A 129,070-nucleotide genomic window follows, 5' to 3' on the forward strand; every position below is an offset into this window, starting at 1 on the left:
TGGCGCTCAGGTGTGCCGGGCAGGTGAGCTGCGGGATGGCCGCGGGCTGAGTCACGGCTCCGGCTCGGGGCTTTGCAGCCGTGGAACGAATTCCCATCGCAATTCCCCGAGCGAATTCCCATCGCAATTCCTTCTCCAGCAGAGAAGGACCCTCTCACCCCCCTGCACACCCTCACAGCACACAGCTCCAGGGAGGGAACGGGGAGCCTCTCTTGAGCCCCTGTCTTTGCCAAAGCTGAACACGTCCCCCCGGGAGGGGGCTCCAGCTGTCCCTGAGCCAGGCAGCAGGGTGAGAGGCAAACTCTCCATGCCAACGATGGGGACAAAGTGTCACAGCCACCTTGTTCCTCTGGGACAGCCGGGACTGTGAGGCAGTGCCAGGAGCCCGAACAGCTGGAAAAACCCCCACTAAAAATTAACATTAATTTATTAGAATATTTATGATAAAAACCAAGAATCTCTTTACATGTGGGTTTGTTTTTTTTTTTTTTCCTTTTTATACAAGAGAATTTCCATTGCTTTTTTTTTTCCTCCTGGACAGAGAGCAGGGCAGCAGGCAGAGGCGCGGGCGCCAGCCCTGGGGGTGCCAGCGGGGCGTGGGGCGGGTGGCACGGGCGGCAGGTGCCCACCAAGGCAGCGGGCAGAGCGTGGCAAGGCACGGCACGGGGAGGGGACAGCGGCCGGGGGTCCCGGGCAGGGGCGGTGAGCACCCCGTGGTGGCACAAGGTGGGGGACAAGGTGACAGACACAGGGCACGCCTGAGCCAGGGAGGGCTGCAAGCCACCAGAACGCCCAGTGATCCCTCCCGAGCCTTGGGGAAAGATGGGTCCTTCCAGGCCCCCCGGCACCCCCAGACGTGCCCGTGCCACCAACCTTTGGGATCCAAGGAGTCCCCACGCTGGGGGAGCTGGCACTCGGCTCTCCCAGCTCCTCTCACTGCAGGGGGACAAGCAACCCCCCGGCACACCCGGGCCTGTCTTTGGTTAAGGAGCAGCCGCTGCCGCGCTGGCACAGGGCGAGGGGCCGAGGCTGGCCCCAGGAGGGTCCCCACGGGACAGGTGACAGCAGTTCCAGGAGGGATGGAGAGGCTGCTTGAAGCGAGGGGGTCCCAGCTTCCCCCTGCATGGCTCTAGAGTATTTCTCTGAAAAGACCTGGCATGAAATGCGAGGCCAGGAGGGAGGATCCCAGGCACAGCCGGGCCCACGGGGGAGCTGCCAAGGCGAGGGAGCAGCGCAGGAGCCCGAGGTGAGGGGGCATGGGGAGTGTGTGAGAGTGTGAGAGAGTGTGTGTGTGTGTGTGTGTGTGCATGTGTGTGTGTGTATCTGTGTGTCTGTGTGTGTGTGCGTGCGTGTGTGTGCATGTGTGTGTGTGTATCTGTGTATCTGTGCGTCTGTGTGTGAGTGTGTGCATGCATGTGTGTGCGTGTATCTGTGTGTGTGTGTGTGTGTGTGCGTGCCAGCCCCGTGACAGCTCCTGCTGTCCCATCTCTCCGCTCCGGAGCAAGGCGAGGGGCAGTGAAGCACGGCAAAGAGGGCAGAGGGGGGCTGTGCCATGGGAGTGACTGTGGAGACCCCTGGTCAGAGCCGGCCGCAGGTCCTGAGTGGGTGGGCGCCTCCGGGGAGCCCCGCGGGGGCTGAGAGGCACCTGCAAATCCCAATCCCGGGCGGAAAATCGTCCGTCACCCCCAGGCCACGCAGCCCCAGGAGCCCGGGGCATCCCGGGGCCCTTCCCTGCTCGCTGGGGCCAGCCCAGGGCTCGCTGGGCAGAGCTGTCCTGGCAATCCCAGTCCAGCCAGGACAGGCTCCCCTGGCTGAACCCAGTGTGTAGTGACAAGAAACCAAAACGGAGAGCAAAGAACGAATGAATGAACAGAGAGAGAGAAACGCTTTGGAGGCCGCGTGCCAGCAGCTACTGGCCCTTGGGGATGAAGGGCTCCCCCTCCTCGGGCTCGGGCCGCGGGCCGGGGTCGCTCAGGCACCGCAGCATGCGCTGGTTGCTGGGGCTGTCCCCGTTCCCCGGCGTGAAGACGTCGTCAGTCCCCGGCGAGGAAGGCTCCTTCACCCGCATCACCAGCCCCTCCTCATCCTCCTCGGGCGAGGGCGGGAGGCCGCTGCAGCCCTTGGGCTCCTCGCTCATCAGGTCCACGGACTCGGGGGACTGCGGCGAGGCGGGGTCGATGGTGATGATGGGCAGGTTCTCCGAGTCCTCCTTGGGCTCGTAGGCCAGTGGGTCTGGGGGCACAGAGGGGTCAGGCAGGCAGGGGGGGGGTCTCAGGGACCCCCGGTGATGCCCCCCAGATGTGTGTTTGGGGCCGGGGTGCCTGGGCTGTCTCGCTGATCTCCAGTTCAGCGGTGTAACTCCTGTTCCCCATTCCACAGCCCAGCGGAGCTGCCGACAGCCCGGCTCCATCGGGAAGGGCGAAGCTGCCCTCTGCCGATGGAGCGCGGGCTCGGCAGCCGCGGCACACCCGGCACACCCGGCACCCCGTCCCCGGAGCGGGAGGGACGCACGGGACAGGGGGAACCGCGGGTGCCAAAGCCAATGTGCCACGGACAAACTGGCAACAGGTACTGGGCTAAGCAGTCCTGATGCCTGCCCCGGGAGGGGCACAGACAGAGATGTGGCTGCATGGATGGAGCGAGCTGGGCTGCAAAGGGACTGCCCAACCTGCCTTCCCAGGGAATTGTGCTGGGAGCCAGCTGGGCGCCTCTGCTCGGAGCAGCAGCGCTCTGGGCCGGGCTGGATGGGCGCAGGGCGGGGACAATCGGGGCTGGAGCGCCACAGGGAGCTGCGGAGGTGCAGGACAGCTCCGAGGGCTCCAGGTGAGGGCAGTGCCGCTCCTCGGCAGCCCCTCCCACCTACCTGAGCCGATGCGAGCCCGGGACATGGTGGGTGAGTCCACCTTGTGCGCCGGCACCGTCAGGTAGTTGTTCATCTGCAACGGGAGCAAGGCACCGTCAGCAGCGTGGCCACAGGGATGGGTAGGGGACTGGACATGGGGATGAGCAGGAGCAGCAATGGGACGCAGAGCCCACAGGCACAGATCCTCCCAGCCTTGCTCCAGGGACTTTCCTGGGGCCTGGGGCAATCACAGGACCCCCAAGGCTCGGGGTCCCCCTCTGGCATCCAACCTCAGCCCCCTCCCTGCGCCCTCCCAGGCTGGGAAGCCCCCCTTGCCCCCATCCTGCCCACCCTGGTGTTCCCCAGCACCTTCTGCTCCAGCTGCCGGGCCTTCTGCCTCCTCAGGAGCATCTGGTTCCAGGCCTCCTCGTAGGGGTCAGCCACCAGCGTGTGCCGATTGTAGGAGCGCAGCTGGGAACAGATCCCGGAGAAGGAGATGGGTTAAAATCCCACACGGAGAGGGGAGAAAGGTCACAGCCCCTTTTTCCCTGGAGATGGATGGCACAGCCACCAGTGGGCAGAGCAGGCCCAGGCAGACTCAGGGCTCATCCCTTGTGTGCCACCACAGGATGCCTGATCCTGATCCACCCTGGCCCAATGAGGGTTTAAGGGCTGGGCTCAGCCACTGACCAGATCAGCCTGGCCCTCAGAGTGCCCCAGCACCGTCCCAGGAGGAAAAGCCTCCTGGGGGAGAAGAGTCAGGCCAGGAGCACGAGGCACAGCAGGGCAGGGGACACGCACAGTGCCAGGGGACACCTCACCCTCTGCCTGGTTTTCTGCAGGTTCGTGCGCAGGATTTTGCGGATCTCCTCCTCCTTGTCCTTGGACAGGGCCGGCAGGACGCGCTCCAGAGGGAGGGTCTGGGGGTTGATGTTCCTGCACGGACAGACGGGGTTCAGAGCCACAGACCACCATGGCCACACAGCACCCAAGGGCAGGGAGCACTCAGGGGGCCAGGGAGGTGCCCAGGGCAGGGAACTCACTGGATGGAGACGGTGGAGACGGCAGAGGGGATCTTGCCGATGCCCCCGCTCTCCACCAGCTCGATGGCCTGCTTCATCTCCATCTTGTGGTAGAAGGCGATGAGCTGGGGCTCCTTGGAGCGCTCCCCCGCGATCAGGCACTTCTTCACGTACTTCTTGTTGAAGCGGTTCAGCCTTCCCAGAACGGGGCACAGGAGGGGCAGACACAGCTCAGCCCTGGCCCTGGCCCACTCCCACTCCCCATTCCCCACTCCCACAGAGCTGTGAAACCTTCTGGGTGGTGACTGAAACCCTTCCCCAGCCACCAAACCTCCCTACTCACTTGTCCTTCCAGTGGTGATGCCCATAGTGACCACAGATATCCTCGATCCCCGTCAGAAGGTGATCCAAGAACTGGAAGAGATGGTCCACGGTGTGAGCCGCTTGGAGGGCTCCTCCCCACCCCTTCCCTCCCCGGACACCCACACTGACACACGGGGAGGGCGCTCAGGGTGTGTAAAATCAGGGCTGTGGGTCCAGGATGGGCTTTGGGAGGGCAGGACGGACCCACAGAACCGGGCTTGGCTCTACAGGCACTGGGGGTCTGGGTCAGAGCGGGCACTGCACGACACAGACGGGGAGAGCCCTCGCTCTGCCCCCTTACCTTGGGCTCTGACCTACGGGCAGGTCCCAGTGCCAGAGGTGGCAGAAGCAGGGAGAGCAGAGGGCTAAGGCAGCACGCGTTACCTGCGTGTGGATCTCCTCGTTGATGGAGCGCTTCGTCTCCTGCTTCTTCTTCACAGCCAGGAGATCCACCAGGGGCCGGATGGTCATGCCCTGGGGAGGGACAGGGGGGTTACATCTCTGCCCAAGGCACAGTGGTGGGGGCAGGATGGGCTCGGCAAAGCCAACCCGCTGTGGGTGTCACTGAGCAGCGTTCTGGGGACGCGGGGCAGCGACAGGGTAGGGATGCAGTGGGGATGGGCTCCCACTCTCCACACGGCCATGAGAGCTCCCTCCCCCTGGAAGAACAGCCTGGACGGGTGCCACCCACCTGCACGAAGACAGTGAAGAAGATGACGGTGATGATGGCCGTGAGGAACATGTCCCTCATGCCGAAGTGCTTGTAGTCCAGCAGGTAGCCCAGCGAGAAGGCGATGGCGCCCCGCAGGCCCCCGTAGGCGATGATGAACTGGTCCTTCGGCGTCAGCTTCACGATCCGGAACTTGTTGATGAACCAGGTGAGCACGAGGACACCTGGGGGACAGCACAGTCCTGGGGGAGTGGTCAAGGGTCCCCTGCAGTCCCAAAGAGCCCACCCTGCAGCCCCTCAGGGCTGTCTGCTCATCTCAACATCCCACGGCAGCTTCCACCCCATGTCTGGCACCAGCACGGCCTCAGCCCCATCTCCCCAGCACGGGTGATGCCCACGGTGGAGCCGTGCCACCCAGGCATCTCCAGCCTCCTCTGCAAGACAAACCATCATGGTTGAGAGTTCACCATGACCCAAGTGCCCACTCTGGCCAGGCTGGACAGCGCTTGGAGCAGCCTGGTATGGTGGAAGGTGTCCCTGCCCATGGCAGCTGGAACGAGATGGGCTTTAAGGTCCCTTCCAACCCAAACCATGCCATGATTCTTTTACCACTGAGGGCTTTGCCACCACACTGACACTCACCCAACACCCTGGCAATGAGGCAGAAGAAGAGCGTGCTGATGACGAAGGTCCAGTTCCAGTAGTGGTGACCAGCCACGGTGGAGACGCCCAGGAAGATGAAGATGAGGGTCTCGCTCACACTGCTCCACATCTTGAGGAAATACTTGATGGTGGTGTGGGACTTGTGGGAGATGTTGGCTTCCACATAGGGCCGCATGACCACACCAGCAGCGATGAGCCTGGGGATGAGGTTGGGGCCCTCAGCAGCCATGGGGACATGGGGACAGCCCCAGGCCCGGGTCCTGCAGCAGCATTCTATGCTGTGACACCAAACTCCAGGGCAGCACAGGCATTAGGAACCACCAGCAAATATTCAAGGCAACATGAGGTTTGTCCTTCCCTTGGCAGGGCAGGAGTGAGCTCTGGAGCACAAACCCACGGTGTCCTGAATGCTCAGCAGGCCCTGCCTGCTCCTGTGTGCCCGGGAGAACAGGAACAGGCTGCCAGCACCCCGGGGTCTGTGGGACAACTCCCAGACCCACATCTCTGGTGTCCCTCCTTGCATATCCCAGCCAAACACAGCCCTGGGCCTCACTGGGCATGCAGTGACCGTGCTGGGCCAGGCAGGACTGTGGTGACACACCCGTCAAACCCCCAAAGGCCAAAGGGACAGGAGGGGTCCCCTTCCCACTCACGCCATGATGCCGGAGAGGTGGAAGAGCTCGGCAGGCAGGTAGGCCAGGACTGTGGTCACACACCCCACAAACCCCCGAGGGTCCCAGGGACAGGAGGGCTCCCCTTGCCTGCCCGCTGCACTCACGCCATGATGCCGGACAGGTGGAAGAGCTCGGCAGACAGGTAGGCCATGTAGCTGTAGAGGAACACGAAGAGCGGCTCGATGACGCGGATGTGCGAGGTGAAGCGCGACGTGAAGGCGGCGATCACGCCGTAGATGACGCCCACCAGGACCCCGCCCAGCGACACCACGAAGAAGCTGAGGAAGCCGAGGATGATGTCCAGGATGGTCACCTGCTCGAAGCTGGCAAACTCCTCAAACAGGTGGTAGAGGACCTGGCAGGGACAAAGGAGAGCAGGGTTCAAACTGTCCCCCTGCGACCTCTCCTGTCCAGGGAGTGTGGCACACCTGAGCTGAGCTGTGTCCCTGCCTGGTGACCCCAAGCCGGGTGCTTGGCCAGGGCTCACACCAAATGCAGCTGCTGGTGCTTTGCTGTGCCAGACACAGACCCAGGGGTACCAGCTCCCTGCCCTCGGTGCCCACAGGGACACACAGAGATGTGTCTGGGACAGCTCTGCCCTCCAGCTGTGCCAGGAGGGCCTTTGGGCAGCAGCCAGAGCCCGTTCCTGTTTCCCCAACGAGCAGGAAAGGACAGATCCAGGCTGGGGGGCTCCTGACAGATGCATGGAGAGCAAAGCCCCATCTGCCCTGCCCAGCCCAGAGAAGAGCCCAAACCCTTGAGGCGGCTTCTGCAGCTGAGGGAAACCCGAGGGAAAGACTCTGGGCTGTGCTGGCTTCTCCCAGCCCCAGACACTGCAGGGATGTTAAAGCACACGTCAGGATGGGAACAGGATTTAGGGCATCCTGCAGGAATAGCAGGAACAGAGGGCGAGGTGCCAGCTCCTGCCTGCCGGGGCCAGGCCCTGGGTGGGACAGGGGCAGGGGCACACAAAGGCATTCCCCAGGGATGAGAGTGGGGACACAGACCCTGCAGGCACCCCTCTGCTGAAAAACGGGGGAGAGTGCCTGGAAAAAGCCCCGTGGTGGGACAGAGTGTTCTCTGTCACCAGGAACCTTGTCAGCAGGGGCTGAGCAGCCAGCTCTGGAATGGACAGCTGGGATGTGGGAAAGGAGCCAGGAAAAAGCAGTGGGCTAGGAGTCAGTTTAGAGGTCAGCTCTGCAGAGAGGAGAAGGCCACGCTGACAGCCAAGCCAGCACCTGGACAGTGATGTCCTCTGGAAAGGGAGCAGGCCTGGCCCCACCTCCCAAAGGTCCCTGCAAAGCTGCTGCTTGCAGAGGGGCTGGGGGTGATCCGGGGGGCTGCCAGCCTGGCCTCAGCCCCTCCAGCCTGGCCTCAGCCCCTCCAGCCTGGCTTCAGCTCCTCCAGCCTGGCCTCAGCCCCTCCAGCCTGGCCTCAGCTCCTCCAGCCTGGCCTCAGCCCCTCCAGCCTGGCCTCAGCTCCTCCAGCCTGGCCTCAGCCCCTCCAGCCTGGCTTCAGCTCCTCCAGCCTGGCTTCAGCTCCTCCAGCCTGGCCTCAGCTCCTCCAGCCTGGCCTCAGCCCCTCCAGCCTGGCTTCAGCCCCTCCAGCCTGGCTTCAGCCCCTCCAGTTCTCCCTTTGCATGGCGGATGTGCTGCCCTCCCACCTCCTGGGAGCTGCAGGACAGCGACCATGTGAAAGGAGAGACAGAGCAGCAGCTACAGGGCAGCTCTGCCTGAGCCAGGGGCAGCCCCTCGTGCTGCCCCGGGCAGGGCAGGGCACAGCAGTGACTCCAGCCAGGAGAGCAGATTCCCACAGCCCAGCCACCAAGAGGCTGATGGGCACACAGCAAGTCCAGCCAGGAGAGCAGACTCCCAGAGCCCATGGCATCAGGAAGCTCACTGGGCAGGTGCCCTCTGCCTCCCCAGCCCTGCAGGAGCATCACTCCACCTCAACCCACCTCTGCAGTGTTTCAAGCTCTGCCTTTAGCTTTGCACCTGGACACGGTTTGGTGCAGGTGGAGCCGCCAGGAGGCAGCTGGCACGGCCCTGGCAGGTGCCCCCACCCCGGGACGAGCCAACCCCGCTCCCCAGGGCACTCACGACGGTGACGGCGTCGTTGAGCAGCGACTCCCCGAAGACCAGGATGTGCAGCAGCTCGTTGATGTGGATCTCCTCGAAGACGGCCAGCACGGCCACGGGGTCCACGGCCGAGATGATGCTGCCGAAGAGCAGGTTGGCCAGCAGGCCGATGTGGTTGAGGCCCGGCCCGCCCAGCTGGCACACGGCGTACATCAGCCCCCCCAGGAAAAAGGCGTTCCAGAGCGTGCCCACCACGGCGAAGATGAGGATGGTGCCCAGGTTCTCGGTGAAGGGGCGCAGGGGCAGGAAGTAGCCGGCGTCCAGGATGATGGGGGGCAGCAGGAACAGGAAGAAGATGTCCGACTTGAGGATGGGGGGCTTCTCACCCACCCCCTTGATGAGCCCCCCAACCAGAAGGCCCACCACGATGAGCAGGCAGCTCTCGGGAACGATGCTGGACACCGAGGGGATCACGTGGAAGCCTGGAGAGGGGGAGAGAGGGAGAGACACGTTGGGTACAGGAATGGAGGATGCTGTCTGCAGGGGACACCCCTGTCAGAGCCAGGGACCAGTTCCCAGCACTCCTCGTGTGCCTCAGTTTCCCCTCCTGCCCCGCTCTGTCAAGTGGAAACTGCAGCTTAACCAGACCGTGGTGCTGCTGGTCTCAGGCCAGGACGCTGAGAGTCCCAGCAGCGGGTGACAGCCACCCTTGGGACATGCCCTGTGGGCCCCAGGGTGGCCATGGCAGGTGTCCCTGCCTGTGACAGCCCTGCAGCTCTCCCCACACAGCAGTCCCTGCTCCAGCTCTCCCCACTGCAGCACTGCCCCCAGGCACACACGGGCAGTGGCATTTCCCTCCCATCAGACAGCAGCCTGCCCACCGGTGCCACCGTTCCCAGCGTGCCAGGCCAGCCCCATCCCCGGGCATCCCTGGCACAGGGCACGGTGGGATGTGGATGGGAGCTGCTGCTTGGTGCATTCCAGGATGCAATTCTCCCTCCTGCAGGTTTAACACAGCTGATTGCAGCAGGGACAGGATGCATCCTTGGGGTGAGGGCGACAGGGAACACATTTCCCCCGTTCCAACCCCAGCACAACCCCAAAGGCAAACCCCTGAGCCAGCCCTGACCGCTGGGATGACATTCCCACCCAGCACCCCAGCCGGGCACCTGCCAGCCCACCAACACCCACAGAGGGTTCCCTGTATCTCCTCCCAGCCTTCATCATTATTATTTTGAAGCGAGGCATATTTGTTCCCTGGCAAGGGAAGCAGTTTAAAATAAGGAGCCCTGCCTTGGCATGCCGCGTTCCTGCGTTCCTTCCGGCCGTGCCATCTGCAGCAATCCCACACCCGATTCCATCCCTGCAGCAGGAGCCAGATCCCCCCCGAGCCCGCAGGGCCACACCTGTGCCACGGCCAGCTCAGCCCTCCCGCACCTTGCAGACACCCCTCAGGTGCACAGACCCTCCCCGAGGAGCACAGCCCCCAGCCCCACGCAGGTCCTGGGGCAGGATCAGCCCCCAAATCCCCCTGAGCTGCAGGAACAGGCTCCAGCCTGAGCCAACCCAGAGGATTCACCCCTCCAGGAGCCATTCCAGCTGCTCCAGAGGGTCCCAGGTGCCGCAGGGATGCTGGCAGCAGCCTGCCTTGGCTTTGCCCCCAGCACACAGCTTGATGGGCACAAAGGGAGGCAGGAGGAGCTGGGAACACCAAACCCTGTCCCAAGGCACCCCCAGCCCCGTGCACCTGCATTCAGGGACTTCCCAGCCCCTGATTTACCCCCGTGGGATTTCCCCTCTCTCCTGGAGCCCACACGAGCTCTGGGCACCCCAAGGCAGCCCTGGCACGCAGCTCCCGTGGGAGGGGAGGTGATAATCCCCTTTGCAAACCCTGGGAGCCACCGACCCTTCCAGCACACCGGGCAGTTTCTGGCTGGAGCAAGGCCTAAAGCCACACAAGCAGCGAGAAGCCGAGAGCAGGGCAGTTTCTGCTTGCTAAGTATGTTCAATCATGAATAAAACACAAACACTGACAATTAAGCATCTCTCACTTCTTCCCCACAGGCCCCAGGATTCCATTAAACTGGAACGTTCGTGCGCTGATGGGAATTCAGTGGTTTACAGCCTTTTTGTGGGGCCCTAAAAATACACTTACATGGGCTGCATTTTAATTATGCCTTTGATTTCACTGAATCTCAGCCATTTTTTGCTCCCCGCTTGCTCCGCTCAGTATTTTTAGAGCATCCCAGAGCTCATTGGTACCCATCTGTTGGTGGGAGCCAGAATCCCACCTTGGGATGCTTGGGGGTGACTGGTGGGAAGGACGAGGCCAGGCGAGGGTGAAGTGCTTTGATCCCAGCCCTGTGCCTCAACTTCCCTCCTGGAAGATGAGGAAGGCTATGCAGGATGCTGGGAGAGGACAATGCCCAGCCAAGGGGCAGCAGAAAGGGGAATAAGCCTTGATAATGGCATTAAAGATTACAACAATAATAATAATAATAGCAATAAAATAATAATAATAGCAATAAAATAATAATAATAACAGCAATAAAATAATAATAATGTGACCCCTGATCCCTAAATCCCCAGCACAGGGCACGCACAGCCACCCAAGCTTCCTCCTTTGGAAAACAAACCCCATGGGAGCAGCTCCCTCTCACCAGCATCAAACACACCCGAGCCAATAAAGGAGAGAAGACAGTTGGGTCAAACGTGAACCCCGAGGGGTTGAGCAAACACAGAGAAGGAAGTGCAGGAGATAACAGCTCCTGTGAAAACAGCTCCTTGCCCACGCCACACAGCCAGCTGCCACGTGCCCAGCAGGACACACACTGGTGGGCAGCAATTCCTTGCGTCGGGGCAGAAAGGAACCAGGGACAGGAACCCCAGTTTCAAGCACAGACTGAGCACTTGCAGATCTGGAGGAAATCCCATCCTGGCAATTAAAGAGATTTCGGGCAAGGAAAGCTGCTCTGACAAAGGTTGCTCTGCTGCTTCTGAGCATTTCTGGTCTTTATTTTGAGGTCAGTGGATTTGCTGGACAGGAGGGAGCAGGGAAGGGAGCACAGGCACAGCTGAAGGGCCCGGCACGTTCATGGTTAAGCCGGATGCCCCTGAGGCTTCACCCCACATTCCCAAACACCCACGCAGGGACACGGCCTCAGCACGAGAGCCAGGATGCTTCCAGGAGGATCCTGTCAGCCCAGAGGAGGCGCGAGAAAGGAGAGTGCTCACACAAACCCCCCATCCTGGCCAGGCTCATCGCAGCAGCTGCAGGCTCCAGCAGGCAGAGGAGGAATCACTCAATTATTCACCAGGGCCAGGAGCTCTCGCAGCCTGGGGATGCTGCTCTGCAAGGAGGGGGTGGATGAAGGGTCTAAGGGGCAGTGAAGCCCCCAGGTGATGCTCTCGCAGCCCTGGGGAGCCCGGGCAGGTGCTGGTTTGGGCTGCAGCGTGGCTGGGAGTGGAGCTGGCTGCTCTGGGAAGAGCAGGCATGCTCAGAAGGGCTGCCCTTCTGAAGGACACTGCAGAGAGCAGGGCTGGAGCAGACACGAGTGTCTGACAGCACCGGGCCCCTCCGAGGGCCACCACAACCCTGCAGGCTGGGCAGGCAGCAGCAAGCCCAGGTGCAGCAGGTGTGCTCACCTTCCCACACTCCTGTGTGACACACGGAGAGCCCCGCACACTGACACCCTGCTGGCTGAACCCCAAAATCACACATGTGTCACCAGCCCTGGGGACAAGCGATGCACGGAGCCGTGACTCAGCACCGTGCCCTTCTCTGTGCGTGGAAGGAGCAGCAGGGAGGGAAGGAGGGCTGGGCTGGGCTGGGCTGGGCTCCAGGGGCTGCAGAGCTCTGGGATCTGCCTTTCCCATGCTCTGCTTTGGGCAGGCCCAGGATGGGGTAGGACCCAGCCGGGTTAAAGCCCTGTGAGGATGGCAATGCAGTGACACAACGTTTGCAGAGGAAAATCCATCCCAGCCCTCCAGAGCTGGGCTGCAGCTTCTTCCATTTATCCCTCACAAAACCACAGTGGATTCCTCTCTGCCCTGGCCTGCCCAGGGACCAGCCAGGCTCTGCTGAGTGCTGTGGCTCCAGCAGGGATCTCAGGGTGTCTCTGCTCTGCTCTGCCTTGGAAAATGGAGCCGGATCCAGCAGCAAAGACAGGGAACAAGGAGAACGGAGAGAGCTGCACCAGATGCAGTGGGGAGCCTCGAGGGAAGGGGATGAAAACTGAACTTGCTCAAAAGGAATTAAAAAGCTGGTGCTCTACACCTATAAATAGAGCGAGGCCACGGCTGGTGTCACCCTGCCAGGAGAGGGGGTAAAACCACTGTACTTAAATTACATTCAGTGCCTCTCACAAGCTCCAGCAGCACCACGTGCCCTGAAATCCCAGCCCCACAGAGCCCCAAGCTGGCTGATGCCCACAGCATCCCACTGGGAGGGCAGTCTGGGCTTTGCCAAACCCCGTTCTGTTTCACCAGGGAGCAGGCAGGGTTTAATGCAGGTGCAGCTCACCCCAGGGCTCCCCTGCAGCTCCTTCTGGGCTGCTTTCAGCAGCTTGGGTTGACCTGGGCAGCCTTTTAAGCACCCAGTGGCTCCAACGTCCAGAACGGAAAAGCGTTGATTTTCCACCCCAAAATGCCATTTCCTGGTGAGAAGTTGACTTCTTGTTTTTTGTGTTAAGGCACAGGTACAGAAAGTGCTTCTTAGCACAACAATTTCCTCCAGAACAAACCAAATGTTTCACTCAAGCCTCATTATTTTGTTGTCGCTAATTACGAAGCAAAGCCAAGAACCAGGAAGGTAATTAATTTATGCTGCTTTTTGTGAGTCATGAGCAGATGCAGATCCCACACAAGGGCCACAGAGCCACCCTCCAAACCTGGCCGTGGGCACAGCGTGCAAAGCCAGCATGGGCAGAAGGGAAAAGCAAAACACCCAGCCCTGGTTTCGGGGTCACTGCTGCACCCCAAACTCGGGTGGGCAACCAGGCTGGTGCTCAGGGCAGCATCAGCCCTGCCCCACAGCCCACAGGCATTTTCAGGAGTGGGGATCCACTGCATCCACGTGGGATGGGATGGGATGGATGGGATGGGATGGGATGGGATGGGATGGGATGGGATGGGATGGGATGGGATGGGATGGGATGGGATGGGATGGGATGGGATGGGATGGGATGGGATGGGATGGAAGGGATGGGATGGGATGGAAGGGATGGGATGGGGTGGGATGGGATGGGATGGGGTGGGATGGGATGGGATGGGATGGGATGGGATGGGATGGGATGGGATGGGATGGGATGGGATGGAAGGGATGGGATGGGATGGGATGGGATGGGATGGGATGGGATGGGATGGGATGGGATGGGATGGATGGGATGGGATGGGATGGGATGGAGCCCTGGGCTGGTCCCCAGGTCTGCCTGCCCAGGGTGCCCAGCACAGCCTGGCTGTGACCCTGCCCAGCTGGATTGCACACAATGTCCCCAAAAGCCATGCTGCCACGGCCCACACCATCAGGAGCCGTGCCAACGGGGAAAGGGCTGCTGTATTTCCCCTTGGTGTGACATTACCACCCCTGTGCCTGCACACCCTGCTCAGCCCCACCCACCTGCCCCTGGTTTTACCCCTCTCTCCCACCCAAAGCAAACAGCCCAGGGCACCAGGAAGGAGCTGCTGTGACAGGAGCCCCAGGGTGCCTGGTACAGCCCCAGCACCTGGGCCAGGTGTGTGTGGGAAGGTGACCCCGCTGGACCCTGCTGCTTTGCTGGAGATAAAACAGGGCTGATAGCATCAGGCCAGCCCTGGGGTGACTCAAAACCTGAAAGGCACGGGACAAAAAGCAGACACTGCCAGGCACCAGCCTTGCTGCAGCTCAGCCAAGCAGCCACAAGCCACAGCCTGAGCTGGCTCCACACAGGAGGACCCCGAGAATGGCTTGGTGAGCCCTCAAGGTACAGCCAGAGCAGGAGGCCTGGCTGCTGCAGCCTTCATCCCTGAGGAACAATCCATGGACAGAGGCCTTTAGCACAAACACTTGAACACTGGTTTTCTTTCAGAGCAGCAAGGGCACGTACTCTGGTTTTATCTTGAAGCACTCACAAGAAATTAACAGATCAATTGGGAGTCTTTTACAGAGCTGGTATTAATTTCCTCCCAGCTGTAAAAAGGAAATGAGAGACAAAAGACATTAAATGGACTTGCCCACGTCCCCAAGTGAGTGGCGTCAGAGCTGGTGTGAGAACCCACAGCTCCCGATTTCCAGTCCTGTGTTTAGATAACGCTTCTCCTTCACACCAGAAGGGAAGGCAAGGACACTCTGCAAGAAAAACACATATTAAGAAAGACCTAATTGCCACGAAAGACTGCGAGACCCTTGGACTGCAGCATTCCAAGCAGCGAGGAAAGCACAGAACCAACGGGAGGCTTCAAGGCTCGGTGCCACCACGTGTGGAAAAATCCTCTTGCAGGCCCAGCTGTGCCCAGCTGTGCGCGGAGCAGCTCTCCTCCTCCCCTCCGCAGGTCTGGAGCTGCCCTGCAGTGACCCAAGGCTCACCCAGCCCAGGGGGCTTTGGGACACCAGCGCAGGTTTGGAGCTCCCCGGTAGCCCCGACTGCATTCCTGGAACGGGCAGGTTCCAGAGCCACTCCCAAACCACAGCTGCAACCACCAAACCTGCTCAGAGCCCCTGGGCAGGCTGCACTCAGCTCTGCAGGGCGGGACCGTGACTCCTCGGCAGCCCGTGGCACTCACCCAGCAGCAGCTGGGCACGGGGCGCTCGGGGACAAACTGCCACCCAGGTTCTGCTGTGGCTGCTTCCAGGCTCGCTTTGACTCTTCCCCACCAGCTCTGGGTGGGTGCAGCTTGCAGCCAGGCCTGCAAGCTTATTTATAATTCCTGGCACAAGCTCGTTTACCCTGCAAAAGTGAGTTTTCTACAGGATAACAGCATCCTCGTCCAGGTGTATGCCCTTCAGAACAGTGACAGCAGCTGGACTCGTGCATTTTGAGGATGTTTAGGGTCTAGAAAAACTTCTTTAGCTGCAGGGAAAGGGACAAGGAGCTAAACATAACTGGCTCTCAGCAGCCACGCTCTTCCAGATTCCTTCAGCTGCTACAAGGCGCTGGATGCCTCGAATAGCTGGGCTAGGAGGGGTCAGTGCCAGGGGATTTCTGGAACAGAACGCTCCCAGCGAACATCTGCGTGCTGCAAAGGGAACCTTCACACTGCTGGCTGCAGATGGAGGCTCTGGAGCAGGGGGATGCAAGCAGACAGAGCCTGGTCACCCAGAACAAGGCTCCAGCTGCTCCCCCAGCTCCTGACCCTCAGCCACAGCACACAGCATTCAATGCCCAGCTCCTGCTGAAGCCCTGGGGAGAGCTAAACCTGAGCCAGCCTGAGGTGAGCACAGGCACAGTCCCCAGCAGGGCGATGCCAGCCGCCCTGCCCAGGAAGGGCAGGCTTCCTACCAGGAACACGGGCAGGAAAGACAAACAAAAGCTTTTCAGGAAACAACCTGTTGGTCTCCACTCGGACAGCGGGGAGGCGGTAATTGCAATTAGCACTGATTGCTGCCGGGCTTTGCAAGCCCAGACAGAGCGACACCGCTCTCAGCACACGCCAGCAGCGCGTCCGGAGCCAGCGCCAGCGACGGCCACTGTCACCTCTGCCCCAGTACAGAGACAGCATCCCCGCACCCAGAGACAGCATCCCCGCTCAGAGACAGCATCCCTGCACTCTGAGACAGCATCCCTGCACTCAGAGACAGCATCCCAGCGTCTAGCACCATCCCAGCACTCAGAGACAGCATCCCTGCACTCTGAGAAGCATCCCAGCCTCTAGCACCATCCCAGCACTCAGAGACACCATCCCTGCACTCTGAGACACCATCCCAGCCTTCCAGCACCACCCCAGCCTTCCAGCTCCATCCCAGCCACGACGGGATGCTGTGGGAAAAGCGTTCCCAAGGGAAACCGAGGCACCAACAGGGCTGGAAACACCAGCTCTTCTCTTCAAAGGCCTGCATGTGCTTAAATCTGTGCCCCTGGGGTGTCTGCTGTTAAACCTCCAGCAGTGGGGTGGGAAGCTGCCTTCTCTCCAAAGCCGTCATTAGGATCGAGCATGTCGTGACTCCAAAATGCAGAATAATTCCAGGCACTGGGAATAAACTGCTGCCACGGGTGTCTGCTCTGCAAGTGTGTGTCTTGCACAAGAGAGGGGAATTATTTCCCTCTGTTCAGTGGGATTTAAGTGCTGTCCCTGGAGGTCGATTGCATTGCAACTCTCTGGAGACAAAGACCTCGGATGCTGAGATGTTTGTGAGTCACTCCTGGGCAACCCGAGAAAATCTGTGTGTTCTCTTTAGTCTCTCTGACTAAAAAAGTACTTTGAATTCCTAAACTTTCCACTCAAAACACCAGCCCAACTTCAAACGAGCCTCAGCCGTGCCCTTCTTACGCAGGCAGGGTCTGGGAAGGAGCCCCAAGAGACAGGGGTGATGTGACACCAGATTTCTGTACCCCCAGAGGTGACACACCACCATTTCTGTACCCCCAGAGGTGAGACACCACCATTTCTGTACCCCCAGAGGTGACACACCACCAGATTCATCTCTCTGCCCCACTCCAAGCAAGGCTCAGCCTGGATCCTGCCCTTTCTGGCAAACAGGCAGCGAGTGTGTGCACGCCCGTTCTGCTGAGCTTTCACTTTGGTTTCCTCCTTCCCAAGCAGGAACACACGAGCTCTGCTGCCCCAGGAAAGAGCCAAAGAACAGAGCACGACAAGGTTAACACACAGCTGGAAGGCACTGTGGAATCAGAGTGGTCCCTGAGATATCCAGCACCACGGGGAACAGATGGTGGGACCTCAGTGCAGTGAGAGACTCAACCACCAGCACTTGGTTCAACCCAAACCATCTCCTGCTCCTCTGCTGCTCCCTTGGAAGCTGTCTGGCCCTGGTCTCACTGAGGTGTTCATCAAACCCACGCTGGCAGTTTTGAGCCCCAATGGGTGAGAGAAAGCTGCTGCTGACTCAGGCAGCCCATTGCAGGGATGAGGTGCAGCCCAGCTCCAGCTCCACTCAGCAAGGCTGTGTTTCCACAGAGTATTCCGTGTGGATTTCGGGTTTTATTTGAGCAAATTAGGCCTTGGGGACCCAAAACAGAAGAAAAAAAAAATAAAAAGAAAGCAAATGTTTACAAGGCAGCTGCAGCAATTCATGCCCATTACTGTTGGTGCCCACAGCTCCAAGGATGCTGCACCAAGGACCAGGCCCTGCATGATCCTGGGACAGGCTCAGAGCCCCCACCAGCCCTGCACCTACAGCCAAAACCAGGGCTTGCAGGAGGGAAAAGGGAAGGATTGTGATAAATTAGTATTTATTTGCAAGTCTAATGAGCATCTGGTGAGTACAAGTGCTAGAGAGATATCTGTGTCTCGTCTGCACAGAGGGGCCGCAGTCCCTGTGTGCCACAGGATTACTGACACCCCAAGAACGACCCTCTGCCCTGCACCTCCACCTGCATTTCCCTTCTCCCATGTGCAACCCTCAAACCCCAAAGGAAACTGTTCAGCTGCATTAATTGCAGACAAAAGCCTTGTCCTCCACCCCAGTAACTCCCAAGGGAACCCCAGCATCTCCGGGTACGGTGGGCAAGCTGTGGCTGGGGGATTGGGCAGTTTGGGACAAAGGATGGGCACCAAACAGGCCAAGGATCAACACGTTCTGCTGCCACCCCACAAGCCAGCCCGGGTCAGCTGCAGGGCTCAGGGCAGCAACAGCTCCATGGCACCTCCTGAGAGCCAGATCAGCTCCATGGCATCTCCTGAGAGCCAGGCCAGCTCCTGGCATCTCCTGAGAGCCAGGCCAGCTCCATGGCATGTCCTGAGAGCCAGGCCAGCACCTGGCATGTCCTGAGAGCCAGGCCAGCTCCATGGCATCTCCTGAGAGCCAGGCCAGCTCCATGGCATGTCCTGAGAGCCAGGCCAGCTCCTGCCATCTCCTGAGAGCCAGGCCAGCTCCATGGCACGTCCCTGAGAGCCAGACCAGCTCCTGCCATCTCCTGAGAGCCAGGCCAGCTCCATGGCATCTCCTGAGACCCAGGCCAGCTCCTGCCATCTCCTGAGAGCCAGGCCAGCTCCTGCCATCTCCTGAGAGCCAGACCAGCTCCTGCCATCTCCTGAGAGCCAGGCCAGCTCCATGGCACGTCCCTGAGAGCCAGGCCAGCTCCATGGCATCTCCTGAGAGCCAGGCCAGCTCCTGCCATCTCCTGAGAGCCAGGCCAGCTCCACGGCATCTCCTGAGAGCCAGGCCAGCTCCTGGCATCTCCTGAGAGCCAGGCCAGCTCCACGGCATCTCCTGAGAGCCAGGCCAGCTCCATGGCATCTCCTGAGAGCCAGGCCAGCTCCATGGCATCTCCTGAGAGCCAGATCAGCTCCATGGCATCTCCTGAGAGCCAGGCCAGCTCCATGGCATCTCCTGAGAGCCAGGCCAGCACCTGCCATCTCCTGAGAGCCAGGCCAGCTCCATGGCATCTCCTGAGAGCCAGGCCAGCTCCATGGCACGTCCCTGAGAGCCAGGCCAGCTCCTGCCATCTCCTGAGAGCCAGGCCAGCTCCATGGCACGTCCCTGAGAGCCAGGCCAGCTCCATGGCATGTCCTGAGAGCCAGGCCAGCTCCATGGCACGTCCCTGAGAGCCAGGCCAGCTCCTGCCATCTCCTGAGAGCCAGGCCAGCTCCATGGCACGTCCCTGAGAGCCAGGCCAGCTCCTGCCATCTCCTGAGAGCCAGGCCAGCACCTGGCATCTCCTGAGAGCCAGGCCAGCTCCATGGCACGTCCCTGAGAGCCAGGCCAGCTCCTGCCATCTCCTGAGAGCCAGGCCAGCTCCATGGCACGTCCCTGAGAGCCAGGCCAGCTCCATGGCATCTCCTGAGAGCCAGGCCAGCACCTGGCATCTCCTGAGAGCCAGGCCAGCACCAAGCTGGGCCCTGGCTGCCCCAGCACGTGCAGCACCCACACCCCAAATTCCATCCCCAGCCCGTGTGGGAAGCCAGCCCATCCCTGACCCCAGCACCAGGTGTCCAGGCCTTTGCTGGTAAATGGGATGAAACAAAAGCTTTGGTTCCTGAGGGCCCTGAGGCCCAGAAGCTGCCACAGACAGCAGGGTCCCTGCAGGGAGCAGAGGCAAGGCTGCCACGGGGTGTGATCCTGCCTTAATGGACATCAGGGAGGAATGGCTGTGGTCACAGACCTGTGCTGCTTTCCCCATCCATCACCATCCCGCACCGCACAGCAGGAATCCTTCACTCTTCCAACCATAATTAAACTAATGGTTTTCTCAGATCCATGGAGGGAACAGTTTGGATGTTTTTTAGCTCAGACACCAGCAGCGGGCAGATCACAGAGGAAAAAATAAATGCTGTGGCTGTTTTCTCTGAGATGGCAAAGCAGGGGAAAAGGGAGCCAGAGCATGTTTAGATCATCCCCCAACAAGGAAGTGGGAATGCAACAAGTCTGCACTGGAAGAGACTGTTTAAATTCATCATCACGACAATTTACACTTGTGTGGCACCAGCTGCAGCAGCACTCCAAAATCCTTTCTGAAGAGCCTCTCCCCAAGCCCAGCTCCCTGGGACAAGGGGGGACACTGGGGTGATCCCCAAGCTCTCACCACCCCGTGTCTGCAGCCAGCAGAGATAAGCCAGGTTGTAGGACAAACACTGCAACCAGGAATGAGGCAAACATTTCCCTCTGGCCCAGAGAGGGAACCTGGATAAGCCAGGGCCAGGATCCAGCAGGAACAGCCCCTTCCCCCAGGCCAGCAGGGCACACCTGGGGTGCACCAGGGCCACAGAGGCGACCCCAGCACACCTGGGGAGTCACACACACGCACTCCCCACACTGGGCACAGCTCCTCTGGCAACGTTTCCTGGCTGTGCCACTCCCTCCCTTGCAGGTGGCACCGGCAGAGGTGTCCCCACGCCAGTGGCTTTGCTCTGGGGTGTTCCTGATGTGTCTGGCCTCAAGATCCAGCTCTTCCATCCAGGGCCACCACCACAGCAGGTTTCCCACCCTGCTTATCAGCCCACAGGAATCTCAGGCTCCTCCACTCCCAGGGCTCTGTAAAACCTTGGGGTGGCTCCTCCAAAAGCCACGATTCCAGGGCAGGGATGTGGGCTGATAAAAACGTTTGAAAAGCACCCAAGTGTTTTAGCACCCAAGAGTTTTAGCACCCAAATCTCGCTGCCAGCCAGCAGCCACCAGCTTCCACAAACGTTTCTGTGGCAATTTTGAAATTGTCTCTTTTCCTCCAGGCACAGGAGCCACCCCCATGCCCGGAGCCTCTGTGGGGCTCCACAACCCCACCTGCACCCGTCAGGTTCTGCCCTTCTTCTCCCAGCTCCTATCACCAGCTCACAGGCACCGGGACCTTCCCTAATCTTGCTCCTCTGCAGGCACAGCAGTGCTGGGGAGCACTGGAGCTCTCAAAGCAGTGTCACCGAGCAGGGAGCTGTGCTGGCATTGCAGGCTGAGCTGTGACACCAAACCTGCCCAGGGCACCAGCACACAGCACTGGAGCTCTCAAAGCAGTGTCACCAAACACAGGAGCTGTGCTGGCATTGCAGGCTGAGCTGTGACACCAAACCTGCCCAGGGCATCAGGGTGTCCCCACACAGCCCTGGAGCTCTCAAAGCAGTGTCACCAAACACAGGAGCTGTGCTGGCATTGCAGGCTGAGCTGTGACACCAAACCTGCCAGGGCACCAGGGTGTCCCCACACAGCACTGGAGATCTCCAAAGCAGTGTCACCAAGCAGGGCACTGTGCTGGCATGGAGGGCTGAGCTGTGACACCAAACCTGCCCGGGCACCAGCACATAATACTGGAGATCTCCAAAGCAGTGTCACCGAGCAGGGTGCTGTGCTGGCATGGCGGGCTGAGCTGTGACACCAAACCTGCCCAGGGCACCAGGGTGTCCCCACACAGCACTGGAGCTCTCAAAGCAGTGTCACCAAACACAGGAGCTGTGCTGGCATGCAGGGCTGAGCTGTGACACCAAACCTGCCCGGGCACCAGCACATAATACTGGAGCTCTCCAAAGCAGTGTCACCAAACACAGGAGCTGTGCTGGCACGGAGAGCTGAGCTGTGACACCAAACCTGCCCAGGGCACCAGCGTGTCCCCACACAACCCACCCCAGCACAGCTCTGGGCTCTGCTCACTGAGCACAGCTCCGTCCCCAGCTCGTTTTACACCAGCCCAACAGGCACAGGGTGGGGACACGCTGGGGACAGCCCTGTGAGTGCCAGGCTGGCGCTGGCAGCTGTCACTGGCTGTGGAGGGGCAGGGAGAGCCCTGCAGGTGACTCGGGCTGGTTTGCGGGGTGGCAGCAGAACGCATTGGTACTTGGCCTGCTGGGCTCACGTCCTCTCTCCCAGACACAGCAGGGCTGCCAAGGGGGAAGGAGAGACACAGCAGTGACTCAGTGACTGTCACAGTGAGCAGCAGCGGTGAGTGAAGGAGCTCAGCTGCAAGCACTGCCTCATGCAAGCATGGTCCCTGCCATGGGGACACAGGGAGGGATGTCCCCACGGCCTGGCTCCGGCTCAGCTGAGCCCCTCTGCCCCACCTGAGCCCTCCGTGGTGGCTGGAGGGGGCTGATAACACCCCGAGCTGCTCACAGCACCCAAGCTGCCCCACAGTGACCCCCAGCAGGAGCTGGGGCTGGGAGGGGACACTGCTGGGACTGTCCCACACTGACCACGGGGACATCACACACCACATCACGCAAAGGCAACAGAGGAAGAGAGGGTGGGCAGCTCTAATCAGGACATTTGCTTTCCGGAGCAGCCACCCTGCTTCTGAAGGAACTTCCCAGGAAGTGACTGGACATCATCTGCTGATGGGAAGTAGAGAATAAATCTTTTGTTTCCCTTTGTTTCCGCACGTGACCTTTGCTTCTGCTTTATTAAACTGCCTTTACCTTGATGCATGAGGATTTTTCCATCCTGGTTTCTCCTGCAGAGGAGGGAAGTGATAGAGCAGCTTGGTGGGCACCAGGAGTCACAGAATCATGGAATGGTCTGGGTGGGAAGGGACCTCAAAGCCCACCCAGTTCCACACCCCCCATATCCCAGGGACCTCAAAGCCCACCCAGTTCCACACCTCTCACCATGGGCAGGGACACCTTCCCCTGTCCCAGTGCTCCAAGCCCTGTCCAGCCTGGCCCTGGACACTTCCAGAGATGGGGCAGCCACAGCTGCTCTGGGCACAGGTAGCCCCAGCTCTCCTCCAGGGTGGGTGGGAGCTGGTGCTCACCACAGAGCTCTGCCTGCTGGGCCCAGCGCAGCCAGCAAAGCTGACCACAATCTGTTATTTACATTCCTGACTCACTCCTTCCCTTTCCCCTGAAACGAGGATGTATTTACAGTCCAACTTGAATTCCCCTCAACGTCTCCGGGAGCCACGTGAGCTGAAAGGTCAATCCTCAGAGAGGAGAGCAGGTTTTCCTGCAGGGAATCCCCTCAGCTCACCAACCTCTCCCTGGGCACGGTGTGAAGGAGCCTCACAACACCCCTGCAAACCTTGGAGAAGGGCACAGGGAGCTCCTGACTGGGCTGTTTTGGGAAGGTCTGGCCTTCTGCAACAGTACAACAGGCTGGGACAACGTCTGGCTGCAACCTGCAGCTGCAAAGGCTTCTCCTGGCAAAGCCAGGCCACCACCAGACCCGATCTGCACATGGTTGTAGCTGCCCCTCGCTCCCTCTTCCCATACTCAGCCCAAAATACCATGTGAGCATTAAGCAAAGCAGCCAGCAGCAGCTTCCCCTTCTGCAGGGGGATTAGCACAGCAGGAACAGCCCACGCCTGCAGGACACGCTGGGGACACACATCCCCTGTGCCCTGCCCGCTGAGGGACCCTCCACAAACCAACTCCTCTGAGGCACTTCACAAAATCTGCAGCAAAGGGCAAGGGCTCAGCTCACACCTCTGACTCCCGAAACAAACCCACAGTGAGAGCTGCTGGAGAAAGGACAAATGCCCTGCATGCATTTCAGTCTGAAGAGCTGTGTAAAGCATCAGGAGCAAAAGGGGGAAGCTGAGCAACAGGACAAGGTCAGGCTGCAGAGCAGAGCCCTGGGAGCATTCCTGGGCTCCTCAGCATGGTCACCCTGCACTGCCCGAGGGTGGGTGACACCCTGCAGTGACTCACGGGGCTGAAGACTCACTTTTGGAGCAACCTGTGGCTCATTCAGCAGCTTCAGCCAGCAAGGAGCACTGTGGGGCTGGAGGGGGGCACGCAGGAGGGGCTGAGCTGTCATGCACAGCCCACACCCTGGGAATTCCTGTTCTTGGAAAGAGATGATGCTGGTCCCCTCAGGATCACCCCGATGCATCAATAATGCACACTGACTGTGCGAGGAGAAGGAGGAAGCACAAAATCCTGTTCTATTTATCATTCCCCTCGTTCCCTTGCAGGAAATGGGATGCTGCAGACCCTGTCTGGTGTGGGGAGCCAGGGCTGTGTGAGCCCCATCCTGCCATTCCAGGCTGTGCTGCCAGCAGTGCCCAGCTGTGTAAGAGCCATCCCTGCGTGGAAAAAGCCTATTTTGCTGCTGCTGAACAGCCCCCCGTGATGCAGGGCAGGAAGGATGGGGCTGGGAGAGGGACGCAGAGCAGTGAGAGGGTTTTGGCTGCTCACAAACACAGGGAGCTGTACCTGCAACTGGGGAATTACCTGCCAAGGCAGCACGACAAGAATGCAAAACGAGGAAGGGAGGCCAAGGAAAGGGGTGTCCCGGGACCGCCCTGTGCCAAGGCCCTGCCACAGCTGAGGGTAAGCTGAGGTGTGGATTCTGGCATAGCCAGCACCTCTGGAGCTCTGCACAGCACGTGCCACCTCTGCCAGACTTGCAGGGCAGCCTCTCCTCAGATACCCCCCTCGAAACACGCAGCCTTGCATAAGACTCGTGCAGCATCAAAGAGCTGACAGCCGACAGCCACAACTTCTCCTGCAGCAGCAGCAGCACCACGGAGCCCTGGCTGCGGGCAAGGGAGGCAGGAGCAGCTCCCACAGCACTCTGACAGAATGCTGGGTGTCCCCTCCTCACAGCAGCAGTGGCACAGAGTGCTGAGTGTTAGCTCCCCACATCAGCATCAGTGACACAGCCTGCTGGGTGTCAGCTCCCCATGGCAGCAGTGACAGAGTGCTGGGTGTCCCCTCCTCACAGCAGCAGTGACAGGGTGCTGGGTGTCCCCTCCCCATGGCAGCAGTGGCACAGGGTGCTGGGTGTCCCCTCCTCACAGCAGCAGTGGCACAGGGTGCTGGGTGTCCCCTCCTCACAGCAGCAGTGACAGGGTGCTGGGTGTCCCCTCCCCATGGCAGCAGTGACAGTGCTGGGTGTCCCCTCCTCACAGCAGCAGTGGCACAGGGTGCTGGGTGTCCCCTCCTCACAGCAGCAGTGACAGAGTGCTGGGTGTCCCCTCCCCATGGCAGCAGTGGCACAGGCTGCTGGGTGTCCCCTCCATCCCCTGAGCTCTGCTCGCCCTGCTGTTTGCCAGCTTTCCCCGGCAGGCCCGCGGGCCATTGGCCCCTCCTTTCTGCTCCAGCTTCCGCACAGATATTCCTGATTTCATCACTCCCGGCTCCGGGAGCAGCGCTGAAGGCGCAGTGCCACAGCGAAGGGAGCCCTGTGAAGGCAGCCCTGCCTCCCCAGGCAGAGGCACCTTCCACCCCAGGTGCTCTGGGGAACGCCAGGAAGGCACAAAGCCCACCTGGCTCCAGCCTGTCCTCAGTGCCTGTCTCCCAGACAAGCCTGCGGGTCTGAAGTGCTCTCACTCCTCCGCCTGCACGTAAATAAAGCACTCGGGAGGCACTGTGGGAATGGGGCTGCACCTGCCCACGCACGCTCAGCGGGCCGGGAAGGGGATGGGGTATGTGAGGAGCAGCTGGGCAGGAAGGATCTGAGTCCTGGGGGTCTCTCAGAGCCCTCCAGACCAGGACAGGGCACAGTTTACAACAGGAACCAGCTTTAGAAAGCTCCTAAAGCAAGACTTCCCTCAGCAAGCTGCAGCACCCCATAAATGAGTGTTATCAAACCACTGATGGCAACTGAGGAGCAAAACGAAGGAGCACAGAGCTCCCTTCCCTCCTCACCTGCTCCAAGGCAAACACTCCACCTGTCCCCCTGGCTGTATCACCAGGGATGGGAGCAGGGCCAGCTCAACCTCTGCACTGCCGGGGACAGCACAGCAGGCTCCACCGCGTCACAGTTTGGGCTAATTCGGCCGCTATTGATCCAGCTGCAGAAGTTTGGAAAACACTTTGTCAACAGCCCCCGCCCCGGCAGAGGGATGCTCTGATGCTCTCCCGGAGCGGGGCATCCCGGGCGCAGCCCAGCAGGTGCCTTTTCCAGCCCCAGCCGCTCTCTTTAATGCAGGAATCTCGGGACGCTGCGCAGGCAGCACGGGCAAAGGCGCTCCGCTCTGCTGCTGCGGAGGGGGAGGAAGGGGAGGCCGGGCACCGGGAGGCTTCTGAGGGACTTCTCCAAGGTTACAGAAAGCATCTGTGGTTAGGGAGGAAGTGAGCAAACGGGGCGCTTCCTCCCTGGGTGTCACAGGCAGGAGAGCAGACCTGGCCCAAGCAGGGTCAGCAGCATGCCCAGGCCGGTCCCAGGTGGGAGTGGAGGGACCGGGATGCTGCTGTCCCCCAGGCCCGGGACAGAGAGCCAAGGTCGCGGGGAGAGCAGTGCCCACCCCGGCCCAGCCGGCCTGGGAGCTCTGCAGAAGATGTGCGGCGGATTTTGCACTGGGATGTCTGGGGTGGTCCCACCCTGGGATGTCCAGAGGGTCTCTCCCTAGGATGTCGCTCCTCGGGGTGCTCTCAGGAGCCACTCCTTGGGATGGCTGGGGGTGTCTGTCCCACCCGGTTGGGGGGTCCCGCCCGGGATGCTCGGCGGCTCTCTCGGGGCAGATGCTCACGAGGGTCACTCTTTGTGATGCCTGGGGGTCTCTGTCCCATTCGCCCGGGGGTCCCTCCTTCTCCAGGCCCTCCGCAGGCCCTTTCCCACGCACGCCCCCACCACGCCGCCCACCTACCCAGCTTCATGAGGCAGGCCAGGAGGATCCAGAGGGAGATCTCGAAGGGGATGCGGACGTGCGTGTAGTCGATGCCGATGACCGGGAAGGCTTTGCGGTGCTTGGCGTGCCCCTCGGCCGAGCCGTTGGCCGGCTGCTCCTTGAGCGGGTGGATCTCCTCGGGCGCGGCGGGCGGCGCGGCGGTGAAGCCGGGCACGGCGCCGCCGGGCAGCGGCGCGGGCTGGCCCTCGGAGGTGAGCATGGGGTTGGCCTGCAGGACCTGCCCGGGCAGCAGCGGCCCCAGCAGCAGCAGCGCCCAGGGCAGGGCGCGCAGGGCCGCGGCGCCCATGGCGGCGGCGAGGCCCGAGGGGCGCGGGGCGCGGGGCGCGGGCGGGGGGCGGCGGGGCCGCCGCGGCGGCGAGCGCTGGAGCCGCCCCGCCACAGCCCGAGCGGAGCTGGGCCGGCCGCGGCGCCGGGCTCGGCCCACACAGCGGGCGGGACGCGGCCCAGGGAGGCACCGGCGGGGCGGCGCCGGCGGCGGGAGGCGGGAGCGGGGCGGGGAGCGGCGGGGAGGGCGGGGAAGGGACGGGATGGGATGGGACGGGATGGGATGGGGATGGGGATGGGATGGGATGGGGATGGGGATGGGATGGGATGGGGATGGGGATGGGGATGGGGATGGGATGGGATGGGATGGGGATGGGATGGGATGGGATGGGATGGGATGGGGATGGGATGGGATGGGATGGGATGGGATGGGATGGGATGGGGATGGGGATGGGGACGGGACGGGACGGGACGGGACGGGACGGGACGGGACGGGACGGGATGGGGATGGGGATGGGGATGGGATGGGATGGGATGGGATGGGGATGGGGATGGGGATGGGATGGGATGGGGTGGGATGGGGATGGGGATGGGGATGGGGATGGGGATGGGGATGGGGATGGCGATGGGGATGGACTCGGGGCCGGGGCCGGGAGCGCAGCGGGGCTGTGCGAGGAGAGCGGACAGGGGGATAAGAGGGGAGAAAGGGAGCTGGGGGCGCTGATGGGAGAGGGAAGGAAGGGAAGGGGAAAATGGAAAGGAAAAGGGTGGGAGGGGGCGGAAGGGGGTGCAGGGGCAGAGGAAGCAGGGGAAGGGGGTGCAGGGGCAGAGGGCCCCGGGGGCAGAGGGCGCTCTGCAAGGCTGGCTCGGGGGGAAGCGCAGCGGGGGCCGCGCAGGGAGCGGAGCTGTGCGGGAATCCAAGCCCCAAAGCGCGGTCCGGGTGCCGGAGCACAGCGGGATGTGGGGCAGGTGTCTGCTGCTGTCGGGGAGCACGGGGGGCTCTGCGCCGCGCACCGGGGCTGGCAGGGACAGGGGTGCCCAGGCGGGACCGGCCACGGGGCACGGGCACGGGCACAGCTCCCTGGGCACAGCCGAGCCCGTGCCCTTCTCCCCGGTGACCGCTCGCTCGCTCGCTCGCTCGCTCTGAGTCACCAGGAAATCTGATAAGGCTCCGCTGAAACCTCTGGAGCAGCCTGGGGGGGCCGCTGGCACCGGGCCGGCTCAGCCTCCCTGATTTCTTGGCTCTCCTCCAGCACCCTGGCTGTCGCATGTGTGTGATCAGAACAACCCAAACCTGCTTTGCTGCCCAAACTTCAGGAGCTGAGGGGCCTTTTGGTAAAGATGCAGCCCTTAATTCTTGTGAGAAGTGCATGGGCCCTTGCCATGCCATGTGGCAGCTGAGCCTCGAGCTTTGAAGGTGACGTTTGCTGGTTTGCACCAGCTACACTCTTGATTTAATCCTCCCAAAGCGCTAGTGGTCAGAGGATGCAGGGAATAGGGAGGGCAGGAGGGGAGCAGCATGGAAAATCATCCCCAAACGTGACCCATCCATTAAAGCACATCATCAGCCCCAGCAGGAACACGCTAGGTGTGTCAATTCCTCTTTTCCGTTTGGCCGTGTGCTGGGCAGCCAGATTAATCTGTTTTAGCAATTAGGCAAGAAACCCTGAGCGTTTCTCGTTCTGAAGGGCTTAGTCATATCTGGGTGAGAAGCCTGAGCTGGTGATGTGGGCAAAACCCTGGGGGCAGCTTGGCCTCCAGAGGCAGTTCCTGGAAGCAGAGCAGGTACAGAACAGCTGGAAATGCTCCAAAGGATTTGGGTTGGTGCAGGTCCTTGGCCAAGTGGAGATTTCCTTGCTCTGGCCTGTTTTAACCTGCAGACAAACCCCAGTCCAGCTCCAGGTGTCTGCAGGACAAAGCACTTTACAGAGTAAGATCCGTGTCTGTGAAACTGCATCTTCACCCTGGGACGTCCTAACTGTGGCACGGGGTGTGAAATTGAACTTTGTGTGCGTGTTGTGGGGGTTTTACACTGAATTCCCTTTTTCCTTCTGTGTAGGTTGAGGATAGAAAAGGAGACAGGAAAGTCGCCAGCAAACTGGTGACTTTTAAAATTATTGTTGAAATAATTTAAATTTATTATTAATTTTAAAATACATTATTTTAAATTATTATTAATTTTAAAATACATTATTGAAACGCCTTTTAAAATTAATAATAACAATTAAAAATACCTTTTGTATGACTTAAATTTCAACACTGTGAAAAGGGAAGGCTCTCAGGCAGGTTTATTCCCTGCTCCCTGCACCTTTCCTCAGAACAGCCACAGCCCTGTTCCACGAAGATCCTCTCCAGGTGTGGCTCTCCTGCAGGAGCTGCGCTGCTGGGAGAACACCTTGTTTGCATTCCCCAGCTTTCACACTGCACCAGCCAACTCCAGCTCTGACAGCCAGGACCAGCAAGTCCTGCTTGGCCCCAGCCTGGCACTCCTGTCACCAGCCTGAGAGAAAATCCAGCTCCCATGGCCCAGTTTCCTCTGCACCAGCAAGGAAAACTTCCATGTCAAGGGCATCTGAATTTTCTGCGTGGAGCTTTGGGTCCCCATGGAGATGGCATCTGGGGAAAGAAGATAAAACCCTTTTGTGAGGATGGATCCCGGTTATTATTTGTTTAATTAGAATCTGGACTGATGCAGAGGCAACAATTAACAATTACCTTCCGTGGAGGACTTTGACAGCAGCTGAATAGGTTTAATGACTTGCAGGATGGAGACAAATCACTGCAGCTGCCATTCGTGAGGCTGGAGGTGCGAGGAGGAGTCCCCGGGCCCGATGTCTCTGATTTAAGGGGCTTTTCCTCCTTCTTTTGGAATGACCAAGCAGGAATTTTCCTCCGCCGTGCAGCTGGGATTATCCGGGAGCCAGGGAATTAAGTTCCAAATGAAAATTTAAACTATTCATTACGCTTTATTAGCAGGCTTCAGGAACGCTTAATTGTGGAAATAAGTTATAGGAGAGGTGAGTGGGTAAGTTTTGCTTTCTTTCACGCACCTCCCCGTTTTTGGGAGGGTTCATTAGGAGGATCGGGACTGGGCTGGCTTGTCCTCAGTGTCCCCAGGGCGGGTGGGAAGGGTTTTGCAAACACTGCCACCGCCTGGCTCTTTGCGCTTTATTTTACACAGAGTTTTGTTTTCCGAGCAGCGCCGGGCTCGGTGCTGCCGCAGGGAGGGGAGATGCCAAAGGGCCCGGGGTTCAGCCAGCCTGGCACGGAGGGTCCTGGGGTGTCCCTGCAGAATCGGGGGGTTCGGCTCCTCTGCCCGGAGCAAAGGCTGCAGGACGGGGTGGGGACAAGAGGAGCCTCAGGGTGACCCAACTGCAGCTTTCCAGCCCCTGAAGGAGCCAACAAGGGTTGGCTCAAGGAAAACGGATTATTTAAAGGGGTCCGGAGAGGCAGGACAAGGAGGAATAGCCTTAAAGCTGGTGGGGTGTAAATTTAGGTGGGATTTTGGGAATGAAATGAGTGTGGGCAGGCACAGGGTGCTCAGAGCAGCTGTGGCTGCCCCTGGGTCCCTGGCAGTGCCCAGGACCAGGGTGGACAGGGCTGGGAGCAGCCTGGGACAGTGGGAGGCGTCCCTGCCATGGCAGGAGTGGGACAGGGACATTTCCAGGGCCAGGAACGGGACCCTGAGCCCCCTCTTCTGCAGGCTGGACAAACTGAGTGACCTCAGCTCATGCCTTCCTGGCTTCCCCTGCAGGCCCTTCACCGTCCTGGCCGCTGTGGAGCGGTCCGAGCGCAGGTTTGGGGCTCTAATCCCCAGGTTTGGGGCAGCGGAGCGGGCGGCCATCATTTCCCTTTAACTACATCTCCCAGCAGTCCCTTCGCGCCTCCACGCTCCCGCCCCCTCGGCGCCGATTGGCGGATCTCTCCTGGTCAGTTTCCTCCCTTCCCATTGGCTCATCGAGCTGTCAGTCCCGGCGCGGCGGCGGGCAGGAAGGGGCGGCATTCACGAACGGGATTTACGCCATTTGCGCGGGGCGGGGCGCGGCGGCGCGCGGGGGGGGCGGTTGCGCAGTTGGCGTGGCGCATGCGCAGCGCGCGGCGGCGGCGGGGGGCGCAGCGCAGCCCCGGACAGCTGGCGGGGGTACCGAGGGCCGGGGGCGGCGGGCACGGCCGGGGCCCCGCCGCGGCCCCTGCGCTGCGTCCCGCTCTGCCCCGCATGGATGGAGCCTCGCAGCCTCCGGTGCCCGCTGCGCTCGCGCCCGGCAGGCCTGACAGGTAACGGGCCCCCGCGGGCCGGACGGGCCCCGCCGCCCTGACAGAGCCCCCCACCCCCGAGCCCTTCCGTGCCCGCCGCCCCCCGGTGCCCCCTTCCCTTCCCTGGCAGCTGCGCCCCGTGCCCGCTTCGCTCGCAGCTACATCTGCCAGGCCCCTTGTCGGTCCGCCGGCCCCGGTGCCCGCTCCCTGGCAGCTCTGCCCCCGGTACCCCCGTTCCTTGGCAGCTCTGCTCCCGGTGCCCCCCGTTCCTCCCCAGTGAAACACACCTCTTGCCCCTTCCCTGTCAGCCGTTCCTGTACCCCCTTCCCTGTCAGCTGCCTGCCCTGCAGGCCCCAACCCCTTCCCTGACAGCTGCACCCCCACGAGCCCCCTTGCCTCTCCGCTGTCCCCCTTGCCTCCCTTTGCTGACATTTCCCCCACCCCTGTCTTTCCCATCAGTTCCCCCCAGCCCAGGCTCTGTCCGGTGTCCCTTTCCCCCAGGAGTCCGACTGCCTTTAGGGATCTCTCCCTTATCCATCCTCCCACCGCAGCCCCTCGCTCCCGTTTCCCCAGGCCCCGTTCCTGCTGGTGCCACCCCTGCCAGGTACAGCTCCTGCTTTCTGCCTCCTTTCCCCTTCCCAGCCCAGCACTGCCCTGTCCTCACGCTCCTCTCCGCTTTCCTGGCTGTGACCCTGCCCTGCTCCCTCCTCTGCTCCCTGTTCCTTGTCCAGAGCCGTTCCCTGCCCTGCTGGGCGTGCTGCAGCCGCTTTCCTTGGACAGGGGGTCAGCCTCTCCTCCTGGAGCTGCTGGCCCGTGTGGATCTTGGTGCTGGGGGTTCTCTGTTCTCTTCCTTTTTCTGTGGGTGTGTCAGCTGGGGGTCAGGGAGGCAGGATTGCAGTGGGAGGGCTGAGCTGGGAGCACCGAGTGCCCTGAGTGTGTCAGAGTTCCCCTGTGCTGCCCCTGCCAGGGCTCCCCTCTCACCCCTTCTCCTGCTCCCTGCTCCAGCCATCTGTCCCGGGGAGCTCCTGAGAGCTCCTTCAGCTGAGAAAAACCTTCTTTTAACAAGGTGTTTGCTGCTAACCAGGGCATTCCCTCTTGGTTCTTCAGGTTTCCTTAAAAAAAAAAAATGCTGTCTACACTTTATATATTTTAATTTGGTCTGTGACCTCTTGGGAAGTCAAGAGGGCAGGGAAATAAGTTGTGAGGATAAAGAAGCCTCTCGGAGTGGGCTCTGGGTGGTGTTTGGAGGGGTGAAATAATTTACAGGTACTGAAGGGAAGGGTCTGGGTGAAATAATTTACAGGTGCTGAAGGGAAGGGTCTGTGGAATCCTCCCTTGGGATGAGCGGTGTATCCAGAGGCTCGTGGTGTGCAGTGCTGCTTTTTTCCAGTGACCTTGAGTGTGGAGCCTGAGACGCTTGGGCACATGCAGGCGGTCAGGAATGGGGTTGCTTGTTGGGAAGTGCTGGTGTTGGGAGTCCTGCTGCTCTGGGGAGCTCCGTGGGGCGGATGGAGCTTTCCCAAAGGGTGCTGGTGCCAGGGCTGGGGCTCTGCCCCCCTGTGCTGTGGGTGGGAGGTGCTCAGGTGGCTCCGTGAGAGGGAAATACAGTCCAGCCAAGGAGCAATCCCCCAAATCCAGGCCATGTTGGGAGCGTTTGATGTTAAATTGATGGAATTATTTGTGCTATCAGGGCGGAGGTTTTGTTTCCAGGCTCGGCGTGAGTGTTCCTGTCCATGCCCTGGAGTACCCTTTGGAAGTGTACTTTCCCAGGAGCTTAAGGGGCTTTTCAGCGGCTGTCAGTGTCAACAGAGCCTGCCCAGTTTGGAGCCCACGGCAATGTGTGCCTTGTTAATTTTTGACTGTGGTTTAGCCTTGCGAAAGCCCCGCTTGTGCCCTGCAGTGCTGTGTGGCCACAGAGGGCAGGGAGAGTGCAGAGCTGCAGGTGGGAGTCCTGCTCTCTCTCTGTGTGCTCCGGGAGCAGTGGGAGCACAGGCTGGCACTGCACCCCAGGTTTTCAGTCCTGTCCGGGCTGTTCCAGGTTGGAGCAGTGAGGGATGAGGGAGAGCTGTCCCTGAGGGGCGGTAGGGAAACCTTGGTGCCCCGGTGCCATGCAGGGGGTAGCCCCAGAGAGGCCACGGGCCATGGGATGGGGTGGTTGGAAGGGACTCAGGGTGGTTTTGTTGCGGGGCAGCAGCTCCTCCGCAGCCCAGCTTGTTCCAGGGCTGGCCTGGAGCACAGAGCCGGGGCTGGGGTTGTCTCTGCCTGGTGGCAGCAGATCTGTCCTGAGGCGTCCCTCGCTCTGGGACTCTGTCCCTCGTGCCACCAGGGGCTGCTTGTGCTGGGTCAGTTAAAAGCTGCAAGAATGGGTTAGAGCAGAATTTGCACGGTGGTTTTGCCTAAAGAGGAACATTCTTTACCAATTTCCATGGTGGAAGCTTCCAAGGAGTTTCCAATTCCTTTAGTGGTGACAAAGACAGACTCTTTGGAGGGACTTTGTGTTTGGAGGCCTTTGTGTCTAAGAAATTGGGAGGCAGAGTTGATTTTTGTCGGATTTTTATTACGTGTATTTTGCATGAGATCTAAAAGTCTTGGGAGATTTTGTTTTATTCCAGGGTCAGTTTGAAACTGGAGGCTGGATCTGCCTGTACAGTGGTGGGGTCAATAGTCTTTAGTGTTAAGAACACTTAATATTTGTTTTATTTGTTTATTATTTATTTATTTAATTTTTGAAGGAGGTCAGTGTCATCTCCATGGAGACTGGGAGTCGGGGGCTGTGATCAGTTGTGGCTAATGCTCAGAATGTGATCTGGAATGAGAATTTCGGCTTCTTACTCCTTTGTCTGTGTTCCATGGTAATTTAAAGGTTGCCAGAGCCTTTGTAGTTGGGGAATACCTGTTGAGCACCAAAAAATAGCAAAGGGAAAGGAGGAAGGGCTCTTGGAGCCTTCTTGGCCAAGCAAAGGCACGGAATCTGGGAGACCTTTGAGCCTTTTGCAGCATCCAGCTGCCAAATGAAGCGCTTTCCTGGAAAGAGAGACACCTGGGGCTCCTGCATTCCTGTTGGACTGGGTTTATCCAAGCCTGTTACCCAAGGTCTGATTTCTTGGGTGATTTTCCTCGCCTGTATTTTTCAAGAAGTAAAGTTAGGATGTCCCGCAAGGTAGAAAATGCTGCACAGAGGAGTCTCTGTTGAAAAACAGAGTTTCTAACAGTCTGTTAGGGAGTGGTGGCTTTGGGGGGCTTGGCTGTTCCTTCTCTCTGTGTGTACAGAGGGGTTTTGGGGTATTAATGGTTTTGCAGTGACTTATTTAGCTCCAGATTGGCCTCCTGGTGTGGGTTATTTATGGCTGTATATGGGAGATGTGGATCTTTCCATGCTCATGCGTTTTCCCACGTGTGTCCTTGAGGTTGTTTGGTGCTGTTGGAAGAGAAAGGAGCTGATTAGAAATTAGCCATAACTAGAGGTGGGAAATGTGACAAAAACACTCCCAAAAGAGCAGTGGGGTGTTTGTCAGTGGGGAGGTGACAGCCTGCCTGGCACTGGCATGGTGGGGCCCTAAGAGCCAAGTCCAGCTGCTCTCAAAGAGGGAGACAAGAAATCCCCCTGGGTGGGACAGGAGGGCCACTGGGAGCCCTCCTGTGGCAGCAGAGAACCAGATGAGGGTTGCCAGGACTCCTGTTTGTTGCAGTGTTTCTGTGAAATGCTCTGGTTTCAATGAATCAGCATTTCCTCATTTAGAAGAGGAAAATTTTGGCTTGTTCTGCTTGGAAATGTTTTTAAACTAGAAGGTTACATAGGACAAAATGGGTGTTTGAAATTTCATTTTTATTCTTTTTGTTATGTTAAAGAGAGCTGTAGAAATGTCTGAATGGGCCAGGCTGTGGGGTGGAAACTGGGGGAATTGCAGCATTTCTCTGATCTGACTGATCCTTTGCTAGGCAGCCTGTCCGGCTTGGGGTTGGGACCATCACTCTGCAATTTGAATATTTTTTTAGCAGAAGTAGCCAATTCCATGGGGTTTCAGTTATTTAGGTTACTACATTAAACTCCATTAAGAGTGTGCAAAACTCTTAATTTCTCCTGGAAATTCAATTTTAACTGGTCACCTCTTTTCTCTTGCTGAGGTAATTAGGTGTTCAGTTGTGACCTCATGTTGTGATTTCCAAGGAATGTTTATGCCCTTTTGGATATTTTGGGGGTGTTCTGCTGATAATCCAGTGTAGTAGATGAGAGAGATGTGGCCAAAAGCATCAATGCTGTGTTTATTCACAGTATAACCTTTTTAGAGTTTAGGAAACATGACTTTGGACATGAGTGGTCGTGGAATGGTGGGAGGGAAGCCTGGGACAGGAGACTGCTCTGCTGGGACAGAAACATGCATTTCCCAGGCTGATACAGTCCTGGAATTCTGCTCATCCTGAATTTCTCCACAAACCAGGAACAGCCCTGAGTCAGACGTTCATTCTTCCGTTTTTCTTCCCTGGGTTTCTTCAGGAGCCTTTATTCCCGGTTTCCCAGCCCTATTCCCGGTTTCCCAGCCCTATTCCCAGTTTCCCAGCCCTATTCCCACTTTCCCAGCTGTCAGCCCCCTGTGTTTCTGGAGCTGGGCAGTGTGTGAGTGCCTAACGCGCCGTGTCCCTGCTGTGTCCCCGTGTCCTGCAGGTAACTGAGCACCCTCAGCGTGGACCCTGGCATGCTTGGATGCACAGCAGCTCTTGCCACTGCTTCTCTTGGTCTGCCCCACTGCAAGAAGATGGCAAAAGCCAACATCACCAGAGACATCATCCACAGGCAGATCAAGGTAGGTGTGAGCCTTGGAGGAAACTCGTGGTGCTGCCTCTGCTTGGGCGCCAGATCTGTTACTTACATATTGATAAGCCCTGTAAGGAGCTTAGGAGAACAAACACACAGGACCTGTCACTGTCCTTAATGGAGAGCTGGGATGAAGTCTGGCAGGGCAGGAGCACAGTTCCTCTCCCTGGGCTGGTTTGCCATCAGCAGCTCTGTTCCTTCTGAGTTGAAGAGAGAAATGGAGCTGCTTGTGTTTGGGCACCACAAAGGCCCTTAGCCAGCTTCCCTCTCTGCTTTCTGTGTTCTCCCCGTGTGATCTTGCCATCAGAGGTATTTCTGACTGTAGTAAAGCTAATGATCTCTGTCACGGCCTCTCTGTCTCCTTTTCTTTAGAGAGTGCTGTGTTGCTTCCTTTGTGTAGGGAAAAAAAAACTTGTGCAGTGGTGGGATCAGTCATCTGATGGCTGCTTTGGTGGAATATCAACGTGAAAGGACTGGCTGCAGCAGACACAATAGGCAATTATTGCTGGGACTCAGAGGCCTGAAATCATTTGCAGCTTTGCTGATAATCAGCATTCAGGAAAGGGATCTGTGAGTGGCCAGAATAAGGAACTGGGAGCTCGAGTGCTCACTTTGCAGTTTGGTACCAAACTCAGTTATAAGCTTGTAATTCAATCCATGTGCAGAGATTTGTTTTGCTGCCCTAACAAGGAAGGGCTGGTTCTGTGGTTTGAGCCCTAGCCTGGGACTGTCTCAGTCTGTCTGCTCTGTCAGACTTTGACTGTGACCTTGGGAAGATTGCTAAGTCAGGCAGTTCCTTGTAGGAAAAGCAGTATCCTACCCCAGAGCCCTCACAAAGCCACTGGGGCTGCAGCAGCACAAAATTACACCTGCAGCACCTTGCATGGGCCTTGCAGTGCTGCAGGAATGCTCTCCACAAAAGTACATCAAGGAGTTTGAAGTCTGTCATGGAAGCTCCTACAAAAAGCCTGGTTTGTTTTGCCTCCAATCCTTTTATGTCTCTCTCCATTCTGTCTTCAAATAGCTTTTGGTGTGTGGAGTTCATTACTGAACATTGGGCTGGGAAGGGAATTCAGCACTTCTGTGTGTGCTCTGGGACTGCTGATGGGCTCTGAGCACCACCAGGGTGGTGTTTTGGGCACCACCAGGGTGATTTTGACATTGGGGTTCCCATCTCTAAATGCTGGTGACAAAGGATTAAGTTGACAAGTGTGGCATGGAGTGAGACCACACTGGGTCAAGTCCTAGGGAAGAATCTCCATTTAGATGCTCCATCCAAAATCTGACTGGCATTCTCTCTTCTTCATTGCTGCCTCTGCAGTTGGCCTTCTTTCATCAGAGCCATCTGCTGATGCATCTGTGAGCCTTGTGAGATCACAGGGGAAACAACTGTCCTGCTTTCCTTCACCTTCATTTGTACTGACGCAGTTCTGTGGCAGCTGTTCCCATCCCTCTGGAACAGGCTGTGCACTGCAGCTCTGCTCCTGCCTGAGGAACAGCCCATCCCTGAGGGCAGCTGGCCAATTCCACTCCAGCTCCTCACCCCGTGCTGCTGCTGCTGCTGCCTTGGGACAGGCTCTGCAGCGGCACAGCTCTCCTGGGCAGCTCAGCACGGAGCTCCTGCTGAAATCCTTGCCAAGGGACAGTAGCAGCCACTCCCAAGTTCTTCCCTATCTTCTACTTCAGGCCCCAGGTAGGGTCAGCTCACTCTGCCTCAGAGTGGCCTTCCCAGAGCTGGTTTTGGCTCCTCAGCTGGAGCCTGGCACTGACTTACACAGCATTTTAAATCAGTTCAGGGGCAAGGATTAAGATTTGCCCACCTGGACATGTTCAGAGGAGGTGAAGGCTGGAGAGGGACTTGTCACAAGGATGTGTAGTGATGGGACAGGGGGGAATGGCCTTGAGCTGAAGGAGGACAGGGTTAGATGGGGTATTGGGAACAAATTCTTTCCTGTGAGGGTGATGAGGCCCTGGCACAGGGTGCCCAGAGCAGCTGTGGGTGCCCCTGGATCCCTGGCAGTGCCCAGGCCAGGCTGGACAGGGCTGGGAGCAGCCTGGGACAGTGGGAGGTGTCCCTGCCATGGCAGGGGTAGCACTGGATGGGCTTTGAGCTCCCTTCCCACCCAAACCGTTCTGGGATTCTGTGACTCCCTACTGCAGTCCAGGACCTGTGGACCCCCCAATACCTGGTGTGGTTTTTAAAGCTGAAGGATGTTCTCTGAAAGGGCAGGAGGAGCGTTTGTGTGCCGTGCTCAGTGTGCTCACGCTCCCTTTCTGCCCCTGCAGGAGAGGGGAGCGCTGGGCTTCGAGCGCCACTACCACGTCACCGACCCCTTCATCCGCCGCCTGGGGCTGGAGGCTGAGCTGCAGGTGGGTGTGCAGGGGGAAACCAGCTCCTGGGGGGCACCTTGCTGAACTGCATGAACTGCTCCGGTTTATCGGGTCCCTCAAACTGCATCAGAGCCAGGAGCAGCTCAGAGAGAGCTTGCGTGAGCTTTCTGCACTGCCTGGTGCACGTGAGGAGAACCTTTCACAGGGTGGGCACCACCTCATCTCTCAGCACTGCCTGCTGCACCTGGAGGAGAACCTTTAACAAGGTGGGGGGCACCACCTCAGCTCAGCACTGACGCCTGAAGAAGACAATTGTCAGCTGTTCAACGTGCTCAGCTCTAATGGAATAGGTTGTAGTGCACTCTGACATACCTTAGAAAATATTAAGATTATACAGAATATTCTGAGTTGGAAGGGACCCACAGGGATCATTGAAGTGTTAAGTGAACAGCCCCATCTGGGGGTCAGACCCTCAACACCCTGCTCCACCCAACTGAGGCAACCTCTAACACATCAATTATCTTGGTTTGGGGGAGAAAAGGGTTATTTTGTCCCCCTTTTGAATCACATCTCCCACATAAATGGTGCTCAGCACTCCCCCACTTCTTGGTGCAGTCGTTGGTTAATGTGGATGAAGATGGATGATGTAGTCACCCAGCAGCAAGGTGCTTCTAACAGAGCTATCAAAAGTGCATTTTCCCTGTGTTCCCAGAGTGCCTGTACATGTAATTTGTCAGCCTAGCCAAGGGCTTTGGAAGCAAAGTCACCTTTCCGTGTGTGCAGCCTGATTTCAGCTGTAGCCTCTGAGACTAAACTGCCATTTTATTCAACACTACCTTTTTCTATTTGTTTCATTTTGCCTTTTCTACCTCAACTGCTCTAGCATGTCTGTCTTTTCTGGAGGTGCTTATCTACCAAGTGTTTGGAGTTCTTTGCAGGGCTGGAATAAAAAAACCCCTGCTTTTATTGGAAGAAGTTATTTGTGAGGAGCTCAGTGTGTCCTTGTCTCAGGACAGCTCTGTTTGATACATCTGAAGTTTGACTAATGCCATCTTCCCTTGCCTCCTTCCCTCAGGGTCACTCTGGGTGTGTCAACTGTCTGGAATGGAATGAAAAAGGAGAGTAAGTATGTGGCTTCATTTGGGGAATCAGCAAAGCCATAACCCCAGGTTTTCCCAAGAGTAGGATGTAGGTCATGTTATCATAAGCAGCTGCTTCCCATTTCTAGTAAAGTGGAGCTCAAGCTCAAATTCTGAGCTGTAGTAGAGCTCACGCTTCAAAAGAAGCTTTATTTTGTTAAATATATCTGGATATTATTAGAAATGCCCCTTTAGTGAGTTCAGAAGGGAAATGGTCAGACTAAGAAGTGGCGATTGAAGGCTGCTTCTCTTCTCTTAAGTGGTATTATGGATTATAATGGATCTTTAGGATTTGCCCAGCTGGTGGTGACATTTCCCCCCTCCCTTCGCCACGCTGTTCAAAGCTGCTCCTGGGGGACAGATATCCAAGGGAAGGAGGTGGAGAATCCACCCCTCTGCAATTTTAGAGGGGCACTAAAGAGCAACTTCCAGTAACCAAGTGGAATGAAGAGTTTCTGTGTGAGAAATTAGTGGATTGGAGGAAGAGTGGGTATTTCTGCACATGCCTCTTACAATGTCCAAAGTCTGCCCTCTGATACTCTTCACAATTATTTACCAGTGAAAATTTCATGTGCTTGAAAGAGAATGGCTGAGTTTAAAAGGGCTGAGAGTTGCAGATGTCAGATTCCTTTGGTCCAGATGGATGGACAAGGCCAAGAGCACCTTGCAAGGCCTTTAAAAGCAGCTTGTGGTTCACCCCTTGAGCCCTGGGGCTGCCTGGGCACCTCTGGAGCCTGGGAGTGGGTGCCTTGGCTGGGCTTCAGAGATGGTGTGGAGCAGTTAACACAGCCAGGTAGTGGGGAGGTGGAGACCCTGCATTTTGCTGTTGACCAAATACTCCTGTTCTCCCATCACAGTGTGGGTGAGATCCTTCAGTCAGCTGTGCTTTCTGTGGAATTGCTTTTTGTCTGCTCTAGCTCCTAGACCTGGCTGGAGGGATGGGTGCACGGTGAGCAGCAAGAACAGAGAGCTGAGGGAAGAGAGGAAATGGGCTGGTTAGGGCTGAATTAACTTAATGGATGTCTGTGGTCAAACAGCTCCACAGACCTGGGCACGGTGTGGAGCAGAAGAATTCATGGTGCATATTTGTCTCCTGTTCCTTTCAGCTTGTTGGCCTCTGGCTCTGATGACCAGCATACCATTGTGTGGGATCCTCTGCACCACAAGAAACTCCTTTCTATGCACACAGGACACACTGCAAACATCTTTTCTGTCAAGGTATGTGCTCAGAAGGAATGAGCAGCTAACAGAAACAGCAATCTGAGCAGTAAAATAATAAATCCTTGCTAGGAAACATTTTCCTGCAAACAGTTTCTCCCCCAAAAGTTAAATATTTCTAATTATGGGGAAAAGGATTAAATCTAATGTTGAAGTTAGTTTATGAAGGTCCCAGGCTTATTCTCTCAGTGAATTGGAAGGAAATTGGTTGTGGCAAAATGGCATGTGTGATGAAGCCACTCTTGAGTCCTGCTGTAGCTGGTGACTCTTGAGCGTGCATGCTGACCTGTGTAACAGGAAATCCCATGGGTTAGGCCAGGTTCCTGGAGCAGAGTTCCTGCCCTGTGAGTGCCAGGGTGTCCCTGTGAGCAGCCCCAGTGCCGTGCAGGCTCAGTGTCCAATCCCTCTGCCGCAGTTCCTGCCGCACTCGGGGGATCGGATCCTCATCACGGGAGCTGCAGATTCCAAGGTGCACGTCCATGACCTGACTGTCAAGGAGACCGTGCACATGTTTGGAGATCACACCAACAGAGTGAAGCGCATTGCCACGGCGCCCATGTGGCCAAACACCTTCTGGAGTGCAGCAGAAGATGGCTTAATCAGGTACAGAATTCCAGTTGGTTTGGTGTTGGGAACCATCACAATGTGTGCTGTGCACAGACCTGAAGAGAGGCTCTGTACTGGACAACTAAAGCTCATCTCTCCCTTTCCTAAAACTGGAAAGATTTATCTTGTAGAGTCATAAATACTTTCCTCAGCTCCTCCATTTTCCTCACTGCTGGAAGGGGAGGCCAGGAAAGGAACAGGTCATGGCTTGGGAATTTAATTTGGAGCTTGAATAAATCTGTGCACATTGTAGATCTGCTTTTAATGATTATCCTGGTACCAAGGCCTAGTGAGTGCTGTCCCAGCTCAGGACATGGCACGAGTCTCTTCTGCTGCTTCTGTTAGCCCGTGTGTGTCTGCCTCACTGCCACCCCTTTGCAGGCAGTACGACCTGCGGGAGAACAGCAAACGCTCCGAGGTCCTGATAGACCTGACTGAGTACTGTGGGCAGCTGGTGGAGGCCAAGTGCCTGACAGTGAACCCCCAGGACAACAATTACCTGGCCGTGGGGGCCAGCGGGCCCTTTGTGCGGCTCTACGACATCCGCATGATCCACAACCACAGGTAACAGCACCTGGCCCTGGGGCAGCCTCCTGGGGCTGGCATCTGGTGGGAGGAGGGACCTGCAGGGATCCAGCACTCTCCTCTTTCTGGGAAGTTTCACTCTGTTTTTTCTGTCACCCAAAGCCTTTTGGCTGAGTGCACCAGGGAGGTGTGAGGCTGGTGACCCCATGGCTGTGTGGGCAGCTGTGTCCTCGTGGGTGGGCAAGAAAAGCCAGTGCAGAGGGGGCTTGCAGCAGCTGAGTGCTGTGGTTCCCATGAGGCTGTTGCTCTGTCTGCAGGAAAAGCATGAAGCAGAGCCCCTCAGCTGGCGTGCACACGTTCTGTGACCGGCAGAAGCCCCTCCCGGACGGGGCGGCTCAGTACTACGTGGCAGGTATGGGTCTGGCTCCAGGGGTCACCTGGGGGCTTCACTGTGCAGACACAGAGTCACCCATCACACACAAACCCCTTCCCAGGGCACCTCTTCCGTGGGATATCCCATGGAATTGCAGGTTATTCCACTGGGGCGGTGCGCCAGCCTTGCTGCTTTTTGTCCAGCATAAATGTGTTTTTGTCGCTCCTGCTGGAAAGTGAAGGATTGGGTTTAACCTGGGCTCTATAGGCTTTCCTGGAACTGGTCCCAGTTCAAAATCTTTTTGGCACAGAAGTGACTTGTCCTCATCCTGCAGATAAAGAATCAGTGATGCAGTTATCTAGATGACATTTTTCTCCAGTGCTCATTATTTACTATGTTTTACCCCAAAATGTTTGGGTTTTTGTTTGGGTTTTTTTTTTTTTTTTTTTACAATATCTCAGACCAGCATGTTCAACAGACCAGTTCTGACAGTCCTGCTCCTGATGGTTCCCACTAGAGGATTCCTCAGGTCCCCTGAATTGGTCATGCAACACATCTGCTGTCTGAAGAACAGAACCTGTGTGTGAGCTGAATATTTAGGAGCTTTGGCTTCCTTGTGCTGAGGGCTTTATTAAGGAAACCTAATTAGGGGGTTGAGGATGGAGGCATTTGCAGATGGCTGCAAATCACAAAAGCCAAATCCTAGAGAATCCCCAAAACTGAGATTTGCTGGGTTCTGGAGGCTCATTATTAGCAAGGCAGTTATGTGGGGTGGCTGTGCAAAATTGGAATAATTGAATCACAGAATGGTTTGGGTTGGAAGGGACCTTAAAACACACCTTGTTCCACCCTATACCGTGGGCAGGGACACCTTCCACTAGACCAGGTTGCTCCAAGCCCCATCCAGCCAGGCCCTGGACACTTGCAGAGATGGGGCATCAATACCCAGGTGAAAAGGCACCTGTGCATGTTCTGGTTCCTAGTGGAAGGATCCCATAAACATCGGGAAATGGAAGATCCTGTAGGTGCTTGTGCTCCATGGCTTTGCTCTTTAAAAGGGAGCAGCTGGGCTAGGACAGAGAGAACACTGAGAGTTAAACCAATAACTCTGGGCTTGTCCTCTCCCCAGGGCACCTCCCAGTGAAGCTCCCAGACTACAACAACAGGCTGAGGGTCCTGGTGGCCACGTACGTCACCTTCAGCCCCGATGGCACTGAGCTCCTGGTGAACATGGGGGGGGAGCAGGTAAGGGGGCAGAAAGGCTTCACCCTGGGTCACTGGACATTGCTGTGTGCTGTTGCAAACAGGTACAGCAACTTCTCTGTGGGTAATGTGATGGATTTTAAACTGCTCTCTGATTAATTCAGACTAAATGCTTGGGATTAGGGATATATTTGTTACGCTGTCACTGATCAAAGTTAAACCACGTTCTGTTGTGGTTTTCCAATTCACATTTCACTCTCCGGAAGAGGGGAAAGAAAATAAACAAAACCAGTTCTGAAACTGACCTTTGTTGACCTAGAAAGGATTTCATAACTCATTCTTGAAACATCAAACTGCTTCTGTAATAGAATGTAGTGAATAAGAACTTGGAGAAGCAAAGGCCTTCACCTGGAATATTGATTGCTTTAATTTTAAGCTCTGGGTGTTATTCATGGATCTTTTGTAAAGCCTATCAATGGAATGAGAAAATCCTCCTGACAGCATTAATCAGCGTGGATTAAGCAGGACCTTTGCTTGTGGGCAGGTTGCACTGTGCTTGTCCTCTCCAGCTCTTTCTCACACTTGCTGCCTTTAGGAGAGGGTGAGCTGTGGGTCTGGCCTGGGCTGTCCATTGCTGTCCCAGTACAGCTGTAAATTAGTATTTCACAGAGCTGCCCTGGCAGTTTCTTGGGAAATACTGGTTTCATCTTAGAAAGACTTTTCCTTGGTGTCTCACCTCTTTTCTGTCAATAGGTGTTTGGTTTCTTCATTATCATGGTGTTAATTGAAATACCTTAGTTGCTTAATTGAAATATGAAGCTTTCTGAGCAGGTTGGTCAGTGGTCAGGTCATCTTTTAAACTCTGCAGGTGTGGAGTAAGATCAGGTTCCTGTTTCTCAGTGTTGTTCTCTGAACTGGGCTGGACTGGGACGCATCCCAGTTACTGCTGCCATCCCTTGTGTGTCCCTCTATAAAAACAATTCCCAGTGAGAAAATTGGAAATAGCAAACGCAAACAGGGAACTGGGTACCTACTGAGCCCTCTTTTATTTCTGACTTGAGCATCTCTGTTTTGCAGACTTGTCTCATGCTCTTTTTTCCTTTCCTCAGGTCTATTTGTTTGATCTGACATACAAACAGCGACCATACACTTTTCTCCTCCCAAAGAAGTGCCACACTTCAGGGGGTAAGTGTGATGCTGTCACAAAGGGAGCGAGCAGCACAGGGGAGTTCTGTAGTGCACAAATTCATTTTCAGGCTGCAGGAGGAGAATGAAGCAGGGTGTGGGTGCTGCTGGGCTGCTTCTGCAGTGCAGTGCATACCCTGGTGGCAAAGTCCTTCTGCAGTGGGACAAAACATGAGGGCAGAAGTGACCTGTGGAGAAGGGGATGTGTGAGTTGGGAGTGCCTAAAGCTGTGCTCCAGGATTAAGCAGACTGTTGAGTGGTTGAGGTCCTGGTATCCTCCCAGACCGTTCCAGGATTCCATGATACTCTAACCATGGCCTGAAATCAGTCTAAGGGAATTCCCTTAGCACTTAGTTCTGTGTGTGTCTGGTTTTCTGATCTAGAATCTTATTGCAAAGGACACTGCAGAGATTTGTAAATAAAGAGGACAAATGAAATCCAGGTGGCTGGAGCAGGTGGAATCATGGAAATTTAGTTTCTGCTCTGAATGGGGCTGTCATGCTGGGTTGGTCCTGCTGTAAAATAAACCCTGAGTTTGTATAATCTACACTGATACTTAGCATGGTTGTATATGTCTTTTTCTAACCCTCAGAAGTGCAGAATGGCAAAACCTCAACCAATGGAGTGTCCAATGGGATCCATCTGCACAGCAACGGCTTCCGCCTGGCCGAGGGCAGGGCGCACGTGAGGTGAGGGCACAGCTGCCCCTCCTGGGGGGCTCCGTGGCCTTGTCCTGTGCCTCTCACAGGGCGAGGGGCTGCCACACAGGTGTCAACTGCACACCCGTTCCTGGATTGCCAGGTGGCCTCTGTCCTTGGGGCTGTGTTGGCCTCTCGTGCCTGGGCTGTGAACAGGAGTCAGACCAGGCAAGAGCATCCTGGGAGGATTTTTTCCTCTTATGATGAATTAAGGTGGACAAACCTAAGAAATTATTTTCCAGGCCTGCAAGCACAGTGTCCTGAGTGGTGGTTGCTTCCTGGCCTGCAGGATCTGTGTGTTGATAGTGGCAGAGGCTGGCAGGTGAAGGAACCTTGCTTCTTCCCTCTGCCATTTTTTGGGCACTTGCATGCTGCAAACTGAACTGAGGCGGCCAGAATTGTTCTGTGGCAACACTGGAACACCACTGCCAGGACTGGATGGAGCCTCTTCTATTGCTCCTGCTGATTTCTTTCCTTAAAACAAAATGCATTTGGGGTGAAGGAGCAGCAGCAGCACATCTCGGTGGCTGTTTTTCTTCCAGCTGATGAGACTTGGTTCAAAGTCAAGACACTTATTTAATACCATATATGGGTAGTCTGGGTTCCTCCAGAGTCACTTTGGGGACTGTTTCAGCTCCTCTCCTCTAGATGGCCCCTCCACCGCGGCAGCAGGAGCAGGGCTGGAATTTTGGGTGGTGGAGCATGGGCCTGGTGAGCTCAGATGCTTCTGCATGTGCATTGTTGTGCATTGCTAAAAGAGCACTGGAAACGTTGTTTATGCAGTTGAAACAAAGACCTATTGGTGAAGTCTGATGCTTAAAATATCCACTGCTCAATTTGGAGTGTGTCTCTGTAGATGAAGAAAAATGGGAAACGGTCAAATGATGGTCACAGTGATGTAGTGAGACTGCCAGAGGGTGGGGGGGCTGGCACAGGGTGCCCAGAGAAGCTCTGGCTGCCCTGGCAGTGCCCAAGGCCAGGTTGGATGGGGCTTGGAGCACCCTGGGGTAGTGGAAGGTGTCCCTGCCCATAACAGGGGATGGAACTGGATGGGCTTTAAATTCTCTTGCTGCCCAGATTTTTCTGGGATTCTGTGATCAACACCAAACTTTCCTCTTAAACTCCAGTTCTTCAGGTCCAGAATCCCTTCTGCCTTTTCCTGAACCTTTTGTTAGGAAGTTTAGCAAGCATTAGCTAAGCTGGAGCTAAGCACTGCAGGCTGTGACCTGGAGTGAAGGATGTACAACTCACCTGTGCCGCACCCTTGTTCCCTGCAGCCCCCAGGTGGAGCTGCCCCCGTACCTGGAGAGGATCAAGCAGCAAGCCAACGAGGCCTTTGCGTGCCAGCTGTGGACACAGGCCATCCAGCTGTACAGCAAGGCTGTGCAGAAGGCCCCCAACAACGCCATGCTCTACGGGAACAGAGCTGCTGCCTACATGAAGCGCAAGTGGTAAGGGGCAGTGCCACTGCAGGGCCCTGCTGTCCCTCTGGGGGTTGGGGAAATCAGGCTGAAACACAGCTGGGCACCTCTGGCACCAAGGGGTGGCAAATCAGTCTGCGCTGGACAGATTCTGGGGAGGCAGAGCTGGGAAGCAGCCCATTGTGTCACCTACTGATGTGCTGGGTGAAACCCTGCGCCTTTCCTGTTGAAAAAGAGACCCAGAATCCACATCTGATTCACAGCACTCTGGATGTCTCCGAGGGTGTCTGTGTTTCTTTGGGTGGTTCTGATTTGCATTAAAGAAGGGCTCTTAAATCTGCTGTCAACACATGACGTAATGGTGACTGTGCTTTGTAACATCCCATGACAGGAGGTTGTTTTAGGGCTGCTGGGGTGGCTTTGCTGCTGCTTTATCCAAGTGCCTCACGCTGCAGACACCCAGACCTGGTGGTTGCTGTGTTACCCCAGTTAACCCACACTCCTTGGACTGGAAACAAACCCTTGGGAGGGCTCTGGGGAGGTGGCAGATCCTTGCAGTCTGCAGAGGATTCTGCCCTGCTGGTTGCAAAACACCCTGTCAGCCTCTGCAGTAGGTAATGTCTGCTCTGACCAGTGGCCAGGGCTGCATCTGCAAGATACAGCTGAGTTATTTTAGTGCCTGTCCCCTTGAGCAGAGTAAGACTGAGTACCATGACTTGCCATTAACATATTTAAAATAGCTGTGGTCCTTCATCTCCATTTGCTTTGTGAGGATATCCTTCTCCTCTCCCTGCTGAAATCCCCAGTATGAATTCTCCTCTCTCCTTGCCAAGATAAAGAGCAGCCAGCAGTTGTTGTGACTGTTGGTAACTGGCCTACTGGCTGTTTTGCAATAGCAGAGATTTGGGAGCTGCCTCAAAAAGACCTCAGTGTTCAGAAGGAGAAGAACAATAGGTTGGGATTAAGGGATGGAACACAGAAGCTGAGTGCTGATCTCATGAATGACATTTTTCTTATAGGAATCGTTTTTCCCGAAGGGTGTTGGCACATCTGAACCTTTCAGTGTGTCAGCTACTGCTCTGCCACAGTTTGGGGTAGCAGGAGGATGTGGAAAACACACACAGTGGGTTTCTGTGGCATGCAGGGGGTAGGATTTAAGTGGCACTGAGGTGATACCTTCCAGGTGCAGAAAAGGGGCACTTTCCTGCTAGGAGCAGTTTGTGGAGTGTGGGGAAGGTGGCTGGGATGGCACTGAGCAGGGGGAGAGGCAGACAGTGACCCAGGCTGAACCACCACGTCTCTCTGAGGTGTTCTTGATGTCTGGAGCAGGAACAGGTACAGGCCATCCTCAGAACCCTGCAGGTTCTGCTTTGGCCTCATTCTCTGAATAATAGAGCAAGAGAAAAGGAAGGTCTGTAATTTCCTAACCTCCCCTTGTTCATCTCCCTTAAGATGCTGCTCATATTTTCCAGCACTTCTAAGGCTGTCCTTTGAAATTTTGCTCCTAAAAGCCAACTGCATCCCCCTCTGGATTGTTTTCAGCAGTCCATGTTGGCAGTTCTGAGCTGATTTCTGGTTTTGCACAAGCTGAGTCAATCCTGTAACAAAGGGAGAAGGCAGAGCCTGCTTTACATCCCACCAGGTCCATTTTCACTCCAGTCTGTTGGGCTGCCAGTGCTGGTAGTTGAGCTTGAAGGATATTTGAGGGTGGCTCAAGCACCTCAGCTGAAAAGCCCAGTCAGGTGTGCAAGTGTGTGACACCTGTCATCCTAACAGGTAGCTTGCATTCCCTCTTTCTCTGAGTAAAAATGGCCCATTGCTGTGTGTCCTGAGTTAACCCTGGCAGCCCTGCAGAGCCCATTTCCTGCTGCACATCTCATGGGCAGAGCTGGGCAGGAGGAAGCTGCAGGGTGCAGGTTTGCAAAACATGCAGAGATTTGGAGCTGCCCTTCATAAGGCCAGACACTGAGACACCTCTTCCCTGTTCACCTGTGCATGAGGAGGAGGAGATCCTTACTGTGAGGGTGACAGAGCACTGGGACAGGCTGCCCACAGAGGGTGTGGAGGCTCCTTTACTGGAGACACTCAAAAACTGTCCACAGTCCTGAGGAACGTGCTGTAGGGAGCCCTGATTGTGCAGGGAAGGTTCCTGCATGACCTCCAGTGGTCCCTTCCAGCCTGAGCCTTCCTGTGCTTCCCTGACAGAGCTTTCATGTGATCTCAAATTGTTGCTCTGTGAATTATCCTCTCCTTGGGAGTGTTTTGGACCTTGGTAGGTGCAGTGCACAGAACCCTGGAATGGTTTGGGTTGGAAGGGCCCTTAAAGCCCATCTCATTGCATTCCCTGCCATGGGCAGGGGCACCTTCCACTGTCCCAGGCTGCTCCAAGCACTGTCCAGCCTGGCCTTGGACACTTCCAGGGATGGGGCAGTCACAGTGGGGCATGTAGGTTACTATGAAACATTATCATTATTATTACTATTATTAGCCATCAAATGGAGCCATGGCACTCTGTCCAGGCAGCTTTAGGCAGGTGTGTGAGCAGCTGAGGTCAGTGCTGGCACCCTAGGTGTGTCTGCCCTGGCAGCCTGAGCTGGGCACCGCGCAGGGCTCAGCCAGTCCCTGCTGCTGCAGAGCACAGGCAGACAGCCTCATTGCCAGCCCCATTGCCCCAGCCCCGAGTCAGGCTGTGAACAGGACACAAAAACCCACAACAGTCAAAAACCCATCTGCTCTAACAATCACTTCTGAAACGCCACCGATTTTTCCTGTGAAGGTAGAAAAGGCTCTGCTTGAGACGTTTGTCCCTTTGTGTGTGAGGTCCTGCCGGGGCTGGGCCGAGCTGTGCCGTGTGTCCACACAGGGGCACGATTGAGCTGTGACAGGGAGCCCGCCTGGCACGGGAGGGCTCTGCTGCCTGGCCAGAGGGCTGCTGCATCCTCCATCTTCAAAGGACTTCCCGAAATGTGCTGCAGCAGGGAGCTCTGCTCTCGGATTTAAAATGGCAGGTCAGGGCTGGCGGGGCAGCCTGGTGTGGTCACATCCCAGAGCTGCCTGTGGGCGTCTGCCGAGCCCTTGGGGAGGCTGGGCCGGGTCAGGTGGTGCCCCCGAGCCACAGCAAATGCTGTTAGCGAGCTCCTGGGGTGTGGGATTGTGTGCAGAGCTGGAAACAACAAGCTGTGGAGGGAAACGAGGGCTGGGAAACAGCAGTGGAAAATGTTTGCTGTTGCCGCCTGGGCTGGCTAATGCAGCGCTCTGCTTTCCTCAGGGATGGGGACCATTACGATGCTCTGAGGGACTGCTTGAAGGCCATATCCCTAAATCCTTGCCACCTGAAGGCCCATTTCCGCCTGGCCCGCTGCCTCTTTGAGCTCAAGTACGTGGCAGAAGCACTGGAGTGTCTGGATGACTTTAAAGGGAAGTTTCCAGAACAAGCACACAGCAGTGCCTGCGATGCACTAGACAGGGACATCAATGCTGCCCTCTTCTCCAAGAGTGATAACGGTGAGTGCTGCTGCTCCTGGGCTTCTCCAAGGTTACACTGCAATCTAATGAGCACACAAGGACTTGCCTCCTTAAACTGCCCCTCTGAAGTAAAGCTCCAACTTCTGAGAGAGATTGATTGTTGCTGTGCACAAAAACTGGCCTGAGCCTGTTCTTTCCTTGCGCCTGGTCCTGGCTTGCTCTTGAGTGAGAGTGTGATAAAAGGAGTCTGATGTAGCCAGGAGATAATCTGGAAGGAAGGAAGCTCATGCTCTGAGCCCTGCTTCCTGCTGGAATCGTCCTTAACCCTTCTCTGAGGCTGCTGGGCTCTCCTGGGCTGTGTTTTGCTCAGAAGTCCCGCAGTGGTGCTGAGGGAAACGTGTTGTCCTTGCAGCTGAGGACAAGAAGGGGGGAGGCCCCATCCGGCTGCGCGCCACGGGCCGCAAGGACTCCATCTCTGAGGACGAGATGGTGCTGAGGGAGCGCAGCTACGACTACAAATTCCGGTACTGCGGCCACTGCAACACCACCACGGACATCAAGGAGGCCAATTTCTTTGGCAGGTATGCAGGGGTGCAGGACAGGAGAGAGCAGCAGCAGGGTGATCTGTTCTGTGGAAGTAGCCCCATGTTACTGTTCATAAAATGACATGGGGACAGGGTTGGGATGAGCTGACAGGAGCCCTCCTCCCACGCTGCTGCACGAGGAGCTGATGAGGAGCAGATCCACAGAGTTCTGTTGGGCTGGCCATTCAGAAATCCATTTGGGATTGAAAACAGGGCTCCTGGGGATGCAGGGAACCAGCATGGGGAGCTTTATCTGGATGTGCAAGCGTGAGGGGTGTCAGCCTGCTGATGATAGAAGCTGTGTGGAATTGTCAGCCTGCTGGAGCCTGGCTCTGGAGGGTGACCCAGGCTCTGCTCCTCTGCCCTAGCAACGCCCAGTACATCGTCAGCGGCTCGGACGATGGCTCCTTCTTCATCTGGGAGAAGGAAACCACCAACCTGGTGCGTGTGCTGCAGGGGGACGAGTCCATTGTGAACTGCCTCCAGCCTCATCCCAGCTACTGCTTCCTGGCCACCAGCGGCATCGACCCGGTCGTGCGGCTCTGGAACCCCAGGCCGGAGGTAAGAGCTGCCCTCGTTGTCGGATGCTCTTTCCTGCTGTGTTCCCCACTGGGATCTCCCTCGCAGCAGCCCCTCCTTGGTGCTGAGTGCTGTCCCCTGTGTCCTGCAGAGCGAGACCCTCAACGGGCGCGTGGTGGTGGACATGGAAGGTGCTTCCCAGGCCAACCAGCGGCGCATGAACGCGGACCCGCTGGAGGTGATGCTGCTCAACATGGGCTACAGGATCACGGGACTGACCAGCGCTGGGGCTGCAGGCTCAGACGACGAAGACAGCTCAGAGGGGCAGGTCCAGTGCCGGCCCAGCTAAAACAGAACTGCCTCTCCTTCCTCTAAATGTTTGGCTGAAAGGGAACCGAGTTTCCTTGGTCCTGAACTTTCTCTGGTGAATGACTGCACTGTTTCGCACTATGCACAGGGTAGGACAAGCTGGCAGGGGCAGGAGCGGCCGTCTCTAAACCATCACCTCCTCCTCCTCCTCCTCTTCCATGGCAGTGCAGTCCGGGGTTTGCCTTTAGTGGAATTTAGTCCCAACAGGGGTCTTTGAGTTGTCTGTGAGCAGTGTAACTGGTGATTATTTTTCCAGAGCTGCTGTATGATCTGGTACAGGGGCTGTTGCCTGCATTGCAGGGGGGATGTTAAATTCCTGAATAAAATACAAACCTAGGGCAGGGGTTATGGAATGAATTTACTGCAGTGATTTTGAAAGCTTGACTGTGCTACCAGCCTGTCTAGAGGCCCCTGGTTTATGGCTGTTGGCCATGAAACACCTGTTTCATGAAACACTCGTCCCATAACATCTTTCTTCTGGCTTCCATCTCAGACACGTCAGCAGATGTAGCTGTGCTGTGTTGAGGGCTGGAGGTTGCCTGGTTTGTGCCCCGGTCGTAGCTGAGGGATCAGTGAAGGCACTGGGTGTGTGCAGCCCCACGGGGCAGAACGAGCTTGCCCAGTTCTGATAATCTCTCCTGTGGTCCCCGAGCCCATGCAGGGAGGTGACAGCAATGGGCACAGGCTGCATCAGAGGCCCAGGACTTGTGTAGCTGAAGCTGCTGAGGAGAAGGACAGGTGACAGCACCTCTTCATTGCCCAGGGTGTGTAGCTGTGTTCACTTTCTCCTCTCCATGTCACCTGGGCAGGAGCTGAGGCTGTTGTCACCGTGTGAATGGTACAGCTACAGTCTGGAGTTGTCAGAAGCAGCATTTTTGTGCAGCCAGCTGCTCTGTCTTGGCCAAGGTGGGCCTTCCTGCCTCTTTGTGGTGTAACATCAGATGGATTCGTGGTCCTCTCAGGAACCCTCCTTCCTGTCCCCGCTCCCCAGGCCCTGGCTGGCTGCACAGCCAGGAGCACACCTGGAAACACAGCACTGTACTTCCATTCCTCCCCCTCCTGTGACACACAGCCCTGATTTCCCCCCTTGCAGTTGCCAAACACTAAATACCCCACAGATCTTACACAGCTGTGTTGCAACCACCTCTGGAGGTTGTTTTTTCTAGGACTATCAACTAAGACCAAAGAGCCCCTGGAGATCTGAACCGCTCTGCGCTGTCTCGCGTCTCTTCCTGCCGAAGGTCTGAACACGTTAGCCCGGGTCCCAGGGGTGTGAGGTGTGTGTCTGGGAGCGTGTGCGCATGTGTGTGTGCTGTTCTTCCATGTGCTGCGATCCCTGGTCTTCCTGTTGCTGCAGTGGAAAGATGAGAGGCCTCCCCTTCCTGCCCGGCTGCCTCTGGCTGCTCTGGCTGCCAGGCACCGCTGAGCGCAGCTGCCTGAGCCAGGCTCTGCCTTCCAGAACAGTCCTGGAGCTGAGGAGCCGCGGAGGGAGCTGGCAGCGCCTCTCTGAGGACGCTGCTCCTGCAGAGACAGGGCTGGGGCTGCCCTCGGTCCCCGGGGCAGGGGAGCAGCTCCCTGCTCTGCCAGCTCGGGGACAGGACCAGCAGAGCTCACCTGGCCAGGTGTCCCTCAGCCCCTGGGGCACACGGTGTCCCTGCACCCCAGGGCAGCTGTCCCTGCGCCCCCGGGCAGGTTTGGTGGTTGGTTTTCACGCAGTACCTGTGACTGTTGAGTTCACCTGGCTGGGGCCGTGGCCAGGTGCACCCCCGGCATTTGCTGCTCTTCCAAACCCAGAGGCAGCAGAAGATTCTCCTCACTTGGGTGGCTTTCTGACATGGTCTGCCCTTTCCTTTTTTTGCTTAAGGCTTCCTACTAGACGTATCCTCTTCTTTTTTTTTTTTTTTTTTTTTTCCTTTCCCTCTTCTCCTCCCACTCAAACTTTTTTTCAGCTTTCAGTAGACAACGTCTGTAGACTTTGATTTTTAAACTGAGAGACTGAGATGGAAAGCCCTGAAGAGAACAGACCTCTCCCTCCCCATTCACCTTTTGCTGTGGCAGCTATTTTTTGGTTTTTTTTACCCTTGTGAGACAGTGCAGCTCTTTTACCTGCCAGTTGCAGTGTGAAAGCAACCAGATTCCCTGCCTCTGCAGTGGGTTGCTGTTTTTAATGGCTGCTTTGGTTAAAAAAAAAGAAGATTAATAATAATAGGAGAGAAGGGGAGAGAAAAATCTCTCTGCCTCTAGCCCCTTTTCCCCTTGCTGTGGGCAGATTACCTGCTTGTCGCTTGTTAACAAGGAATTTGTATTTATTGGTGAAGGAAAAAAAAAAACATGCTGGGGAAGTCAGGAGAAGATGTTGCTTTATTGACCTCTGCTGTTTACTTCAACCCCCTCTTTGGGAAAGCTTCTTCCTGCTCTTTCTGGTTAACTCTTTCTAGCCTGGGATATGCAGGGATGCCTCCTTTATTTTTGTATTCTAGCAATGGGCTCTCCGTTAGGAGACTCTAGGATTCTCTTAGTGTTGCAGTGACCATTGCTTCTCGCTTTTTTGAGTACTAAAGACGATCATCTCGTAAACTTTGCCCCTGCAGTTGTAGAGGTAACACACGAGCCTTACTGCCCTCATTAGAAGGAGCAGAAAACTTGTTTCTCTGGTCCCTGGAAGAGAAAGGGTTAAGCGATTAAACAATTCTTTGTTCTAGTTCTTTCTCGGTGTGGTTTTGTTCGGGGGATCCTTGTGGTTTTGTTGCACCTCTCTGCTCTGTGAGGGTGGCTGGAGGGTGGCCTGGGTGGGCCAGGTCAGTTCCTCAGAGAACAGAGGCTCCAAAATGTGCGTGGGAGGGGAGCCCAGAATGTGGCCCATGAGCTGTGCTGGCCCCAGAGTCAGCGCCGAGTTAATTCGCCCAGGTTTGGGAGCTCAGGGCTGTCAGAGGAGCGAAGGTTGGGGCTGCCAGCGCTGGGGTGGGGACGGGAGCAGCTGCTTGGCGGGGAGGGAGCTCATCCTGCAGAGCTGCGGCAGCAGTCCCTGCTCTGAGGGGCCTCCCAGAGACAGCAGAGCCCTGAAATCCTGGGGAGGGCCCTGCTGGCCCCAGGAGCCCGAGGGGCTCAGAGCTGCCCCCATCCGAGCCCACCCTGCCCTGGGGCTCGGGCACAGCCAGGTACTGCCCAAATCACCTTCCCGAGGTGCTCTGTGTCAGCAGCAGCACATTCCCTGCCTTGCACGGTGCATCCATCAGAGCCCACCCTGGGGCTGCTCCCTTGGGCTGGGCTGGGAGTGCTGGGGCTCAGGTACTGCCCAAATCACCCTTTCCAAGGTGTTCTGTGTCAGCAGCAGCGCATTCCCTGCCTTGCATGGTGCCCCCATCACCAGCCTTTGCACACAGAGGTGTTCCTTTGCTAAAGCATTTCACAAACTCACTTCTTCCTCTGGATTCCTGCTGCAAAGCCTCCCAAGCATTTCCTTGCTCTCCATTCTGCAGGCCTTAAGGGAGAGCTAGAAAACCAGGCTGTTATTCTCAGAATCCATTTGAACTCTTCTCTTAAAAATTCCTGTTGGACACCTTTCAGCTGAAGGTCTTTTGAGGCCTCTTCATTTCAAATCCTGTCTGATATAAATTATTGCTTCCAAAGGCAGCTCTGCTGTAACAAAGCAATGAGCATCCATAGCTGGAATTGGCAATCAGCTAATTGGGTCAGCTCTTGGAGTGAGTGGTTGGAAGCTCAGTGTTTGAATTGTGGGTGGAAATGGGTAGAAGGACCCAGAAAATTAGTTTTATTTGTCATTTGGATGAGAGGATTGGGTTGAGGAGGCAGAGGAGGGATACGCTCTGGGATGTGGGGAGAGGAACATATTTGCAGCCCGACAAATTCACTTGTCTCTGATGGAACCGTTGGCAGTGCCAGCAATAAAACTGCAGAGGGCTCAGGATGGGCCCTGCGTGTGAGCAGAATGGGATCAGGGAGTGGGGATGTGCCTGCTGTGGGTGCTGGAGGAGCTCAGCCCTCCTGGCTGTCCAGCCTTGCCCTGCAGGACCGGACACTGATGGGGTTCGGGGCTGGCTGGAGGGGAGCTGGGCTTTGTCCTGGATTTCATGGCTGAGCAATCGCCATGACCAGCCCTGGGCTCTGGGAGCGCTTCCAGTGAGCCCCTGGGAAAGTGGGGCTGTTCCCTGAGCCAGGGAAGCCGCCCTGTGCATTGCGAGGGAGAGAGGGAGGAGGAAATGCAGTGACAGGAGAGAGAAAAGCCGCCAAGGCTGGAGCTGAGGGCCGGGGTGGCTCAGGGCCACTTTGGGGCGGGTGGCTGAGGCTGGGGTGTCCCCTGGGGCTGTGAGTGGCACCAGCAGAGCCCCGAGGGACCTCTGGGCTCACACTGAGCCAGGAGAGGCTCTGGGGCTGCACAGAGCAGAGCAGGGAACAGAACAACCAGAGCAGGGGAACGGCACAACCAGAGAGGGGAATGGCACAACCAGAGCAGGGGAACGGCACAACCGGAGAGGGGAATAGCACGGCCAGAGCAGGGCACAGCACAACCAGAGCAGGGAATGGCACAAACAGAGCCAGCCTGGAATGGGAGAGCTCCAGGAGAGCTCCAGGTCCCAGCTGGGCTGGGCTCCAGGCTGGGCTGGGACAAACCCAGGGACAAACCCAGAGTGCCCCGAGCCCCCAGGCTGGGCTGGGACAAACCCACAGCTGGGCTGGGCTGGGACAGCCCCACAGTTTGTCCCTCTCCCCATGGCTCCCCTCAGGAAGGCCCCGTCCCGCTGTCCTGAGGGTTTCTGGCTGAGGGCAGGCACAGGAGCCATCCCCTGGCAGAGCCTTTTGTTCCTCCCCAAACGAGAGCTTGCGCAAACAATGATGGCACCATTCCTGCTCTGCACATCGATCCAGGGCTCTAGTCAGGCAGGAGAGCTGCAATAAAACCCCGGCCTTTAATTTTATGCATGGAGAACTTCTTACCTGCCCTCCCCTCGTGTGCTCCCCCCCACAGCTCCTTTTCCAACTGCAGCTATTTTTCCCTGCTGACTTCAGGTGTTTTGTATTCTGCTTAGATCAATAGCAGCGCAACAGCAGCAGCTTCCCGGCTGTCACTGGGAAGACCCTGCTGTCAGCTCCAGCTCTGCCGGGCTGGAGAGCCCTTGTGCTTCCCCGGCAGACACAAAGGGCTGCGCAGCCAACCCGTGCTCTATTGATTCTGGCTTTAATTATTTCTTTTTTTAATCCAGCCTGGGGAAAGCTGTGTTCTTCCCGAGCTCCGGCAGCGGGGTTTGGGTTTGGGAGGGAGAGAGGAGTGTGAGCTGCCCCAGGAGGGAGATGGCACTGGGGGGAGACTCCTATCAGAGGTGGCACTGCAGGGACACTTCTGTCACAAATGCCCCTTGCCCAGGGAGGTGGCACTGCGGGGACACTCCTGCCAGAGCTGGCACTGCCCCTGCTTGTCCCAGAACCGGGCTCTGTGCGTTTCAGAGGCACTGGGTTTCTCCTGTCACATCTGTCCCTTGCCAGGGGAGGTGGCACTGCGGGGACACTCCTATCAGAGCTGGCACTGCGGGCACACTCCTGTCACAGCTGCCCCTGCAGGGACGCTCCTGCCAGCGCTGTCCCCGCCGTGTGGCTCTGCCAAGGAGCTGCTCCCCGGTGATATCCTGCTTAGCAGCCTCCCAGCCGTGGGCAGGAGGAGCAAATCCATTGCCTAATCCGAGCGGCGTGCCAGCGCCACATTAGCTCATGTGAACATTGGCCCTCGCTTGTGGCTTTTTCACAATCTCTGATATTTACCTTGGCCGGCAGCAAATCAATGCCAGCGAACAAAAAGTGTTCAGTGAAACACGGCCTTTGTGTGCATCTGCCACCCCGAGTGCCAGGAGGGAACCAGAGAATGCTCAGGGGTGGAAGGGACCTTAAAGGGCACCTCACTGCCCTGAACCTCACTGCTTGAAGGGCACCTCACTGGCAGGGACACCTGCCCTTCCCTTGGCTGCCCCAGCCCTGCCCAGCCTGGCCCTGGGCAATGCCAGGGCAGCCCCAGCTGTGCCAGGGCCTCACCACCCTCCTGTGGTGGTGTTCAGAGGGGCCACGGATGAGGGAGAGACGAGGATCTGACTCCGTGTTTCAGAAGGCTTGATTTATTATTTTATGATATATATTATATTAAAACTATACTAAAAGAATGGAAGAAAGGATTTCATCAGAAGGCTGGCTAAGAATAGAAAAGGAAGGAATGATAACAAGGGTTTGTGGCTTGGACAGAGAGTCTGAGCCAGCTGTGATTGGCCATTAATTAGAAACAACCACATGAGACCAATCCCAGATCCCCTGTTGCATTCCATAGCAGCAGATAATCATTGTTTGCACTTCGTTCCTGAGGCCTCCAGCTTCTCAGGAGGAGAAATCCTAAGGAAAGGATTTTCCATAAAAGATGTGTGCGACACCCTCGCAAGGAGGGATTCCTTCCTCCTGTCCAGTCTGATTTCCCCCCTTTCAGCTTGCACCCATTGCTCTTTGTCCTGGAAGAGGAAAGCAGAAACCAAAGCGCCAGCCACGGCCTGGCTCTCCAGGGTTTGATTTGCTCACCTTCCTCTCTTTGTTTTGGACACAGACGACTTTGTGGATTCCTTTCCCAGCAGACAGCTGAGGCTCAAGGGGAGCTGCTGTGGCCTGAGGGGAGAGCCCAGCCTGAGAGGGAACTGCAGTGACATTTTCTGCTGCCCAGTGCCCCTGCAGAGGGGAGGAACCCTCGGGTGCCCCCTCAGGCGGGCAGAGCTCACCCTGGAGCCCTGCAAAGCCCTTTGTGCCAGGGCTGCTCTGCCCGGGGACGCAGCACACCCACGGCCAGGCCCAGCGCAACAGGAGGGGCACAAAGCAGGGAAAAGCCTTCGGTGAAGGACAGAAACGTTGGTGAAAGGGGGAGCTCTGAGTTTGTGATGGCTGTGGGGAACGGGGTTTGTCAGCCCCCAAACCCCCTCGGCTCTGCGCTGCCTCTGTGCCACATGCAGGAAAGGGTTCTTGGTTTCATTTATATTTATTTTTAAAATTTATTTATTTATTTATTTATTAGGAGTGTTTGTTTTTTTGCCAAGCCCTGGCAGAGCAGTGACCCCGCAGCTCTCCCGGAGAGCCCTGGCTGTGCAGTGAGGGCAACGAGCGGCTCCAAGGAGAACGGGGAGGGAGGCAGGGCTGGCAGGGGGCACGGGCAGCCCCGAACCGGGCCGGGCCGGGCCGGGCCGGGCTGAGCTGGGCTCTGACCCCGCTGGGCTCTGACCCCGCTGTGCTCCCCCAGGACCCCGGGTCTCACTGTGCCCTCTCCGAGTGCGTTGTGGTGGGTGGGAATCTGGAATAAACACATTTCTCCGGCTTCCTCCTGCAGTTTGAGTTTAACTTCCTAATAAAGCGATTGTTATTTTCCTAACCCGGGGCTTTCCCTCTGCTGGTGCTGCTCTGGCAGTTCCTCCCCCGTCCCGGAGGCTCCGGGGGATGATGATTTCGGATTATTTTGGATAATTTCGGATTATTTCTGATGAAATTATCTCTGCTGCTGCGCTCCCCTCGGAGCTTTAGGGGGCTCCCCCAGCTCCCGGCCCTGGGGCCAGCCCGGCGGGTCCGGGGTGTGGGGACCGGGATGGGGGTCCCGGCCCGGACCTGGGCTCTGGTCCTGGGGCTGCGGCCCCGGTCCGGGTCCCGTTCCCGGTCCTGCGTCGTTCCCGGCCCTGTCCTGGTCCCATTCCTGTTCCCATTCCTGTTCCCATCTCCATCCCCGTTCCCGGTTTGGGCCCTGTCCTGGGCCCGTTCCTGTTCCCATCCCCATCCCCGTTCCCGGTTTGGGCCCTGTCCTGGTCCCATTCCTGGTCCCGTTCCTGTTCCCATCCCCGTTCCCGGTTTGGGCCCTGTCCTGGTCCCATTCCTGGTCCCGTTCCTGTTCCCATCCCCGTTCCCGGTTTGGGCCCTGTCCTGTTCCCATCCCCGTTCCCGGTTTGGGCCCTGTCCTGTTCCTGTTCCCGTTCCCGCTCCGGGCCCGCTCCCGGTTCCCGGTGGCCGGAAGCGCGCGGGCCCGCCGGAAGTGACGCGCTGCGGGCGCGCCCCGGGCATGGCGGCGGCGGAGCCCGGGATGAAGCAGTTCAATGGCGGCGGCGGCGCGCCGGACGCGGAGCGCGGCCGCTTCCCGCACTGCGTGGTGTGGACCCCGATCCCCGTGCTGACGTGAGCGAGCCGCCGGGGCCGCACCGGGGCCGGGCCCGGACGGGACCCCCGCGCCTCCCCTCGCCTGTCCCGGGAGCCCCGCGCTTCCCCCGAGCCCCTCCCGGGCCCTTCTCCCGGGTTCCCCCCTGCCCCTCCCGGGTCCCGCTGCCCCTCCCGGGTCCCGCTTGCCGTCCCGGGGCGGGCTCGTTCCGCGGGAGCGGGGGCAGGCCCGGTGCCGAGCGTGCTCGGCCCTGCGGGAGCGGAGCGAGCCGGGAACGTGGGAAGCGCTTTAGGAGCGCGGGGATCCGAGAGCAGCCCGTGCCCCGGGGAGTCTCGGTGCGTGCCTTTGCATCCCCGGGACCGGCTGCGCCTTCCCGGCCGAGCGTGGGCAGGCTCCGTGCAGGGAGGGCTCGGGGCTCCGCTCCGGCCGTGCGAACGCGGGGAGCTGTGGCTCCGGGGGCTGTCCGGGCACAGCCGGGCGGGTTTTTGCACCTGCTCTTCCCCCGGGCTCCCGTCAGGTGATGTTTGCCCAGCCTGGCTCCCAGGCGGGTACGAGATGTGGGGCGGGGTGTGCCGGCATCGGGAACGGCCCGGGAGAGGCTGCGCGTCCCCTCCTGCCGTCTCTTTTATCCCTTTTATCTCTTTTCTTTTTTGACTGCTTAAAAATTTCATCTCAGCCTTTTCCTGGAGGATTTTCCAGAGCCTTTTAAACATTCCTAACCCCAGCTGAAGGGAGTGCTGAAGGAGCTGCCAGAGCCACTGAGGCCCTCAGGGAGGGAGGAGAGGGAAATCGGGGAGATGAGCACAGCTGAGGGTGCTGGAGCAGGTGGGAGAGGGCTGGAACAGGACCTGGAGTATCCACTGCTATGGGATAGTGATGGAAGAGGCTGGCATGTAGGTGTGATGAGGGAAAGGGTTTGGGATGTAGGTCTGGTGATAGAATGGGCTTGGGACGCAGGTCTGAGGGAAAGGGAAAGGGTTTGGGATGTAGATCTGGCGAGGGCAGGGGGTTGGGATATTGGTGTGCTGCTCCCTGAAGCTGTAAACACCCATCAGGGAGAAGGTCTGTGAAACACTGGGATCTCTTAGAGGAGGGAATGCCCTTGCTAGAGCCAGGAACTCTGTCTGGAGAGCTGGGATCTGGGTCGCTGTGGGAAGCTGCAGCGCGATGGCAAGGTGGGCAGGGCGACCTGGTTTTTGGTTGCTGGAGTGGAAAGTCCGGTTTGTGCAGGATCTGATCTTTGTGCTTGGCTGCACAGAGGGGTTTGTGCGGCTCTGGGCTCGCCCTGCCCTGCCCTGCCCTGCCCTGGTGTGTGGAGTGTTTTGGGGTGGGTGTTCCCTCCCGGCCTCCTGCCGCGGGGCTGCGGCTGCTGCTTGGTGTTCTCCCTGTGCTCTGCTCCCTGCCAGCCCTTGCCCGGCCCAGCTGCCATGCTGGGAGCAGGGCCAGCTGTCCCCTGACGTGTCCCTGTCCCTCGCAGGTGGCTGTTCCCCATCATTGGCCACATGGGCATCTGCACCTCGGCTGGCGTCATCCGCGACTTCGCGGGGCCCTACTTCGTGTCTGTGAGTACCCCTGCGTGCCCTGCCTGCTCCTGCTCAAATCACACCTGCAGGGCCCTCCCAGGCTCTGGGCTCCTTGCTGCTGCTCATCTGGGGCTCATCTGGGAGTCTGATAAATAATGGCTGCTTTGGTCAGAAGGAGGGGAAAAAAAATCTCGTGTTCCAGTCTCTAAATTGGGAGTTCAGGAGTTAAATTCTCTGAATTCTGAGCAGCAGAAGTGCCTTCAGCTGCCTCAGCGTGGCTGTTTCTGTCGTGCTGTTCAGCATCAGGTGTGTGCCAGACTCAGGGTCCAGTGGATTCTGAAAGTAAGGACAGTTTTAATTTGGGATAATTAATGCTCCTAATAGACTGGGACATCTGCAGCCAAGAGTTAACAAAATATTAACACTTAAAAAAGGGAGGGGAACAAGGCACTTGTAGGTCAATGATGTCACTGAGTGTGGGGTGTAAACGTGCCCAGAGCAGGAGTATGGGAACAGGGGAACCCTAACCCAGGCACCCCCAGGATTGGTGTGGGGGCAGTTGGATCACTCAGCCAGCCACCTGTGGAACCTCCAGCAACAGCCATGCCCTGAATGTTGCCTTCCGCCTCCTGAGACAGCTCTCCTTTTGTTTTTGCAGGAAGACAACATGGCATTTGGGAAGCCTGTGAAGTAAGTGCTGTGTTTGTGTTAACCTGAGCGGCTGCCCTGCAGCTCCTGGGGACAGGCGAGCCGTGACATTGCTTTTCCTGGTGCTCAGCTGCCCTCCTGCACCTTGGTGGCCGCTGCATCTCTGCTTTTCAGGAAACCACATGAAATTAAATCGTTTTAGCAGCATGACAGCGACGTGGTGGTGTTAATAACCAGAGCTGTGTGGAGCCTTTGTTAGAGAAAAGGAAAGGAAAAGGCTAAACCGTTCTAGGATGATGTTAACAAGTGCTCTGGGTAAACACTGCCTGGCTGTGCTGCTGAGCTGGGGGCTCTCCCATGCTGCCAGTGCTGGGTTTGTGTTTGGAATGGCTGGGGGGTTCCTGTGGGGTGTGGGAGCAGCTCAGGGCTGTCCCCTGAGCTCTGTGATTCCTGGCTGGGGTGCTGAGCAGCCTTTCTGCTGCCCCTGCTTGTCCCAGAGCTTACAGGGGGATAGAATAGAAGAAAATAAAGGTAGTGTAGAAAGTAATCTTACCCCTAAGGTGCTGCAGCTGGGCCAATTATCAAAGATTAGGAGCAGGCCTGACTCTTAACAGGCCACAGCTGTAATCAATGAGAAGGAGAGTGCTCTAAAAGAGTGGGGTGGTGTTGAGAAGGAGCTGGAGTCAGTGGCTGCTTTGTGAAGAAGGGTCAGTGCTCTGAGAAGCTGCCCACGAGAAACACCAGGAAGGTTTGGAACCTTTGCAATAAGGAGACAGCAGCGTGGAACCCCTGCAATGAGATGACAACAAGAGCTGGGCTCCCTGCATTTCAGAGGCGCTGGGTTTGTCCAAGCCCTTTAGGAGTGTGCAGGGCCAGGAGCTGGTCTCTGATCCTGGTGGCTGCTTTGAGGCTGTGATTCACCAAGGAGCGAGCACCGGGGCAGGTGCAGCAGTAGAACCATGCCAAGGCAGCTGTTCTCACCCTCCCAGGTACTGGAAGCTGGATCCCAGCAAGGTTTATGCCACTGGTGCCAACGCGTGGGACACGGCCGTGCACGATGCCTCCGAGGAGTACAAGCACCGCATGGTACAGCCCCTGGCCGGGCTGGGAGGAGCGAGGGAGGGTCCCCAGGGGCTCCAGGGGCTCCCAGAGACGCTCTGGACTCCCATCCCCGGCAGTGTTCAAGGCCAGGTTGGAGCAAGGAGCTTCCAAGCCCATCCAACCCCAGCCATTCCCTGTCTCTGCAGGGGCTGGAAGGGATCCCTCCCCTCCCCAGTGCTTGGCTCCTTGCCACAAGGGTGAGACCTGGACTGGGAAACCTCAGGGACAGGATTTCTAATCCCTTTTTTGTGTTCCAGCACAACCTCTGCTGTGACAACTGCCATTCCCACGTGGCCCTGGCCTTAAACTTGATGAGATACGATAACAGCACCTCCTGGAACATGGTGAAACTGTGCTTCTTCACACTCCTCTATGGGAAATACGTCAGGTGAGCTGGGGAACAGCCTGGATTTGGCAGCAGAAGGGGCTCTTTGCTTCTCCTGAGCCCTCTGAGGCATCACCTGGCCCGTGGAGAAGGGAGAAGCATCCCCCCAGCCGTGGGTGGTGCTGTCACTGCCTGTGCTCAGCAGGAGAAGCAGGAGTGCTTGCTGGGTTGCACTAGGTGCTGCTCCCAAAATCCTGTTCCTGGCTGCTGGTTTGCAGTGCCTGGAATTTGGGAAATGCTGGCTAAAGCAAATCTCACTCTGTGTTGTCTTCTGGCTGGGGTAGGTCAGAACATAAGGTCACAGGATGGCTTCTCTCCAAGGATTACTGGTTTCCCTCCCCTCTCTTGGGTCTTGTTTACATAAAAACTGGTCTGATTTCCAGCTGCTGTGGAGCTTCCCACTGCACTGGGGAGGGAAACCCCGAGCTTTCCTTAAGGAAAGGCTCCTGAAGCTCCACTTCTGTGGAGTCTTCCCTGTCCTGGGAGAGCTGCTTTACCTGCTATTGAGCAAGGATAGCTCCAGCTGTCCTGGTTAAATCCACCAGCAGTTGGAATAACAAGCCCTGTGGTAATGGGGTTTCATTTTTTGTGGCCTCCTGTCACCATTCCTGTCTGTGCAGAGGTGAAATGGGCTTGTCTTTCACTTAGTTTAAGCTGGAAGGAGACTCCAGCCCTGTTGTTTGTGATATATTTATTGTGGTCCTGACCAAGTCTCAGTTTTTAACACCAAATTTCCAGGCTGGGGTGTGTGGCAGCGCCAGCAGCAGGTAACAGTCAGGCATTTGTCTCCTTCTGATTTCTCCAGCTGTTCTCCCATCCTTTTGTCTCTGCTGGTTTCTCACATTTAACCCTTGCCCCCTTTCCCTCCTGCAGCATAGGGGGGTTTGTGAAGACCTGGCTGCCCTTTGTGCTGTTCCTGGGGGTGATTGTGACCGTGGTTCTCACCCTGCACCTGCGGTGATGGCAGCCCTGACCCCCCATCCCTGAGCACACAAAGGAAGAAACTGTGACTGATCCAGCAGGATGGAGGCCCGGGGCTCTGGGAGCCTTTTCCAGGGAAGGTGGCAGCCCCACTCCATCGTGACAGCTCATTTCGTCTCCTGGAGCTGGCTTCTTTTCCTCCTGTTTCTGTTCTCTCGATGGTGTCTCCCCATGTCAGGGGTCTGGAAGCTTCTGCCCTCTCTCTGCAGCTGGGGAGGTGGGAGTGGGACCAGGGAAAGAGAGGGGTGGGCACCTTTGCTTTCAGTGCCAAGAAAAGCCTCAGGGCAGGCTCTGCCTCCTGCAGATCCACCTTGGGAGGGTCTCTCTGATCCCCTGCTTTCCTCCTCCTCCTCACCCGATGCTTCCTCAGTTCCTGGGTTTGCAGTTGGGAGTTGCTGTTTTCCCTGTGGCACACCTCTCCAGCAGCACACATTCCAGAGGGGAGGTGTGGGGTGCCCAGCACTCAGGGATGGCCCCAGCAGGGGCAGGAGGTGAGGTGGGACCCTGCTGAGGGATGCTCCATGGCGGGGCAGCTCCCCTGGCCCTGCTGGTGAGCCTGCACAGGCAGGGAGGCTGAAGGGCTGGCTGGGAGCAGCTCGTGGCAGGGTGCACCCCTCAGGAGCCTGCTGCAGCTTGGGGAGGCCGCCCTTGCTCCCTTTCAGCTTGTGCCAGAGAAAACATCACTCCCCTGCTTCTCCTCGGGCTCTCTGTTGCTAAATCTGGCGCTGCAGTCCTCACAAGCACTCGTTTCCCTTTGATCCCCGAGCTCCCAGCAGGCAGCAGCTGGGGCAGGGAGCTGAGCCTGGGGCTGGGGGAGCTCTGTGGGAGCAGCGCCCGAGCCTGGAGCTGCAGAGGGGCCGCAGGCACTGGGAGCTGCCTGTCTGGCTGGGCAGGGCAGAGGCTTCTCCTGCCTGGTGACTGGGGAATGGTACAGGGAGCTTTGGGGAGCGCAGCTGGGCACGGGGGCTGGGCAGGGATTGGGGTGGGGGGCACAGGGGTTGGTGTGGGGAGCACGGGGGCTGTGCAGGGATTGGGGTGGGGGGCACACCTGGGCACAGGGATTGGGGTGGGGAGCACAGGGGCTGTGCAGGGATTGGGGTGGGGGGCACAGCTCAGGTAGGATTGGCCATGGGGCGTTTGTCCTTGAGTGCCAGGCAGGAAGGGAGTCTGGCTGTGGCCTGGAACCCCTTGTACAGCTGGGTCTGCTCTGCAGGTGCTGGTTTTGGAGGGCTCTGAGCCAGGGGAGTTTTAACCCCAGCCTGTCATGTGCGGCTGAGCAGGTCCCTGCTGGCTGTAGAGGGGGAGAAAGCTTTTCCACTCACACCTTTACCCCAGTACCTGACAGGTTCCAAGGCATCCATTTCAGGGAGAGCTTGTGGCCAGCAGGAAAGCTTTCCTGGGGTCCCTGCCGTGGCTGCAGCTCCCTCTGACTGCAGAGCCCACTCACTCACTCACTGTCAGCCCGCTGGTTCTCACACCCCTCCCCGTGTGCCATTCCCTGACCTCTCTGGCCTTGTGGGAGGGTTGGGCCCCCCTCAAGCTCGTTTCTGTGCTTTTCCCTTTTCCTCAGTCACTTTTAAGCCACCCCTCACACCTCCTGCCCATTACTGTCCCTCTGTCACCCCGTCGTGGCCTTGCCCCCCAGCCTGGAGCTGCTCTGTGCCGTCCCTCCCTTCCCCTCCCGTGCTCAGAGCAGGGATGGAGGCGCTGGGGCACTGAAATCCTGATCAGAGAGAGCGGGGATGAGAGCACGGAGCGCTCAGGGAGCGCTGCCCGCGGTGCCCGGGGCTGGGAGAGGGCAGAGCTTTCCCTCGTGCTGATTTCAGAGCGATTCCTTGGAGTGCCGGGGCCGGAGCCACCCTCAGCAATAACCCCGAGCCCTCCCGTCCGTGTTTTATCCACGAGCTCTGCGAGAATTGCCAAAGCTGAGACTTGGGGGTGTGGGGGGGCCCCTGGAGTTCCAAAACCCCACTGTGAAATTCCCTCTTGTTTGCTCCCGATGCTTTTTACCAGAGCGGAGTTTGGAATGGCGAGGGCGAGCCCCCATCCCTCATCCTTTGTTCCCTTCATCTCTGTGGGGCGCTGGATTTCTTTGTAAATATTTAAACTCTGCTTCTGTGGTTTCATAATCCCGACGGCAGGGAAATAAACTGATTTCTGTGGATATCTCCCGGTGCTGCATCTCCTCCCAGCCCTCAGCCCAGAGCGGGGTTGGCATCGGGGTCTCGTGCCCCACCAAAGGATCCTGGAGCTCCCACACCTTTGGCTTTGTGAGCTCGCCCTTTTCCCTGCTCCAGGGAAAACTCCCAACCCTGCTGCTGGGAGGGAGCTTGGGGGCAGGAGAATTCCCCATCCCTGCAGTTCCTGGGGTTTAATGCTGGGGCAGGGGCAGCCAAGTGTTCTGGGGTGGGAGATGCTTTTTTCCAAGGCTGATTCCCTTCAGCTGTGAACAGCCTCCCTTTTGTCTGTGTCCTTTTTTCTGGAGGCTCTGCTTTCCCAGCTCCTTTCCCTTCCCAGGGGAGGGCACGCCTGGCCTGGCCCTGGGGCTGCCAGGAGCAAAGAGCCAGGCTCATTTTCCCCTCTCCCAGCAGGGTCTGCTGCCTGAGCTGAGCAGGGAGAGCTGTGCCTGCTGACTGCAGATGCAGCCGCTGATTTTCTGTTCCATCTGATACCCAGGGGCTGGAGCTGCGGGCAGGGAGTACATCAGCCTTAAGATGGGGTTGTGTCCGAGGCCAGGGGATTTCACGGCGCAGCCATTTCATGGGGAAGCACCTGGATCTCCTGCTCAGCCCTGCGGGCAGCGAGCCCAGCTCCTGCGGGCGGGCAGGCGGCTCCCGGGGCTTTATCCCCACACAGCTGTCGCTGCGAGGGGAGGCGAGGTGAGGCTGCAAAGCCCCGGGACCGCCTCCCGAGCCTGGCAGGGTTGTCCAGGCAATCTGCTGCTGCTGCTGCCGGAGCTCAGGGGCTCTGGCATAGGTGGCCTGAGCTGGGGGGTTCAGGGCACTGGAGGGGAGCAGCCGGGCCCCGTGTGCCCCTCTCGGGTGCCTTGGGCAGGGGGCTGCTGTGCCAGCCCTGCTCCCAGCGCGGCCCTGGGAGCCGGGAACGCTGCAGGATGGATGGAGCATCAGGATCCTCCACTGGCACATGGCCTGAGCGGGGTCACTGCATCCATCCATCCATCCATCCATCCATCCATCCATCCATCCATCCATCCATCCATCCCTCCCGTGTGTGCCACCATTGCAGGCAGTGCCGGGTGCCACATCACCGGGCCTGGCAGGGCAGAGGGCACGGGAGACTGAGATCCCAGCAGAGGAAGGGGCCAGGTGTGCCCTATCCCTCTGGGGACACACTTGGCAGTGTCCAAGCTGGGGTGCTGTGCTGCAAGGGCTTCCCCACCACGCCAAAATCCACTGCTGGGGCTCCACCCGTGCTCCAGCCCCTGCTCCTGCCTCAGTTTCCCCCCAGGAGAACCAGACTTGCCTGAACCTCCCAGACCTGAGGAGCAGGTCCTGGAGGGGAGCAGGGCTCAGAGCAGGCTGGGACTCGCCCCGGCCAGGCTTGGGGCTGCCCATGCTGTGCCCAGGTGAGACAGAACCTGTGCCTGTGCCCACGAGCTGCCTGCAAGGAAAACCATCCCCGAGGGCTGGCCTGGCACCTGGCCTGGGTGTGCCAGGGTGTCACTGGGTGTCACTGGGTGTCACCGGTTGGTGCAGCTCTGTCCCAGCACCCGAGGCTGTGGCTGAGAGCCAGCGCCCTCTCTGCACCCCGGCTCAGCAGGGATGGGGTGGGACACACTGCAGGACGTGTCCTGCTTCTCCTCACCCCCTTCTCCATCCCAAAACCGCTCCTCACTGTGGGTGCTGCAGAGCAAAGGGCCCAGGGTGCCCAGCAAGGGCTTGGTGCCCACCTGGGGTCGCCCAGAGCTGAGCCCTGAGGGGACTCAGGTGTCCCCACACCCCTGTCCCTCTGCAGAGGCCTGGCTCCTCTGGGACCCCCCCAGAACTGAGCAGCTGTGCCCTGCAAGGGGACAGGGAGGGAGGGGAGTGGCCCACAGAGGGACAGACACACGAAGCCGCTGCTGAAGTCTCATTTCCTGAGACACCAGGCTAAAAATAATCCCCTTTTCTTGCGGTCCTGTGCTCGTCAAGTGCTGCCATCTCACATCAGAGCTGGGGGGGAGCCTGTCCCCCACGCCCAGCCAGCTGCTCTCCCTGTGGCATGGAGGGAAACTGAGGCACAGGTCCTGCTGTGGTGCTCCTGCCAGGGTTTGTCCCAGCCTGGCACTGCTGGGCCCACCCTGCATGGTCCTGGCTGCTCAGGACCCTGGCCATGCAGAGCAGGATGGAGGCGGTGTGTTAGTGCAGTACCACAGTGGTGGGGCTGCATGTGTCTGTGGGACAGGGAACGTGGGGCTGGGGGAGCGTGGGGTGGGGTGGGAGGGGATGGGGGGAACCACGGTTTGGGGAGGGGGCTGGGGCCGTCCCGTGGGCTGGGAATGCCTTCTGGGATGGGGGCACCCTGGGCATGGGGTCCTGCAAAGGCCCGGGGACCTGGGGCTCCACACTGGCCTTTGGGGTGGGGGCTGCAGGTGGGCAGGTGTGCTGCAGGTGTGCTGCTCCCCCTCCCCAGCACAGACAGTCCCCCCAGTCCCCCCAGACACTCTCCTGGGAGTCCCAGAGCCACATCCTGCCCCCAGCCCCCGTGTGGCCCCAGGGTGGGACATCTCCCCCCCCTCCCCTTTTCCACACCCTGGAGTCTCCCCCAGGCTCGGGGTCCCCCGTCCCGGGCCCATCCCCGCCGCGCCGCCCCTCGGCGGGCGCTGCCGCCGCCCCGTTCAGCCCGGTGCAGCCCGGTTCAGCCCCGTCCCGCGGCGCTGCCGGCTGCAGTCGCTGCCTCGGTGCCGCCGGGTGCGGAGGCGCTCCCGGGGCTGCGCTGGAGTCACCGGGCACGGCCGGGCCGGGGCATCGCGGGGGCACGGAGAGCGCACCTGGGCAGGTGAGGGGGGCTGAGCGGGGCCCGGGGGGCTCTGGGGGGGCTCTGGGGGCCCGTCCCGCTGCTCTGGCCCCGCTCGGGGCTGCGCCCCCTCCTCCCCGTGCCCCGCTGGGGAGCCTGGGCTGGGGGCGCCGCTTTGAGGGGTGGCATTCCCTGTCCCCGCGCTGTGACACGGACCTGGGGCTGACCCGAGCCCCCCGATGGGCCCCTGGTGCCGGGAGGAGCCGAGGGGGGCTCCGGGCAGCCCTGGGACCCGCCTGCGGGCTGGGGGCTCACCCGGGAGGGGCTGGCTGTGAGGGCACCTTGGGGAGGGGGCCTGGGGGGCGTTCCACGTCCCCCCTCCATCTTGTGGGGCTGCCTGCAGGGAGAAAAGGGGGGCGGGCGGGCCCCGGCTGCGGCTCGCTGGGGAGGCTGAACTGGTTTGACTGGTGCGGGGCGGGGGCCGGGGCCAGCACCCCCGGGGGCTCCGCTGCTCCCGCGCGGCTCGGTCTGGGACCCCGAGGGAACGGGGACGCGGCAGCCCCGGCTCAGGCTAAGGTGACATTTTTAGGTGGTGGCTCTGTTCCGGGGTGCGGGAACCCCCCCGTGCGCCGGCGGTAAACAGGATACGGGCGGCGGCGGCGGGGAGACAGCGGCAGCATCGCCCCCGCCCCGGGAGAGACGGTTCGTGCCCCCTGGACCCTTCCTGACCCGTGAGAGACGGTTCGTGCCCCCTGGAACCCTTCCTGACCCGGGAGAGACGGTTCGTGTCCCCGGGACCCCTCCTGACCCGGGAGAGCCGGTTCGTGTCCCCTGGACCCCTCCTGACCCGGGGGGAGCTGGTTCGTGTCCTTGGGACCCCTCCTGACCCGGGCAGAGCCGGTTCGTGCCCTCCAGACCCCTCCTGACCCGGGGGGAGCTGGTTCGTGTCCTTGGGACCCTTCCTGACCCGGGAGAGACGGTTCGTGCCCCCTGGAACCCTTCCTGACCCGGGACAGCCAGTTCGTGCCCCCGGGACCCCTCCTGACCCGGTAGAGCCGGTTCGTGTCCTTGGGACCCCTCCTGGCCCCGGGGGGAGCTGGTTCCTGTCCTGAAACCCCTCCTGATCCCGCGGAGAGCCGGTTAGTGGCCCCGGGACCCCTCCCAGAGCCATGTCGGGGCCGGTGTCTGAGATCCCAGGGGCACCTGTGGGGCAGGGGACAGGCTGGGACAGGGCCACCCGTGGGGCGGGCTCAGGGTCACCTCTGGGGCTGGGACAGGGCCGCTGCTGGAGAGGGGACACCGCCGGGCTCGGCTCTGTGGGCGCCCAGAACCCGGGGCGTGCCCGGGGGGTGCCCGGGGGGGGTTCAGGCTGCTCCTGCCCCACGGCTGCCGCAATTTCCTGCCCTGGGTGGCTCCAGGCAGCGCTTTCCCAACGCCGGGGACAGGAAGGGCCGCGGTGAGGCAGCGCCGGGCATGGGGCAAGACCCTCTGGAGGTGCGATGGGCCGGGCACGGCCTCAGCCTGGCCCGGCTCAGCCCAAGGCAGGGACAGCCGAGCCCCTTCTGCCATCTGTCCGTGTGCCCTGGCAGCCGGCGAATCGCTGGGAAAGCGGCAGGGGCAGAGCCAGCCCTGAGCAAACACGCTGGGCAAACAGCGGCCGCGGGCAGGGCCGGGCTGGCGCGGAGCCGGCAGCGGGAGGAACGGCCCGGTGTGCCCGGGCTGCCGGTGCTCTCACCGGGCACCCTCGGTACCGGCGCGGCGTCCCTGGGCTGCCCGTTCCCTTCACCGGGCACCCCCGGCACCGGCCCGTGTCCCCGTTCGTGGCCGGGGGTGTTCAGGGGGTGTTCAGGGGTGCGGGCTGAGCTCGCCCCCTTGTCCCTTGTCCTTGCAGCGGGATGAGCGGGGGCGCTCCCCCCCAGCTGCCCCCGGCTGTCTCTCCCGATGCTGGCGTCGCTGGTGCACGCCCGTGGCGCTGAGCCGCCCCTGGCCCCGCGCTGTCCCCGCGCTGTCCCCGCGCTGTCCCCGCCGCCCCGCATGGCGCTGCAGCCCGAGGAGCTGGACCTGAGCTTCCTGACGGAGGAGGAGCGCGGCTGCATCGCCCGCGTCCTGCAGCGGGACTGGCAGCTCCGCCGGCGGGAGGAGGGCCGCGTCAGGTGGGCGGGGGTCGGGGGCACCCTTGGGGACGGCGTGGGGTCCCTGTCGGGGTCACCCTTGGGGACAGCGGGGAGCCCCAGCAGCAGCTCCCTGGCGTCTGAGAGAGTTCCCCGTTCCCAGAGCAGCCAGACCGAGGGTCCCCGGCCCACCGGGTTGATGGGGTCACCCCTGAGCTCAGGGTTTGTCACACCAGCACCGGGGGTCCCACAGGCCCTGGGGAGGGGTCCTGCTGTCCCCCAGGCCCTGCTGCGGCGGCTCCATCCCCTGGGGAGGCTCTGGGGCGGTGGCAGAGGGGCCGATGGCAGTGCCAGCCTGGCGGTCCCAGCGTCCCCTCCCGCCCACCAGCAAACTCCGCAAGTCGGTGTCGGACCCGGCGCGGCTGCGGAGCCTCACCGGGGACTGGTTCAGCGACGCCCGCGCCCAGCGCCACCAGCACCCGCTGGGCTCCGACCTGGTGCGGGCCTCCATCCGCCGCAGGAGGCGGCCCCGGGGTACGCGGGGGGCGCGGGGGCACCGGGACCAGGGGGGACCGGGCTCGGCCCGCTGAGCTCCCCAGGAACGGGGGGGACCGGGCTCGGCCCGCTGAGCTCCCCAGGAACGGGGGGGACCGGGCTGGGGCCGCTGAGCTCCCCGGTGTCGGCGGGGATGGGGGGGACCGGGCTCGGCCCGCTGAGCTCCCCAGGAACGGGGGGGACCGGGCTCGGCCCGCTGAGCTCCCCAGGAACGGGGGGGACCGGGCTTGGCCCGCTGAGCTCCCCGGTGTCCCCAGGAACGGGGGAGCTGGAGCGCGGCCCCAGCCTGGAGGCCATCGATGAGCCGCTGGCAGAGGACAGGGAGGATGAGGATGGTGCCTTGGAGACGGACGCGAGGTGAGGAAGGAAGGAAGGAAGGGCAGCATCACCCCGCAGGTGCCCCAGGGCTGGTGGCGCCTCACTGGTGCCCACTGGGGCTGGCACGAGGGGGCTGGAGGGGCAGAGCCCCCTGTGGAGGGCACGGTGCAGTCAGGGCTGGTGTCTGCCCACGTGTCCACCCCTGCCCCCACCATCCCAGCATCTGTCTGTCCACCCTCCCACTGTCCTGCTGTCCCTCTGTCCATCTGTCCCAGTGTCTCCCACTGTCCTGGTGTCTGTCTGTCCACCATCCAGGCCAAACTCACGGTGCTCTCTTCCCGCAGTTCCCCCCCCAAGGAGGTGCAGGAGGCCCCGGAGCCCCAGGTGGGTCCCTGCTGGGAGCTGAGCAGTGGGGTTCACCCTGCGGCACCCCAAGCGCCATTCCAGGGTTGTGCTGCACTTGGGGCGATGGGAAACGTCCCACAAAATGTCCCGTGGGTGTCCCTTGGGTCATCCCTCACCCAGGAACACAGAGGGGAGGCCTGGGCTGGGGGATGAGGGGGTGCCGGGGGTCCCCTCTGACCCTTTCCCTCTCAGCCCAGCCCCCCCGGCCCGGCTGTGGAGGGGAGCCGGGGGTCACAGCCCGTGCTGCAGGGTGACAGCCCCCCGAGGGAGCAGGACAGCCCAGGTGAGTGGGAGGGGGTTGGTGCTGGGGGTGCTGGAGCCCCCCAGCCCTGCAGGGATCCCCCTCCTGCCCCCCGAAACTGTGGCCCTGCAGGGATCCCCCTCCTGCCGCCCCCGCCCCTTGGACCCCCGCCCACCCCTTGCCTTTGCAGGTGACACGGGGGGTCCCTCCCTGGGCCCGAGCAGCACCGAGGAGGAGGAGGAGGAGGAGGAAGAGCCAGACTCAGCACAGAGCAGCCACAGCGCTGGGCAGGTGGGATGGGGCTGGGGGACTACATGAGATTGGGGGGCTGGAGAGAGTCGTAAGGAGTTTTGGAGGGGTATGTGGGGTTTTGGGGGTCTGGAGGTGTCTGTCTGGGGTTTTGGGGGTCTGGAGGTGTTTGTGTGCTGTTTTGGGGACCCGGGAGGACTGGACAAAGCCAGCACAGCATGAGCTGCACCCAAGCACCAGGCCCTGCTGGGAGCTGGCTGTCCTCAGTGGGTCTGGGGGCCCAAGGGGGGGTGCTGACCCCTCTTTGCATTTCCAGAGACCAGAGACCCCCCCAGATCAGACGGATCAGACGCCCCCAGACCCACTGGCCCCACAGAACGGCCACACGCCCCCGAGGCTGCTGAGCAGCTGCTCCTCTGTGTCCAGCCTCAGCTCCTCCACGGTACCGGCACCGGGATGGGACGGGACTGGGCTTTGGGCCGGTGCGGGGCGGGCGGGGGCCACCTCCCCATCGCCCCTCGCTCTTTCCGCAGCTGAGCGGGAGCCTGATGAGCCTGTACAGCGAGGGGGAGCTGGGCCGGGTGCCCGTGCGGGGCTGCGTGCAGTTCTCCCTGCGCTACCAGGCGGCCGAGAAGGAGCTGCAGGTGCACGTCCTGCGCTGCCGCCAGCTGGCCGAGGCCAAGAAGCAGCGCTCGGACCCGTGAGTGCCCCCGCCCCGCGGCGCTGCCCAGGGAGCCCCCGGCCCAGCGCCCCCAGCCCCTTTCTCGGCCCCAGGTACATCAAGACCTACCTGCTGCCCGACAAGTCCAACCGCAGCAAGCGCAAGACCGCCGTGAGGAAGAGGAGCTTGGACCCCGTCTTCAACGAGACCCTCAAGGTTCCTGGCCCTCCTTGGGGTGGGCTGGGGGGTCCCCAGGCTCAGACCGGGTGGGTGGGGATGGGCAATCTCACCCCGTGTGCCCTCCCCGCCAGTACAAGCTGGAGAAGAGGGACCTGCAGGGCCGGACCCTGAACCTGTCCGTGTGGCACCACGACAGCCTGGGCAGGAACCTCTTCCTGGGCGAGGTGGAGGTGGCGCTGGGCACCTGGGACTGGGCCAACACGCGGCCCGAGTGGTTCAGCCTGCAGCCACGGGTGAGCAGCCCCCCTCCCGAGCCCCCCGTGGGCGCAGTGCCCCCGTAACCCCCCTGTGCCCCTCAGATGCCCATCCCCTCGGACGGGCTGGCCAGCCGTGGCAGCCTCAACCTGGCACTCAAGTTCATCCCTGCTGGCTCGGAAGGTGAGCGGGGCCCGTGGGCAGACGGGGGGTGGCATGGCACAGCACGCCATGGCACGGCACGGCATGGCACGGCATGGCACGGTGCCCCTGACCCCTCTGCCCCCAGGAGCGGGGATGCCGCCCACGGGCGAGCTGCACATCTGGGTGAAGGATGCTCAGGGCCTCATCCCGCTGCAGAGCGGCACCGTGGACGCCTTCGTGCAATGGTAAGGGTGGCGGTGGCACTGGGGACACCCGGGGGCGGCTGGGGCGCCCCCTGACCCCCGTGTCCCCCCAGCTACGTGCTGCCCGACGACAGCAAGGCCAGCCGGCAGAAGACGCGGGTGGTGAAGCGCAGCCTGAACCCCCTCTTCAACCACACCATGGTGTACGACGGCTTCCAGGCCAGGGACCTGGCCGAGGCCTGCGCCGAGTTCACCCTCTGGCACCACGAGGCCTTCTCCAAACGGCAGCTGGGCGGCATCCGCCTCAGCCTGGGCACCGGTGAGAGCAGGGGCTGTCCCCGGGCTGTCCCTGGGCTGGCCCCAGGGTGTCCCCAGCCCCCCGTTTGTCCCCAGCCCCGGCGCTGACGCGCTCCTCTCCCCGCAGGCAGCAGCTACGGGCTGCCCGTGGGCTGGATGGACTCCACGGCCGAGGAGCAGAGCGTGTGGCAGCAGCTGCTGCAGCAGCCCCGGCGCTGGGTGGAGGCGCTGCTGCCCCTGCGCACCGACCTGGTGCCCCGCGGGTAGCCCCCAGACCCACGGAGCGCCGGGGCCGTGGGACTGTGGGGTCCGGGCGGGCTGGGGTCTGTGCCCTCCCTCAGCAGCAATGAAGGGGCACCAGAGGGCACAGCTGGCGGCTGTTCGTTGCTGTGGGCACATCTGGTGGCTTTGTATTGCTGTGGGCACCTCTGGCGGCTTTGTATTGCTGTGGGCACATCTGGTGGCTTTGTATTGCTGTGGGCACCTCTGGCGGCTGTTCATTGCCCTGGCCAGCATCCCCTGCCTTCTCCCTCCGCTGTGGGGCTGGAGCTGCTGCGCCCCACTGCTCCCGCTGTGGGGCTGGAGGTGTCTGTATGGGGTTTGGGGCACCTGGGGGGACTGGAGTCACGCACTCATCCTCACAGAACAGACCCCTCTCTCAAACTGCTCCACAGCCCTAGGGTACTTTAACCCTTTAATCCACTGCCTAAGCATAACTAATTTCCTCAACGGAGGACAAAACTTTGCCTCTCACCTGGCTGACCTTTCCTTCCACGCCCGTCCCTCCAGCCCCGGGGGCACGGGGGCCCTGCTCTGCCAGGGTGCCCATTCCGTACTGGGGTGCCCCACACCGGGCTGCCCCATCCCCTGGGACCCCACACCGGTTCCCAGTCACTGGGGGGACTGGAGTCACTTGGGACCACCCCCCAGTCCCACCCTGTGCCAGAGCAGCCAAATCCACAAAGGCATTTTTGCTGTCCCAGGCCTGCTGGGGCTGCGGGGTGACAATGACACGGACACCAGAAATTACAGGAAAATCCTTTATTGGTTTCTGTGCCCCCGGTATGGGGCTGGGGTCCCAAAGGGTCCCCCGGTGCCCCCCATGTGCCCTGGTCCCTGGGTGCCCTGGCCAGCACAGGGTGGGGGCCCAAGGAGGGATTCAGGGCTGGAGGGGCCCCCGGCCCAGCGGCACCCCTGGGAGCAGCCGGGGGGGCCCAGACCCCCGGAGCCCCCCCAGGCACCGTGCAGGGGGGTCGGGGGGTGCCTGTCCCCCCCCGGCTCCTGGCCTTGCATAGTCGTGGTGGGGGCTGTGTGGGGTTGCAGCCCCCTGGCCGCGGGCAGGGGGACACCAGCGGTGGCCTCTTCACTGGGGGGGCCACGACAGCGACCCCAGCCCGGGGGGCTCAGATCCTGGGGGTTGGACAGAGAGGAGACGTAGCAGGAAAGGGGCTCCACCCTGGGGGTCCCGGCCCCTCACAGCCCCAGGGGGGTTTGGGGTGTCCCACCCGCGCCAAGGGGGAGGGTTGGACTGCACTGGAGGGAGGGGGGGTCCCCTGCACCCCTCCCCACCACAGTAACCCCCGGACACAGCACAGACACCGCCTGGCAGAGTTTAATGGGGCAGCCCAAGCTACAGTGTCACCCCACAGCACACGGCACGCACCCCCTCCCCAAAACAGCACACAGAGAGGGTGGGGGAGAGGGACCCCCGAGCCCCCCAGAGCACACAGAGGCACAGCAAAGCACACAGCAAGGCCCTGGCTCCGCTCCCCGGCCGGGCACGGGGCATCCGGGCAGGGCTGGGAGCTCCGGCCGAAATCCTGCGGGGAGCAGCACCCGGGAGCCCCGAGGGGACCCCCAGCCCCATGAGCCTCGAGGCTGTGGGGAGGCAGGGGGGCAGGGGGCGCTGAGAGTGGGAGGGGGCTGCTGGGGCCAGACTGGGGGGGCCAGACTGGGAGCCCTGCGGTTCCCGTGCTCGCAGGGAGGCTCAGGGTGGGGCTGGGGGCACTGGGGGCACTGGGGCACCTCACCCCAGGGGCAGAAGGGGCTCTATGGGGCTGCCCCCGAGGGGCTCCATGCCACAAAGGGGGCCAGGGGGAACCCCCTTCCCTTCCCTCCCTAACAACCGACAGGAAACAGCAAAACCGGTTGGGAAACGCCGTCATGCAAACCAGCAGGGAGGGCCCCGTCCCCCGTGCCCGGGGAGGGCGAGGCAGGGGTGAAGCTCTGGGCATGATGGGGTGGGGGCACCCCCTCCCCTCTGGCCAGCACCTACTGGTTGTCCTCTCTGCAGCGTGGAAGGAAAGAGAGAGGGGGCACGGCCCCACATCAGACACAGCGACCCTGGCACGAGGGGACAGCACCGAGACCCCCTGGCAGTGCCCAGGGACACATCTGGGACCCCCCTGGCAGTGCCCAGGGACACATCTGGGACCCTCCCAGCCCTGGGGGGGCTCAGAGCCAGGACCCAGACAGACAGACAGACAGGCAGAGAGGGCAGGACAGTTGGACAAGGGGACAGGCAGGGGGATGTGAACCCTCCATCTCCCAAACCATCCCCTGAAGCGTGGGGACAGACTGGCACAAAGAGCCACGGGACAGAGGGACACAGGACAATCGGACACAGGACAGAGGGGACACAGGACACTCCCCAGGTGACCCAGTCCTGACTGCAGGGATGGCTTGGCCCGGGTCCCCTCCCTCCCTCCTGAATCCCGGGAAGCTTGGGGCAGCCCTTACAGCGTTTGGTAGGTGCTGTCCTTGGACTTGATGAACTTGAAGAGGAAGAAGGCGACGGCCTGCAGGCACAGCACCAGCACCATGCCCCCGATGAAGCTGGCCGTGTCGAAGCCGGGCGCGTGGAACTCGGGGCTGCCCGTCAGCGGGGCACTCGTGGTGGTGGTGGTCCCTGGTGCCAGGGAAAACTGGGGTTCGGGCAGCCGTGGGGGCTGCTGGCACCCCTGACACCAAAGAGAGGGGATTCGGGGTGCCAGGGGTCCTGAGGGAACCGTGGCTGCTCAGGGAGGGATGGCAGCTCCCACCTCGGGCCTGGGGTGTCCCCACCAATCCGAGGCGGCTGGGATGGGCTCAGCCCCGTGCCAGAGCAGCTGGAGCTGCAGGAAAGGAGCCAGCAGCAAGAAGATCCCGGCGGATCAATAATTCAGCAGGCCCCAGGCTCTGGTTTCCTGCTGTGCTCTCCAGTTCCCCCTTACTGGAAGAGGCTCCTGCTCCACTCCCAGCCAAGGCAGCTGGCAATTCCCAGCAAGGCTGGGGTCAGGGCTTGTTCCTGATGGGTGCCATGAGTGCAGAGAGAGGGGACAGGGGCAGGGCTGTGACAGGGACAGCGGGGACATCCCTTGGCCCAGCACTGAGTCAGCTCCGCTCATCCCTCCCAAAGGGACGTGAGCTAGAGAGGGAAGAGCCTTGCTGGGACAAGTCCCTGGGGCACCCAGGACCCCACCCCACGGCCCCCCACCCCTCCCCAGAGCCACTCACTCGTGGGGTGTGTCACTGGCTCCTTGCTATGGGGCCGTGGAGGCTCCTCCGTGTGGGACTTCAGCGCTGGAGAAGGCAGGGACAGAGGGCAGGGGCTAAAGGGGTGCCAGGGGACATTGCCCCCCAGCCCTGCAGCCATCCCCTCCTTCCCGTGGTGGGATTTCCCCCCCGTGGCCCCGCAGCAGCAGCAGCAGCAGCTCTGTCCCCAGGCCAGAGGGTCTGGGGGCTTTGGGCTCGGGGTTACCTCGGCACAGGGCGCTGCTGTTGTAGAGAGCACAGGTCCCCTGCACCGCCGAGCCTCTCTGCACGCAGCTCCCCGCTCCTGGGGAAAGGAGCAGAGTTCCCAGGGATCCCGGGCAGGGCAGCCAGCCCTGCCCAGGCACCCGAGGGCTTGGGAGGAGGGGGTTCATTCCTGGGCTGGGTATCCCTGGGGGTCAGGGGGCTCAGAGCTGCACCCCGCAGGGCAGAGCCCCAGGCAGGGCCTTTGGGAGCAGCTGAGATGGGGAAAGCAGCTGGGACGGGGCACCCAAGGGTGCTGGGAGCCACCACCCCGGGCGCTGGGGCTGGGGAGGGCTGGTGGGAGCCCCTCTCTGTGCCCACCCAGCCGAGACCCTCAATGGCTCCCTGGGTGTCCTCAGCCCCTCACCTGGCTCCCTGGGTGTCCCCAGCCCCTCACCTGGCTCCCTGGATGTCCCCAACCCCTCACCTGGCTCCCCGGGGGTCCCCAGCCCTCACTGGCTCCTCGGGGGTCCCCAGCCCCTCACCTGGCTCCCGGGGGGGTCCCCAGCCCTCACCTGGCTCCCTGGGTGTCCCCAGCCCCTTACTGGCTTCTCGGAGGTCCCCAGCTCCTCACCTGGCTCCCGGGGGGGTTCCCAGCCCTCACTGGCTCCTCGGGGGTCCCCAGCCCTCACTGGCTCCTCGGGGGTCCCCAGTCCCTCAATGGCTCCCCGGGGGTCCCCAGCCCTCACCTGGCTCCTCGGGGGTCCCGCAGCCCGCCCAGACGCAGCCGGTGCCGTTGTGGGGGTGCCCAGCTGTGCACAGCTCGCAGGAGCTCAGCTGGCCGCACTCTCCTGCCAAAGCCGGGGAGGGGCCGTGAGGGCAGCGCCAGCACCCAGGAGGGGGCTGCACCCCCAGCCCCAATTCTGGTGGGGCAGCAGGAGGGAGGAGGACACATCCCATAGCACCAAACCCGTCCCCGTGGGGTGTTTGTAGCATCACCAGCCCTCCAGCGAGGGGACGGCCCCAGCTGCAGCTCCCACCCAGCTCACACCGGGCCCCCCCATCACCCCCAGCGCAGGAAACTCCCCCGGCATGGGGATCTGGGGTCCTTGGGGGAGGCTGGAACGAGAGCAGCGCAGCTCCAGCCCGGCCGGGGTTACCCGGGCAGCGTCCCCGCTCTGGCCGCCCCGGCCCTCCCGCGGGACCCCCGTTCCCGGCCCGGTGAGTCACCGGTGTGTGCGGAGCCGCTCTTCCCCCACCCGCGCTCATCATTAATTTACAGCGCTGGCTGCGCAGGGAGGCTGCGGGAGCCCTGCCCGCACCGCGGCCCGCGCTGCCCATCCCGGCAACGGGCCCGGGGCCGCTCCCCACGCTGGGTGCCCCGGGCCCGCCGGGCAAACCCTCCGGCAGGGCACGCCGGAGCGGGCACCGGGAACGGAGCGGGCACCGGGAACGGAGCGGGCACCGGGAACGGAGCGGGCACCGGGAACGGAGCGGGCACCGGGAACGGAGCGGGCGCAGGGAACGGAGTGGGAACAGGGAATGGAGCGGGCACAGGGAATGGAGCGGGCACCGGGAATGGAGCGGGCACCGGGAACGGAGCGGGCACAGGGAACGGAGCGGGCGCAGGGCACCGTGCCGGCAGCGCTCCCCTTTGGGGCCACCGCTGCAGCCCCCCAGCTCTTAGGGCCCCCCAGACCCCTGCGCGGCCGCAGGAAAGCCCCTTCCCCTCCTTGCCAGGGAAAGCCGAGGGGGCGCAAGGCGCGGGAAGCGGAGATGCTGCGGCCCCATTGCCATGGCTACGGGAGGGGGGTGGGCACGCCGCTGGCCCCCCCTCCGGCATTCGGAGACCTGCCGGGAGCCAATGGGAAAGTAGGACTTTGTTCGCAAGGCTTTGGGCAGGTTTATAATTTATTTTTATCGCGGCAGGCGCAGGAACAGACGTGTGAGCGCAGCGCCGTCAGCTCCCGCTCCTGCCGCCAGGTGTGGGGACGGAGGGAGGGGGCGGCCCAGGGCACCCCCCGCCCCCAGGGGCGCTCCGGGAACACGCGTGGGACAGGCCAGGGTGGAAACGTCCGCCTGCAGCAGCCGGGGCTGGGAGCGGGGAGCAGGAGGAAGCCCGGGGTTTGCATAATTAATGCCCGGAGTTGCAGCGCCTCGGGAGGGAGGGGACGCTCCGCTCCCGTCTCCCCGCCACGAGGTCCCCACACTTTTTGGGGAGGACTGGGGCCCTGCTCGCCGCTCATCCCGCGCACCCCCCTGGCCCTCGGGGGTCCCAGCCCGGAGCACGGACGGCAGCGGGGCTGGGGTCCCGCTCCCCCAAACCGAGCCCGGGCGACCGAGTTCCGTGGGGGCGAGAGAACCCCTGGGACAAACCAAACCCCACGGAAAAGTTGGGCTGCCCCGGAGCTGCCGAGGCCCGCGCTCCCCTCCCCGGCCCCGGCCGTACCTGCGCGGGTGGGAGCGGGTCCGTGCGCGCACAGCAGCGCGCACAGGAGCGCGCAGCGCAGCGCCGCGGGGCCCGGCGGGGCCATGGCCCGGCCCGGCTCGGCTCGGCCCGGCGCGGCACGGTCCCGGCGGATCTCCCGGGAGAGCGGAGCGCAGCAGATGCGCGCCCGCGGGAGGCGGCCCCGGCGGCGCGGGGGAGGGGGGGCGGCCCCGCCTCGGCCCGCCCCGCCCCGCCCCGGCGGGCCCGGCCCGGGCTGGGGGGGCTCTCACGGGGCGCGAACCCCCCATGGCACCCACCGAGCCCCCACCCACCGAGCCACCGAGCACCCGGGAGAGCCGGGGCTGCCCGGACTGCACACCTGTACACAACCTGTGCACACCTGTACACTCTGTGCACACCTGTACACAACCTGCACACACCTGCACCCCCTGTGCACACCTGTGCACACCTGTGCACACCTGTACCTCTCCTCCTCCTCCTCCCCGGGGGCAGAGCTCCCGCAGCCCCCCCGGCCGCGCGTTCCCGCTCCTCCGGACCCTGAATTATTCAGCTCGGCTGTGGGAACGTCCCACGGGGACGCACCGGGAGGGGAGGGCGCAGCGCAGCCCCGGCCGTGCGGGGGAAGGACGGGCCCCGTCCTCGACCACCCCGCACCCCCAGCTCGGGGCCGCCCCCTCCAGCGGAGCCCCCAAACCTCCGCATTGCGGGGGGAGAGAGGGCCGGGGCAGCCCCGTGCCCCGCTCCTTCCCGGCAGCACGGCGGTGACCGTGGCTGGGGGGTCCCTCGGGGCTGGGGGGTCCCTCTGGGTGGGCGTCCCTCTGGGCTGGGGGGTCCCTCTGGGCTCGGGGGTCCCTCTGGGGTCCAGGGGTCCCTCTGGGCTGGGGGTCCCTCTGGGCTCGGGGGTTCCTCGGGGCTCGGGGGTCCCTCTGGGCTGGGGGGTCCCTCTGGGCTGGGGAGTCCCTCTGGGCTCGGGGGTCCCTCTGGGCTGGGGGGTCCCTCTGGGGTCGGGGGTTCCTCGGGGCTCGGGGGCGGCGGGCGGGGGCGGGCGCGGGGTTGGGGGGGGGTGTGTGTGCGCTGTTTTTTATGAATGAGCGGCGATTACTATGCGTCTCGCGCGCTCCCGCGCAGCCCGCGCGGGCGCTGATTGGCTCCGCGGCGGCATTGACGTCACGGCGGGGCCGGGGGCCGTGAGTCACCCGCGCCGGCCCCCCCGGCCCCGCTCGGTCCGGGCGCTATAACCCGGCGGCGCCCATGGCACCGGGCAGCGCCGCGCAGCCCCGCAGGTGAGTGCCGGGCACTCGGAGCGCCGAGCACGGGGAGGGTGGCGAGGGGCGGCCGTGCTGCCCGCCCGGGGAGGGGGAGAGCCCCCGGGTAAGGAGGGATGCCATGGTGGGGATAGAGGGGGGTGATGGTCGGGGGGCAGGGGCACCCCTTTACCTGCTGCTGGAGATCCCCTCACTTTGGCGTTTTCCTCTGCCAGTCTTGCTTCTCTGGATTTACCCATCAAAATCATGCTCTGCCCATGCCCCGGCAGCTAAGGCAGGCATGAGCACGGGTGGCGTGTGTGTGTGTGTGTGTGTGTGTGCATGTCTGTATGTGTGTGTTCCCTCCCCTTTATTCACCCTTTATTCACCTATTTATTTTATTCACCTATTTATTTATTTCTAAACCATCTTATCCAGAAAAATCCCCTCGGAGCAAACAGTGAGCACGCCCTCAACCTCCACTGCTCTGCCCACCCTCCAGAGGACAACTTTTGGGGGCAGGCAGTGCTGTCCCATCCAGGTGGCACAGGGACAGCTCGTGGACAGCAGCTGCTGGGGGCTGCTCTTGCAGGCCCCCCTCTGCCACCATGATGGAGAAAGGGCCCCCCAACTCCAGCGAAGGCCAGCAGGGCTGGTTCTCAGCCAGGAACAGCAGCGGCAGCTCCTTGGATCTGGAGTCTGTGGTGCAGCCCCTCGCCTTGAACCCGTGGGACGTTGTCCTCTGCATCTCGGGGACCATCATCTCCTGTGAGAACGCCATCGTGGTGGTGGTCATCTTCTACAGCCCGGCCTTCCGCGCCCCCATGTTCCTGCTGATCGGCAGCCTGGCCACCGCCGACCTGCTGGCGGGCGTGGGGCTGATGCTGCACTTTGCCTTCGTGTACTTCATCCCGTCCGAGGCCGTCAGCCTCCTCACCGTGGGGCTGCTGGTCAGCTCCTTCACGGCCAGCGTCTGCAGCCTGCTGGCCATCACCATCGACCGCTACCTGTCCCTCTACAACGCCCTGACCTACTGCTCGGAGAGGACGGTCACCAGGACCCACGTCATGCTGCTGCTCACCTGGGGAGCGTCCATCGGCCACGGGCTGCTGCCCGTGCTGGGCTGGAACTGCCTGCAGGAGCCGTCGGCCTGCAGCGCGGCCAGGCCGCTGACCAGGAGCCACCTGGCGCTGCTGTCGGCCTCGGTGCTGGCGGTGCTGGCGGCGATGCTGCAGCTGTACGTGCAGATCTGCCGCATCGTGTGCCGGCACGCGCACCAGATCGCCGTGCAGAGGCACTTCTTGGCCGGCTCGCACTACGGCGCCAGCTCGCGCAAGGGCATCGCCACGCCGGCCGTGATCCTGGGCACGCTGGCGTCCTGCTGGCTGCCCTTCGCCCTCTTCGGGCTGCTGGGCGAGCGCGGCTCCGCGGCGCTCTGCGCCCACGCCGCGCTGCTCCCCGCCGCCTACAACTCGCTGCTGAACCCCGTCATCTACGCCTTCAGGAACCGCGAGATCCAGAAGGTGCTGTGGGCCGCGTGCTGCGGCTGCGTGTCCCCCTCGCCGCCCTTCCGCTCCCGCTCCCCCAGCGACGTCTGAGCCCAGCCCTCGCTCACCTTCACTCATCGCAGTCGGGGGTTTGCTCTCATCTCCCCTTCTCATGCAGGAGCTCTTGGAAACAAGCAGCTCTTCCCAGCCTCGTCCTCTTTGGGCACAACCCCTTCTTCTCCTCTATTTTTCCACTTTTTGAATAGAGACAAAGACGTATTTTTTATCCATAATATAATCTATATTTATGTGTCAGAGAGAGGGGGCCGATCCTCATATTTTCTTTAAAACTATTTATGATGCTTTATTTTTTTAAGGGTGGGGAAACGCCAGGAAGGTTCACCCCCTCTTGTTGTTTTTACAACCTTGTTATTTACCTCAGATAGTCAAAATATATTTTATACATTTGGGGAAGGGGAGGAGAGACTCGTTGCCAGAGGAGGAGGGACTCAACCCCCTTCCCCCTTCTCCCAGCCGTCCATTTATTTATTTATTGGTATTTGAATTATTATTTAATTCGATTTCCATGCCTCCCTCCCGCGCCCGGCGCTGGGCCCTGCTGCCCTCTAGTGCTCGCTGCCTTCAGGAGGGGGGGGCTGCCCGAGCCTCTGCACCCCCAAACCCACAATTTTGGGGTCCTCTGTGTGCTGCCACCCCCCTCACGGCACCCGGGGCCCCCCTGCCAAAGCCTTTCTTTGCACTGGGGTTGGATTTGCACATTTCTGGGGAGATGGATGTGAAAAGCCCCTTGTGAAGGGTACCCCTGGGCATGGGGACCCCTCGGGATGGGGACCCCTCGGTGGGTCAGGGTCGGGGGGCCGTTCTTGTTTACAACTCTGGTAGGGGAATAAATTAATTTGTGGTACGAGGCGCGGCTGTTTGATGCTGGGGAGGGGGTGGGTCGGTGTTTCCCGAGGGGCAGAGCAGGGGGAGGTTCCCGAGCGCCATCGGGGCCGTCCCCTGCTCCGTTTCCCTGCTCCCGGATGAGAGATGCCGAGTGACAGCGCTTCCCGCTCCCATCACATCCTGTTAGCAGGAGCTGGCCCGGGGGGAGCAGCGCGGATGGCCCTGACCATCCTCATCCTCGCAGCCCCAGCGGGCACAGGGGCTGCATCCAGCGCTGCTGGTGACATCTGACATGTCCCCCACCCAGGGATGGCAGGGGCTCGTTCACGGCATCCATCCGAGGGGTGAAACCTGGGCCCTCCACCGCAGGAATCTCTGCCCCCAGACCCTCTCCTGGTGAGGGGGGCACGGGGCCGTGCCCAGCACCCCCTCACTGAGATTCCCAGCGTCACAGGATCTGAGCGCCCACCCCGGCTGCCCCAGCTGCCTGCCAGGTTAATAACGGCAGAGCTAATTAGGGCAGCTCAGCCCCCGGGTACCGCCTGTGCGCCCCCCGAGCCCCCCGAGCCCCCCGGCCGGGGCAGCAGCGCTCTCAGTGCAATTTGTGCATCTCGGATGTGCCGGGATGCGGCAGAGCCCGGGGCCGCAGCCGCCGTGCCCAGGGATGCGTGCGGCCCCCGGCTCTGCTCGCCTGGGCTGGGAGCGGGTGGCAGCCCCGAGGCTGCGGCTGTTTATTGCACAGGAAATGCAGATTTCACTGGCTGAGCGCTGGCGGGGGCCGTGCCAGCAGGTGATGGGGCTGAACGGGGGCTGGGGGACCCACAGATGGTCCCTGCTCTCCCAGGGCTGGGGAATTTGGGGCTCCCCCGACCCCAGCGAGGCTGAGCCGGAGGCTGGAGCTGTTCATTCTACCCAGGGCCCAGCTGAGATCCCTCAGGAGATAAATCCTGCCGAGCCTGCCTCCCCCAGCAGTGAAAATCCTGCAATTCCCAGCTCTGCTGTGCTCAGGGGCAGTTTTTACCTGGTGATTCTTAGATCAACATCACGTGGCAGCTGAAACTGCTTTTCTCTCCCTCGTGCCTCCCCTGCTGATGCCTTCAGAGGGAGCTTCTTTCTCCACGGTGTGCGAGCCCACCCAGTTGCTCCCACTCCCTGGGGTCCCCGTCCCTCGCTGGGGACAGGGTGGCACACCAGAGTGTGCAAGGCACAGAGGCAGCACCGTTCAGGTGTGCTGGAGCCCCGCGAATGTCACCTCAGCCACCACGGGGCCATTGCCCAGCTCCGTGCGCCCCTTCCTGGGTGGGAGAGGCACCTTTGGCTCCTGCCTGTGCCCATTCCCTGCTCCGGGAGGGATGGGGGAACCCTGGGATGGGGGAACCCTGGGATGGGGGAGCCCTGGGATGGGGGAGCCCCTGGGCTGGGGGAACCCTGGGATGGGGGAGCCCCTGGGCTGGGGGAGCCCTGGGATGGGGGAGCCCCTGGGATGGGGGAGCCCCAGCCCCAGCCCCAGCCCTGCTGGTCGCTCTCCAGCCAGCCCAGAGCCATTCCTGGCTGCTCCAGGCCCCTGGGGGATGATGGAGCAGGCAGGGACACACAGCAGGGCCCAGCCTGCTCCATTTTTGTGTGGAGAAAGATGCAATAAGTGAAGCTATAAAAAGGAGTTAAATCCACCAAGAAGGTGCCAGAGTGCTGAGCAGCCACCCCCACGCCAGGGATGTGCAGGAGAGGCTCGGGGGGGACCAAGAGACCAACTTTGGGGTTAAAATACGAGCTAGGAGAGGTGGGCACGGCCTCAGCCCAGCTGTGCTGGCACATCTGGCAGGGCCAGCCCTCCCCAGGCTCCCAGCAGATGCTGCAGGCACAGGCAGCCCCTGTCCCCAAGGCCTGGCTGTGCTGCAGGGCAGGCAGGGGCTGGCTTGGGGCTCATTCACCTCTCTGCTGTGAGCAGCCCTGTCCTGCCGGCAGCAGTGGGGCCCAGGTCTGGCTCCAAGCACTTGCCCTTGGCCACTGAGCGGGTGAGAGAGCTGGCAGCACCCACAACAGAGCCCGGGCTGCTCCCAAAGCACCCGGCTCCAGCCCTGGTGCCAAAAGCTCCGGGCTTTGCCAGATGGGAGGAGGGAAGGAGGCTGCTGCTGCCAAACCTCCCCTGGCACCCCGAGCCCCAAGCGCCCTGCCTGGGGCGCAGCCCAGAGCTGCCCTTCCCACACCCCATGCCAGGGCTGGCTCTGTGCTCTCAGTGCCCCACTGGGTGCCCTTGATGGGACTCGAGTCCTGAGGCGCCTCCTCCTGCACCGCCCTGGCACCGCCGGGCCATGGGGAGGGCTGGCAGCTCCGCTTATGGGCCTGGGTTACATTTAAATGAGAAACCTCAGCCCTAGCTTGGGGGATTTTGTTTCCTTGGAAGCGGCAGCAGGCAGGAAATGAAGAAAACACGGCCCTGCTGTAAGTGTTTTACCAAATGCCGGAGGCAGCGGGAGGCACAGCGCGGCACAGCCTGGCCCCGAGCATCATTCCCGGCCACCACCACAGCCATCCGCGGCTCTGGGGCATCCACGGCGCTCCCCAGGGAGGGAGGCCTGTCTGGAAAGGCTGTGTTGGTGGGGAACAGCAGAGCCCAAGGAGAGGGGCTGCGCAGCCTCCCATTTTATCCCTGTCCCCCAAGGCGGCCTTGTGCCACAAACCCGCGGCCGTGCAGGGACCCGGGGCCAGCAGCACCCTCTGCTCCCCACAGGGAGCTCCAGAGGAGCCGGCTCCCAGCTGGCTCAGGGCTGGGGCTTTGTCTGGCTGGATGGGCAGAGTAACTCAGGCCTGGCCACCTCCCCAGCCCTGCCTTAAGCCCTGGCCACGGCGGCGCTGGCCTTTGCAGAGCGGCTGAGCCCGGCGCAGAGCCGCTGCCCTGCCAGACTGCAGAAACTTGAGCTCCAAATAACATAATTCCTCTGGCACCCCGTGGTTATTTGTGAGCTGCTGTGAGCAGATGGAAGAGTTACAGATAAAGCCATCCGCAGCACGGGAGCCGATTGCCTTCCCCACACACCCGCGTAGGCAACGGCAAAGGCAGGGAGGAGGAGAGAAAAGCCCACCAGGCAGCGGGAGCGCCAGAGAGGAGTCAGCCATTTCTGAGGGGCTGAGCTGCCATCTCAGCACACCTACGAGCGAGCAACGGGGACTTTCTGCTGGCACCGGGCCCTGCCGGGGTGCCGGAGAGGGGAGCGCTCTCCCTCCGCCCGGGCAGTGCCACTCGGGGGTGACATTGGCACGGCGGAGCTGCCACACACCGGGAGAGCAGGCTGCTAACGCTGATCCGAGCTGGCAGCGCCTGCACTCGCCTCGGTCCCACAGGGGGAATTAAGGGAGAGAGGCTGACGTCAGTGGTGGAAAGGACACACAGCCCACTCGTCCAAGGCAGCCGGCAGCATCTTCTGGGTGTTGCTAACACCACCTTGAAGGAGAAAATTAAATAGGTCTTTGGAGACGGGGGCTCCTGTGCAGGCGCAGCCCGGCCAGCTGCGATCCTGTGCCGAGTCATGTGGAAGAGACAGACGGGCACGGAGAGGGATCAAAGGCCGGGCCAGGGTGGCAGTGCCAGGGCTGCGGAGCTGTGGAGACGCTGCCCCAGCTGCGGCAGCAAAGTGCTGCCACAGACAGGGCTGGGGCTCAACATCAATCACTGCCAGCCCTCGTCTCCCCGCACCCAGCTGAACCTCAGCCTCAGGAGCTTCCCTGCTCTGCGCAGGGTGGGAGGAGAGGGCTCTGTGGGTGACCCAGGAAGGAGGATATGGAGCTAAGATCTCCCTGTTGTTTAGGGGGTTAAACAGCACGAAACTCACCGACACCGCCCAAGCTCTGACGACGACTTCCAAGGGCTGTCAGTCCAAAAGCACAAAGCCAGGTGTTGTCCTGCACCCCAGAAAAGCGAAGGCACCACCTGGGCACCGCCACGCCCAGCCTAAGGCAGCCAGGAGCTCCAGCGGCTCCTCCCTGGCTCCAGCCGGAGCCAAGGGCTGGGACAGGCAGCTCCAGGGAGTGTGGAAGCCCCAGAGCTCCCTCCTTCCCCTGCCCTCTGCGCCCCTGCACGACTAAAGGCCCTGCTTGTTCAGGAGCTGGCAAGGCCAATTAATCTAATGAGGTTTTGCAGCCAGGGACCATTGTCAGCCAAGAAAGGCACAGCGCTGCGGAGCGAGGCACCGGTGTCTCCTAAAGCCAAGGGAATTTGGCAGAGCAGAGCCCGCAGTAAAAGCAGGGATGAGGAGCAGCAGGGACAGAGCCTTTTGTTGCTTTTCACCAAGCAGCGAGAGAACAGAGCCCCACGGAGCGAGGCCAGACGAGGCACCTGAGCTCGGGGCCAGCAGCCGCCGCTGCCAGGCACATTCACTGCACGAGGGAGCTGGAGCTGTGAAATGGAGGCAAAAAGCTGCTGCAGCCCTTCCCAGCCCAGCTGCAGCCACTCTGCTCTGCAAGATGGAGCCTGGGCTCATTTCCTATGGCAGGGAGGGCTGGAGGGAGGCTGGAGCTGCTCCTGCTGGGGCTTCCCTGGCGCTGTGGCCTCAAATTGCCCCGGCAATAGCCCTCAGCCCACCCTGGCATGCAAAAGGTGTCTGTGGCGAGGCGTCTGCCTGGGCAGGAGGCGTTTGGCACCTCCATGGATCTGGGCTTCCCAAGGGACGCCCTGGTGGCTGCAGAGGGCACAAGGACAGGCACGACTGGCTCAGGTGGCCCTGCCCCTCCCACGCTCCCAGGAATGAGCTGGGCGTGCCCAGAGCAGCTGTGGCTGCCCCTGGATCCCTGGAGTGGCCAAGGACAGCCTGGGACAGTGGAAGGTGTCCCTGCCCCTGGAATGAGAGCAGCTTTCAGGTCCCTTCCAGCCCAAACCTTCCCAAATCACACACAAAGCCACGGCAGCCCCTGTGCCAGGCCCAGCTCACACCCCCACAGTAACACACACAGGCACCAGGTGGATAGAAAGATTTTATCAAGTTTTAAAAAAGAATCAAAAAATTATTACTTTTTTTTTATACACGTACATTACAAAATATTTGCAGCTGGGATCTTCATCCAGGGGTTACTGAGCTGATTATTAAAAACAACAAAACAAAGCAGCAGGAAATCTGGCTTATACAGCAACTGACAGGGAAAAGCACAGACATTACATGGGAATACAGGAGGCAGAGTCTGCACTGGGATGTGCAAGGATGGACCAGGGGCAGGCTCTGATCCCCCACACCCACTGCTCCCTGCAGAGTCCGGCCATCAGTGTTTGCTTTGCAGGGGTAAAAAAACAACCTGACAAATCTACAGTATTTTGCTCACGTGTTTGGGGTTTTTTGTCCTTTTTTCTTCTTTCTAAGCAGAGTTTCAGTGCTGAAACTCCTTTGGTCTGAAGTGAGGAACCCCCTGCACCCTGAGAGTATCCATCAAAGTCGCCCTTCCACCCCAGCCTGGCTGGGTCCGTGCAGGGCGCTTCCCATCCCTCCTCTCCCACCTTATCTCCTGCTCAGCAATAAACCCCTAAGATATAAGTGGAATAATTACTCTTATAAATATATTTATATCATGTAGGAAAATAAGGCACTTCAGGAGGGGTTACAGCTTGTCTAATTCTATGACATTCTAATCAGGAAGAAAAATGGGTTAGTTTCTGAAGTGAATTAAAATGAATGTTAATACAGTAATAAAAACATCGGATCCACTTCCACTTCAAGGCTTTGTTTAAAAAGGAAGAGAAGAAAGCACCCCCGAAATCCAACAGCAGTGAAACCTGACCCGGGGCAGCTGCATCTGCCCTGCCAGGCAGCTCCGTCCCAGAGCCCCTCCAGGGCAGGGACTTCCAAAAGAAACACGTTAAATAAGTTCACGTTCTGAAAAAAAAAAACCAAACATATAAAATGCACTGTCCCCTTTCCCTGCAATGGCACTCGGCAGGATCCCTCAGCCCCGGAGCCCCGGGAGCCCTCGCCGGCGCTGGGGCTGCGATAAGGCAGGAGCAGCAGTGAAGGTCACCGGCGGAGCTGGGGCTGAGCCCGGGAGAGACAGAGGCTGCCGGGAGCAGCAGCCAAGCACTGCGGGCAGGACACGGCCAGAATGGTTAACAGGCAGGCAAGGGAGGGAAGAGAAGGGAGGCAGCGCCTGCCCGCACTCGCAGCACGGGCGCGATGGCTGCGAGGGGCAGCTCAGCTGGGCTCGGGGAAACAACCCAGCCCCACCAAAGGGGAGGAAGGAGCCGGAGCCCCCAGCGCCAGGGCAAAGGTGGCAGGGCAGCCCTGCCCTTCCAGCGCAGCTGCTCTGCCTTGCAAAGGTTGGTTTTGGCACCTCTCCTCCTCCCTGCTGCTTTCACAAACACTGAGCTCACTCGGTGGCCCAGAGCTCTGCGATTTTGCAAGGATACTCAGAGATGGTCCCTCTCTGGAGCAGCTGTTTCTCAGGGATACCCGCATAGGCTAAGGCAATCAAAGATTTAGGAAAGAAAAAAAAAAAGGCAGGAATCAAAGGAGATTTAAAAACCACTCCAACACCAACCTCCCCCACCTGTCCACAACCGTTCTGTGCAGGATCCTGCAGTTTTGGTGCCTGCCCTGGGATGGGGTTTGGGAGCAGAGGGTGTTTCCAGCAGGCTTGCAGGGACAAGGCAGTGTCCCTGCCGCTGCCTGCAGGCCAGAGGAGCCACCTCCAGCCGTGCCCACACAGCAGCAGCCTTGTGCAATAGGCAGAGAGAGGGACGTGTCCCAGGGCCCCAGGCACGACACACCATCATGGGGCTCAGGGAATATGGCACTTCTGCTATTTCAGGCGACACGAAGACTCGCTCCCTTCCCCAACAAGGCTAAGTCTAGTTAATGCAATCTCAGATTGAGCCAGGTTTGGCATTTGCGGGCTCCTCGCCTCCCTGTGTGATCCTGCTGTCAGCCCAGCTTAGCTCAGGGCTGTTTTTGCTGGGAACTTGTCTCTCAGAGCAGCCAGAGGAGGATGCTCGCAGAAAGAGCAGCAGAACGAGGCAGTGCCTCTCCTCCCCTCACCCAGCTTGCAGCAACCATCCCTCTGCATTTCCAAGCCTCTGCACTGCACTGCACTCCAGGGGTTTGCTCCCTGTTCCAGAACCTGGCACTAGAGCTGCTCAGGTGCTCCCTGTTGCCCAGCTCCTGCATCCTGCCTGCAGACAAACCCGATGGTGCTGCCACCCAGGAACCTCTGGGGCATCACTGGCTCCCAGCTGGGGCTGCACCCCTGAGCCCATCCTCCGGCCATCCCAACACACACTCACACACACTCACTCACACACACTCACTCACACACAGAAGGAATCAGTAAGAACTCATGGCACAAGCTGAAGCCATCAATCACCTCCCAAGCAGGATTTCCAGCCAGCCTCGGGCAGGGCCCAGCGTTCCAGGTATCAGCAACACCATTAAAGGAGGCGAGGCAGGGAAGAGAGACAGGCACAGGCTGGTGAAATACTTTAGGAAAGGAAAAAAGATGGGAGAGTTGGTCTTAGTGGGACATGCATCCCACAACAGCTGGACCCATAACCTCAAAAAGGCTTTGGAATTGCTTTTTGCATGACCCTTACTGAGTCATGTCCAAATTAAAATACACATCAGGGGTATCTGGGTTAGATTTCCGAGATATGCTCATATGCTATGTAAGGTAACATAAAACAGCAATAAAACCGAGGTCAGCTAGTTCAAATTCCCCATTTTCCCCTGCCAGTACTGGATCTATAGTGAGCAGCCTGGGAATTAATTCACAGGGTTAGTGAGGAGAAAAAATGTTCTCTTAAAATTAACTAATGAATTATAATAACAAAATTAGGGTAGGTTAGGTCTGATGTAACTGATGGGCAACTCAGTTCACACACACAATGATGTTTTTAGGCACACAAACTCCCCTCCCTGGGGGGAAGGGAGGAGAAGCAAAGGCAATACCAGCATTGAAGTCCCTGTGTTAAAAGTACGGTCACCCCGCTAAAAAAGCACCTCTCAAACTGCCCTGGCAGGCCAAGGACCACCACAGTGCCTGGTGCTCAGAGAACCCCAGCCCAGCTCCCTGTCCTAGGCACTGGATTTGGAATTTAAAACACAATCTCAGCATGAATTGGAGAAAATCAGCCCGGCGAGGTCTGGCCAGCGCTCAGAGCTGACCACAGATGTGTCTCAGTGGGGCAGTGGCTCTGCTTTCCCAAGAGTGGGAAGCTGAACGAGCATCTTGCCCTGGTTTTACATCCCTCTGTGCAAGTCTCCTCTTGGCAAAGCAGCCCAGGAGATTTGAGGAAGGTAAAGGCAGCTTCTAAAATAAAAAAGTCTCTCCTTACACTGCACCCAAGGCACTCAGCACCCTCAGAGCTGGGAAATGCACCCCACGCAGGGTGATCTGGAATTAATACTCAGGGGTCAGGGGGGAAAGAATTGTGCACTAATGCAAAAAACCTGATTATGTGACAGTGGGATGCAGCAGAGAACTGACATTTAAAGCCCATTTTCTTGCAGCACTACCAGTATTCACTGGCAAGGAAGAGCCATCAGATCAACTGTCTGCTGTTGCACTGAGAAAACCAGCTGAAAATGTCCTTCATCCAAAAGGCCACATGGCCACAACAGGATCATCCATCTTTACTTTCAAAATCCCTCAGGATGGAGGGTTTATATGTGCTCTGCGTGGTGGCATCAAAAATCTGGAGGTTTAGCTCTCTTTTAAATAAGCAACCGTTACACCCCCTCCAGCTAAATCCCAGCGCCGCATCCTCAGTGTCCGTGAGGAGACTTTTGGAAAGCAGAGCGCGGATCCTGCCAGGGCTGCAGGGGAGGGACACGGGAGACATGCTGCTGGTTGTCTGAAAACCCTTGGCACATCTTTGGTTACGGGATGGGCAGGCTGTGGTGCGAGGTTTGGCCACCTGATCCGGGAAGAAGCGAGCCCAGGAGCGGAGGGAAGGAGGGGCGGGAGCGCGGCTAATCCGACCACTCGTCCTCGTCGAACTCGGAGGAGTCGTCCTCGGAGTCGCTGTACTCCACCGCGATGCGGCGCGACAGGATGGTGGCCACGTCGTTGCCCACCACGTCCCGCTTCTCCTGCTCCCGCTGCTCCTCCACCTTGCGCAGCTGGAAGCCTGGTGGGACAAGGGAACAGGGGGGATCACGCCAAGCTCATGGTCACACACAAATGTCCCTTGTCACAGTGCTCTGAGCGGGGCAGGCTGGGGGTGCTGGGGTAATGGGGACATGGGCTGGGTGGGGAGGTGGAATGGGAACCAAATCCCTTGAGTGGATTCTGCTCACGCTTCTCCTGCTCCTGCTGCTCCTCCACCCTGCACAGCTGGGAGCCTGGTGGGACAAGGGAACGGAGGGGATCACGCCAAGCTCATGGTCACATTGAAATGTCCCTTGTGACAGCGCTCTGAGCGAGGCAGGCTGGGGGTGCTGGGGTAACGCTGATGGTGACGGCAGGACAGGCTGGCTGGGGACATCGAATGGGAAGCAAATCCCTTGTGTGCCCCTCCCCAGGGTAACCCCAGGGCTGTACCTTCCCCAACAAACCTAGATCACACCAATTCTGGCACTGCCATCTCCACAAGGGCTGGGGGAAGCATAAAACCCAGCAAGGTGCTCGTGAGGGTGGCAGACAAGGAGGGAGCACAAGGGACAAGCCTTGAGCAGCAAGGCAGTCACACCGCTCCCAGGGGCTCTCCAGAGGCAGAGGAGGGCGCTGGCATGGAAACGCAGCCTTACCTTGCCGAATAGCCGACAGCAGATCGCTCCTGGCATCGCTCACCGCGGGCAGGGATGACTTGGGCTTGGCGGCGGAGGTGTCGGAGGGCGGAGGGGGCGGCGGGGGCCCGTCCAGGCCGCCGGGAGCCAGCGGGGGCGGCCCCGGGGGCGGCGGCGGCGGCGGCGGGGGCGGCGCGGCCCCAGCGCCCGGCTGCGGCCCCGGCGGGGCGGGCACAAGGCCGCAGTAGTCGGCCGCGGGCGGAGGGGGCGGCGGCGGCGGGGCTGCGAACTCGGGGTGCGGGGGGAAGGAGGGCGGCGAGGGCGGCGGCGGCGCGGCCCCCGGGGCCGGGAAGCCCGCGGGCGGCGGCGGGGGCGGCGCGCTCTCCATCGGCGGCGGCGGCGGAGGGGGCGCCGGAGGGGGAGCGAAGCCCGGCCGGGCTGCGGAGGGAGAGCCGATCGGAGGGGCCGGCGGCGGGTGGCTCGGGCTCACCAGGCTGGACCGCTTGGGCCCTCCAGAACCAGAGCCTCGTTGGTTGTCTACAGGATAGCTGTGGCAACAGAACGAGAGACGCGGGGAGTCAGCCCTGAGGCCGGATCAGACTGCACAGTCTCTGTGTTAACGCAAATCATGTGTGTTTGCTGCAGCCCAGACAAAAAAATCCAAGTTCCAGCTTTCACTGATGTTTCCATGGGACCTCACTCCTTGGTTTTAGTTCCCTTGCACTGTTTCTTTTGGCCTACACCTCTAGAAAAAGGAAAGCTTCTAGGGATGGCAGGAATGCTGTCCTCCATCCCATCTCCCAGGCTGACCAGAACATGAGCCACCTCACCTCAGAGGTCAGAGGCCAGGTGGGCACATCCGAGCTCGGAGCAGCCCCTGGCTCCAGAGCTCCTGCCATCACCCTCCTTGAGGTCAGGCCCGTGACACACCAGGCAGGGATCAGGGAATTCTGCTGGGATAAACTGCACGAGGAGGGCGGGGGTGCCAGGAAAGCATATGCTCTGAACACCTGCTGGAAGGGATCTCCTCCCTGGATTCAGCAGCCATGCCTCGGAGCTCGCCATGGGGAGTGAAGGGGAGGACATGGGAACCCAACGTACTCTTATGGAAAACACCAAGGCAAGAGGGACTGAATCTCCCATTGTGGAGGCTCTGCTCATCCCACAGGACTCCACTGCCCATGTGACAGTGTGACATCCAGTGCAAGGGACACCTCCTTCCATGGCAAGACAGAAAAATAAGGTACATTTGCCACAAAAACGTCACCATTTTTAACAGTGCTGATCCAAAACAGACTCCTGAAGATCAAATCTACCTCCCAGGGTCCCTTAAAAACAACCATCAAAACAAAACTAGACGAGGGGAGATCTGTGGCATTGGGCAGAGATCTAAGCAACTGCATAAGGCAGTGAGAGCTTCATCTGAGAGCTCATGTCTGCTCTGCCCGAGAGGCACAGGCTGCAGAGCGCAGTGCTGGGTCTCTCTGACACATCAGAAAAGCCTTTGCTGCAGCATTGCTGCCTTTGGATAAGATGGACAGAAGCCAAGCAGCCCTGTCTATCAGACAGACTTTCTCTTGTTCCTCTTGACTCTGTTTTAATGCCTTTAAAAAACAGAAGAAGTCCACTCTCCTTTCACCCTTTGCGTCTTGAGCCACTGCTGGACTGTAACTCTCATCTCTGGAGGTGCCTGAGAGTCACCATTTCATTCAATCCCAAGTAAATGACCTGAACTTGCACCCAAGTCTCTGGGAAGGAGGCAGCTGCTGTGCTCGAGTCCTTGAAACTTAAATACATCTCCACCTCCAGTGCCCATGTCATGCATTTCTCACAGATCAGAGCAAAAGAGGTTAAAGAAGCTGTTCTTTGCAAAGCTCTGTCATGGAATATCCTGAGTAGGAAGGGACTCACAAGGATCATCGTGTTCAATCCCTGGGCCTGCACAGGACGCCCCCAAGAATTCCATGATGTGCCTGAGAGCGTTGTGCAAACGGAACATAAGGAACATCAGTCCACGCTATGGAACACCTGCACTGGAAAACCACAGCACTGGGGCCAAGCCATTCACTGGGACACTGCTGTGGTGTAAATCTGCTCCAGTTCTCCCCTTCTGCCTGGGATGGTGGTGGTGGCTGGGACTCATGGAGAGCTGTGCTGCCTGTGCCTGCAGTGGCACCTCCCTTCCAGGCAGGAGCATTCTGCTTCCCATGCACCACCCATGAGGAAGTGGTGCTCAACTATCTCAGCCTGTCTCATGTCATCCTTTTACACCACCTACTACTCCCTGGTGACAGAAGGGATCCCGTAGGCTTACCTAAATTCCAGCGGGGGCGGAGGCAGGCTGTCATCTGGGAACGAGGGAGGTGGTGGCACAATGGAGTCAGTCTGTGGCGGTGGCGGGTAGCAGCTCCCATCCATGCTCTCGCTGGAGCCGATGCTGCCGTTCTGGTACACCATGTTGGAGGGGTACCTGCCAAAAGCAACGCTAACTGTTTGCTTCAAGAGCTCAAGGCAATGTCTGCAGCTCATTCTGAACCCACAGAGTTGTCCAGAGAGGTTGGCTGCTCCTGGATCCCTGGCAGGGTCCAAGGCCAGGCTGGACAGGGCTTGGAGCAGCCTGGTCTAGCAGAAGGCATCCCTCCCCATGGAACTGGATGGACTTTAAGGCCCTTTCCAACCCAAATCAATCTATGATTTTACATCATTAAAAAATCCCTTTACTTCTCAAAGACTCTTACATGGAGAATCACATACACCTGTATGTGTTTACGTAATTCTTTAGCTAAAGAATGTATATTTTAATAAACAAGGAGTATATATTTTAATAAACAAGCAAACACCTGAATAAATGCATTTTTCCTAACAATTGATTTTGTAAAAGCACTTAAGAATGTTTTGACCAACTTGGACCTAAAGAACTTGCAGTTACACTGAGTATCATCAGTGGCAAAAACAGGAGATACTCAAAGATGCCAAAAAATAAGCTCGAGAATAGAATATCAAAATGGAAACCACAATGCCATTAAAACAAGTATTCAAAGCTGGAATAGTACTGAAAAGAGACTCTCATGCTTTCAGCGGACTCAATTCACTGTGGGGAGGGGGAACCACCCTATTTTGGGGGGCTCTGGACCCCAAGTGAATCCAAATGCAAGAACACACTCACATGAGAAAAGAGGAGCAAGAAAATGGTGCTGTTGTGCTGCTCGATTCCCCTGCTAGAAACCAAACCTGTTCTCTTATTAAACTAAAAGCAAGTTTTATTTTTAGCTGGAGAGTGTGATTTAAAGAGAGATTTTTTTCTTATATGAAAGGAAGCTGCAAGGAAGAAGAGCATTGTGGGGAATCCGGTCTGCTTCCAGCCTTGCTGGTGTCAAAAGTTAAATGAATTCCCAAGCCAGAAGTGCTAAAGAGAGATCTGTAGCTTGAAATACTTGGATGGGGACAGCCCCCGCTTCAACTTTAGGGTGTGAAGAGCCATTTGTGAGATGTAACAAAGCCATCACACAATGGCACCGAGATGCCACCCTCGGCTGGTGTGAGGGAAGGGCATCGCCGTGGGGCAGAGCCAAAGCTCCCAACACCTCTGTGCCCACAGGCAGCGAGAGCAGCCAGAGCCACTCCTGCCACCGTGTTCCAGCTCCCTGATTTATTTGGCAAATTTCAAATGAGCAGGCGGATTTACTTGGGAGAATCTGATTAGTGGCAGTATCGATCTGGATCCGGGGAGCTGCAGCGCAGGGTGAACTGCATCCCAATCACCCAGCCCCAGAGCTGCTTACCCAGCAGGACCATGCTTGTCCTTTGACTCCACAAATTCCTGTCCCATTTTCAGCTTCTCCCACTCCTCTTTCCGGGTTTTGATTTTCCGTGGATTCACGTTTCCTCGGTTTGGATTCTCCTTTTTCTCTTTCTAAGAGAGGAGGGATCAAACACAAGCTTTATTTTGCTTTAAATTCACTGGGAACAGAGAGGAACAGGACAGACCTGGAGCACTTACAACAAGACACATTCTCAAAGAGGATTTTTAGTTTACTTTCCTGATTGCTGCACTCTCCAAAGATCTTCCATATAAAAAAGCTGGAGCACAGACAACATAAAAAATTCCAGACAACATCAGGTTGCCCAGGGCAGCCCAGACACGATGCCCTCATCACCCCCTGGCATAAGCAGCTCAAGGGCAGAGTAAAAGCTTCGTTCCCCAAATCAATTTAGGTTCTGGCCTCTGTGTTGAGATGCCCAAATTTCACCTTCACCCTCATGGTATTCAGTGCTCTGGGGTGCAATATGGACACTTGCCCACAGAGAACTGGGCTGTAGATGGGCTCACTCAGAATTCTAACACACCCCACATCTCTCCTTTGTTATTTCTCATTGAAGAATCACAATCTGTTGTCATGCTTAATACTCCAGTCGCTCAAAAGCTAAATAAAGTATGTTAAGAATACATCTCTTATGCTATAATATAATTTAACATTAAGGCTCAAAGACAGTGGCATTTGGAAAAACCAATTAGAGGTATCTTTGTTCTCTTTTTTTAATTAACAAAGATGTGGGTAAACCAGATAAAACTTGACTGGATTGATCCCAAAGGAGTCCAAAAGTGCAAACCTGAGTTTTGGATAGTAAATTTGGAGTCCAAAATTTATTAACACTTCCCACTTCCTCCTCCTCCCTTCCTCACCCTATGTTTCCGCTTTTCCTTCATGATATCCTTGGTGTCCTGAAGCATTTTCTCCTTCCAAAGGTCGAAGAAATATGAAGGATCTGTGTAGAATTTAAGCGCCTCTTTGCCATCATCCCTGGAACAGGGGGAGGAGAAAACCACACAGACAAGGATCAGGTCACTCATTTCTTGGAAGGAAACACAAGGCACTATCTCAGACAACAATTCAGAAGGGCAGTGAGATGGTCACAGGTGCTGTTCTTGCCTCTGCCCCCATTTCAGAACAGAAGAGCCCCCCATGTCAGTCACCCCAGCTCTCCCACATCCCACTCCTCCTGCCCTCACACAAACCCTCCATTGCTCAGCACCTCAAGAGCTCAGCTGCTCTGAGCAATCACCACGAGAGCAGCAGGTCTCTGGCTTCAACTCCCTTTTGTTTGTGCTGTATTTTGGTGTGAAAAAACCTCCTCCTGCAGCTCAGGAACCCTAAATCAGAGCAGCAGCGTCCTTGAAGCTCCTGAGTGAGCGCACACAGACTCCCTCTCCTCCCACTTTGCAGTGCAGCCGCGTCTGGCAGGAGACAGCTGCCTCCAGCTATCTGTAATTACTTTTTACCTGCTCAGAAGATATTTATGGATGTGGGATAAGTCTCTGCATTCTCACCCCCTTTACTTCTACTACCTACAAGATGGAATCAGAGTGGGACTGCTGAGAACTGGTTACACAGCCAGGGTAGGTCCCACCAGATGTCTCAGAGCAGGCACTGGAGGCCACAGGAAGCATCACCATGCCTGCTGCAGCCACCTGGGTGGGAGCCACCTCCAGGTGAATGCTCTGCATCTCTCACTGCAGCTCTCTGGAAAGGAGCCATTGGGCTATGGAGGAGCACAAGGAAAATGCCTCATCTGCAGCACACCCAGCACGGTTCTGCAGAGCCAGCCACGCCTGGCCCCACAGCACTCACAGAAGTGACAGCAGAAAACCAAAGAGATCATTTTCTAGCTACATTCATTTCCATGACCTCAAAAGCAAAGTTTCACATAATCCAAAGGACAGAGATCTCCTGGTGGATTTGTTTAGCAACTCAATTTCCCAGTGGAAACAGCTACTTCAGCCCAGCACAGCACGGGGAAAGACCTCCCTGGCAGGCTGGGAGGAAGAGGTTCTTCTCTGCAAGGGAACAAGGAGGTATTGCAGCCCTACCTGTAAGGTGAGAGGATGTTGAGAGGTGGAGGGGTGTTGCAGGTCCTGTAGGTTTCGAGGACAGGCACAGGGAGAGAATCTCTGTCAAAGAGCTTCTGGTCCTGAGTGGTGGAGCTTTTGAAGGCCTTCCTGCTGTTAATGCCTTGCAAGGAGACTGTAAGGAAGAGGAGAGAACAAGTGAAGAACAGCTTGACCCTGGCCAACGACCCTGAAGCCCAAGCAGTGAACATCTGATTTCAGTTGGAGCTTTTGGCGTGCTTTGCAGTTCTTAAGGTCAGGTTCCTTTTCCCACAGATCCTCTGGGAAACCCATCACATCTCCAGCGTGCTGCCAAGATCTGCTGCTCCATCAACACAGCTCTGCCTCGAGTGGCCCACGGGCTTTGGAACCCCTGTGACCAAGCTCAAGCAGCTCATCCCCTGCCACCCAACTGCTGGAGAGTTCCCACGTGGAGAGTCACTGAAAAGCAAAGCCCAACCAGCTGTCCAAGTGCTCTGCTGGGAGGCAGGGAAACAGTCCCTCTCAGCCCCAGAGAACACATTCCAGCACCCATGGCAGTGTCGTGCTGGGCTTATGGTGCTGAACCAACCATGCTGACTCAACGAGAACCTTCACCACGCTCAGCCTGTGCTCCGCTCCATTACCTTCCTCCTCTTTGGGATCCAGCTGAGTGACTTTGACTTGCAAGCGGTCAACTCTCTCGACCAGAATGCTCACCCGAGAGGCAAAGGTGTTGGCTTGAGTAAACAACTCTCCAAATATGTCTTCTGCAGATTTACCTGCAATATTAAAGTGTCCACATTACCCTTATGAACCATATCAGACCACACTCAGTCTCCCAGCTTGCTTTCATGAAGAAAGAAAGAAAGAAAGAAAGAAAGAAAGAAAGAAAGAAAGAAAGAAAGAAAGAAAGAAAGAAAGAAAGAAAGAAAGAAAGAAAGAAAGAAAGAAAGAAAGAAAGAAAGAAAGAAAGAAAGAAAGAAAGAAAGAAAGAAAGAAAGAAAGGAAAGAAAGAAAGAAAGAAAGAAAGAAAGAAAGAAAGAAAGAAAGAAAGAAAGAAAGAAAGAAAGAAAGAAAGAAAGAACCAACCACTCTTCTTTTCAAGTTTGTCAGGGCTGAGTTTAACACCCAGAAAGAAAGCGCTTTGTTCCACCAAAACCTGACATTTCCAAGGGATCTTCAAGCAATAAGGAAACAATTGAGACACACTTTAAAGTCTATTAGAGTAACAAACTAAAGAGGGCTGACAACACTACACTGGTCTGAATGTGGATGCATCTGAAGGTCCTTTAAGATTCTCTGCTGTTCTGCTTATTAGACAAGGAAATACAGTTAGATTTTTATTGCTCTGGAGAATCTCAAAGGCCCCCAGTCTCCAGCAGGCCTGCCTCCAGGGGAGCTGGCACACATTTACAAGCTCAAAGTACTCTGGAAGTAGAGAGCAGACCCAGTCTGGGATCCTGAAGCTGGAGCTGAAACCGCAGCTGACAGCACTGACCCTGCTGTTCCTTCAGGTGGCAGTGTCTGAAAAATTGATGCATTCACATTGATTCTAAATCAAAACCAAAGGGGAACTTCCCAGTCAGGGACATTCTCTCTGGAACAGCTTGGACTGCCCAGTGGGCTGCTATGACAAGCACCATCCATGGTTTGGGCCATGAGAGCTGAGCCCGGGGCTCGGATCAGGAGCTGCACCACTTACAGGAGTAACAGGAACACGGCCCCGTCCTCAGGAGTTCAAAACCTACAGTGCAACGAGAGATGGCCACAGGTAGACAGAGGTGGCAGCCCTGGAGGAAACCCAAGAACTTCCACGGAGTCCTGCTCTTTTGTTCTGCTCCCAGGCACAGCCCAAGAGGGGAGCCCGCAGCAGGAGGACAGGGAGAGCAGAGCAGGCTTGGCACCGAGCGCAGACACGGGCCCGTGGTGTTCCACTGATGGGAAACATTTCCAGCCACGGCTGCTGAGTACAAGGCTGCTCCCAATAAGCAGTCTGGTTTTGAAGTGCATCATCATATGGTCAACAGTTTGCTCTGGAATCTGTTACTCCTAAAGATCCTCTCCGACATTCAGGAAAGAAAAACCAGTTGGAAGTCTAATTTCAACAGCAATTTTGGAAAACACGGTTGTCTGCAGAGTCAGAGAGACAAAGCACCCTTGCACAAGGCAAGGCGAGGGCATCCCCCAAAGCCCAGCTGCACAAACACTCCCAGCTATCTAAGCTGACATATCAACTCCTTGTTCCTGCTCCCAGGAGATCTCCTTACACTGCCAAGCACGGGGAACAAGCCAGGTTAAAATTCAACCTTCTCCACCCCTTTTGGTGGCAGTGCCAGGTCCAAGTGTTTGTAGAAAGCAAATGCTGAAGGTTAACTTCCACTGACCTCTTCCTTCCACCCTCCTAGACAATGCAGGCTCCACATATGCTCAATTAACAAACCCAAACTCATGAGCAGGATTTTATGTTTGGAGATCTAAGGGCCAGGTAGCTCTCACTGTAGCCATGTTTCATGAAGCAATCTCCATTTTCAATATCAGCACAGACCAACTCTCCTATTTGACCCAAAGAGAGCAAAAATTTATCTGTGGGAAAATGCAAAACCTTCCAGCAAAAGTTCAAAAAAAGAAAGTTGCAATTTCGTTTCTGCTTTCACAAGAAGCGAAAAACATTTCTGAATTTCACAAGGAACTGCAACAAGCACTAGGGGAAAATTAAGTCTTTGGCTTGCAAAGTACATTTCAAGTATAAAAGAATATATATACTGGTTTTGACCCTGAAGAGAGAAGAGATGGTCTGTGTTCACTTGCCTGTGTAAGTGCACCTGGAGTTATCACCCAGCATCTCACACGTTGCCTGAGCTTCACAAACACTTTTAGATGGGGTGAGACAGAGATTAATTTTTTAGTTTAGTTACTTTGACTGCAAAAGTGCAGCTTACAATCAGAATTATCTTTGTCATGCACTGGCAGGAAGACAGACGGCATGATTTAATAGGTCCTTCCATCTTTAGCTTGTGGATTCTGTAAAATCACACAAAACCGCGCAGTCGACTTATACAAAGTGCTCCCAGCTGCGATAGTAACGAAGGGTAAACTCACTGGAATATGAAAGTTTGACAAGATTTATGTTTGCATCTTCGTAAAGAGACTGTGGTGCACCAGGCATGGCTGATTATTCACTTGACAGGGCTGTCACAGCCTACTGAACCTGCTCTACGTTCCTGTAATAGTCAAGGTACAAGGAGAGAGAGAATTTGTTTTTTGGAGAGAGGAAAGGGCGGGGGGCAGGAGTTTGGTCATTTGGGTGCAAGTGTAGTCTAAACATTGTTTTATTTAAAGCACTGCTGGCCCTGGGGAAGTGGATGGAGCTCAGCATTTCCCTCCCGCTGGCCCTGCTCTCCCCTCACACCAAGCGTCAGCAGGAGGCACATCTCCTCTCCTCTCCTCAGTTTCCCCCCAGGTACCTGTGACTGGTCCAGCAGCTCACACCTTCTCCCCACATCCCCCCTTCCCAGCTCCCAGGGTACCCTCCCAAAGAAGAAACCAGGCTGTGGTTTGGCTCCCAGTGCCTCAGAAGCCAAGTAGCTTTGAATACCTGTGCAAAGAAGGTCTAAACCTGTGGGATCTGGCCAGGGCTGTCACACTAACCCACAGTGTCTCTGAACAGGGATGAGCCTTCCCTGCAGCTGGGCTTTGCACAGCTTTACTGCCTCCTTCCTCACCATTTCACATGCACGAGATGGATTTCACTCACACTCCACAGCCATCTTGGCTACCAGACCTAACAAATGAGCAACCAGGGCCAGTTGAACGCGAGCAGAGAGCCTGGTCTCGCCTGTGCAGTGACATTTCTCCAACCCAACAGAATGTGACACCGACTGGCAGCAAACACGGGCCCAGATTTCAGTGACAGCCATGGTTTGCACTGCTGGAAAGAGGCTGCACCCAAACTTTGCCTGCCACATGGCGGAAGACAAGGGCTTGCTTTGCAGAGCAAGCAGAAGGGCTTGCAAACACCCCAGAGAAGCTAAACAATAGATTAATTTGATTATCAAAGTCTCGCTTCAAGGACAAAGGTGGTTAATCAGAACCCAGAGCACTTCAACAGAGAATGGAGTCATCCCGGAGAGACCACAATTAACTCTTGGTTTCTCCTATGGCATGCAGGCCTGTGCTTTCCCTCCAGCCTTTCCAAGGCTATGGGTCAGCCCACTGGAGAGCTGAGCCAGGCATTGCTCCAGCTCACGCTGCCATTTGAGTGAGCAGCCCCAAACCACCGGCGCTCTGGAGGCACCACTTGGCTCACACAGGTCTTTGGGTCTCACAACCCAACAAACAGCAGCAGGGGCAAACTGGAGCTTCTGCGTGGGGGCTTTAATTATCTTTCATTAAAAATAAGACTACTGACATGGTGTAGATTCAACAGAGTCAAGCTCCATTTAGTAGCGCATGCAATTACAGGCACGTTCTCTGACACAAGATCCTGCCTGCTCCGAGAGCCTCCCATTTTACAAGCCTGAGTTGTGCTCCATCCTTCCATCTGCAGTTTCACTGCAGCCTCTCACATGCACACACACATACACACACCCCCCTCCCCATTTTCTCTTAGATAGGAAGGCAGTGGGACCAGGGATATGAAATTAGCATCAGATTTCTTTAGGAAAACATTTTAGCATTACCCAGGGAAGGCAGATGGGGGAGAAATAGGAACACGAGAGTAGAAAGGGAGCTAAATAAAGAGCAGTAGCGACTCCTGAGGGCAACGCGCAGGCTCGCCATGGTACTCACTCAGGCTGCCCAGCTGTCGAATGACATTTGCCAGGGTGATGTTGGTCACGCATTCCAGCTCGCTCGGAACGCTAGGCAACGTCTGACGGCACAGGTGCCTTGGCTCAATGTTCCTCGTTACTAACGGCATGGTGGACCTGCTTCAGGCACTGTTCTGAAAGATGAAAAACAACCCAAAAAAGAAACAGGAAAGGATTACTCAACCGCAAATTCCAGGCACACCAGAGCCATGGTGTTCGTTTTTCCTGCTCTCAAACGGCTTTACTTATAAGCCTTCTTCCCCCAGCTCCCCACCCTGAGAAAACTGGCTCATCAGACATAAAGATCCTCCTGTTCTCTGGCTCGCAGTGGCAGCAGAGCCCCAGCAGCGCAGGTACAGAGGCAGAGATGGAGCACTGCACACCTTGGCCCACGCTCCAGTGCTGCCGCACCGCTGCTCCCTTCGCAGCCGGACAGGGCTCCAGCTGCCCGCGCCCGCGCAGCACCGGCACGCCTCCTACGAGCTCCTCTTCAGAAACATTCCCCACTTGCAATCAATACTGGCTTAAGCCGTGCAGATGGAGACAGGAGATGTTATTACACAAAAAAAGGAAGAACAAAACAGGCTTCTCCCAGCACGCCAAAGCACACGTGGTGCCTCCCTCCTGGAGCAGCACACGGGGCTCTCTCCTGGAACAACAGGAAGCGCTTGCAGCTGACCAGGAAACTTTCTGGTGACTGTTCCTTATCCTGCAGGCTGCACCCCTCTTCCCTTGGGAAATCCCCCGGGGATGAGGTTTACACTGGACCATTGTTTTCGTGCTAGAGCAGTTTAAGGTTGAGGGAGCTCTAATCAGGATGCAGGACTGGAGTGTGCTCAGAGGCAAGTCAGGATTGATTGTACAACAGGCAGGACAAACTTCCAGTTCTTTATTAGTTTAAAAAACTAATAAAATAAAAAACCTGGAGAAAAACCTAAGTGTCTGGAAGTTATGCTTTGGACGCTTTCATGTGCAGGTCAGTATCCTGAACTAACAAAAATCTCCTTTGCTAAGAGGCCCAAACATTTAAGCCTCAAACAGCTCCCACCCAGATCATCCAGCTCCAGGAGGGAGAAGGAAACCTGTGTGACCAGCTCACTAGAAGGAGCATCATACATGCTTGAAATCTTTAGGACTAAGTGAAAGCAAATACATCCCAAGTTCGTGATTAATTTAGAAGGGGAAAGAATCACTTTTCTAGGTCAGCTGAGGAACAACCCAAGAGAAGCAGGCAGCTCCCATGTGATAGGCATGCGGATCTGCTCGGGCTGGGTGTAAAAATAAAACAGGAAGCTAACAGCTTGGGGAACATGGCTTCCTGTCACCACCAGCAAAAACCCAAGAACCATAAAAAATCAGCTGTTTGCTCTTGACTTTGAGCCACCCTTTGATAGTCTCTGTGGCAGCTGGCAGCTTATCTTTGAGGTCCAGGAGTCCTTCCTGGATGCTTTTCTATCAGGGTGTTAAGAGGAAGAAGTGGGCATTATCCCTCCTAATTACCTCAGAAGCCAGATTTTGAATTGCTAAATTTGACCCATTAAGGCAGAGGAGTTCAAGAGCCGCAGCACCGGGCGCTGGGATATCTCCCAGACAAGCAGATGTAGGTTGCTACCATTTTGCAACGCCTCTACACGAGGGATTTCACAGCATCTCAGAATGCCAGGATGGTTTGGGTTGGAAGGGACCCTAAAGCTCATCGTGTTCCAACCTCCTGCCATGAGACCAGGCTGCAGAGAAAGGGTCCCCAAAACCGAACGCCTTACGGAACAGGGGAGCCAGATCTGCATCCAAATAAACAAAAGCAAGACCCTCTGAGGATCGAGTCTGCGCTGTTTTTCCCCGTGTCCACTGCAGCCATCAGTAACTGCTGGGATATTTAAAGAACAGGGTGAACTAAGGAAGGGCTCTGACCTTCCCTTCCCAACACCCTGCGTTTTATCGATTCCAGCCCAAGCCCTACAATCTTTTGTCAGCTTTAGTGCTTCATGCCAGACAAACTTTCCCAGCTCCCCCCAGACTGCAGTCTGCACCAACAAGCAGCTCTCATAAACAAGGCAGCATTTGCAGGCTGCCTGCATCCAGCTTCTCCCCTGTGCTTCCCCAGGGCTTGGCCAGGGAGCACACACGGTGGGATCTGCAGAGCTGGGCTGGACAGCCTGCCTGGAAACCTTCCAAGGTGGAGGACAGACAGAAGGAAAACAGCAACAGGAAAAATAAGCCTGCAAGTGGGGGATGAGATGGGAGCATTCAGTATAAAAGGAGACAAAAAAAAAGCCCCCAAGATGATGGGTAGCATGGTTGGATAAATGCAGGTAACACTGATCTCTGCAAAGATGGGGAAGACAGGGCATAAAATGGGAGCAGTGCCTCAAACAACACAACAAAAAAAGGCTCTAAATATGCTGCCTGTATACAGACACCCCAAAAGTGTTTGGCTTCAAAGCATGTTTTGGAAGCAAAAGCAAGGAGTAGTGGTGAGAACTGCTTTTCCTAAAAGAAAAACTAAGGTAGAGCACAAATTTGCACTGGCGCAAGACAGCAGAGATAAAGGCTAAGAAAAAGGCTCCCTTTACAGCCCACCCCACCCTCCCAGCCACACTCCACTGCAGAAGGAGAGCTTTGCCTTCATGATCACAGCAGTGCTTCCCAAGGCCATGGGGACAGCTCTGGTGCCTCTAAGCCCAGCCAGGATCCAGCAAACTCAGGGATTAAATTAACCCTGGGGAGCATTGGGGACGATCAAGGCAGGAAGGGCAGGACGGGCTGTGGACAACCACCCTGCTCTCCCAGCAGCTTTTGGATACGAGGCATTTTAAAGCAAAAATTCCTCTCTTCCAAGCAGAAGGATGAGGAGCTTCAAGATTTCAGGAAGGAAATCTGGGACCTGCAAAAAGAGCGGGTGATGTCCCTGCAAGAAGACTGTAAGACCTTGCTTTTTCCTGGAGTGTTTGGAGGGTAGGATAGAGATAACAGCTAATGGGCTCCTGTAAAACCTTCATGCCTTGTGAGTAGGTGGGACAAAGATTAATAGTGTGGATTGGAAAATAAGTGGTGTATTTCAAAAGCAGGAGTCAGGTGGGGCAGAAAACCAGGTGTGGAGAAGGGGCAAGGCGTGAGAGCAAAGGGGGAATGGGGAAGAGGAAGCAAACACTGGAGGCAGCACAAGGCATGAGCTGGGGGCAGGGAGGAGGCACAGTAAATGAAAGAGGGACAGAGCTAGAAAAGCTTTCTGGGAGGCTCATGCTGTTACTCTTTAAGAGAGTCATTAAGGAGGCGACTGACAGCGCAGTGCCAAGCACGGGCCATCCAGAGCCGCTTCACTTTCCGTGCTCAGGCCATGACAGCACAGCACAATTCCACCCCGGCTGGCCAGCCTGCTCATCAAGCATTAGTCACTGTCACACGATGACCACAGACCATATATTATAACTAAATCCTACCATTCAGATGCAACTTAAATGAATTGCAAGGCCGAAAATCCTTATCTTTGGGGCAAAGATAACCGTTTCTATTTGGTTATGAATGCTGGAGATTAGATTTCTTTTGGGAGTGTAGAGTTTTGGGGTGCAGACACTGTTTTTAAAGAAGCTGCAAGAATAACATGGGCACAGGGGAGCTGCCCTGATCCCAGTGTAACAGGAGAGGAGATCAAGTATGTTAGAAGTAAAAGGAAACTGCCTCTGGAAACAAAAAACTCTGCAACAGATTTCTAATGAATATGGAAAACAAAGAAAGGCATCAAATTGAAACACAGCGAGAGGAAAAGAAGTTCAGTGATCTCTGCTGGCTGGAAGAGCCCTAAGGAAAATCCACAAACCCTGCTGCATGAATCCGAGTTCAGAGGACTCATCCTCCCAACCACCGTGCTTCACACCTTCTTAAAAACAAGGAAACAAATGATTTTCCTCTCTCACTAGAACCAGAGCCTTTCTACCTGCTCCCAAACACTTCCTCTGAAGCCTCCAAGTCATGACTTGAATCACAGAGGGCTCCAGGAGCCTTGATGGTGTTGTGAGGGCAGTGACTAAAGGCCAAAGCATCTGAAAGGCCCAGCTTTGCCCCGCAGCTCCCTTCCCCTTGCTGCCCCACCTACAGCTGGGCATTGCCAGGCTGCCTCATCATTTCCCTATCCCAAAATGCTTACACAGGCTCTGCCGAGCCCTGGCCTGCTCCAGCCCAGAGAAAGGTTTGCTGAGCACAAAAAAGCCCTGGAAGCTGAATTCACTGCTCCCATTCCTACTGATCCTCCAGCCTCAACAGGCACCTTGTTTCCAGGATTCATGGGGGTTTTGCTCCCCATCATCCTTCCCAAAAACTCCTGTCCTTTCTCACTGCGCACATCGTGGTCTTGGATCCCTTGTTCTTTTCCAAGAAAGCAGGATCCATGAGTGGAGCTTCTTCCCATGGCTGCTGATCTGACACCCCGCTCCTGCCACAGTAAGCTCTCACCTTGAACGTCCTGCTCACCAGCTTTTAAGAGGATTCTGACTTTGGCAATTAGTTCTGTAAATACTCTTGGGCACTGGGGAACAAGCGTGGCCCAACACAGGCTCGAAAAGGGGGGAAAATGTGTGACTTGCAATTCTTGCCTTTCAGAATCCAGCACTTTAAGCAAAGCTGAGGTAAATCCAAGATAAGCGTGCTGCTCCAAGATTTCTTATCAGCAAGGCATCGACCGCTCTCCCCGTGAGCTCTGCTGCAGCAGATCACTCAGGAATCCCAGCTCTGGATTAGAATCAAGTACAATTGGTTTGTTTCAAACAAGAACTGCCAGTCCATAAACCCCTCGCACAAAGCTGTGTCTTATTGACTATTTTTAATAAATAGGGCTGGCACAGTAAAATTGAACAATTGCTAGGAACAATAAAGGAAGCAGACTTTGATTACAACTATTGAGAAGCGATACAGGGATGTTTTAGCATTGAGTATTTGCTTTCCAAGGCGAGTTCTGTCAACTGAAAACAGCAACTCAGAGCAAACGCTCCTTAAAGAGTGTTTTGGAGCAGAGCAGAAAACAGCACTGCACAGCAAGAGAGGCACCAGAGCTGTTTTGTGGGGTTTTTGTAGAGCAGGCAGATAGCACAGTCACTGTGGTGGTGCAGAGGAGAAGGCAGGCAGGACTCCAAGGCGAGCCCTGCGGATGCAGCGCACACAAAGAGCTGTAAATAACAGGTGAGGTGGAGGGGGAGATCTGGCAAGGCTCTCCTCACTGGTATTTGACCAGTTAGCATAGCGTTACTGGGAGTCACCTGGGTAATTCCCCGCTCAATGTGACACACAACCTCTTAGATCAGGGACCATCTGCAAATAAATCTGGACCCCAGCAGTGAGATCATCTGTCATAGTGTCTGGTGTAGCACAAAGCACCTGAGGAGGGCAGAGCGCGTTTTTTGGGGAAGGGAAGGGAATTTAGGCTTGATTTCCAAGTACGTCAGGGTGACCAAGCACCCTGCCCTCGGCAGGGCTTACAGAATCCTCAGCCTGGAGACAAACAGGCAGCACAGCCAAGGAGACCCAGCCTTGAGCTGAGCGCTTTGGAGAGCTGCCTCTAGGAGCGCCCATCGGGGGCCTGGGCACACCAGCAGGTCTGGGAATGAGGGGGAAAGGAGATAATCAGATCTGAAATTCCCATCAGTACGAAATAAGACTTAACTCAGTAGCTTGCCAACGCAGACCGACTGTTCTTTCTAATGTCTGTGACAACTCTGCTTCAAATTTCAAGCTTCTCTCAGCAGTAACTACTCCCCCATGTAGCTGTAATGGCCAGAAAGAGACTGGCTTTTATGTAACCCCAAAAGACTTGCAGAAAGGGAAGCAGCAGCCACACACACACACACAGGGAGAACTGAGGGGAAAAAAAAATCAGCAGAAGGCTCTGCTGAGTGCTCAGGGCTATATCCAAGCTCACAATGCAGCCACAGAGAAGTGGGATGCGGCAATCAGAAATGCTCCAGTTCCACGCTCCGAGAGAGACCCAGCAATCAGTGCTGCATCCGAGCAATAGGGAGCGAAATTATAGAGCAAACTGCCATGTGATGCCACAAACTACTCCATCCCGCCAGCTGTAACAAGTATTCATTCCCAAAAATGCATCACAGGCTCATCTGTCATTACCAGCCCAGCCTGCCAGCAGCTGAGCAGGAGTCAGCAGTGAAGGGCAGCTGCAGGGCTGCTTCCTTTCACAGTGCTCTATTCTCCCAAAAAACCACGGGGGAGAAGGACGGGTAAAACCCCCCGGGCGCAGCAGAAAACACTGCCCACCATCTCTCAGCAGCCGGTGGGATGGGAAGCACACGCTGTGTTTTCACCCACCATCACACAAAAGCAGGATCTACTGAAAATGCAGGACCTTTGGGAGAACACACTTAGCTGATCACAAAACCCCGCATCCACGAGCCCTCAGTGTACCACTAACGCACGTCAATGACCAAGTGAGGAACTCTGCAGGCCCGAGCCGCCGCTGTTATGAAAGAGGCGTTTGGGCAATACCGTGGGGCAGGAGCAGTCGGCGCTGCCCTTTCCCACAGCCACGTTCCCACAGCACAGCCAGCATTGCACGGCGCGCAGTCCTTGACACAACCAACATCCAGCCCGCTCCAATCCCACAGTAAAAATAAACCTTTTTTTTCCCTCCCCTGCCTTTCCCCCCCCCCTCCAGTCTGCTGGCTCTGAAAAATGCAAAAGAGGCTCAGAAAGCCATTTTCTGCGGGTTTTTTTGTCTGGCTCATGCATTATCATCATCATTTACTGCCCTCAAGGGGATTGCACAGGTGTGACTGAAAATTTGGCTCTTCCTTTTAAACTTTTTGTTATCAGCTTTGCTGAAGATGATCTTGCTGGAATAAATACCAGGCTGCTCTCCTGGAGAGGGACTCGCTCAGAGCTGTTGTCAGAAATTTGTCTGGGGGTGGAAGGATGGGGGTGTCACTAATGGGGAACATACAGATCCTCCTGGCTTCTGCTGGAGCGCTAATAGAGACAGCAGTTTGACCTAGACTTTTATTTTTTTAATTCCTAAGAAACAAACCATTGCACTAATTAATGTTTCCATTCATTTAGCTGAAAAACAAGTTAAACAAAGAGGGTCACCTGGTGTTCCTATCAATACCTGACTAGGATACAGGCAGAACAAATGCATTTAAATAAAACTCTAGAAGAGACGTGACAAGAGAAAGGCAGTTTAGCTCAATTAAAGAGAGCTGTCACAGGGATTTGATTCTCAGAATATAGAACTATTGATTAAACAGGAATTAAAGCTCCAGAACAGAAAGGTTTCAAGGTCTTTGCTGTGAGGGTGTACATCAGGAGAGAGAGGCAGGACTCCTTCAGCGCCACAAGAGCTCTGGCTTTGTTGCTTCCTAGGAAACAGGAGCAGCAAAGGGAGCAGAATGCTCTCTACTAAACCTGTGAATAATTTGGGCAAGGATACAAGGTCAGTGACAACACAGAGCGGCATCACGAGCGTCAATCAACAGGTAGCTTCGGTGTACTTGGGTATTGAAAGCACACAATAGGCTCTAAAACATTTCAGGAGTATGAAGGGAGAGGTCTGGGCAGGTTTCAGTCCTAGAATCCCACAATCCTAGAACGGTACAGGTTGGAAAGGGCCTTTAAGCTCATCTTGTTCCACTCCCTGCCATGGCAGGGGCGCCTCCCACTGCCCCAGGCTGCTCCAAGTCCTGTCCAGCCTGGCCTTGGGCACTGCCAGGGATCCAGGGGCAGCCACAGCTGCTCTGGGCACCTGTGCCAGGGCCTGCCCACCCTCAAAGGGGAGGATTCTATCCCAATTTCCCACCTAAGCCTGCCCTCTGGCACTGGGAAGCCATTCCCCCTTGCCCCATGTCCCCCTTCAGCTCTCCTGGAGCCCCTTTAGGCACTGGAAGGGGCTTCTCCAGGCTGGACACTCCCAGCTGTCCCGGCCTGTCCTCCCCAGGGCAGAGGGCTCCAGCCCTGGCAGCATCCCTGGACTCGCCCCGAGGGGTCCATGTCCCCCAGAGCAGGGTGCAGCAGAGGGGCAGAATCCTGCAGCCCCAGCCGGCACCAGCGCTGAGCTCGCTCCAGAGGCTCTGGGAGCAGAGACGCGCAGGAGGGAAGGCGGGCAGCGCCCCTGGGCAGAGGTGCCCGGCAGGGGCAGCAGGAGCCCCTGGCTGCGGGCAGGGCTGCGCGGAGCCCGGCACCGCTGCTGCTGCTGCTGCCCCGGCACGCCGGCCGCACCGCGCTAATGAGCGCAGCCTCCCCGGGCACAGGAACGGCTTGTGTCTGCCGCGCTAACAAAGCCGGCTCACAATACCGCACCGCGTTCTCATTCCTGGGCAGCGCTCGCTAATTAATATGGAAAGAGAGGGTGTGCTTTCTTCCCCCTAAATGACTTATTCGTTAAGTTCGAGCATATTTTAACCTTCCTTTTCAGCAGATAAACTCTGTCTCATTTGCAGCTAAGCTCAGCCTTCCCTTCTTTGCCACACACTAAACTATTTTGATTAATGAAAGAGTAGGAACAAACCAGTTCCAAGTGTTTTCTATAGAGCTCAACTGCTCTTTCAGTTTCAACTCACGCCTAGATAATTATATCACAGCTCTGAGTGCCCCCACCCTTCTGCTGCACTTGGGGAATACTGGAAAGATAAGTCTTTTCTTAATTATTAAATGTAAATAGCTCATTAAATATAATCCAATTACTTTAATTGTAAGAAAAAGGAAGTAATTACAATATGTACATGTATTCTTGCCTGAACAGTTTTAATATCTTAAATGAATCTTTGCAGCATTAATATTTTAAGTCAACCTTTGACATGAGGGGAGAGGGAAAAAAAAGGACATTGACTCTCTGATATTTTCCAGAAGTGTTGTATCTGCTGGGATTTTGGTCACAAAAAAACAAGAGAACAGCCTCCAGCATCTAAGTCAAAATGGTTCATAAACAGCATCTTAATAAAGTCAAAATAATACACAGGCTTTCCATTGTGGAGGGAAAAAATAAATATATAAACCTGATGCCACGTGAAGAGCCTGAATATGCCTTTGGGATCTCAGGAGCCCAGCAAGATGGGCACTCCTGTGAAGGTGGGAGAACAGGCAGGATCCCATCACACCAGCACCACAAGCCATCGCGTACCTGGGATTTTCCAGGCAGTTTTTCCCCACACCTATGGTCTGTCCTGTTCAAGGGTGGGAAGAGGAACCAGGGCTGGGGGAGAAGGGGCTGCTCCACACGTGGGATTACCCTGCTCTTCCACGGCAGGGTCCAGTGAGGTGATCCCAGAGAAATGCTGAATGCAGCGTTTGTGTGTGCACAGCCATCTGTGCAAGGCGCAGGCACGGCCCAGGATCCCCGGCTGCCCTTTGGGATTTGCAGCAGAGCTGCAGGAAGCTGCGAGGAGCAGTCCTCTGGTTTTGCTCAACAGCATGACAATCCCTGGACTCACTTTCTCCATCCCTGCAGCCAGCGGCACTGAACAACCTTCCAGCAGACTCCAGCAAGGCCCCACTGTTTCGATCGGCCCCCCTGGTCTGACAGAGAGGGGTCAGGTTTCAGCTTGGCTGTGGTGACAGATGCCTGTGAAATCTCCCTGGGACAGGCAGAAAAATATTCAGTTTAAGCTGTAGTTGTTTCCATTTTGCATGTTCTGAGCCCAGCAGTGATCTCACCTTACGTAATCTCCAGTGCAAACTCCAGGCTCTGGACCATCCAAACCTATTCAAGGGTGTTTGAAACCATAAAATCCCAGAATGGTTTGGCCTGGAAAGGGTCTAAAAGCTCATCTCGTTCCACCCCCTGCTGTAGGCAAGGACACTTTCCACTGTCCCAGGTTGCTCCAAGCCCTGTCCAGCCTGGCCTTGGGCACTTTCACAGATGGGGGCTGCTCTGGGCAGCCCGTGCCACGGCATCACCACCCTCACAGGGAAGGAGTTCTTCCCAAAATCTAACCTAAACCTGCTCTTTCAGTTTGAAGCATTCCCCCTTGTACCATCCTCGCGGCCCTCGTCCCCAGTCCCTCTCCAGCTCTCCTGGAGCCCCTTTAGGCACTGGAAGGGGCTCTGAGGTCCCCCTGGGAGCCTTCTCTTCTCCAGGTGAGCACCGCAGCTCTCCCAGCCTGGCTCCAGAGCATCTCCACGGCCTCCTCTGGACTCGGGCAGCTCCACATCCTTCTTGTGTTGGGGCCCAGAGCTGGATGCAATACACCAGTACTGGAGTACAGGGGAATCATCACTATATTGAACTGATCTTTTTGGGAAAAGAGAGATTAGACCATATTAGGCATGCTAAGGATGAAGGCCTTTCTAGCCAAGCTTACCACAAGGTCTATAATAAGCTGCTTTATGGAAACCTCTCATGTGAAGCCAGCCCCTAGATGTAACCTCCTTGATACAATATTGAATTCTCAATAGCAACCAAAAGGCTATTTTGTATAAGTTAATTACAGCCGTTTTTAATTTAGCTTGCAGAAGGGAAGCGGCCAGTGATTTCATGCTGCCCTAGACAGAAGGTAAAGGTTTTCCACAAGCTGTGTTTATAGCTCTGTGCTTTCCTCCAGCAAAGCACCGGCTCCGCAGCTGCTGGTATTGAAAGAACAGGATCTGGGTGTGTGCACGGTTCTCTCTCGCCTGGTTGGGTTTTTTTGCAGCTGCAAGGCCAAACCCATGCGAGTGCGTGTGTGCTTTTTCTTACGGTGACAAAGGCAGGGTGCCTGAAAGGGAACTCGCTTCCGCTCTGGCAGGCACTCAACCATTCGCTGGGCTAAGGGGTGGTCGGGGAACTTTCACCCATCCATTCAGCCAAGGCCGCTATTCCCCCTCCCTCCCAATTAAATCCCATTTTTTGCACTCCATGCATGAACTGCAGCCACACCAATACATCAGATATTGTGGCTGATAGCCTCCTCTGAATGCCACTTAAAGCCCTCCAGTGCGGAGCGCTCTGAAAGCAAAGCATCGCTCATTCTCTGAGCCACAGAAAGAGACTTTCGCTATAGAGAGACCTGAAGTAAGACTCTAAGTAGTAGGAAAAGGGCATCCAGAGAAAGAGGAAATGAGAAATTAAAACCACATTCAATCTTATTAGTGGTAATACAATAGGTCAACAAGAGGACTTTGCACAACGCCACAGCATGGGAACAATTTATGCAGAACTTGGAGCACTGACACCAGCAAGTTTGGAGTTTACCAAAACCAGCAGATTTTGTCAGCACGATTTGAAGTGCCCAGCTGGGAGGGGGCTGGAGGGGGATAGTGCCTCCATGCCTTTCAGGGGAGTGTGCTAGGAAATGAAAATGTGAGGAATACTCCCGCTCCTCTTTCTCCATCTGAAACATTTTCTCTCTCAAGGGATTTCCAGCATCTTACGAGCACAGCCTCTTTGAAGTGCTGCAAAGTGGCATTGCTCATCATTTCAGTAATGATAGTAAATAAGCTCCAGTATTTTGTTGATCCTTTTCCTTTTGCTTTACAAACAAAAGGTCAGAGTCATTAGCCCAGTTTGATGAGCGGGGAGAAATGGAGGCCTGGAAGAGGCAGGTTGTTCTGGAACATGGCTGGGAACACCAGTGAATGAAGAAAAGTCACAGGACTTTGGACCAGCCACGCTGGATCACCCAGCCTCCAGGTACCCCATGTACTCTCTCCGTCATGGCCAGGCATCAGACGCAGCAGAAAAGGGCATGGGAACAAGGCCAGCACAGAGTTAGAGTTCTCCCTGCTTTTCCATGCTGCAGCATCCCATTGCACCTTAAAACCATGTGGTAACAAACACTATCATTTAACTGTTCTTCATGGATTTCACTTCCCTAAACTGTCTGATCAGTTCCTTAACTGATGTATCCATGAGATCATCGGGCAGCAAATCCCGTATTTATCATGTTAGGACACTTCCTTTTATGCCCTCTACTTCACAATTAGGGGATTTCAATCTCAAATCTATGTGTGGCTTTGCTTCACAAAGGAGCTGTTCAAATAAATTTGTCCCCATTCACATAAAACAAGCCCTTGTGAGTAGAGGGTTTGCAGGCTGCATCTTCAAGGCCAGGTGGACAGGCCTTGGAGCAGCCTGGCCTGTGGAAGCTGTGGCAGGAATGAGATGAGCTTTGAGGTCCCTTCCAACCCAGACTGTTCTGGGTTCTATGGTCAAACACAAGACAAGTGCTCAGCTCTTAGGGAGCACTTTCAGTATGGACCAAAGGAATAACTGGTGGTTTAGGTTTGATTTACAGCAGCAGTGAGAACAAACCGTGTTTAGTGGCTGGCTCTGCGTCTGACCCATTCTGGACGGGCCCTGCTTCCAGCAGTTCTGCAGGAGAACCCAAACCCCACCAACAAGTGAGCAGGGACCTGGGAACAGCTCACCTGAAGCAGTGACACAGCAGCAGCCTCCCAGGCAGAATTTCCAGCCCTCAATGCCAACTGCTCTGCCCCACAGGCATCCCCCGCCTTCCTCGCTGGGCACCACAGCATCCCCTAAAGCACCACTTCTCCCCAAAAAGGGTCTGGGGTACTGCAGGGGGAGAGGGGCTGACAGAGGAGGCACTGAGGGAACAGAGCAGGTCACCACTGACCCATCTGTGAGACATCCATCGAGTTCCTGGTGCTCTGAATTCCTTCACCAAAGCCCCTGGCAGAAGCATACTTGAGATATCTGAGCTCCAGCACTTCTCCAGCAGCAACCCAACACCAGAGAGCTTTCCTGCAATTTCAGGAATTAGGGTAGGATCTAGATGAACTATTTCCCAGGCCCATTACTGTGGGGAAAGAGCTGGGATGGAGAATGTGATTAGCAGCTCACGCTGCTTGCTCAAGAAAATAATGTGGAAGTTCACATTTAAGTTCTTCTGGGAAGGGACCTCTCCTCCTCCTGCCTCCTAGGCAGGGAAAAAAATATCCTGCAAACCTTTCAGATGGAAAGAAATTCTCACATAAATGAGAATTAGGCCTGAATCCGATCACTTTCTACCAAGCACTCCCTCCACAGTGAAGCCTGATCTGCCCCCCATCCTCAAAAAAGAACCAACATGTCTTTTTATTACACAGAGTTGCAAAAATACAAAAGGAAGTAAATGTCACCAGGGTGGTTCTGTTCTGAGCAGTCATTTGCTTATTACCCAGAAGCCACTGCTACATGCCTTTTTTAATCCCGTGTTTATAAATACCTAAAGTATTTAAATAAATGTTAATCTGCGGTAACTAAGGCCCTGATCTCACAAATATTTATCCTTGCACAGTGAGAATAAACACTCAAATACACAAATTTCTTACTACAGATCCCATTTCAGCCAGAGTGTTGTTGAAAAAAGTAACACACCAGAAGACAGGCTGGGAAAATAGCTGCGTTTTGCCTTCCTGGGTTTTCACAGTGTGTCACTTTGGGGCTGCTTCCTGTGCATTTGTTGTAGAAACGGCACAAAGGAGCGAGGGCAGAGCGGAGCCACCGGACAGGGCCGGCTGTGGCTGCTGGAGCCTCAGAAGGAGCTCTTGGCAGTGTTTTTTCCTGGTGTCCCATTCTGCATGAGGACAGCAGGAACTTTATCCACAGCACATGCAAACACAATCGCTATTCAATCCCTTTCCTGGTTTATGACTGACTCATGAGCAACGTATTTTGCTCAGCTGAATGACCAAGGGCTCAGTATTATCATCAAACCAAACAGAGACAAACCCAAAACCTTGCATCTAAAGTTATTAAACATTTTGAGTCCAGAAAACCCACTGAGAGAAAATATCTAGAAGGATTAAAGCCAAGTCTTAACACTTGCTGAAATCTTCTTTATTACAATCTGTCAAAGAAAACCTGAATTTTTGAAAAACATTAATCTACCAACCTTTGTTCTTCTATCACCACAGAAATATAAAAAAATAAACCCAGGAAAGGGATTTGTAGCTGCAACTTTATGCACATGAGGCAATAACTGAAGTTTTAACCCCTCCACCCACACACCGTGATTATCTAACATTGGTGAATGAAATCAACTTTTCCTAGACCAGCCCTGAAGAATGAGATATATTCAAAGCACGCTGAGAAACTGGGTGGGGACTGATCAGAAGGGTTGTATTCCTTGTCATGAATCACTGTCTGCAAATACCTTCTGAGTTGTAACTCACAAAAATATACCATTTCTGTGTGGTGTGTCACATTAGTCATAGGGAAACCAATTTTATACTGGCATGAGCCATCAGAAAGGTTTTATTTCTTTAAATTAATGGAATCTGGGACATTTACTTTTTGATCTCATTACAAGACAAGACAAAAAAAATATCACAGCTCTTTTTAAAACCAGTAGAAATTATATAGTTTAGGGAGAAGTTTACACTGAGTCCACCCCTAGAAGTTTATCCTCACTTAGAAGGCACAGCAAGGCTTCACCTCATGTCAGGTGGGCTACAAGGGAGCGGCTATACCCACTCCTCCAGGCTGTAAATGGTGCAGAAATCAAGGCTTTGGGAGGTAAATCCCAGAAAGTCTGGTCCCACCATCACCAGCACACCCAGGGATAACAACAGTGACAACTGCAGCTTGAGCCAAGCTCAGTGCCAGGCAGCTCCTGCAAGCTCAGGTCACGCTCTGTCACTCAAAATTCACATTCCTTGAAAAGAAATAAAGCCCCCAAAGGGCCCAGGACTTTGTGCGTGGTGAGCTCTGCCCCAGTGCTGGGACAACGCTCTGGACACGAGGGGCATCCAAATCCCTCCTGTGCTCTCGCGGGGAGATGGTGGCTCTGGTTTGTTTTTAACTCGGCCTGGGACTCAACCACGAGCTGGTTTCTATGGCAAAGCCCACTCAAGGTCAGCAAGGGACACATCAGAATGAAAAGTGTCGCAACGCCGCGCTCCCAATTCCTGCAGCACAAATTCCTGTTCAGCAGCCACTGAGTCTGCAGATGCAGAAAATGGGTGGAAAACATAACTGCTGCCCTTCCTCATGTGACCGAGGGTGCAAGACTCGGTACTTCCCATACAGAGGGACTTCCCAGGCCTGTGGAAGGGTCCCTGCCCGGGCACGGCTGGAATCAGACTCTTTAAGGTCCCTTCCAACCCAAACCATTCCATGATTCTATAAAAGCAACATTACTGCACTGGTTTTGTCTCAGGAAGGCACATCCGTACCCCTGAGCTGGCTTACAACATCTTTTAATTTCAACTTCTCCCTCTCACGAGTCTTAAGGAAGGACACAAAAGTGTGAGGGTTACGGAGGGCTCCATCAATTATGACTCTGCCTGCAGCTGATGTATTTAACAGAAGTTTTTTTAATCATTATTAATAGAATTTCATGTCCACCAGCATCTGCGGTGCTGAAAGATTTAAGACTTTCCGTGCTTCCTAGTGCTGAACTCCCAGCATTAGCACATCCCTGAACCCCACCAGTGCTCTGACCTATGGAGAGGTGCCCAATTCTGTTGCTGCCTCTAAAGAAAGCAAAACAGCAAGGCCAAATGTGAAACTCTGACAGGGAAATAAAAAATCCTACCACGGGAAGGTCCTTGAAGTCAAGTGACAGCTAACAGGGAGAAGCTGCAACCCTCACCTTTCTCAGACTACCTGTATCCCAAAGTAGCCTGAACACTGGTGAGGTACAACCTCAAGGACATTCCAAAGTAACTTATTTCTTCTCTAGAAGAAATACAGTCTGAGGCCACCAGGAGGTCAGTGCACTAACCCGAACTATCCAACCATACCCAAGCTTTTTTCAGGCTAAAAAAATCCCCAACACATTTCCCTAAGCACGCTACAGCACCCATGGGGGTGACATCAAGCAGTTGTAGATTTCATGTGCTGTGGATGGTTCATAGACAAGGGGCGACACACGAAACTAAGTGTCCCCAGACAGATCGAGGGGTGCACCCAGCAGTGGGGCTGGAACACAGGCAGGACAGAGAGGATTCCCTCAATGAGGGCACCCAGCTCCCACCCAGACAGGCTCTGGGCACAGATACAGAGAGGTTCTCACAAGTCCCAATGTCACACTCGGGCAGCAAGTGTCTGCAGAGGGAGGGACCCCTCTGCTCCCCGCGCTGCTCCCCCTGGAAGGGACCCTGCAGCACCGCCCTGGTCCCTGGGTCCCCAGCGTGCCCCGCTAGGCCAGAGCTGCGGGACGAGCCCAGGGCAGCAGGGACCGGCCGGGCCCCGGGCCAGCCCCGCAGGGATGTCTCGGTCACCCAGCGCGGGGCTGGAGCACCCCGGGCAGCCCACCCCTACGCCCGATCCCCCCGGGCCAGCCCGGCCCGGCTGCACACCCCGCACCGAACCGCGGCCCCGGGCGGGGCTGGGGCAGTGTCAGGCCGGGGACGGAGCCCCGGACCGGGACGGAGCCCCCCAAACCCCGCCCGGGACCGGGCAGCACCGGCTCACTATGTGGCAGGAAACACCGCCCGCTTTAACCTCAGCATCCACTATTTGGCAAGGGCCTTGCGGCCCACTCCAGCGCCTCTGCCTCTCCCTCCCGGGAAGAGACGGCCCGGGGGGGCTGGGGAGGCTCGCTTGCCCCTGTCGCACTCACCCTGTCCGCGGCTGTCCCCTCCGCGCCCCCGGTCTCACTACCACCAGGGCGGGCCGGCCCGCCCGTCCGCCATTCCACGGCTCCCCCTCCCTGCCCCGCCGGGCCCTCGCCCCGCCTACCCCGGCCGCCGCGCCGCCGCGCCACTGGCTGTCCGCCCGCCGATGCTGCCGCGCCATTGGCTGCGGGTCGCTGTCCGTCAAAGCCGTCCTACGCCACTTTCGTACGGAGCTGGCGCAGCGGAAGAACCGCACCCAAGCCGGCCGCGCAAAGAGAGTAAATAAAGAGAAGTGTACCATGAAGGGACATAGACGGGGGGAACCCTGGGCAGTCTGGGGAGAGATTACAGGGACAGAGGAGAAAACCGCGCCACCAATCACAATTATGACATCTTAAAAATACTTTTGTTTGATTACGAAAGCCATAACTTGATATTCTTCCAAGTGACATTGGAGGAAAGGGCTCTCTGTCACTTCCGCACCTCCCCCGGAGAGCTCCGCTTTGATGAGGCCTTTCGCCTCTATGGTCTCCCGCCCTGCGAGGAAAGTTCCACCTGGGGGAGCGGGGGTGTCACACCAGGGCGGGGCGGCGGCGCCGGCCCTGGGAGCGGGGGTGTGGGATCTAGGGTCTGAGATTTGGAGTTTGGGGTCAGGGATCTGGGGTCGTGGATTTGGGGTTTGGGGTCTGGGGTTTGGGGTCGGGGTGGGAGTTGTGGGACGAGGCATGCAGGGTTAGGGGACAGGCCTGCAGGAGAAGGGCTGGAGGGACGGGGGCCCTGGGGAGAGGCAGGGTGGGCAGGGGGTGCAGGTGACAGTGACAGTGTTGGGCTGGCACCGGGACCGGAGCCTGAGGTGCCAGTCCTGCCATGACCCCCAGGACCCCCGGCCCACGTCCAGCCCCCAAAGCAGGTTCCCCTCACGGGGGTCCCCAGCAGGGCCATGGGGACAGCCCCCCGCCCTGCTGGCTGGCCAGGCAGGGCCGACGGCCGCTGGAGCCCTCCGCGTGATGCTGGCTTTGGCTCCCTGGATGACTTGATGAGGCTGGGAATTAAATCAGGGATTAAAGGAGCCCGGAGTAGGGAATAGCGCTGCTGGGGACAGGGGACAGGCCCTGCTGGGTGTCCGCAGGGACAGGGCAGCTCGTGGGGGTCACAGCCCTGCTCCTGCCCGGTCTCCAGCACAGCAGAGAGGCAGCAGAGTCCTGGCATGGCTTGGGCTGGAAGGGGTCTTAAAACCCATGCCTTGCTGTGAGCCCTGTCCAGGTGTGGCATTGAACTGGGGCCAGCGTCCTGCAGCCCATCCTGTCCTCAGCAGAGCCAGGGTGATGCTGATGCCCTCCAGAACCTGCAGGAGCAGAGATCTGATGAGAAATTCCCCCACATGACATTCCATGTTTCTGCTGGTGCACCTGGACATTAAATCCTGCCTCCCTGCCTGATCAAACCGAGCCTGTGGGCTCGATGTGGAAGAGGGAGCGGGATGAAGGGCATGGCACAGACATCCATCTCCTCCCTGCTCTGTGCTCCTGCTTCAAACCAAACCACAGGGAGTAAATCACCGGCGCTCCTGCCAGGCAGCAAACAAACCCACGGCAGAGCCAGCAGCCAGGGTCACTGCTGTGAGCCGTGCCTGTCCATCGTGTCCGTGCCTCCTGTGGCACAGCCTGTGCCTGCCCGGGGTGCTGCTGGGAGAGACGGACACACAGACCTACCCAAACAGCCATTCCCTGTTTTTGCATCGCTTTCCTCCATGAGTCCCCACCTCTGCAGGATGCTCAGCGCTTCCTGGTGCTCCCTGCTGCCCTGAGTGTGTCCCGGCAGGGTGGGATGGGACACACGGGGTGCACAGGGTGGCCAGGGGGTACCTGGGGTGCACAGGACACCCGGCATGTCCAGGGTGCCTGCGATGCAGTGGGGCACAGTGGGTGCACTGGGGTACCTGGGACACTGCCCCAGCACCCCACCCTGCCCTGGCAGCCCCAGCTCTCCCCTGTGGGCTGGGCCAGGGGCTGAGGTGCTGCTGGAGGCCGCTCAGCTCCGTGTTTTCCAAGCTGCCAGCGAGCCGTTCCCTTGAAGATCTGCCTCTATCTCAAGGTGTCACAGCCTCAAGGGACCTACCTAATCTGTATCTGCACTGCAACCTTTATCTCTCCTGCTCTGTTTATAGCTGCTGAATAAAAGCTGCTAAACTGCAGGATCCTGCCCCCCCAGCGCCGTGCCCCCCGACAGTTTTTTCCCTGGTGCTCTTGCCTGCCAGGTGCTTTCCTGCGTCCTGCTGGAGGTAAATGGTGCTCCAGGGCGTGGGGAAGGGCAGCCAGGCTGCTCCTGCCGCCCAGCTCCCTCCCGGGGGGGCTCCAGCCGTGTCCAAGCCCTTGATAAGCCCAGGCAGACCCTGGCACAAAGCAGTGCCTCATCCCAGCCCTGCCTCCCTCAGCGTGGGCTTGGACTCAGCTGAGAGCCAGGTGGGATCCAGGAGGCCCGGCCTCGTCCTCTCTCTGTGCTGCAGGCTCTGGGAGAGGGGACGTTCTCCACGGGAGGGAGGAGATGGCAGCTTGTTGAAGCCTTGGATGTCTCTTCCCTGGCCAACTGCCCCTCTCCCAGCAGGCACAGCTGCATCCCTGCTCCCCGCGGGAAAGGAGCCAGGGCTGCGAGCAGCAGAGCTGTGAGGAGGCTTCGGGAACGTGCTCCCAGCTCTTCTCCTGCATCCCTGACTCCCACAGGCCTGGGGTGCACAAGGACTCGTGGCACGCCGGGGGTGGAATGGGGCTCACGGGGTGCACAGGGTGCCTGGGGTGCAGGAACAGCCGGGATGAAATGATGCCCAAGGGGTGCCTGGGGTGGACACACGGGTACCTGTGCTGCACAGGACACCTGGGATGGAAGGGGTGCGTGGGATACCCGGGGGGGCACACAGAACGGATGAGATGCGTGGGGTGCCCTGGGGTGTCCAGCATGCTCAAGAGATGCCTGGTGTGTCTGGGACACACAGGAGGTGCCCGGGGTGCCCAGGACCCTCAGGAGGTGCCCAGGATGTCCAGGACACATGGGAGGTGCCTGGGGTAGGCAGGATGCAGAGGAGGTGCCCGGTGTGCCCAGGATGCAGAAGAGGTGCCCAGGGTGTCTGGGACACTCGAGAGGCGCCCGGGAGGTGCCTGGTGTGCCTGGGATGCTCGAGAAGTGCCCAGGATGTCAAAGATGCTCAGGACCCTCAGGAGGTGCCCGGGATGTGCCCAGTGTGCCCGGGATGCTCGGCAGGTGCCTGGTGTGTCTGGGACACTTGGGAGGTGCCCGGTGTGCCCGAGAGGTGCCCGGTGTGCCCGGGACATTCAGGAAGTGCCCGGGGTGTGCCCGGGACATTCAGGAGGTGCCCGCTGTGCCCGGTACCCTCGGAGGTGCCCGGTACCCTCGGAGGTGCCCGGCGCGGCCCCGCGCCAGCGTGGCGCGGGCAGTGGCTGTGCCGCTGACATTTACTAATCAGCTCTCACCCAGCGCACACCCGCTCCCTTCTCTTGCTGTCTTGTCTCCATGGAGACTCCGCAACCTTTGCTCACTCGTTAATGGTATCTCAGCAAAAGAAACTCCAACGCCACCCAGCCTTCCCCTCCCGGCCCCGGGAGAAATCCTCGCCTCTCACCTCCATGCCCATCCCCTCCTGCCGCCGGGGATGAAAGGGACGAGTCCTTGTTAGCGAGGGACCCAGCCACGGGGGCAAGTTCTGACGGTGGTGTGGGGAGGAGGGAGAGCCACCATCATCCTCCTCTCCGCCAAAAAAACAAGGCCGGGGGATTTTATTGCCGTGGCAGCAAGGACGGGCTCCATTCGTGCGGGATTCCGGCCAGCAGCCCCTTTCCTGCCTGATTTACTGAGCCACGAGGCCTGGCATGCGGCTCTGCCTGGGTTTCTGCGTTCCCCCATCCCAAACCCACGCCCCAACGCCCACGGAGCCGCCCCAAAACCCTCCAGAGGGAGCGGCTGGTGCTGGGAACAGGCTCCGTCCCCGGTGTCCTGCTCTCGCTGATTCTGTTTTCAAATTAACATGGGAAAGATGCCCATTACCTGCTTCCAGATAATGACTATGATTAGGCAGAGCTCTGCTGCCAGCCGAGATCTGAAGGATTTCTGTGCTCTCCAGCAGCGCTTTGCCAGTGCAAAAACAAGAGCAATAAAGTGTAAATAAAAGACTAAAGGAAATCGTGGGTCCATCAGCGGATGGGGTGTGTGGAAGGGGCTCTAATGATGGGCTCTCTGCAGTGGGCTGCTGGCTGCAGGCTCCAGGCAAGGGAAAATTGCAGAGGGGCTCTCCCAGTGCCTGCACCCCGTGTGTGAGCCTGGCTCGGCCCCTGCTTGCTGGGAACTGGGGGTTTGGGGAAGGAGAATTCAAGATGTGCGTGTGCGAGGCTGTTCTGGGGGGACTCCTGGCCCTGCAGATAGAGATGGGGGCTTAAAGAGGGGCCAGTAAATAGCTGTGTCTCCTGAGATGAGTGCACCAGCTCCCAGAGCGCCCAGGGTGGTCCCACAGCTCCCCTGCCTCGTGGTGTGGCGCTCTGCACCCTTGGAGCAGGACAAGGGCCCCTCTGTGCCAGACATCCGGGGGCACCTCCCTCCCCAGGCAGGGGAGGCTCAGGATGTGCAGGGAGCAGCGCAGACCCAGCAGGGCTGAGCTCGTCCCCATCCTCTGGGGATGCTGGGGGGTCACTGGGGGCTCATCCCACTGCTGAGGGAGGCACAAATCCCTGCCTGTGCTGCCCAGCTGAGCTCCAGCTCCCTCTGAGCCCGCCAAGATCCCCCCAAACCATCCAAGGTCCCCTCACCACGGCCAGAGGAGATGAAAACCTTGGCTGTGGCCATGAGCTCAGCACACGGAGAGCCTTGGCGTGGCGCTCATCACCCTGGGGCAGAGTGTCCCTGCCCATGACCCCGCGTCACCCATGGGCTCCCAGCGCAGCGGGACGGGCGCAGGGCAGCCCGGCCCGGCCGGTCGCAGGCAGGCAGCTAATCTGTGCACAGATTAGGCAGAGTTCCCAGCCACGGAGGTTTCTTCTCCTTGCTCCCCCCCTCAGTGATAACAAATAATAATATAATCCCCTTAATCCCTCCCCGAGGAGCCGGCGTGAACTCCCGGCCGGGAAGCACCGTGCTTCTGCCGCTGCTGATAACTCACACCCGGGCCCCACAAAAACAAACGCATGGCTCCCATGTTACCCCCAAACTCCACGTGCTGCCCTGTGCCTCTCCTCCCCACATCCCCAGAGCCCCATCCAGCCCCACTGCCATCCTGGGGGGATCCAGCCCCACTCCTGGTTCCCTCCCCCTCCCCACATCCCCAGAGCCCCCAATCCTGCCCCACTGCCATCCTGGGGGGATCCAGCCCCACTCCTGGTTCCTTCCCTCCCAGCAAGGCCATCACGGCCCTGCAGAGCCCCCAGACTCAGCCAAAGGGGGCCCATGCAGGACCCCCATGGAGGCTCTGCCCTCCCAGCTCCTTCTTCCTCTGCAGCAGAGAAGTGGCAAAGCACCAGGAAGCTCAGCTTGGCACCCCAGGTGCCCCTGTGCCTTCTGCTGCCCGGGGACAATGCCAGGAGTGCCCTCCTGCACCCTCCTTGGTCCTGCAAAGCTCCTTGATGCCCCAGATGAGCCCCAGTGCTGTGTTTCAGGGATATTGGTGTGGGGAACACCACCTCAGCCTCTGCTGAGTCCCCAGTGCTGTGTTTCAGGGCTGTTGGTGTAGGGAGCCCCACTCCTGCCCCAGCTGAGCCCCCAGGAGTGCTGGCACAGGTCCTGCACCCCCCACCCATCACTGGGGTGCTGGGAAGGAACATCCAGCTGCCAACCCCCCCCTCCCTTGCCAGGGACCCCAGCCTGCTATTCCCCCCCTGTGCCGAGCCCTCCCTCCGCCACCATCCAGCAAATATTAATAACAACCCTGCAGCCGCCTGTGCTTTTATTCCCTGGCTTTGCTGGCCCTGGCTCTGCTGAGCTCAGCTCCTCTGGCTCCAAAATGCCTTTTAAAATTACCAGAGAGTGGAGACCCCTGCGAGCACGCTGCCCCTCTGCCCCCTCGTCCCTGGCACCCTCCGGGGCCAGCAGCACCCATGTGCCACCGGGAGCTGGGTGCCATCCGCCCCCCTGATTGCAGAGGCGCCAGCCTGGGCTTGATTAAAACCCGAGTGAAAGCCAGAGCCAGGGCAGAGAGGGGGATTAGATCGCTCCGGGGAATGTTAATGGACTCCAGAGCTTTCTGCCCGGCTGGCGGCTGGGCCGGATCCAGCCCTGCATGGGCAGGCGGCTGCGGGAGCGCGGCTGGACCCGCCCGGGCGGCGGGGACGGACACGCGGGGCTTGCGGGAGCCTTGCACGGGCCCGGCCGCTGCTCTGGGGAAGGCAGGGCTGGTCCGGTGCCCCGGCTGGGCTCGGCCGGGCTGGCACCGCCGGCACCCGCATCCCCATCCCGGCTGCAGTGGCACCGGAGAGGGCGGGCTGGCACCGCCGTGGGGGCGGCAGGAGGGGCGGCAGGAGGGGCTGGCACCGCTGGCACCGCTGGCACCGCTGGCACCGCTGCGGGAAGGGCCGGGCGGGCGCAGGTGCCGCTCCGGGGGTGCCCGGGCCCCCGACACGGAGCCGCTCCCCAGCCGGCTCCGCTGGATTGCGGGTCTGACGTGGGAAATCGCCTCCCTCCCTCGTTAGCTGTGATTAGCATGTCAAGTGCTTGAAGTTGGTGCGTATAAAGGATGCGAGCGAAGAATAATGGCTTCAATTTTCTTCACGGCACAGCCATTAATTTGAAGGAGAAGGGGGCGTCCAAAGCTGCCGGCAGCTCCAGCCCTGCGGGGCGAGGGCGGCTCGGCTGCTGCCCTGCCTGGCGAGGGGGACACGGCCCGGGGGACCCCGGCACCGGCACAGGCACAGGCACCGGCATCCCGTGTGCTCCCCGTGCCGGCATTGGGGCACACGGGCGTGCAACACGTGTGTGTGCAATCCGTGCGCTCCCCGTGCCGGGACTGGGGCACACGGGCGTGCAACATGTGTGTATCCATCCGTGCACACCGTCCCGAGCCCTGCAAAGCCCCGCGGATGGGGAATTGCCCCGGCTCCAGGGGGAAAAGCAGGGGCAGGGGGCAAATTCCGGCCGTGTTTCCAAGGGATGGTGCCAGTGGAAATGGAAGCAGAGCTGCCTTTGCCAGGTGGGAGCTGGATCCCGGCACAGCCCTCCGAGCCTCCCCACATCCTTCTCCCCACGGATCCAGCGCTCTGGCTCCGTGCTGGCCCAGCCCTGGGCCCCTCTGAGCGCAGCATCCCCGATCCCACGGCCCTGCAGCATCCCCGTCTCCAAGCTGCAGCATCCTGAGAGGCCAGAGCCCTCCTCCCAGCAGAGCTGCTTAATTAAAACCATCATTTCCATCCCGAGGCACAGCCAGGCACCGGGACCCGGCTCACCCCACATCCCTGCACACCACGTGGCCGTGCCGGACTCACCCTGGGTGCTCCCAAATGCAGCTCCCAGAAACCTTCCAAAAATCCATGCTAAACAAATTAAAAAATAGCAAAACAATCATTTCCCCCCAGATTTTGAGCTTTTCCCTCCTTTCCCCCAGCAAACCCAGGCAGTGCTGGG

The 129,070-nt window shown here is 58.1% G+C and overlaps 7 protein-coding genes across 10 annotated transcripts; 4 read left to right on the forward strand and 3 right to left on the reverse strand.

The window, feature by feature from the left end:
• Positions 1-1,866: 1,866 nt before the first annotated feature.
• SLC9A1 (solute carrier family 9 member A1) lies at positions 1,867-26,741 on the reverse strand. Its single transcript, XM_058040125.1, has 12 exons — positions 26,414-26,741; positions 8,334-8,794; positions 6,339-6,589; positions 5,540-5,757; positions 4,919-5,121; positions 4,612-4,701; positions 4,208-4,278; positions 3,886-4,059; positions 3,664-3,778; positions 3,212-3,313; positions 2,864-2,936; positions 1,867-2,232 (listed from the first exon to the last, which is right to left on the reverse strand). Exons 1-12 carry the CDS (start codon positions 26,739-26,741, stop codon positions 1,910-1,912), a joined length of 2,409 nt encoding a protein of 802 aa, XP_057896108.1. The 3' UTR covers positions 1,867-1,909.
• A 4,142-nt stretch (positions 26,742-30,883) lies between these two features.
• Positions 30,884-54,123, forward strand: WDTC1 (WD and tetratricopeptide repeats 1). The gene is made up of 16 exons (XM_058040392.1): positions 30,884-30,994; positions 35,637-35,775; positions 38,073-38,156; positions 39,193-39,239; positions 40,363-40,474; positions 40,890-41,077; positions 41,462-41,644; positions 41,923-42,017; positions 43,108-43,223; positions 44,291-44,366; positions 44,959-45,055; positions 46,342-46,515; positions 49,754-49,989; positions 50,363-50,531; positions 50,903-51,095; positions 51,205-54,123. Exons 2-16 carry the CDS (start codon positions 35,668-35,670, stop codon positions 51,400-51,402), a joined length of 2,076 nt encoding a protein of 691 aa, XP_057896375.1. The 5' UTR covers positions 30,884-30,994; positions 35,637-35,667; the 3' UTR covers positions 51,403-54,123.
• Positions 54,124-59,496: 5,373 nt separating this feature from the next.
• TMEM222 (transmembrane protein 222) lies at positions 59,497-65,191 on the forward strand. The gene is made up of 6 exons (XM_058040460.1): positions 59,497-59,615; positions 61,073-61,157; positions 61,777-61,808; positions 62,756-62,852; positions 63,125-63,255; positions 64,126-65,191. The coding sequence occupies exons 1-6, from the start codon at positions 59,503-59,505 to the stop codon at positions 64,211-64,213; spliced, it is 546 nt and encodes a 181-aa protein (XP_057896443.1). The 5' UTR covers positions 59,497-59,502; the 3' UTR covers positions 64,214-65,191.
• A 6,032-nt stretch (positions 65,192-71,223) lies between these two features.
• On the forward strand, positions 71,224-75,205 carry SYTL1 (synaptotagmin like 1). The gene is made up of 14 exons (XM_058040075.1): positions 71,224-71,342; positions 71,689-71,834; positions 72,113-72,212; positions 72,518-72,557; positions 72,771-72,861; positions 73,010-73,110; positions 73,385-73,510; positions 73,602-73,768; positions 73,843-73,945; positions 74,041-74,202; positions 74,269-74,347; positions 74,454-74,553; positions 74,625-74,830; positions 74,936-75,205. Exons 1-14 carry the CDS (start codon positions 71,224-71,226, stop codon positions 75,073-75,075), a joined length of 1,680 nt encoding a protein of 559 aa, XP_057896058.1. The 3' UTR covers positions 75,076-75,205.
• A 640-nt stretch (positions 75,206-75,845) lies between these two features.
• Positions 75,846-81,056, reverse strand: CD164L2 (CD164 molecule like 2). Of its 3 annotated transcripts, none has more exons than XM_058040198.1 (6): positions 80,972-81,056; positions 79,272-79,373; positions 78,548-78,625; positions 78,304-78,369; positions 77,548-77,716; positions 75,846-76,218 (listed from the first exon to the last, which is right to left on the reverse strand). In XM_058040198.1, the coding sequence occupies exons 1-6, from the start codon at positions 81,054-81,056 to the stop codon at positions 76,212-76,214; spliced, it is 507 nt and encodes a 168-aa protein (XP_057896181.1). In that variant the 3' UTR covers positions 75,846-76,211. The 3 variants fall into 3 exon arrangements, with proteins under 3 accessions (XP_057896181.1, XP_057896180.1, XP_057896182.1); XM_058040197.1 differs by lacking the exon at positions 75,846-76,218 and adding an exon at positions 76,225-77,095; XM_058040199.1 differs by lacking the exons at positions 75,846-76,218; positions 78,304-78,369 and adding an exon at positions 76,225-77,095.
• Positions 81,057-82,162: 1,106 nt separating this feature from the next.
• GPR3 (G protein-coupled receptor 3) lies at positions 82,163-84,619 on the forward strand. The gene is made up of 2 exons (XM_058040227.1): positions 82,163-82,254; positions 82,654-84,619. Exon 2 carries the CDS (start codon positions 82,824-82,826, stop codon positions 83,811-83,813), a length of 990 nt encoding a protein of 329 aa, XP_057896210.1. The 5' UTR covers positions 82,163-82,254; positions 82,654-82,823; the 3' UTR covers positions 83,814-84,619.
• Positions 84,620-89,566: 4,947 nt separating this feature from the next.
• WASF2 (WASP family member 2) lies at positions 89,567-121,543 on the reverse strand. Of its 2 annotated transcripts, none has more exons than XM_058040407.1 (9): positions 121,465-121,543; positions 104,964-105,117; positions 100,820-100,954; positions 100,176-100,329; positions 98,991-99,108; positions 98,089-98,219; positions 96,621-96,776; positions 94,328-94,854; positions 89,567-93,708 (listed from the first exon to the last, which is right to left on the reverse strand). In XM_058040407.1, exons 2-9 carry the CDS (start codon positions 105,091-105,093, stop codon positions 93,551-93,553), a joined length of 1,509 nt encoding a protein of 502 aa, XP_057896390.1. In that variant the 5' UTR covers positions 105,094-105,117; positions 121,465-121,543; the 3' UTR covers positions 89,567-93,550. The 2 variants fall into 2 exon arrangements, with proteins under 2 accessions (XP_057896390.1, XP_057896391.1); XM_058040408.1 differs by lacking the exon at positions 121,465-121,543 and adding an exon at positions 105,367-105,439.
• Between the last annotated feature and the right edge of the window lie 7,527 nt (positions 121,544-129,070).

Source organism: Melospiza georgiana, chromosome 24 (genome assembly GCF_028018845.1).
Source record: "Melospiza georgiana isolate bMelGeo1 chromosome 24, bMelGeo1.pri, whole genome shotgun sequence".
In the NCBI taxonomy this organism is placed as follows: Eukaryota; Metazoa; Chordata; class Aves; order Passeriformes; family Passerellidae; genus Melospiza; species Melospiza georgiana.

Excerpts from the sequence above, each read along its gene's own strand:
- SLC9A1 (XM_058040125.1), bottom strand. The coding sequence starts at position 26,741 with ATGGGCGCCGCGGCCCTGCGCGCCCTGCCCTGGGCGCTGCTGCTGCTG. Across the intron at positions 4,060-4,207 it reads CATCACCACTGGAAGGACAA|GCTGAACCGCTTCAACAAGA; the intron begins GTGAGTAGGGAG and ends CGTTCTGGGAAG. Across the intron at positions 2,937-3,211 it reads CCCGGCAGCTGGAGCAGAAG|ATGAACAACTACCTGACGGT; the intron begins GTGCTGGGGAAC and ends CTCCCGTTGCAG.
- WDTC1 (XM_058040392.1), top strand. The coding sequence starts at position 35,668 with ATGCTTGGATGCACAGCAGCTCTTGCCACTGCTTCTCTTGGTCTGCCC. Across the intron at positions 39,240-40,362 it reads GAATGGAATGAAAAAGGAGA|CTTGTTGGCCTCTGGCTCTG; the intron begins GTAAGTATGTGG and ends TGTTCCTTTCAG. Across the intron at positions 50,532-50,902 it reads GAGGCCAATTTCTTTGGCAG|CAACGCCCAGTACATCGTCA; the intron begins GTATGCAGGGGT and ends CCTCTGCCCTAG.
- TMEM222 (XM_058040460.1), top strand. The coding sequence starts at position 59,503 with ATGGCGGCGGCGGAGCCCGGGATGAAGCAGTTCAATGGCGGCGGCGGC. Across the intron at positions 61,158-61,776 it reads CGGGGCCCTACTTCGTGTCT|GAAGACAACATGGCATTTGG; the intron begins GTGAGTACCCCT and ends TTGTTTTTGCAG. Across the intron at positions 62,853-63,124 it reads AGGAGTACAAGCACCGCATG|CACAACCTCTGCTGTGACAA; the intron begins GTACAGCCCCTG and ends TTTGTGTTCCAG.
- SYTL1 (XM_058040075.1), top strand. The coding sequence starts at position 71,224 with ATGGCGCTGCAGCCCGAGGAGCTGGACCTGAGCTTCCTGACGGAGGAG. Across the intron at positions 71,835-72,112 it reads CCGCAGGAGGCGGCCCCGGG|GAACGGGGGAGCTGGAGCGC; the intron begins GTACGCGGGGGG and ends CGGTGTCCCCAG. Across the intron at positions 73,946-74,040 it reads TCTTCAACGAGACCCTCAAG|TACAAGCTGGAGAAGAGGGA; the intron begins GTTCCTGGCCCT and ends CCTCCCCGCCAG.
- CD164L2 (XM_058040197.1), bottom strand. The coding sequence starts at position 81,056 with ATGGCCCCGCCGGGCCCCGCGGCGCTGCGCTGCGCGCTCCTGTGCGCG. Across the intron at positions 79,374-80,971 it reads ACCCGCTCCCACCCGCGCAG|GAGAGTGCGGCCAGCTGAGC; the intron begins GTACGGCCGGGG and ends CGGCTTTGGCAG. Across the intron at positions 77,717-78,303 it reads GCCAGTGACACACCCCACGA|GGACCACCACCACCACGAGT; the intron begins GTGAGTGGCTCT and ends CCCTGGCACCAG.
- GPR3 (XM_058040227.1), top strand. The coding sequence starts at position 82,824 with ATGATGGAGAAAGGGCCCCCCAACTCCAGCGAAGGCCAGCAGGGCTGG.
- WASF2 (XM_058040407.1), bottom strand. The coding sequence starts at position 105,093 with ATGCCGTTAGTAACGAGGAACATTGAGCCAAGGCACCTGTGCCGTCAG. Across the intron at positions 100,955-104,963 it reads TCGACAGCTGGGCAGCCTGA|GTAAATCTGCAGAAGACATA; the intron begins GTGAGTACCATG and ends TTAATATTGCAG. Across the intron at positions 98,220-98,990 it reads AGGAAAAGCGGAAACATAGG|AAAGAGAAAAAGGAGAATCC; the intron begins GTGAGGAAGGGA and ends CTCCTCTCTTAG.